The sequence below is a fragment of the Ranitomeya imitator genome, chromosome 7 (assembly GCF_032444005.1).
Source record: "Ranitomeya imitator isolate aRanImi1 chromosome 7, aRanImi1.pri, whole genome shotgun sequence".
Lineage (NCBI taxonomy): Eukaryota > Metazoa > Chordata > Amphibia > Anura > Dendrobatidae > Ranitomeya > Ranitomeya imitator.
The window spans coordinates 218,896,903-219,041,081 of NC_091288.1; the positions used below are offsets into that span (position 1 = coordinate 218,896,903).

The 144,179-nt window shown below is 47.3% G+C and overlaps 6 protein-coding genes across 10 annotated transcripts in view; 4 read left to right on the forward strand and 2 right to left on the reverse strand.

The window, feature by feature from the left end:
• TNFRSF12A (TNF receptor superfamily member 12A) overlaps positions 1 to 8,245 on the forward strand; it is a 17,406-nt gene extending 9,161 nt beyond the window's left edge. For both annotated transcript variants that reach the window (XM_069735024.1, XM_069735023.1), the window contains 3 exons: positions 367 to 504; positions 7,622 to 7,676; positions 7,866 to 8,245. In XM_069735024.1, coding sequence (XP_069591125.1) covers positions 367 to 504; positions 7,622 to 7,674 — 191 coding nt within the window. In that variant the 3' untranslated portion in view covers positions 7,675 to 7,676; positions 7,866 to 8,245. The remainder of the gene's footprint in view (positions 1 to 366; positions 505 to 7,621; positions 7,677 to 7,865) is intronic.
• Positions 8,246 to 22,534: 14,289 nt separating this feature from the next.
• On the reverse strand, positions 22,535 to 40,212 carry LOC138645601 (beta-2-microglobulin-like). The gene is made up of 4 exons (XM_069735025.1): positions 40,101 to 40,212; positions 24,860 to 25,135; positions 23,644 to 23,666; positions 22,535 to 23,436 (listed from the first exon to the last, which is right to left on the reverse strand). The coding sequence occupies exons 1-3, from the start codon at positions 40,168 to 40,170 to the stop codon at positions 23,656 to 23,658; spliced, it is 357 nt and encodes a 118-aa protein (XP_069591126.1). The 5' UTR covers positions 40,171 to 40,212; the 3' UTR covers positions 22,535 to 23,436; positions 23,644 to 23,655.
• Positions 40,213 to 42,700: 2,488 nt separating this feature from the next.
• On the reverse strand, positions 42,701 to 69,162 carry TRIM72 (tripartite motif containing 72). 4 transcript variants are annotated; one of them, XM_069735028.1, is made up of 9 exons: positions 69,063 to 69,162; positions 61,892 to 62,001; positions 58,729 to 58,892; positions 56,695 to 57,091; positions 51,529 to 51,624; positions 49,543 to 49,773; positions 43,844 to 43,866; positions 43,644 to 43,762; positions 42,701 to 43,434 (listed from the first exon to the last, which is right to left on the reverse strand). In XM_069735028.1, the coding sequence occupies exons 4-9, from the start codon at positions 57,088 to 57,090 to the stop codon at positions 42,869 to 42,871; spliced, it is 1,431 nt and encodes a 476-aa protein (XP_069591129.1). In that variant the 5' UTR covers position 57,091; positions 58,729 to 58,892; positions 61,892 to 62,001; positions 69,063 to 69,162; the 3' UTR covers positions 42,701 to 42,868. The 4 variants fall into 4 exon arrangements, with proteins under 4 accessions (XP_069591129.1, XP_069591131.1, XP_069591128.1 ...); XM_069735030.1 differs by lacking the exons at positions 58,729 to 58,892; positions 61,892 to 62,001 and having other exon boundaries at positions 69,063 to 69,145; XM_069735027.1 differs by lacking the exons at positions 61,892 to 62,001; positions 69,063 to 69,162 and having other exon boundaries at positions 58,729 to 59,126.
• LOC138646206 (pyrin-like) lies at positions 62,872 to 79,195 on the forward strand. Its single transcript, XM_069735669.1, has 6 exons — positions 62,872 to 63,251; positions 68,056 to 68,313; positions 69,094 to 69,126; positions 69,262 to 69,514; positions 77,256 to 77,374; positions 78,364 to 79,195. The coding sequence occupies exons 1-6, from the start codon at positions 62,972 to 62,974 to the stop codon at positions 78,633 to 78,635; spliced, it is 1,215 nt and encodes a 404-aa protein (XP_069591770.1). The 5' UTR covers positions 62,872 to 62,971; the 3' UTR covers positions 78,636 to 79,195.
• A 21,059-nt stretch (positions 79,196 to 100,254) lies between these two features.
• On the forward strand, positions 100,255 to 118,782 carry LOC138645602 (apoptosis-associated speck-like protein containing a CARD). The gene is made up of 3 exons (XM_069735026.1): positions 100,255 to 100,804; positions 114,961 to 115,017; positions 118,372 to 118,782. Exons 1-3 carry the CDS (start codon positions 100,528 to 100,530, stop codon positions 118,632 to 118,634), a joined length of 597 nt encoding a protein of 198 aa, XP_069591127.1. The 5' UTR covers positions 100,255 to 100,527; the 3' UTR covers positions 118,635 to 118,782.
• A 21,681-nt stretch (positions 118,783 to 140,463) lies between these two features.
• Positions 140,464 to 143,763, forward strand: UBE2T (ubiquitin conjugating enzyme E2 T). Its single transcript, XM_069735031.1, has one exon. The coding sequence runs from the start codon at positions 142,535 to 142,537 to the stop codon at positions 143,075 to 143,077; it is 543 nt and encodes a 180-aa protein (XP_069591132.1). The 5' UTR covers positions 140,464 to 142,534; the 3' UTR covers positions 143,078 to 143,763.
• Positions 143,764 to 144,179: the final 416 nt, after the last annotated feature.

Genomic DNA, 144,179 nt, shown 5'->3' on the forward strand with positions numbered 1-144,179 from the left:
CGCTGACCGTGATACTGATAGACGGCTGAGATACTGCGAGAGCGCTGACCGTGATACTGAGAGACGGCTGAGATACTGACTGTGATACCGAGAGAAGGCTGAGATACTGCGAGAGCGCTGACCGTGATAATGAGAGACGGCTGAGATACTGCGAGAACGCTGACCGTGATACTGATAGACGGCTGAGATACTGCGAGAACGCTGACCGTGATACTGAGAGACGGCTGAGATACTGCGAGAGCGCTGACCTTGATACTGAGAGACGGCTGAGATACTGAGTGTGATACTGAGAGACGGCTGAGATACTGCGAGAGCGCTGACCTTGATACTGAGAGACGGCTGATATATTTATATCATTTCCATCAGGTGAAGACTCCGATAAGTTGGGCGACTTCCCGTGGCTGATGGTTATTAGCGTCACCGCCGTCTCGGTCTTTTTCGCTACCCTCGTTCTCGGTCTCGCTATTTACCTGGTGCGATGTCGGCCTAAAAAGAAATTCACCAGTGAGTATCAAAAAGTGAGATACCTCAAGTCAGGAGATAGTGTCCCACATAATAATCCTAGATACATGGAACAGACGTGTAAAATCCCTGCAAAACCTCACTATAAGATCCAACATTGTGCACTGGTCTGTTTCATAATATATCACACAGTGCCAAATCTCCAGCCACCACTAGGGGGAGCTCCCTGTATACAAAGATACATGATAAGATCCTGTCTGCAGCCACCACTAGGGGGAGCTCCCTGTATACAAAAATACATGATAAGATCCTGTCTGCAGTCACCACTAGGGGGAGCTCCCTGTATACAGAAATACATGATAAGATCCTGTCTGCAGCCGCCACTAGGGGGAGCTCCCTGTATACAGAGATACATGATAAGATCCTGTCTGCAGTCACCACTAGGGGGAGCTCCCTGTATACAGAGATACATGATAAGATCCTGTCTGCAGCCACCACTAGGGGGAGCTCCCTGTATACAAAAATACATGATAAGATCCTGTCTGCAGTCACCACTAGGGGGAGCTCCCTGTATACAGAAATACATGATAAGATCCTGTCTGCAGCCGCCACTAGGGGGAGCTCCCTGTATACAGAGATACATGATAAGATCCTGTCTGCAGCCACCACTAGGGGGAGCTCCCTGTATACAGAGATACATGATAAGATCCTGTCTGCAGCCACCACTAGGGGGAGCTCCCTGTATACAGAGATACATGATAAGATCCTGTCTGCAGCCACCACTAGGGGGAGCTCCCTGTATACAGAGATACATGATAAGATCCTGTCTGCAGCCACCACTAGGGGGAGCTCCCTGTATACAGAGATACATAAGATCCTGTCTGCAGCCACCACTAGGGGGAGCTCCCTGTATACAGAGGTACATGATAAGATCCTGTCTGCAGCCACCACTAGGGGGAGCTCCCTGTATACAGAGGTACATGATAAGATCCTGTCTGCAGTCGCCATTAGGGGGAGCTCCCTGTATACAGAGGTACATGATAAGATCCTGTCTGCAGCCACCACTAGGGGGAGCTCCCTGTATACAGAGATACATGATAAGATTCTGTCTGCAGTCACCACTAGGGGGAGCTCCCTGTATACAGAGATACATGATAAGATCCTGTCTGCAGTCACCACTAGGGGGAGCTCCATGTATACAGAGATACATGATAAGATCCGGGCTGCAGCCACCACTAGGGGGAGCTCCCTGTATACAGAGATACATGATAAGATCCTGTCTGCAGTCACCACTAGGGGGAGCTCCCTGTATACAGAGGTACATGATAAGATCCTGTCTGCAGTCACCACTAGGGAGAGCTCCCTGTATACAGAGGTACATGATAAGATCCTGTCTGCAGCCACCACTAGGGGGAGCTCCCTGTATACAGAGATACATGATAAGATCCTGTCTGCAGTCACCACTAGGGGGAGCTCCCTGTATACAGAGGTACATGATAAGATCCTGTCTGCAGTCACCACTAGGGGGAGCTCCCTGTATACAGAGGTACGTGATAAGATCCTGTCTGCAGCCACCACTAGGGGGAGCTCCCTGTATACAGAGATACATGATAAGATCCTGTCTGCAGCCACCACTAGGGGGAGCTCCCTTGATAAGATCCTGTCTGCAGCCACCACTAGGGGGAGCTCCCTGTATACAGAGATACATGATAAGATCCTGTCTGCAGTCACCACTAGGGGGAGCTCCATGTATACAGAGATACATGATAAGATCCGGGCTGCAGCCACCACTAGGGGGAGCACCCCGTATACAGAGATACATGATAAGATCCTGTCTGCAGCCACCACTAGGGGGAGCTCCCTGTATACAGAGATACATGATAAGATCCTGTCTGCAGCCACCACTAGGGGGAGCTCCACGTATACAGAGATACATGATAAGATCCTCTCTGCAGCCACCACTAGGGGGAGCTCCCTGTATACAGAGATACATGATAAGATCCTCTCTGCAGTCACCACTAGGGGGAGCTCCCTGTATACAGAGATACATGATAAGATTCTGTCTGCAGCCACCACTAGGGGGAGCTCCCTGTATACAGAGATACATGATAAGATCCTGTCTGCAGCCACCACTAGGGGGAGCTCCCTGTATACAGAGATACATGATAAGATCCTGTCTGCAGCCACCACTAGGGGGAGCTCCCTGTATACAGAGATACATGATAAGATCCTCTCTGCAGTCACCACTAGGGGGAGCTCCCTGTATACAGAGATACATGATAAGATTCTGTCTGCAGCCACCACTAGGGGGAGCTCCCTGTATACAGAGATACATGATAAGATCCTGTCTGCAGTCACCACTAGGGGGAGCTCCATGTATACAGAGATACATGATAAGATCCGGGCTGCAGCCACCACTAGGGGGAGCACCCCATATACAGAGATACATGATAAGATCCTGTCTGCAGCCACCACTAGGGGGAGCTCCCTGTATACAGAGATACATGATAAGATCCTGTCTGCAGCCACCACTAGGGGGAGCTCCCTGTATACAGAGATACATAAGATCCTGTCTGCAGCCACCACTAGGGGGAGCTCCCTGTATACAGAGATACATGATAAGATCCTGTCTGCAGCCACCACTAGGGGGAGCTCCCTGTATACAGAGATACATGATAAGATCCTGTCTGCAGCCGCCACTAGGGGGAGCTCCCTGTATACAGAGATACATGATAAGATCCTGTCTGCAGTCACCATTAGGGGGAGCTCCCTGTATACAGAGGTACATGATAAGATCCTGTCTGCAGCCACCACTAGGGGGAGCTCCCTGTATACAGAGATACATGATAAGATCCTGTCTGCAGTCACCACTAGGGGGAGCTCCATGTATACAGAGATACATGATAAGATCCGGGCTGCAGCCACCACTAGGGGGAGCTCCCTGTATACAGGGATACATGATAAGATCCTGTCTGCAGTCACCACTAGGGGGAGCTCCCTGTATACAGAGGTACATGATAAGATCCTGTCTGCAGTCACCACTAGGGGGAGCTCCCTGTATACAGAGATACATGATAAGATCCTGTCTGCAGCCACCACTAGTGGGAGCTCCCTGTATACAGAGGTACATGATAAGATCCTGTCTGCAGCCACCACTAGGGGGAGCTCCCTGTATACAGAGATACATGATAAGATCCTGTCTGCAGTCACCACTAGGGGGAGCTCCCTGTATACAGAGGTACGTGATAAGATCCTGTCTGCAGTCACCACTAGGGGGAGCTCCCTGTATACAGAGGTACGTGATAAGATCCTGTCTGCAGTCACCACTAGGGGGAGCTCCCTGTATACAGAGATACAAGATAAGATCCTGTCTGCAGCCACCACTAGGGGGAGCTCCCTGTATACAGAGATACATGATAAGATCCTGTCTGCAGCCACCACTAGGGGGAGCTCCCTGTATACAGAGATACATGATAAGATCCTGTCTGCAGTCACCACTAGGGGGAGCTCCATGTATACAGAGATACATGATAAGATCCGGGCTGCAGTCACCACTAGGGGGAGCTCCCTGTATACAGAGGTACATGATAAGATCCTGTCTGCAGCCACCACTAGGGGGAGCTCCCTGTATACAGAGATACATGATAAGATCCTGTCTGCAGCCACCACTAGGGGGAGCTCCCTGTATACAGAGATACATGATAAGATCCTGTCTGCAGCCACCACTAGGGGGAGCTCCCTGTATACAGAGATACATGATAAGATCCTGTCTGCAGTCACCACTAGGGGGAGCTCCATGTATACAGAGATACATGATAAGATCCGGGCTGCAGCCACCACTAGGGGGAGCACCCCGTATACAGAGATACATGATAAGATCCTGTCTGCAGCCACCACTAGGGGGAGCTCCCTGTATACAGAGATACATAAGATCCTGTCTGCAGCCACCACTAGGGGGAGCTCCCTGTATACAGAGATACATGATAAGATCCTGTCCGCAGTCACCACTAGGGGGAGCTCCCTGTATACAGAGATACATGATAAGATTCTGTCTGCAGTCACCACTAGGGGGAGCTCCCTGTATACAGAGATACATGATAAGATCCTGTCTGCAGTCACCACTAGGGGGAGCTCCCTGTATACAGAGATACATGATAAGATTCTGTCTGCAGTCACCACTAGGGGGAGCTCCCTGTATACAGAGATACATGATAAGATCCTGTCTGCAGCCACCACTAGGGGGAGCTCCCTGTATACAGAGATACATGATAAGATTTTGTCTGCAGTCACCACTAGGGGGAGCTCCCTGTATACAGAGATACATGATAAGATCCTGTCTGCAGCCACCACTAGGGGGAGCTCCCTGTATACAGAGATACATGATAAGATTCTGTCTGCAGTCACCACTAGGGGGAGCTCCCTGTATACAGAGATACATGATAAGATCCTGTCTGCAGCCACCACTAGGGGGAGCTCCCTGTATACAGAGATACATTATAAGATTCTGTCTGCAGTCACCACTAGGGGGAGCTCCCTGTATACAGAGATACATGATAAGATCCTGTCTGCAGCCACCACTAGGGGGAGCTCCACGTATACAGAGATATATGATAAGATCCTGTCTGCAGCCACCACTAGGGGGAGCTCCCTGTATACATAGATACATGATAAGATTCTGTCTGCAGTCACCACTAGGGGGAGCTTCCTGTATACAGAGATACATGATAAGATCCTGTCTGCAGTCACCACTAGGGGGAGCTTCCTGTATACAGAGATACATGATAAGGTCCTGTCTGCAGCCACCACTAGGGGGAGCTCCCTGTGTACATAGATACATGATAAGATCCTGTCTGCAGCCACCACTAGGGGGAGCTCCCTGTATACAGAGATACATGATAAGATTCTGTCTGCAGTCACCACTAGGGGGAGCTCCCTGTATACAGAGATACATGATAAGATCCTGTCTGCAGCCACCACTAGGGGGAGCTCCACGTATACAGAGATACATGATAAGATCCTCTCTGCAGCCACCACTCGGGGGAGCTCCCTGTATACAGAGATACATGATAAGATCCTCTCTGCAGTCACCACTAGGGGGAGCTCCCTGTATACAGAGATACATGATAAGATTCTGTCTGCAGCCACCACTAGGGGGAGCTCCCTGTATACAGAGATACATGATAAGATCCTGTCTGCAGCCACCACTAGGGGGAGCTCCCTGTATACAGAGATACATGATAAGATCCTGTCTGCAGCCACCACTAGGGGGAGCTCCCTGTATACAGAGATACATGATAAGATCCTGTCTGCAGACACCACTAGGGGGAGCTCCCTGTATACAGAGATACATGATAAGATTCTGTCTGCAGCCACCACTAGGGGGAGCTCCCTGTATACAGAGATACATGATAAGATCCTGTCTGCAGTCACCACTAGGGGGAGCTCCCTGTATACAGAGAAACATGATAAGATCCTGTCTGCAGCCACCACTAGGGGGAGCTCCCTGTATACAGAGATACATGATAAGATCCTGTCTGCAGTCACCACTAGGGGGAGCTCCCTGTATAGAGATACATGATAAGATCCTGTCTGCAGTCACCACTAGGGGGAGCTCCCTGTATACAGAGAAACATGATAAGATCCTGTCTGCAGCCACCACTAGGGGGAGCTCCCTGTATACAGAGATACATGATAAGATCCTGTCTGCAGTCACCACTAGGGGGAGCTCCCTGTATAGAGATACATGATAAGATCCTGTCTGCAGTCACCACTAGGGGGAGCTCCCTGTATAGAGATACATGATGAGATCCTGTCTGCAGCCACCACTAGGGGGAGCTCCCTGTATACAGAGATACATGATAAGATCCTGTCTGCAGACACCACTAGGGGGAGCTCCCTGTATACAGAGATACACGATAAGATCCTGTCTGCAGTCACCACTAGGGGGAGCTCCCTGTATACAGAGAAACATGATAAGATTCTGTCTGCAGCCACCACTAGGGGGAGCTCCCTGTATACAGAGATACATGATAAGATCCTGTCTGCAGTCACCACTAGGGGGAGCTCCCTGTATACAGAGAAACATGATAAGATCCTGTCTGCAGCCACCACTAGGGGGAGCTCCCTGTATACAGAGATACATGATAAGATCCTGTCTGCAGTCACCACTAGGGGGAGCTCCCTGTATAGAGATACATGATAAGATCCTGTCTGCAGTCACCACTAGGGGGAGCTCCCTGTATAGAGATACATGATGAGATCCTGTCTGCAGCCACCACTAGGGGGAGCTCCCTGTATACAGAGATACATGATAAGATCCTGTCTGCAGACACCACTAGGGGGAGCTCCCTGTATACAGAGATACATGATAAGATTCTGTCTGCAGCCACCACTAGGGGGAGCTCCCTGTATACAGAGATACATGATAAGATCCTGTCTGCAGTCACCACTAGGGGGAGCTCCCTGTATACAGAGAAACATGATAAGATCCTGTCTGCAGCCACCACTAGGGGGAGCTCCCTGTATACAGAGATACATGATAAGATCCTGTCTGCAGTCACCACTAGGGGGAGCTCCCTGTATAGAGATACATGATAAGATCCTGTCTGCAGTCACCACTAGGGGGAGCTCCCTGTATACAGAGATACATGATAAGATCCTGTCTGCAGTCACCACTAGGGGGAGCTCCCTGTATAGAGATACATGATAAGATCCTGTCTGCAGTCACCACTAGGGGGAGCTCCCTGTATACAGAGATACATGATAAGATCCTGTCTGCAGCCACCACTAGGGGGAGCTCCCTGTATACAGAGATACATGATGAGATCCTGTCTGCAGTCACCACTAGGGGGAGCTCCCTGTATACAGAGATACATGATAAGATCCTGTCTGCAGTCACCACTAGAGGGAGCTCCCTGTATAGAGATACATGATGAGATTCTGTCTGCAGCCACCACTAGGGGGAGCTCCCTGTATACAGAGATACATGATGAGATCCTGTCTGCAGTCACCACTAGGGGGAGCTCCCTGTATAGAGATACATGATGAGATCCTGTCTGCAGTCACCACTAGGGGGAGCTCCCTGTATACAGAGATACATGATAAGATCCTGTCTGCAGTCACCCTGTGACTCTAATATTTTCCTCTGTTGCCTTCTCAGCCCCCATAGAGGAGACCGGAGCCCACTCTGCTGAAGAACTTCTCATACACTGAAGGTGAGATGCTCTGCACACGTGACATTACAGTAATGACGTGCAGCGTGCGACGCTCTGCACAGACTCCGTGCACCACATTGCGGTATTTTACGGAACGTGCCGGATGCTCTGCAGATTTCGGCCAGTAACCTGTGAGATGCTCTGCAGACGATGGGGGTCACTAACTTCTACTTTCTCTTGATTTTCCAGATCACCGCCGCCGTCCGTTCCTCCTCCTGCAGAGGATGCTGCTCACTGTGTATATATACATATATGTATAGCGGGTGTATATACTGTATCTATATGTATATATATATATTTCCTGCGCTGGACGCAGAGCGTCACGTTATTTTTAACCCTCGCTCGCTGGAAGGGATATGGAGGGCTAATTGCAGAGGGGTTAACGCTGCGTCCCGCACTCCGCTATGTGCAGAAACGAGCAGCAGATCGCGGCCCGCCGCCACCCACAACACATTCCACCCGGAGCAGTGGTTAAGAGCCCCGAGGATCAGGAGACGCCCCCGCCTGGGGACTCATGTGCCCGGTCAGGGCCGCAGGGGAACCAAATAAAATGTGGTTTTTGTTTTGCAGCCTCTGAGTGATCTGTGTGATAAAGCTTCATGGATAAAGCCCCCCCCCAATGGTAAAACAGCAGCCCCTCTGTACCAGCGTCAGTCTGCCATTACCTGCATGACCATGCTGCTGCGGGGCCTAGATAAGCAGCCTGGACAGAGAGGTCACAGCATGTCAGGCTGACACCTCTATCGGGGGCTTTTATAATATCCGTCAGTATGTCCGGCGGTCCGGGAACAGCTCGGTCTGCAGATTCCGTGATGGTGTCATTCTGTGTTTATTATTGTTGATGTGACTGGCTGGTAAAGCTGCTCGAGTCAAGAAAAGCAGGCACGTACAGGCGGGCGGCATAACCACGCACCCTCTTTGGCCGTGAGCAGGCGCATGCTGGAGGGGGGCCGCCAACACATAGTTCAGCTGGATGGGAGTTCGAGCGAGGGCGCACATTTAGCTTTCATGCTGAGCAGAGACCCGCGGGCTCCCTGCACCGCCATACACTGTACCAGCCAAACAGAGGACGGCAGCCGATGTGGACGGACAGTCACTTGCAGGTTGAAGTCAGATGCCGGCTTCTGCGATGACTATGGAAGAGGACACTATGCAGCGTGGAAGCGGGGGAAGGGGAGCAGAAACGTTAATTTTCTTATATGTTTTAAAGAACATCGGCAGAATGGGAAAGATATATACCAGGATGGGGGACATATATACGATGGGGGACATATATACCAGGATGGGGGACATATATACCAGGATGGGGGACATATATACCAGGATGGGGGACATATATACGATGGGGGACATATATACCAGGATGGGGGATATATATACACCAGGATGGGGGATGTATATACGATGGGGAACAAGGATGGGGACTGTATATACCAGGATAGGGGACATGTATATACGAGGATAGGGGACATGCATACCAGGATGGGGGACGTATATACCAGGATGGGGGATGTATATACCAGGATGGGGGACGTACATACCAGGAAGGGGGACGTATATACCAGGATGGGGGACGTATATACCAGGATGGGGGACGTATATACCAAGATGGGGGGCGTATATACCAGGATAGGGACATGTATATACCAGCATAGGGGACATGTATATATGAGGATAGGGGACATGTATACCAGGATGGGGGACGTATATACCAGGATGGGGGACGTATATACCAGGAAGGGGGACGTATATACCAGGATGGGGGACGTATATACCAGGATGGGGGATGTATATACCAAGATGGGGGACGTATATACCAGGATAGGGACATGTATATACCAGGATAGGGGACATATATACCAGATTGGGGGACAAGGATGGGGGATGTATATACCAGGATGGGGGATGTATACCAGGACAGGGACATGCATATACCAGGATAGGGGACATGTGTAATGGGGTCTACCAAGCTGGGGTACTTCTTTCAGTACCACCCCGTGTTTCAGGAGGTCCACTCTGCTTTTGCTGGATTCTGAATGAAGGACGCTGGCTAGAATTTCTTGACTACATGAGAGCATATAAAAGCTGACTGCTTCTCCACGTATTTCCAGTCTAAAAGAACACACTTTATTTACAGCACACAGAATATATAACACAGATACACAGGGCAGGCCAATAGAAAAAACAGGCCAGACATACATTACAATAGCCGCAGTGGGCCGAAGCCTGCTGATATTTACTGTGGGAATTACAAAGGTGGGGGAGGACAGAAGGGGGATATCTTGTCCAGTAGCGCAGCCTGTGGACTGATGCATTTCACATGGAAACTATTATACATAATATATACTGCATAACATTCTTGGTGCTGGGGGGTTCTGTAACACGGCTCCCCTTTTCAGCGATGCGATCGGCATACACAGTCTGATCCTTAACGGATCGGTTTGGGGATGACCGAAGTTTATGGGGTTGGTACACGTTCCGTTTGTCGACTTAGTCCATCGGCATTACCGTTTTGTTTGCCGGGTCTGTAGTGGATGGTGAAGTCCAGAGGTTGTAGGGCTGAACTCCACCGCAGTAATCTGGCGTTGTCTCCGGAGACCCGATTAAGCCAGACTAAGGGATTATGGTCCGTTAGGAGGGAAAACTCGTCCATACAAATATGGTTGTAACTTTTTGAGTGCCCATACTATTGCCTGGCACTCCTTCTCGATGGCCGCATAGCTCACTTCACGGGGCAGTAGTTTCCGACTCAGGTAAGCTACCGGGTGTTCTTGGCCGTCCGGCCCGACTTTGCTCAGTACTGCCTCCAATCCAAACATAGAAGCGTCTGTGTGAACAAGGAAACGTTTAGTTGGATCGGGTGCGGCCAATACAGGGGTATTGGTGAGGGCGTCCTTTTGTTGGCGGAAGGCTTCCTCACACTCTGGGGTCCAGGATACCTGGTGGGGTTGGTTCTTACGGGTCAGATCAGTGAGCGGCTTGGCTACGCTGCTGTAATTGGGAACGAATTTCCTGTAATACCCCGCAGTCCCTAGAAACGCCATGACCTGGGTTTTAGTGCGTGGGGTGGGCCATTTGGCTATGGCCTCAATCTTGGCTAGTTCTTGTTGCTGTTTCCCACTTCCCACCCAATGCCCTAAATACTGAACCTCTGCTTTGCCCACGTGACACTTGTTTGGGTTCAGGGTGATTCCGGCCTTGTGGATCCTTTCCAATACTGTCTCTATGTGATTTAGATGCTCTTCCCATGTCGCGCTGTAGATGGCTATGTCATCCAGGTAGGCACACGCATAGTCCTGGAGACCATCCAGAAGCCGGTCAGCCAGCCTCTGGAAGGTCGCCGGGGCAGTCTTCATCCCGAATGGCATAACTCGAAACTGGAATAAGCCGAACGGGGTGACAAATGTCGACTTGGGAATAGCGTCAGGACTAAGGGGAATCTGCCAGTAGCCTTTGCATAGATCGATGGTGGTCAAATACTTTGCCCCCGCCAGCCGGTCTAACAACTCATCTACACGCGGCATGGGATACGCATCCGTCACTGTTTTCTCATTGAGCTTACGATAGTCTGCACAAAACCGTGTAGTCCCATCCTTCTTGGGCACTAACACTACGGGGGATGCTCAGGGACTATCTGACTCTTCAATGACCCCTAAACGCAACATCTCTTGTATCTCTTGTCGCATCCCTTCTCGTACAGACTCAGGGACGCGGAAGGGGGGTTGTCGCAGGGGGGTCTGATCCTGGGTCTCAACCTTGTGTTGTGCCAGGCGAGTGTACCCGGGTTTCCCCCAAAGCATCCTCTGTCGCTGCCTCAACAACTCCTCCGCCTGCTGTCTCTCCCGGGGACCTAAGTCTTCACCCCAGTGTACCTGGTCCCATGTTTTAGACAGAGTCCTCTCCCCTAAGACATCCGGCAAGGGAAGTCCGGCTAAATCCTCTGCTTCAGGTGCACAGATGGCCACTACCTCTTCAGGGCGCTCCCGATAGGGCTTCAGCATATTCACGTGGAACATGCGGATAACCCTGGGTTCGTCACAATCGGCGACATTATAGGTGGTGTCGGCTATTTTCCCCACTACCTGGTAGGACCCCTGCCATGCAGCTTGGAACTTGTTCTGCCTGGTGGGCTTCAACACCAGGAACTTCTGCCCTATTTCCAAGGTCCTCTGGCCCTCAGATCGTACCATACGCGCTGGCGCCGCTGGGCCACCTGCATGTTCCCACGTACAGCCATCACCTCTCGTATGATCTCTACTGCAGGGTTTGGGCCATAGAACGCCAGTCTGTTCTTTACCTCCCTCTGGAATTCAGTGTCCTCCACGTTCACATTGGGGGGCGCTGCACTGTCGTGTTCCATGATGGCTGCTATCAAATCCGCTTTTGTTTTATTGCAGGCGATTAACCCTCGGGCTTCCACCAGATCTTTTAGTGTAGTCCTCTTTAACTTCTGGTAGTTGTCTTCCATACTCCGTAACACTGGTGGCAGCAGTGGGAGACTACTCAGCCCGGCAGAACCGGGGGAGCTGCAGGGGACTGGTGTTCTCACACACCATCCAGGGCTCCACAACCAGGGAGGTATACAAACAGACCCAGCAGACCATTGATGAGGCATGCACAGCAGGTTTCGGATGCCACTACATCCAGCCCCACCAAATCGGTCTTGGGAGAGGAGCAGAGTAGCTATATAATCTCAACAAGAAATGGAAACTTCAAAAGATGTTCCAGCTTCAACGGATTGAATAGAATTTAATGCAGGAGCTACGGAATGCGGAGGAAGCCATGCGTGGACCCAATGGATAACAGTTGTTACTCTTCAATTACGTATGGAGTTTGTTTTTTTCGTAAGGAGCATATGGAATATGCTCTAAGGAAACTGGATGATCGGAAGCCTATCATGTCTGGTTAATTAAGATGGGGAAGGAATGTGAAGAAACCAGATTGTATCTTAATTACCCAGACAGCTACGTTTTTGCATAAACAAAAGAACTGTTTTTTTTATCTGTATATTGGCTTGTGAATTTAAGTGTTTGTGTCTGGTGGGTCAAAAAGACAGACTGCCCACTGATATACTATCTAACATACTGTGTAAGTCTGTAAGGCCATGTGCACACGTTCAGGTTTTTTCGCGTTTTTTTCGCGCTAAAAACGCTATAAAAACTCATTAAAAATGCATACATTATGCATTCTATCATTTAGAATGCATTCTGCATGTTTTGTGCACATGGATGCGGTAAAAAAAAATGAGCATGTTCATTGTTTTTGCGGGTTTTCTGCGTTTTTCACGCAATTCTATGCATTTGGGAAAAAAATGCACAAAAAACGCATCAAAAACGCGGTAAAAACGCATGCGGATTTCTGGCAGAAATGTCCGGTTTTTGTCAGGAAAATTTCTGCAAGAAATCCTGACGTGTGCACATACCCTAATAGTGACTGTACATTGAGTGGCTTAAGCTTTGTTTATTGATGTGTGCTTATATGCTAATAGTGCTACTTAATCCCATCACCATTGTTTGCCATATGTTGATGTTGGACTGAAAGACCCTGGGTAATTCTAAAAATAGATTACATGCCTTGGGTATAAATTGACTCAGAGATCACATCCTGGGAGACTGAAGTAACACAGAGCTACCAGCCAGACATTCTGCAAACCACCCAAGAGACAAGAAGAAAAGACTGCAGCGAATTCATCATGGCACCATCACGAGGGACACTGGTCTATGATTCTATAGGACACAACCTAGGGGTTTTCGGCTCCGGTTGGAAGGACACAGATCTGATCCAGTGACCATCTCTGAACCATGGATATGTTTGGAGAAAGCCAGGTCTGGGACCCGCTGGTCGCCTGGTTCCATGGAGATGGTCCGATAAGACAGGTGGTGACTCTCGTGTCAGCTGGCTTTGGACCGTGTATAGACTCTATGGACAGTTCTTGGTCATCTCCCTATGATTGTCATTGCCCCTTCTCTGTGCGTTCATCCACAGGTGGAGTAGAGACCCTGGGAGCTCTGACATCATGTCATACTGGAAATACGTGGAGACGCAGTGATATTTTCTATGCGCCCATGTACCCATACAATTCCAGCCATGGTGGGATTGTTCTGTTTGCCATTGTGTGCTGTGGTTCAATAAAGTATTGCCACACTGTTTTACCTTAACCCTGTGTTGTCTGTGTAGTGTTTTGCCCACTGGGAGATAGAGCGGGCGTTCAGTGGTATGAGCCGTGGTCCATGCAGTCTTGCTAAAGACAGCCGGGCCAGCGGACGAGAGCACCCACTGACCCCGTTTCTCCGTAACAACATGTATACCAGTGTATACCAGGATGGGGGATAAGGATGGGTGACTATATATACCAAACTTGGGGACAAAGATGGGGAACATATATATACCAGGATGGGGGATATATATACCAGGTTGAGGGATGGGGGAAGTATATACCAGGATATGTATATCAGGATGGGGGATATGTATATACCAGGATGGGGGATATGTATATACCAGGATGGGGGATGTGTATATCAGGATGGGGGATGTGTATACCAGGATGGGGGGAAGTATATACCAGGATGGGGGATGTGTATATCAGGATGGGGGATGTGTATACCAGGATGGGGGACATATATACCAAGTTGGGGGACAAGGATGGGGGGGAAGTATATACCAGGATGGGGGATGTGTATACACCAGCATAGGGGACTGTATATACCAGGATGGGGGACGTGTATACACCAGGATGGGGGACGTGTATATCAGGATGGGGGATGTATATACCAGGATGGGGGACGTGTGTATCAGGATGGGGGATGTATATACCAGGATGGGGGACGTGTATACACCAGGATGGGGGATGTATATACCAGGATGGGGGATGTATATACCAGGATGGGGGACGTATATACCAGGATGGGGGACGTATATACCAGGATGGGGGACGTATATACCAGGATGGGGGACGTATATACCAGGATGGGGGATGTATATACCAGGATGGGGGACGTGTGTATCAGGATGGGGGATGTATATACCAGGATGGGGGACGTGTATATCAGGATGGGGGACGTGTATACACCAGGATGGGGGATATATATACCAGGATGGGGGGGTGTATATACCAGGATGGGGGATGTGTATACCAGGATGGGGGGATGTGTATACCAGGATGGGGGATGTGTATACCAGGATGGGGGATGTGTATACCAGGATGGGGGATGTATATACCAGGATGGGGGACGTATATACCAGGATGGGGGACGTGTATATCAGGATGGGGGACGTGTATACAAGGATGGGGGACGTGTAAACCAGGATGGGGGATGTATATACCAGGATGGGGGACGTGTGTATCAGGATGGGGCATGTATATACCATGATGGGGGACGTGTATATCAGGATGGGGGAACGTGTATACACCAGGATGGGGGATATATATACCAGGATGGGGGGGTGTATATACCAGGATGGGGGATGTGTATACCAGGATGGGGGATGTGTATACCAGGATGGGGGATGTGTATACCAGGATGGGGGACGTGTATACCAGGATGGGGGACGTGTATACCAGGATGGGGGACGTGTATACCAGGATGGGGGATGTGTATACCAGGATGGGGGACGTGTATACCAGGATGGGGGATGTATATACCAGGATGGGGGACGTGTATATCAGGATGGGGGACGTGTATATCAGGATGGGGGATGTATATACCAGGATGGGGGACGGGTATATCAGGATGTATATACCAGGATGGGGGACGTGTATACACCAGGATGGGGGATGTATATACCAGGATGGGGGATATGCATATCAGGATGGGGGATGTGTATACGAGGATGGGGGATGTGTATACCAGGATGGGGGATGTGTATACCAGGATGGGGGATGTATATACCAGGATGGGGGACGTGTATACCAGGATGGGGGACGGGTATATCAGGATGTATATACCAGGATGGGGGACGTGTATACACCAGGATGGGGGATGTATATACCAGGATGGGGGATATGCATATCAGGATGGGGGATGTGTATACCAGGATGGGGGATATGTATATCAGGATGGGGGATGTGTATACCAGGATGGGGGATGTGTATACCAGGATGGGGGATGTGTATACCAAGTTGGGGGACATATATACCAAGTTGGGGGACAAGGATGGGGGGGGAAGTATATACCAGGATGGGGGATGTGTATACACCAGGATAGGGGACTGTATATAGCAGGATGGGGGACGTGTATACCAGGATGGGGGACGTGTATATCAGGATGGGGGATGTATATACCAGGATGGGGGACGTGTGTATCAGGATGGGGGATGTATATACCAGGATGGGGGATGTGTATACACCAGGATAGGGGATGTATATACCAGGATGGGGGACGTGTATATCAGGATGGGGGATGTATATACCAGGATGGGGGACGTGTGTATCAGGATGGGGGATGTATATACCAGGATGGGGGACGTGTATACACCAGGATGGGGGATGTATATACCAGGATGGGGGATGTATATACCAGGATGGGGGACGTATAAACCAGGATGGGGGACGTGTATACCAGGATGGGGGACGTGTGTATCAGGATGGGGGACGTGTGTATCAGGATGGGGGATGTGTATACACCAGGATGGGGGATGTATATACCAGGATGGGGGATGTGTATATCAGGATGGGGGATGTGTATACACCAGGATGGGGGACGTATATACCAGGATGGGGGGGATGTATACACCAGGATGGGGGATGTATATACCAGGATGGGGGACGTGTGTATCAGGATGGGGGATGTGTATACACCAGGATGGGGGATGTATATACCAGGATGGGGGACGTGTATATCAGGATGGGGGACGTGTATACCAGGATGGGGGACGTGTATACCAGGATGGGGGACGTGTATACCAGGATGGGGGACGTGTATACCAGGATGGGGGACGTGTATACCAGGATGGGGGACGTGTATATACCAGGATGGGGGACGTGTATACCAGGATGGGGGACGTGTATATCAGGATGGGGGATGTATATACCAGGATGGGGGACGTGTATATCAGGATGTATATACCAGGATGGGGGACGTGTATACACCAGGATGGGGGATGTGTATACCAGGATGGGGGATGTGTATACCAAGTTGGGGGACATATATACCAAGTTGGGGGACAAGGATGGGGGGGGGAAGTATATACCAGGATGGGGGATGTGTATACACCAGGATAGGGGACTGTATATAGCAGGATGGGGGACGTGTATACCAGGATGGGGGACGTGTATATCAGGATGGGGGATGTATATACCAGGATGGGGGACGTGTGTATCAGGATGGGGGATGTATATACCAGGATGGGGGATGTGTATACACCAGGATGGGGGATGTATATACCAGGATGGGGGACGTGTATACCAGGATGGGGGACGTGTATATCAGGATGGGGGATGTATATACCAGGATGGGGGACGTGTGTATCAGGATGGGGGATGTATATACCAGGATGGGGGACGTGTATACACCAGGATGGGGGATGTATATACCAGGATGGGGGATGTATATACCAGGATGGGGGACGTATAAACCAGGATGGGGGACGTGTATACCAGGATGGGGGACGTGTGTATCAGGATGGGGGACGTGTGTATCAGGATGGGGGATGTGTATACACCAGGATGGGGGATGTATATACCAGGATGGGGGATGTGTATATCAGGATGGGGGATGTGTATACACCAGGATGGGGGACGTATATACCAGGATGGGGGGGGATGTATACACCAGGATGGGGGATGTATATACCAGGATGGGGGACGTGTGTATCAGGATGGGGGATGTGTATACACCAGGATGGGGGATGTGTATACCAGGATGGGGGACGTGTATACCAGGATGGGGGACGTGTATACCAGGATGGGGGACGTGTATACCAGGATGGGGGACGTGTATACCAGGATGGGGGACGTGTATATACCAGGATGGGGGACGTGTATACCAGGATGGGGGACGTGTATACCAGGATGGGGGACGTGTATACCAGGATGGGGGACGTGTATACCAGGATGGGGGACGTGTATATACCAGGATGGGGGATGTGTATATCAGGATGGGGGATGTATATACCAGGATGGGGGACGTGTATATCAGGATGTATATACCAGGATGGGGGACGTGTATACACCAGGATGGGGGATGTATATACCAGGATGGGGGATGTGTATACCAGGATGGGGGACGTGTATACCAGGATGGGGGATGTATATACCAGGATGGGGACATATATATATATACCAGGATGGGGACATATATATATATATATACCAGGATGGGGACATATATATACCAGCTGTGTGAAGAAGTGTTCACCCCCTACCTGATTTCTTATTCTTTTGCATGTTTGTTCCACTTAAATGTTTCCGACACCAAACAAATGTAAATATTAGACAAAGATAACACAAGTAATCACAAAATGCAGTTTATAAATGAAGATTTTATTATTAAGGGAAAAAGAAATCCAAACCTCCAGGGCCCTGTGTGAGAAAGTGATTGCCCACTCCCCTGCCTAAAACATAAACTAATTGTGGTTTATCACATCTTTGGGAAGCTGAGATCACATTTCCTAGCCAGACCCAGGCCTGATTACTGACACACCTGTTCTCAATCAAAAGATCACTTAAATAGGACCTGCCTGACAAAATGAAGCAGACCAAAAGATCCATAAAATCTAGACCTCATGCTGCAATCCAAAGAAATTCTGAAACAAATTATAAACAAAGTGAGATCTATCAGTCTGGAAAAGGTTATAAAGCCATTTCTAAAGCTTTGGGACTCCAGAGAACCACAGTGAGAGCCATTATCCACAAATGGAGAAAACATGGAACAGAGGTGAACCTTCCCAGGAGTGGCCGGCTGAACAGAACAAAATTACCCCAAGAGCACAATGACGACTCATCCAATAGGTCACAAAAAAGACACCAAACAACCACAAGCGTCACTTGCCTCAGTTAAGGTTTATGACTCCACCATAAGAAACTGGGCAAACATGGCTGCATGGCAGAGTGCCAAGACGAAAACCACTGCTACGCAGTAAGAACATAAAGGCTCGTCTCAGTTTTGACAGAAAACATCTTGATGTTCCCCAAGACGTTTGGGAGAATACTGTGTGGACCGACGAGACAAAAGTTTGAACTTTTTGGAAGGTGTATGTCCCATTACATCTGGCTTACAAGTAAGACAGCATTTCAAAACAGGAATATCATACCAACAGCAAAACATGGTGGTGATAGTGTGACGGTCTGGGGCTGTTTTGCTGCTTCATGTCTTGGTAGACTTACTGTGATAAATGGAACCATAAATTCTGCTGTCTACCAAAAAATCCTGAAGAATATCTGACCATCCGTTCGTGACACTTGGGTTATGTAACAGGACAATGATCCAAAACACGCCAGCAAGTCCACCTCTGAATGGCTTAAGAAAAACAAAATTAAGACTTTGGAGTGGCCTAGTCAATGTCCTGACCTTAATCCAATGAGATGCTGTAATGACCTTAAAATGGCGGTTCATGTTCAGAGACCTTTAATGTGGCTGAATTACAACAATTCTACAAAGATGAGCGGCCAAAATCCCTCCAGAGCGTTGTAAAGACTTATTACCAGTTATTGCAAATGATGGATTGCAGTTGCTGCTAAGGACCCAACCAGTTATTCAGTTATTAGGTTTAGGGGGCAATCACTTTCTCACACAGGGCCCTGAAGGTTTGGATTTCTTTTTTCCTTAACAATAAAGACCTTCATTTATAAACTGCATTTTGTGATTACTTGTGTTATCTTTGTCTAATACTTAAAGGGAACCTTTTTCTCCCCCCCCCCCCCCCGGGACGTGTATGACCTATTAATATGGGCGTACAGGTAATATAATTGTTATACTGCTCTTACCTGTTTGCCTCTCATTTATGGTCTTGTTGCTGAGAAATGTTATATTCTGTCTTTATGCTAATGATTTCTTCCAGGCTCGGGGCCAGCGGTGCTGTAAGAAATCCCTGGCCCCTGTCCTCATTATAATACTACCCCCCTCCCATCAGTGTCAGTTATGGCCCCGGAATCCCACGCCTGCGTCCTGCACTCCCCCAGAAATACGTACCTCATCCTCCCTTCTATGGGCGCTGCATTCAGGGATCTTCTGCGCAGGCGCGTCACTGTGGCATCCTGTGCGCGCTGATAATATGCTCTCCCCACTTCCTCCCTGCATAGTCAGCGCCATATACACATGGTTCCTAGCGATGACTGTGCAGGGAGGAAGTGGGGAGAGAATATTATAGGTGCGCACACTGGAGATCTGGATTTTTGAGGGAGTGCAGGGCGCAGGTGCGGGATCCCACAAACATGCAAAAGAAAATCAGGAAGGGGGCAAAGAATTTTTCACACAACTGTATATAAATATATACCAGGACGAGAGACGTATATACCAAGATGGCCCCTGGATAATGGACATACGGTGTATCACAAAAGTGAGTACACCCCTGATATTTCTGTAAATATTCTCTTTTCCTGGGACAACACTGAGGATCAGCCTGTGACACAATGTACAGTACTCAGTGTTCGGCCTGTATAACAGGGTAACTGTGCTGCCTCTAACTCCACACACAGCCATTAATGTCTAAACCACTGGCAGCAAAAGGGAGTACACCCCGAGGTGAAAATGGCCAAAGTGTGAATATTTGGTGTGGCCTCCATTATTTTCAGCCTTAAAGGCCCTGCTTGCTATCCTGTGGAATCAGTCACAGCAGTGCAGTAAAGTGTCATCGCCTGCACTACGTGCTCTTAGCTGTAGAGGGCGCTGGTTGTTTCCGGCAGCACAATAATATATCTTATTGCGGTGCAGCGACCGTCAAGGTCACGTGATCCAGGATCCACATTAATCAGATGCACGGACCCATCCCCGAAATGTTAGCGGACATCTCCAGCTATTGCTACAACTTCTAGGATGTCTGGAGGGCCACACGCTGGGAGCTGAGGAGTCCTGATGTCACGGTGCTCCTGTCTGCAGCCTGTGTCACCAGTCTAGAGGCTGATCAATGGCGACACCTGGTGGCCACTCTGAGACATGCATGTACATAGCTCCTATGCAGGTAATGTGTCTGCCTGGTAACTGGCTCCACTGCAGCTCCAGTCCTGTGGGCAGCTCACATCACCGCTGCAGCCAATCACTTAGCTCAGTGGCTCTGCGCATATAGATGGTACAAGCTGCTTAGTGATTGGCTGCAGCGGTGGTGTGATATGTACACAGACAGAAGCAGGAAGGCAGTGCTGGACCCGGCCCCATCTGGCGTTATTTTATGACTCCAAGCGTTTGGGTTCCACTTTCCTGGAGGAAAACCCCTTAACCTCATAGTTTGTAAGCTTACGAGCAGGGCCCTCACTCCTCTTGATATCTGTTTTGAACTGTATTTCTGTTATGCTGTAATGTCTATTGTATGTACAAGTCCCCTCTATAATTTGTAAAGCGCTGCGGAATATGTTGGCGCTATATAAATAAAAATTATTATTATTATTAACAACATGCAGAAGAAATGTCAGCCAGGCAGAAAAGCAGCGCCCCCTATCTGTCTGCATCTGGTGTTGTGTCCAGTAATTTATATAAAGCTACACGTCATACCGCAGTTCTTCCACCAGATGGAGCTATGGTGATTTTGTATTCTGCACCTTCCTCCATGGCCACTAGATGTCAGCACAGGAACACGAACCTCAGACTGGGAAGGACAAAGGCGCCGCAAAAAAGTCATCAAAACTGAGAATCCGCAGAGATGGATGTGATTAGTGCAAACCTGAAGAGATGTCAGAAACAGCAGCTCCCAGGCTCCTCCGGCCTCGTCATCAGGTAGCACACAAACCTCTCCTTGTGGAGGGCGACTACACAGCGTAAGGAGACTTATTGGCCATGCACTTCAGAAAAGATGAAACCTGTAGCGCTACCTATACTAAATTGTTAAAATTATCAATCTGGTCCCTTTAATCCTCATCAGTGCAAAGCAAGAGGTCCGATTTGTCTGGATGAAATAACTCCCGAGACTAGAAGGAGAGAGGTGACCCCCCCTTAGACCAACCATCAGAAGCCTCCCCGCAGACAATCAGCTTGGCACTGATGATGGGCAAACACCCCGAAACACGTGTCAGCACGTAGACGAGTCATGCGGCAAGGCTCCTGAAGGGGGCGATAGTTAGGATTGCTTCCCCCTATAGGTGGCGCTAGATTTAGTCGTTTTCTGCTCTTAAGAGACAATTTGCCTTGAAGATCTGAGGAGTCGCAGAATGGATCCCGGACCGAGCAGTGATGGCGGCGGGGAGGACGGAGGTGGCCGAAACATTGGAGCCAGTGACAGTTCCTGATGGGGTCCGGTCCCTTCCATGGACCTCAGTGGGGCGTCAGGACCCCGGACCGGACCCCCATCAGTGACGATAAAACTTCCCGGCTGTCCAGTATAATTGTGCGGCCCCCGGATGTTATGTTGTGCCCCCGATGAGGCCGGAGTCGCCCCCGTGTCATCAGTTACGCAGCATTGACCCCCGAGGATTCGATTTTGGTCACAATGGATTTCTCCAAGGCTCCATACAGCGACCTCCTCCAGGATCCGAGGATCACACACGATGGATTCCAGGATGGGATCCACCCGCAGAACTGTGAGTGCAGCTCCGGAGGTGAGTGGAGAGCAGCGCAGCTTCGTCAGGGAGCGGCCGCCACCCGCGACTGTATAAATTACAGGGATCAGACTATAAAACATCTCCGGAGACGAGCGGCCGAGGCGTTCACAGCGTCACTCCGGGCGGACGAGCCCCGACACGCCGTAATGACACGCGGTAACAGGACGAGTGGTGGGGGCAGGAAAAACTTTATTAGTATAAAATGTATGCACCAGAGACACTGTCACTGGCCCCGCCCACAGGGGAGGCCCCGCCCACACCGCAGGGAGCGGTCACTGCGGCTGACACTGCAGGCAGCGGCGTTTCCTCCGTCTGATGGCGCGGTCTCGCGATGACCGGATCCCATCCTGTGTAATCCCGGCCGTGGCCTCTGGGAGGCGCTAACCCTGCGCACATTAACACTTTCCTGCCCCGGTGCATACAGAGGAGAGAACATCTTATATTGTGAATAATTCAGCGATCGTCGTATAAAAGAGAAGAAATCAGCGCAGGCGGCACAAACTTATCACACAGAGCAGCAGAGCCGGAGTGGTCAGTGCGCACAACCTGCAGTCCTATGTAAAGCCAGAGAGACAGCACACGGGGCAGATACATCAGTTGTGCTTTTTTGTTTTTTTTTTTAGTCCATTTCTTTTTTATTTTTTTAGCACAAAATCAAAATAAATCTTAATTATATATTTTTTTTAGCAACATTTCAGAGCGATCAGCTGTGTGATGTGTTAGGATATCGCACGAAGCTCAACAACAAGCGGGAAAAGCCTAGAGGACAAAATCCACCGAGCAAAGAGGAAACGGACAAAAAAAAAAAAAAAAAAACCCCAAAACGGGAGCAAAGGCAAAAATGACCGACTCGGCTCTGCTACATCGGAGGAATTAATACAGGAGCGGAGGAAGAGGTCACATGACCGCGGCATAAAAATAACATGAAATCTTCTTCTTCAAAACCTTCAGAGGAAAGAAACAGGCGGAGGCCGGAGCAGAATTAACCCATTCAGAGCTGCGTCCCATGGAGCAGGTGGAAGCGGCGGCGGGCGGGGGAGGGGCGGACGGCGGAAGACGACACTTCACTTACGGCTGCAAATAAAAGGAGAGAGGAAACAAAGAATCATCAGCGAGCTCCGGAGATAAAGGGGACAATACTAGGGACCCCCACTGGTGACCAGCAGGGGTCTCTACTGTTCAGGACTCGGCCCGGCATGGCGGCAGACACGTTTCTGCCAATCAACTTTATATTATTTTATTTTGGGTGGAAATTAAGGAAATTACAAATTCATCACTCACCTCGGAAACAAATCAGAAAATTTCTGAAAAAGAAGAAAATACAAAATGGTCAGAGATCTGGACGAGGACCACAAAGGAAGCATTAACCACCGAGAGCAGGCAGTGTTGTCATAGGGACGCTGTGGGAATATAACCCAGAGCAGGCAGTGTTGTCATAGGGACGCTGTGGGAATATAACCCAGAGCAGGCAGTGTTGTCATAGGGACACTGGGAATATAACCCAGAGGAGGCAGTGTTGTCACAGGGACACTGGGAATATAAGCCAGAGCAGGCAGTGTTGTCATAGGGACAGTGTGGGAATATAACCCAGAGCAGGCAGTGTTGTCATAGGGACACTGGGAATATAAGCCAGAGCAGGCAGTGTTGTCATAGGGACAGTGTGGGAATATAACCCAGAGCGGGCAGTGTTGTCATAGGGACGCTGTGGGAATATAACCCAGAGCAGGCAGTGTTGTCATAGGGACACTGTGGGAATATAACCCAGAGCAGGCAGTGTTGTCATAGGGACGCTGTGGGAATATAACCCAGAGCAGGCAGTGTTGTCATAGGGACAGTGTGGGAATATAACCCAGAGGAGGCAGTGTTGTCATAGGGACACTGGGAATATAAGCCAGAGCAGGCAGTGTTGTCATAGGGACAGTGTGGGAATATAACCCAGAGCGGGCAGTGTTGTCATAGGGACGCTGTGGGAATATAACCCAGAGCAGGCAGTGTTGTCATAGGGACACTGTGGGAATATAACCCAGAGCAGGCAGTGTTGTCATAGGGACGCTGTGGGAATATAACCCAGAGCAGGCAGTGTTGTCATAGGGACAGTGTGGGAATATAACCCAGAGGAGGCAGTGTTGTCATAGGGACGCTGTGGGAATATAACCCAGAGCAGGCGGTGTTGTCATAGGGACACTGGGAATATAACCCAGAGCAGGAAGGTTTGTCATGGGGGCACTAGGAATATAACCCAGAGCAGGCAGTGTTGTCATAGGGACAGTGTGGGAATATAACCCAGAGCGGGCAGTGTTGTCATAGGGACAGTGTGGGAATATAACCCAGAGGAGGCAGTGTTGTCACAGGGACACTGGGAATATAACCCAGAGCAGGCAGTGTTGTCATAGGGACACTGGGAATATAACCCAGAGCAGGCGGTGTTGTCATAGGGACACTGGGAATATAACCCAGAGCAGGAAGGTTTGTCATGGGGGCAGAGGCGGTGACGTACCGAGCCTGTAGGTCAGAGGTTTCCCCTCGTTGTGTGTGACCTCGCACTCCCAGTTGTCGCCGCTCTCGGGGGTGAACTCGATGTGCTTGGTCATGTAGTACGTCCAGTCTTGGCCGAAGGACATGTCGGACGCCGTGCAGTCTGCGAGCGGGACCCCGTTCTTCTTCAGCAAGATGTCGATACGCGGAGGGTGGAAGCCGCTGGTGTGACAGATCAGAGTGTTCTTCTTCCCGAACTCCACGGGGGTCTGACTGTAGATGTTCACTGTGGGGGACTCTGCGGAGAAACACCGGCCATGAGAAGGGAGGAGTCAGAGCCGGGGTCCGCAGCCCCCCGCACATAGCACTGCCTGCTGAAATACTCTGTGCTGCTGAGGACCCTGCACTTTTCTCTATATACAGTACAGACCAAAAGTTTGGACACACCTTCTCATTTAAAGATTTTTCTGTATTTTCATGACTATGAAAATTGTACATTCACACTGAAGGCATCAAAACTATGAATTAACACATGTGGAATTATAGACTTAACAAAAAAGTGTGAAACAACTGAAATTATGTCTTTTATTCTAGGTTCTTCAAAGTAGCCACCTTTTGCTTTGATGACTGCTTTGCACACTCTTGGCATTCTCTTGATGAGCTTCCAGAGGTAGTCACCAGGAATGGTTTTCACTTCACAGGTGTGCCCTGTCAGGTTTAATAAGTGGGATTTCTTGCCTTATAAATGGGGTTGGGACCATCAGTTGTGTTGTGCAGAAGTCTGGAGGATACACAGCTGATAGTCCTTCTGAATAGACTGTTAGAATTTGTATTATGGCAAGAAAACACCAAGGTTACTTACTGGTAGCCGGTTTTTCCGGAGCCCATGACAGCACACCTGAGAGAGGGATCCGCCCAGTCGGGACAGGAAACCTACCGAAACAAAAGGGCGGTACCTCTCCCTCGCTTCAGTTGGTTTTCAGAGCATGAGAGGCCCCCTTGGTTAGTACACATGGTAATCCATCACCACATTATAATAGTAACAAAAAACACCCAACTAAAAGTGCGCACCAAAGGGTGACAAAAGAAGGGAGGGAATATACAGGTGCTGTCATGGGCTCCGGAAAAACCGGCTACCAGTAAGTAACCTTGGTGTTTTCCCGTCTCCCATGACAGCACACCTGAGAGATTTTTGGAGAAAGGAACACCTTAGGGAGGGACCACCGCTTGCAGCACCCTTCTACCAAAGGTAAGGTCAGATGAGGAGGATAGATCTAGCCGGTAGTGTCTAAAGAAGGTAAACTGTGAGGACCAGATAGCGGCCTTACAGATTTGATCAATCGATACCTCTGCTTTTTCTGCCCAGGAAGTAGCCACGGCTCTGGTGGAGTGAGCCTTGATGCCTTCAGGGATCGGGGCACCACGAGAAGCATAGGATAAGGAAATGGCCTCCCTAATCCACCTAGCAATAGTACCCTTGGATACCCCATATCCCTTCCTGCTACCCTGGAAAGCTATAAATAAGGATTGATCTTTCCTCCACTGACTAGTCAGAGATATATACTGCAAAATAGCTCTTCTTACGTCAAGCGTATGAAATTTCTCTTCCCCTGGGATCTTAGGATTATTACAGAAAGAGGGCAACACAATTTCTTGACTCCTATGGAATTTAAGAACTACTTTCGGCAGATATGCCGGATCCGGTCTGAGCACTACTCTATCATCAAATATCTGCGTGTAAGGAGGGGAGATAGACAGGGCTTGCAAGTCACTCACCCTACGGGCTGATGTCAATGCTACCAGAAGTACTGTCTTAAGAGTGAGTATTTATCGATGATTCCTGCAAGGGTTCAAATGGATCACCAGTCAGAGCCTCTAACACCAGATTCAAATCCCATGGAGGAACCCTCTGAATTATTACTGGTCTAGACCTACTACATGATTTTATAAAGCGGGACACCCATCTATTGGAGGCCAGATTACAATTATACAAGGCTCCTAATGCCGACACTTGCACCTTGAGCGTATTAGTTGCTAACCCTAGCTGCAACCCCGCCTGTAGGAATTCTAAAATAGTACCCACAGGAGCCCTGTCCCCCACAGGTTGCCCCGAAAATTCCAGAAACCTTTTCCATGTTCTGCCATATATCCTTGATGTTACTGGCTTTCTACTTTTTAACAAGGTGGAAACTAACCCTGGTGAAAACCCCTGCCTACTCAGTAATGCCCTCTCAAATTCCAGGCTGCAAGATGGAAGCCTTTCACTTGAGAGTGGCATATTGGACCCTGAGTAAGCAGGTCCGGAATCTCTGGCAGAATCCATGGATCGGTCACTGACATTTGTCTCAGGAGGGAGAACCAAGGTCTTTTTGGCCAGAATGGAGCAATAAAAATTACTCTCGCCTGCTCCATTCTGATTTTTCTTACTACCGTCGGAATCATCGCTATTGGTGGAAACACATATGCGAGGCTGAAATTCCATTGTATTTGGAGAGCATCTACCGCGAAGGGTTTTTCTCTTGGATCTAGTGAACAGAAGCTCTCTACCTTCCTGTTGCTTAGGGTGGCAAATAAATCTATGACAGGTAAGCCCCAAGCCTGCACTATCTGTTGAAACACCCGGGGATTCAAAGACCACTCTCCTTGCCTCAGTGTTTTGCGACTTAGGTAGTCTGCCTTTATATTCTCGACCCCTTTTATATGGAGAGCCGAGAGAGATAGTAGGTGGCGCTCCGCTAGTTGTAGGAGGACAGATGCTGACTTCATCAGGGAAGGGGATCTCGTCCCCCCTTGGTGGTTGATGTATGCAACAACTGCGTGATTGTCCGACATGACCCTGGTATGATGACCCTGGAGGATGGGAAGGAAATGTTTCACAGCTTTTTCTACTGCCCATAACTCTCTTAGGTTTGACGCTTGTTGTGATTCTAAATGGGACCTAGATCCCTGAACTGAGAGTGTCCCCAAATGAGCTCCCCATCCTGAACCGCTTGCGTCTGTGGTGATGACCTGGTCTATTGGAGTTATCCACTGGACCCCTGATGTCAAATGGTCTCTTATGGTCCACCATTTTAGGGAATCTGTTACCTCTAATGAAAGGCGTAGCTTTCCCTCTAAATGCCCTTTTAACCACCTCTGCGCTGACAGGACCTCCCATTGTAATTGTCTTAGACGGAACTGTGCCCATCTTACTGCGGGTACACAGGACGTCAGAGATCCCAACAGGGACATTGCCCTTCTCAATGTCATTGCGGGGTGATGAATCGCTGACTCTACAAGATTTTGAATTTTGATCAGCTTGTTTTCTGGCAAAAGACAAAGCTGACACCTGGAATCCAGGACTAAACCCAGAAAAGATTGCACTAGCTCCGGCATCAACCTTGACTTGGCAAGATTTATTTTCCACCCCAACCGCTGTAGCGTTGATAAGACTGGTTCTATTTGTGTTTGGCAATGTGTTGATGAGTTCCCTATTATGAGGAAGTCGTCCAGATACGGAACTATAACCACATTCTGAGAGCGGAGGAAAGACATGACCTCTGACCAGTGGCGTAACTACAAAGTGAGGGGCCCCGATGCGAACTTTCAAATGGGGCCCCCCCCGCGCCAAAATATTTCCCACCGAAATTCACATTTTCCCTATTCATTTCGCACACTATAGTTGTGTTGCAATGTTGTGTAGTCTGACCTAATACTGCCCTGTACTCGCTGAGAAAAATGATTTTATAACTAACATGTCCCTATAGTAATATGTCCTCCCTCGCTCTAATTCCAAGCGCACTCCCGGCGTTTGAACTCTGTGTGCTGTTTCTTCCTGGTATGATGCTGCAGTGCGTCATTTCCAGACCTGTGCAGTGTGGGGTGTATTGGGTGTACTGGTTGGCTCTGGAGCATACGCACTGCACATTCTGACACTGGCAAGTACACGCAATACTCCCCCACAGTGCACATGCTGGGCTCTGCCCACAGCCGTGTACAGCCCGTACACACATGGCTTCGCTCCGAGAACCCGTACACACACAGCTCCGCTCTGTACACCTTGTACACACGCGGCTCTGCTCCCTACACCTTGTACACACGCGGCTCCGCTCCGTACACCTTGTACACACGCGGCTCCGCTCCCTACACCTTGTACACACGCGGCTCCGCTCCCTACACCTTGTACACACGCGGCTCCGCTCCGTACACCTTGTACACACGCGGCTCCGCTCCGTACACCTCTTACACACGCGGCTCCGCTCCATACACCTCTTACACACGCGGCTCCGCTCCTTACACCCCATACATACACGAATCCGCTCACCTCTTTCACCCTCGGCTCAGCTTTGTATACCTCGTACACACCTGACTCCGCTCCGTACACCTTGCTCCACTACGCACATACACGGCTCTGCTCCGTACACCTTGTACACACACGGCTCTGTTACATAAACATCCCCTCATTCAGCACCATGACAATCAAGCACAGCAGAGTCCTGCATAGTGCATACACTGAGGCCACTGATCATGTGACCCCTGACTCCTCCCCTCCTGTGACCTCATCACAGGGTGTGTGTGTGTGTGTGTGTGTGTGTGTGTGTGTGTGTGTGTGTGTGTGTGTGTTAGGTGTAAGCAGCACATCACTCACCAGCTAATGCCTGCCATCTCTCCAGCTTCAGTCAGTGACAGCCCAGCCCTTCTGCTAGGTCACATGTCCTTCACGGACACGCCCACTCGCCGCACACTGCTGAAAGTCTGGGGAAGCTGTGGGCGTGGCCAGCAGGATGCGTGCGTGTCTTGTCTCCTTCCCCTGCTACTTGTTTGCTGGACTGGGCGGGCCCTGAAAACACTGTGGGCCCCATCGCAGTCGCGACCCCTGCGACCGCAGTTGTTACGCCCCTGCCTCTGACATTAATTTTGTAAAAATTCTCGGTGCTATTGATAGGCTGAATGGTAGGGCAGCATACTGATAGTGCCTGAGACAGCCTTGTACATAAACCGCCACCCTTAGGTATTTTTTGGTGGTCTTGATGAATTGGGACGTGGTAATAGGCGTCCTTCAGGTCTATGGCTGTCATGAAGCAACCTGGGAATAAGAGTTTTATGGCCGTATTTATTGACTCCATTTTGAAGGAGCAGTTTACTATTGACAGATTTAGATTTTTTAAATTGATAATAGTTCTCAGGGACCAGTCTGGTTTTCGTATGAGAAAAAGAGGAGTAAAAACCTTTTCCCTGCTCTTCCCCCGGGACCTCCACAAGAACCCGTTTTGATACGAGCTCCAGTACCTCTGCCTCCAAGGCTAGCTGCTCCTCTGGAGTCTTTCTTTGGGGCGTTAAAACAAAAGTTTGTCGCGGTGGAAAAACAAAATCTATTCTTAGGCCGTGTTCGATGACCTTTAGAGTCCAATGACTGGGGGAGATGTCTACCCAGGCTGGGAGAAAAGATGAAAGCCTTCCCCCCACCTCTGGCCTGGCATCATTGGGAGGGCTTTTTCGCCGATGTTGAGGGACCTTTAAACATGTATCCAGATCCCCTTCTGTCTCTGGAGTCCCAATTCCTTCTATCTCCCTGGGGGCGGCCTCTACTAAATTTGCCCCTCCGAAAATAAGGCCTTCTAAAGTCCACAGGAAAACGAGGGAATCCCTTTTTCCTATCTCCTGCTTTCTCTAAAATGTCTTCCAATTTTTGACCAAAGAGGAAATGGCCGTCACATGGTATAGAACAAAGTCTATTTTTTTAAGGTAGATCCCCCGGGCATCCCTTCAACCAGAGAGCACGTCTAGCTGCATTGGATAAACTTGCGGCCCTAGCTGCCAGTCTTACAGAGTCTGCTGAGGAATCCGCTACGAAGGCAGCTGCACCTTTAGCTAAAGTTACATTGGTTAGAATTTCATCTCTCTGGCTTTAGACTTCAGTTGCTCCCCTATCTGCTGCAGCCAGACAATAAGGGAGCGAGAGACACAGGTTCCTGCGATTGCTGGTTTCAAGCCCCCTGCGGTAGCTTCCCAGGTGTGTCTTAGGAACCCATCTGCCTTTTTATCTAAAGGATCTCTTAATACGCCAGAATCTTCTAAGGGAAGGGATAATTTTTTAGACGATCTAGCCACCGCACCATCGATTTTCGGAACCTTATCCCAAGTCTCTGAATCTTTATCCTCAAAGGGGTAACGTCTTTTAGAAGCCGAGGGAAGATTACCCGATTTTTCTGGTTTCCTCCACTCTTTTTCTATAAGGGCTTTTATTCTGGAATTGACTGGGAAGGTGCGTTTTCTCTTTTCCTCTAAACCCCCAAACATTATGTCCTCCAGGGATTTGGCCGCTTTCTCATCTTTAAGGCCCATTGAAGCTCTAACGGCTTTTACTAGCTTGTCCGTGTTCTCAGTAAGAAAGCACGGACGACCCCCCACATCACTATCAGAAGAGGAGTCAGAGGACTTAGGAGAAGAGGAGCAGGGAGATAACGGTTCCTCCTGACCTTCCTCATCAGAAGGAGATACCTCAGAACCCGAAACTGGTTCAGGGTGCTTACTACCCTTTTTCTTAAGGGCTGCTTTAACAGAGTCTTGTACTTCGGCTCTGATTATTGCTCTAAGACTAGAGGCAAAGTCAGGGGTCTCTTCCTGGATAGTTTTTTGAATACATATAATGATATTGAGCACGGCACTCTTGGCTTCTTGGAGGTGCACAAGTTGGGTTTCCAACCCGTCAAATCAATGCAATAAATACTTGGCACTCAAGAGATCTTGTTGTGTGATAGAAAGTGAACAATTCGTTTATTTGGTGCATCCACAATTGTGGATGCACCAAATAAACGAATTGTTCACTTTCTATCACACAACAAGATCTCTTGAGTGTCAAGTATTTATTGCACAGTTTTTTGAATACAATCTATACAAAGATTTTTCTGCCACTGAACTGCCAATGGGACATTACAGAGGGCACATTATTCTTTGTCTTGGAACTAGCCTTCCTCGGCGCCTGCCAAGTAAACAGAAAATGTAGCCCATTACCACCAGGGTGACATTCATGTAGATCACTCACCACCCGCTGACCATAAAGGGTACCGGATTCCGAGGCGGACTGGGAGCACGGGGAACGTTCCTCCTGGATGCTGAAGAATCCTGAGACGTCCGACTAGGATGATTGCTGCTCCTTCCATTTGAGCGGCTATTCTTCTTAGGATGACGAGCAGATGTATCGCCTGATAAGGGCTCTTGCTGCAATAGCTGCTGCTGCTGCTGCTCCATACCCTCCATCTCTGGACTGTATGGGAATGAGCAGCGATCTATTGCAGCCACCCCCTTAATAAGGGTTCGTTCCACAGCGCTCCCCGCCTCTTTCGGTAACAATTCTTGCTCCTCTCCCCCTCCAGAACACCGCCGGAGAGCTCACATAATTACCGGCGTTTCAAACCATGGGCGCCGCCATCTTGGATCCGGCGCGCCTCTGACATCACACAGGCACGCCCCTTCACTGAACGCCAGCCGCGCACCCGGAAGTCGCTCCAACAGAGGGGGAGAGAGCGGCGTGGCAGCCGCAGAATGGCTCCAGAGATCCGGACTGCGCTGGACCGACGCCCGCAAGAGCCCGAAGGATCTGCGGACTGCGCTACCAGCGTCCCGAAGGCCGACCTGCAGGCATCCTGCCTGCTCTTCAAGTGCCGGGACGGGAGTGGGTAAGTGAATCTTCTATCAACGAAAAAATAAAAACAAAAAAGTACCGCCGTGATTCAGCACAAGGGTTCCCATCAGGACAGGAAACCCAACTGAAGCGAGGGAGAGGTACCGCCCTTTTGTTTCGGTAGGTTTCCTGTCCCGACTGGGCGGATCCCTCTCTCAGGTGTGCTGTCATGGGAGACGGGAAAAAAGCAGCTAAGTAAAGAAAAACGAGTGTTCATCATTACTTTAAGAAATGAAGGTCAGTCAGCCCGCACGAATTGAGAAAACTTTGAAAGTGTCCCCAAGTGCAGAGTCAAAAACCATCAAGTGCTACAAAGAAACTGGCTCACATGAGGACCGCCCCAGGAAAGGAAGACCAAGAGTCACCTCTGCTTCTGAGGATAAGTTTATCACCAGCCTCAGAAATCGCAGGTTAACAGCAGCTCAGATTAGAGACCAGGTCAATGCCACACAGAGTTCTAGCAGCAGACACATCTCTACAACACAACTGTTAAGAGGAGACTTTGTGCAGCAGGCCTTCATGGTAAAATAGCTGCTAGGAAACCACTGCTAAGGACAGGCAACAAGCAGAACAGACTTGTTTGGGCTAAAGAACACAAGGAATGGACATTAGACCAGTGGAAATCTGTGCTTTGGTCTGATGAGTCCAAATTTGAGATCTTTGGTTCCAACCACTGTGTCTTTGTGCGACGCAGAAAAGATGAACGGATGGACTCTACATGCCTGGTTCCCACCGTGAAGCATGGAGGAGGACGTGTGATGACGTGATGCGTTTATTTGGACCATCATTTATTTTTCAACAGGACAATGACCCCGAACACCTCCAGGCTGTGTAACGGCTATTTGACCAAGAAGGAGAGTGATGGGGGCTACACCAGACGACCTGGCCTCCACAGTCACCAGACCTGAACTCAATCGAGATGGTTTGGGGTGAGCTGGACCGCAGAGTGAAGGCAAAAGGGCCAACAAGTGCTAAGCATCTCTGGAAACTACTTCAAGATTGTTGGAAGACCATTCCCGGTGACGACCATTCCCGGTGACGACCTCTTGAAGCTCATCAAGAGAATGCCAAGAGTGTGCAAAGCAGTCAAAGCAAAAGGTGGCTACTGTGAAGAACCTAGAATATAAGACATAATTTCAGTTGTTTCACATTTTTTTGTTAAGTATATAATTCCACATGTGTTAATTCATAGTTTTGATGCCTTCAGTGTGAATGTACAATTTTCATAGTCGTGAAGATACACAAAAATCTTTAAATGAGAAGGTGTGTCCAAACTTTTGGTCCGTACTGTATCTGTGACCTCCCTATAAGATTAGCGCCTCCTCTCCTGACATCCTCTGTGCTGCTGGGGACTCTGCACCTTCCTGCCGCAATTTCCCCGATTCTCAGCACTTTATGCAGTAAAACAACTCCAAGAATCCCCCCAATATAGTGAGGGCCCCCGGGAGAAAAACAAAAGCTAAAAAAACAAACAAACAAAAAAACAAAACACACAGATGGAAACTACAGAACTAAGTCCGGTCAGGAATACAGCGCCCCCCGAAGGTGGAGAGAAACCATGTAGGACAAGTGGATACAGTGTAGGACAGGAGAATGTGTCCATAACGTCATCGCTCGGGGGCTCCAGCCGGATCATCTTGTATGTGGAGCACGGATTCTCAGTCGATCCCTAGTGATCCATGTGCTGTGTGGATCTGGGTCTATGAACGCTCTGACACTGTGTGTGATCTACGCCCTGCACGGAGTTTTCATACGTATAGTCACACTGTCAGTATACATCTATTGCCTTTTTGCCTATATTAGTCTTGTTAGGATTATTATCTAGGTCACTTGTAACTTTGTATCTTCTTTAAAGCTTGTTTGGAATAATGAGGGGTAAATTCTCGGCCGGGGTGCACTAATTTTTGGATGGTTACTTTATTGGAATCCATGTGATAACACGGCCTCAGATCTAAGGATCCACAAACAAGACCCGAATCTGATCACTCTGGGACCAAGGTCGGATACATTTACCCCGTGATCTCCGGATCTCCTCGCGCCTTTATTACCTGTTTATACAATGGCGGCTTCAATAAAGTTTGTGTTTAATAAAGACTTGCTGAGCGGGGGGAGGGGAATGTATACAAAATAATGACAACAACACCACCAGGACCATAGGAGACAGGTGCCGAATAATGGTAACAACAACAACACCACCAGGACCATAGGAGACAGATGTCGAATAATGGTAACAACAACAACACCAGGACCACAGGAGACAGGTGCCGAATAATGGTAACAACAACAACACCAGGACCACAGGAGACAGGTGCCGAATAATGGTAACAACAACAACACCAGGACCATAGGAGACAGGTGCCGAATAATGGTAACAACAACAACAACAACAACACCACCAGGACCACAGGAGACAGGTGTCGAATAATGGTAACAACAACAACACCACCAGGACCATACGAGACAGGTGCCGAATAATGGTAACAACAACAACACCACCAGGACCACAGGAGACAGGTGCCGAATAATGGTAACAACAACACCATAGGAGACAGGTGCCGAATAATGGTAACAACAACAACACCACCAGGACCACAGGAGACAGGTGCCGAATAATGGTAACAACAACAACACCACCAGGACCACAGGAGACAGGTGCCGAATAATGGTAACAACAACACCATAGGAGACAGGTTCCGAATAATGGTAACAACAACAACACCACCAGGACCACAGGAGACAGGTGCCGAATAATGGTAACAACAACACCACCACCAGGACCACAGGAGACAGGTGCCGAATAATGGTAACAACAACACCATAGGAGACAGGTGCCGAATAATGGTAACAACAACAACACCACCAGGACCACAGGAGACAGGTGCCGAATAATGGTAACAACAACAACACCACCAGGACCACAGGAGACAGGTGCCGAATAATGGTAACAACAACACCATAGGAGACAGGTGCCGAATAATGGTAACAACAACACCACCAGGACCACAGGAGACAGGTGCCGAATAATGGTAACAACAACAACACCACCAGGACCACAGGAGACAGGTGCCGAATAATGGTAACAACAACACCATCACCAGGACCACAGGAGACAGGTGCCGAATAATGGTAACAACAACAACACCAGGACCACAGGAGACAGGTGCCGAATAATGGTAACAACAACACCAGGACCACAGGAGACAGGTGCCGAATAATGGTAACAACAACAACACCACCAGGACCATAGGAGACAGGTGCCGAATAATGGTAACAACAACAACAACACCACCACCAGGAGCACAGGAGACAGGTGCCGAATAATGGTAACAACAACAACACCACCAGGACCACAGGAGACAGGTGCCGAATAATGGTAACAACAACAACAACACCACCAGGACCACAGGAGACAGGTGCCGAATAATGGTAACAACAACAACAACACCACCAGGACCACAGGAGACAGGTGCCGAATAATGGTAACAACAACAACAACACCAGGACCACAGGAGACAGGTGCCGAATAATGGTAACAACAACAACAACACCAGGACCACAGGAGACAGGTGCCGAATAATGGTAACAACAACAACAACACCAGGACCACAGGAGACAGGTGCCGAATAATGGTAACAACAACAACAACACCAGGACCACAGGAGACAGGTGCCGAATAATGGTAACAACAACAACAACACCAGGACCACAGGAGACAGGTGCCGAATAATGGTAACAACAACAACAACACCAGGACCACAGGAGACAGGCGCCGAATAATGGTAACAACAACAACACCACCAGGAGCACAGGAGACAGGCGCCGAATAATGGTAACAACAACAACACCACCAGGAGCACAGGAGACAGGCGCCGAATAATGGTAACAACAACAACACCACCAGGACCACAGGAGACAGGTGCCGAATAATGGTAACAACAACAACACCAGGACCACAGGAGACAGGTGCCGAATAATGGTAACAACAACAACACCACCAGGACCATAGGAGACAGGTGCCGAATAATGGTAACAACAACAACACCACCAGGACCACAGGAGACAGGTGCCGAATAATGGTAACAACAACAACACCACCAGGACCATAGGAGACAGGTGCCGAATAATGGTAACAACAACAACACCACCAGGAGCACAGGAGACAGGCGCCGAATAATGGTAACAACAACAACACCACCAGGAGCACAGGAGACAGGCGCCGAATAATGGTAACAACAACAACACCACCAGGACCACAGGAGACAGGTGCCGAATAATGGTAACAACACCACCAGGACCACAGGAGACAGGTGCCGAATAATGGTAACAACAACAACACCACCAGGACCATAGGAGACAGGTGCCGAATAATGGTAACAACAACAACACCACCAGGAGCACAGGAGACAGGTGCCGAATAATGGTAACAACAACACCACCAGGAGCACAGGAGACAGGTGCCGAATAATGGTAACAACAACAACACCACCAGGAGCACAGGAGACAGGCGCCGAATAATGGTAACAACAACAACACCACCAGGACCACAGGAGACAGGTGCCGAATAATGGTAACAACAACACCACCAGGACCACAGGAGACAGGTGCCGAATAATGGTAACAACAACAACACCACCAGGAGCACAGGAGACAGGTGCCGAATAATGGTGGTAACAACAACAACACCACCAGGACCACAGGAGACAGGTGCCGAATAATGGTAACAACAACAACAACACCACCAGGACCACAGGAGACAGGTGCCGAATAATGGTAACAACAACACCACCAGGAGCACAGGAGACAGGTGCCGAATAATGGTAACAACAACAACAACACCAGGACCACAGGAGACAGGTGCCGAATAATGGTAACAACAACACCACCAGGAGCACAGGAGACAGGTGCCGAATAATGGTAACAACAACAACACCACCAGGACCACAGGAGACAGGTGCCGAATAATGGTAACAACAACACCACCAGGAGCACAGGAGACAGGTGCCGAATAATGGTAACAACAACAACAACACCAGGACCACAGGAGACAGGTGCCGAATAATGGTAACAACAACACCACCAGGAGCACAGGAGACAGGTGCCGAATAATGGTAACAACAACAACAACAACAACACCAGGAGCACAGGAGACAGGTGCCGAATAATGGTAACAACAACACCACCAGGACCACAGGAGACAGGCGCCGAATAATGGTAACAACAACAACAACAACACCAGGACCACAGGAGACAGGTGCCGAATAATGGTAACAACAACACCACCAGGAGCACAGGAGACAGGTGCCGAATAATGGTAACAACAACAACAACAACACCAGGACCACAGGAGACAGGTGCCGAATAATGGTAACAACAACACCACCAGGAGCACAGGAGACAGGTGCCGAATAATGGTAACAACAACAACAACAACACCAGGACCACAGGAGACAGGTGCCGAATAATGGTAACAACAACAACACCACCAGGAGCACAGGAGACAGGTGCCGAATAATGGTAACAACAACACCACCAGGAGCACAGGAGACAGGTCCCGAATAATGGTAACAACAACAACACCACCAGGAGCACAGGAGACAGGTGCCGAATAATGGTAACAACAACAACACCACCAGGAGCACAGGAGACAGGCGCCGAATAATGGTAACAACAACAACACCACCAGGACCACAGGAGACAGGTGCCGAATAATGGTAACAACACCACCAGGACCACAGGAGACAGGTGCCGAATAATGGTAACAACAACAACACCACCAGGACCATAGGAGACAGGTGCCGAATAATGGTAACAACAACAACACCACCAGGAGCACAGGAGACAGGTGCCGAATAATGGCAACAACAACACCACCAGGAGCACAGGAGACAGGTGCCGAATAATGGTAACAACAACAACACCACCAGGAGCACAGGAGACAGGTGCCGAATAATGGTAACAACAACAACACCACCAGGAGCACAGGAGACAGGCGCCGAATAATGGTAACAACAACAACACCACCAGGACCACAGGAGACAGGTGCCGAATAATGGTAACAACAACACCACCAGGACCACAGGAGACAGGTGCCGAATAATGGTAACAACAACAACACCACCAGGACCACAGGAGACAGGCGCCGAATAATGGTAACAACAACACCACCAGGACCACAGGAGACAGGTGCCGAATAATGGTAACAACAACACCACCAGGAGCACAGGAGACAGGTGCCGAATAATGGTGGTAACAACAACAACAACAACACCAGGAGCACAGGAGACAGGTGCCGAATAATGGTAACAACAACACCACCAGGACCACAGGAGACAGGTGCCGAATAATGGTAACAACAACAACACCACCAGGACCACAGGAGACAGGTGTCGAATAATGGTAACAACAACACCATAGGAGACAGGTGCCGAATAATGGTAACAACAACAACACCACCAGGAGCACAGGAGACAGGCGCCGAATAATGGTAACAACAACAACACCACCAGGACCACAGGAGACAGGTGCCGAATAATGGTAACAACACCACCAGGACCACAGGAGACAGGTGCCGAATAATGGTAACAACAACAACACCACCAGGACCATAGGAGACAGGTGCCGAATAATGGTAACAACAACAACACCACCAGGAGCACAGGAGACAGGTGCCGAATAATGGTAACAACAACACCAGGAGCACAGGAGACAGGTGCCGAATAATGGTAACAACAACAACAACACCAGGAGCACAGGAGACAGGTGCCGAATAATGGTAACAACAACAACACCACCAGGACCACAGGAGACAGGTGCCGAATAATGGTAACAACAACAACACCACCAGGACCACAGGAGACAGGTGCCGAATAATGGTAACAACACCACCAGGACCACAGGAGACAGGTGCCGAATAATGGTAACAACAACAACACCACCAGGACCATAGGAGACAGGTGCCGAATAATGGTAACAACAACAACACCACCAGGAGCACAGGAGACAGGTGCCGAATAATGGTAACAACAACAACAACACCAGGAGCACAGGTGCCGAATAATGGTAACAACAACATGTATCCACGTCTCTTACAGATACATGTATGGACACAGGAGCGGCCCATAGAGAACAGCACAATCTATTGCTCCCTGTTATCAGCCATTACTGGGGGGGGGAGGGGCTCAGCTCTGGATTTTCCCTCATACATGAAAGTGAAAGCACCTCAGAGCCTCCCCGGGAGGAGGATGATGATGATGATGACGGGGGATTCTGTCGCACTGTAATCCTTGTTCTTTGCTATCTGGTGAGAATATCGCAGTGTGTCGCAGTGAGGGTCAGTGACTTGTTATATCGCGACTCCCCCCCCCCCCCCCTTTACCCCAAAGAAACGGATTTCGGGGAACAATCCTGTAACACAGCTCCATATAACACAATATAATACATAGAATAGTTCTGTGTCCGCGACAATTCTATGCGACATATATCGCACCACACAATGTCGCCCGTCAGCGACTTTCCCAAGTAACTACAGCCCGTCTAGCGACAATGATAATCCATCCGATATCAGCGCTGGTGCTGAGGGGTGGCAGCAGCTATTACTCACTGATGTCAGCCAGGGCCAGGCTCAGGCACAGCGCCAGCAGGACGCCGCTCACACTCAGGACGATCCTCATCGCTGCGCGGCTCCTTCACTTCTGTGCTGGGACGGAAAGCTGCGGTTCTTATAAAGGCTGGGATATCGGCCAATCACATTATTAGACTCCTGCTGCGTCATCTGTTGTCAGGAGAAGGAGCCTTGCTAGGCATACACTAGGGTGCAGTGCGCATGCGTGAGGTTTCCCCGATGACCGCATCGTGCTCTGTGCACTGCGCGGATTGTCGCTGCGTTTACACTGCGACTGGCGCAAGAAACGCCTGGAAATGTGTGGGGATTATGCCCCTGCTATGTATGTATCTATATAAAATAGCACAATGCATGTTCATTATTTTTTTGTAAAGCGGCTCCTCATTTATGTATTTTTTTTATATCTATTACTAAAAAAAACAAAAAAAATCCCCGAAATCTCCACACGTAACCAGTGCGGCACATAACCTGTAGCCCCTGCAGTAAGGGCCCCCCGACCGTATCTGTTTACCCCGTTATTGGGATGGTGACACGTCCTTTCACTTTCACCTCTGATGTCTCATGAGTCAGTAATAATGGCCGCCATGGAAATCCCCGACCCAAGGTGTAAGAGTAACCAGGAGCCGCACCCTGACCGAGCCCCCCGTGCCCTGACCGAGCCTCCGCACCCTGACCGGACCCCCCCGCACCCTGACCGAACCCCACCGCACCCTGACCGAGCCCCCGCACCCTGACCGAGCCCACCGCGCCCTGACCGAGCCCCCCGCACCCTGACCGAGCCCACCACGCCCTGACCGGACCCCCCCGCACCCTGACCGAGCCCCCCCGCACCGACCGAGCCCCTCGTGCCCTGATCGAACCTCCACACCCTGACCGAGCCCCCCCGCGCCCTGACCGAACCCCCCCCGCGCCCTGACCGAACCCCCCGCGCCCTGACCGAGCCCCCGCACCCTGACCGAGCCCACCGCGCCCTGACCAAGCCCCCCGCACCCTGACCGAGCCCCCCGCACCGACCGAGCCCCTCGTGCCCTGATCGAACCTCCACACCCTGACCGAACCCCCCGCGCCCTGACCGAGCCCCCGCACCCTGACCGAGCCCACCGCGCCCTGACCGAGCCCCCCGCACCCTGACCGAGCCCCCCGCACCGACCGAGCCCCTCGTGCCCTGATCGAACCTCCACACCCTGACCGAACCCCCCGCGCCCTGACCGAGCCCCCGCACCCTGACCGAGCCCACCGCGCCCTGACCGAGCCCCCCGCACCCTGACCGAGCCCCCCGCACCGACCGAGCCCCTCGTGCCCTGATCGAACCTCCACACCCTGACCGAGCCCCCCGTGCCCTGACCGAGCCTCCGCACCCTGACCGGACCCCCCCGCACCCTGACCGAACCCCACCGCACCCTGACCGAGCCCCCGCACCCTGACCGAGCCCACCGCGCCCTGACCGAGCCCCCCGCACCCTGACCGAGCCCACCACGCCCTGACCGGACCCCCCCGCACCCTGACCGAGCCCCCCCGCACCGACCGAGCCCCTCGTGCCCTGATCGAACCTCCACACCCTGACCGAGCCCCCCCCGCGCCCTGACCGAACCCCCCCCGCGCCCTGACCGAACCCCCCGCGCCCTGACAGAGCCCCCCGCGCCCTGAGAGAGCCCCCCCGCACCCTGTCCGAACCCCCCCGCGCCCTGACCGAGCCCCCGCGCCCTGACCGAGCCCCCGCACCCTGACCGAGCCCCCCGCGCCCTGACCGAGCCCCCCATGCCCTGACCGAGCCCCCCCGCACCCTGATCGAACCTCCACACCCTGACCGAGTCCCCCCACGCCCTGACCGAGCCCCCGTGCTCTGACAGAGCCCCCCGCACCCTGACCGAGCCCCCCCGCACCGACCGAGTCCCCGTGCTCTGACAGAGCCCCCCGCACCCTGACCGAGCCCCCCGCGCCCTGACCGAGCCCCCCCGCACCGACCGAGTCCCCCCACGCCCTGACCGAGCCCCCCCGTGCTCTGACCGAGCCCCCCCACGCTCTGACAGAGCCCTCCGCTCCCCAATATACTGTATATATACACAAGACAGAGGACAGTCTGCGACCATGTGAATGGGGCCGATACTGAGCACGGGGCCTGCAGCAGGTACTGTATATAGGGGAGCGCTCCGTCAGGGGGTATACGTTGTGCCCCTATGGCAGGGGTCTCTTCTGCATGTGGAGGTGATCAGCGCCGCCAACAGTCACTATAATCACCGCTGGCAAATCTCGTCCTACTGACCCAGCTAATGGCGCCACACCAGGGAGAGCGCTGGACAACCCCTTTAAGAGGTGCCGGCCTATTCAGGACTTGTGCCTCGTATTAAAACTCCATTGGAGTGAATGGGACAGAGTTACAATACCAGACACGACCTGGGCATGAGGGGGCGCTGTTTTAGTGATCACTTGTGCACCCAGACCGGAGATGTCACATGTACTGATCGCTGTCGGGACCCTCGCACCGTCAGCATCTATCCATGGATGTATTGAGTAAATGACTGGTCAGTAACTACAAGTCCCAGCATGCTCAGCACCGTTATGGATCATGTACAAATCAGTGGGTGTGGTAGGAACATTTTATTGATGTAAAAGTCTTCACACCCCAATATAGAGGGGATCAGGGTCTACAGCCTCGCGGACAGAGCGGATCCCGATGAGCGGGGTAGATCTGTGCGGGATCCGTCACATCCACGTCCATGAAATCGGTATGGGCCCCTCTGGCGCCATCATTGGGCCCCTGGTGGCACATAGAACTTCAGGGGTTGGCCGTTCTTCCCTTTGTCGTGCCAGCAAACATCGAAGAACGGATGGAGGCGGCTGGAGAATCGCTCGTGGAAGGTGTACAGGAGCTTCACGTTGTCCTCATCACCGGAATCAAAGAAGGACACGACGCCATCGGAGAAGCTCAGGTAGACCCCGATCTTCTCCGGACGCCCGTCCACGCGGAGGAGACGCGGCTCTTTGGCCTCGGCGTGGGCCTCATACACCTTCCCTTCCTTACAGCCCATGATCCAGAAGCCGTTGGAGGGACTGGCGTGGAGCTTGCCCTTGCGGTTGGCGGTCTCGGAGATGACACCCAGCGCCCACCTGGGCTTGTCCTCCACCACCACCTCCCAGTAGTGCTCTCTTTCCGTGAAGCTTTGCTTGGTGACCAAACAGTTGCCTTTGTCAAAGCGTCCGGGATCGTCGGACACCGGCTGCTTGTGGTCGGAACACTCCACGGATTTACCGTCTCCGGACACCACCAGGTTCTGCTGGGCTGAGTCCGGGTCAAACGTCAGGTTCTCCAGAGCTTGGAAGAAAGAAATGCATGTAAAAAAAAAAACAATTATGTTTACAGAAACTTTGTACCAAAAAAGTAAAAACCTCAAACCCTTTTTTTCACCACAATTGGAGGGTGAGCGTAATGGGCGGGACGGTGCTGCCGCCTGGTGGTCGCGGCTGGTAATGTATCTTCCGTATTTCTCAGCACCCTCCATTGTGTCACAGCCCCATTCTCACCTGGCATCAGCGCCCGGAACATCTTCCTCCACACCTGGAACTTGAACTCATCGGAGATGATGGGCAGCTGGATGTCCAGGCGTCCGGGGAGCGGAGACTCTGATAAGATCTTCCCGAGCCTGTACATAGGAGGCGACAATAAGAAATCCGGTGCATCGCCCCTGAGGGACCGGCGGGAGAGGAAATACAAGGGAACTTACCTGGCCGTCACCACACAGAATTTCTGAAAAGGAAAAAACAAGATCAGCGGAGGCTATAAACTCTGGCATCAGCCTTATGACCGTCCACCACACGGCGGCCGCTCCTCTGTGCTACCGGATCTCCCATCACCGGCACCGAAATCCAGGAGCCCAGCAGCTACACCCGATCCTAATCCCATCACTCCCCCCAACACTGCCCCTCCCCGAGTTATCGCCCGATACCCCAATCCCTGCACCCGTCACCAACCCTAAATGGACCTCCAACCTCTACGACATCCTGGTGGGTCATATAGGGGTCTGGAGGTCATATAGGGGTCTGCTGAGGACAGAGTGGTGCATGGAGAATAGAGGGGTCTGGAGGTCATACAGGGGTCTGCTGAGGACAGAGTGCTGCATGGAGAAAAGAGGGGTCTGGAGGTCATATAGGGGTCTGCTGAGGACAGAGTGGCGCATGGAGAAAAGAGGGGTTTGGACGTCATATAGGGGTCTGCTGAGGACAGAGTGGCGCATGGAGAAAAGAGGGGTCAGGAGGTCATATAGGGGTCTGCTGAGGACAGAGTGGTGCATGGAGAATAGAGGGGTCTGGAGGTCATATAGGGGTCTGCTGAGGACAGAGTGGTGCATGGAGAATAGAGGGGTCTGGAGGTCATATAGGGGTCTGCTGAGGACAGAGTGGTGCATGGAGAATAGAGGGGTCTGGAGGTCATATAGGGGTCTGCTGAGGACAGAGTGGTGCATGGAGAATAGAGGGGTCTGGAGGTCATATAGGGGTCTGCTGAGGACAGAGTGGCGCATGGAGAAAAGAGGGGTCAGGAGGTCATATAGAGGTCTGCTGAGGACAGAGTGGTGCATGGAGAATAGAGGGGTCTGGAGGTCATATAGGGGTCTGCTGAGGACAGAGTGGTGCATGGAGAATAGAGGGGTCTGGAGGTCATATAGGGGTCTGCTGAGGACAGAGTGGTGCATGGAGAATAGAGGGGTCTGGAGGTCATATAGGGGTCTGCTGAGGACAGAGTGGTGCATGGAGAATAGAGGGGTCTGGAGGTCATATAGGGGTCTGCTGAGGACAGAGTGGCGCATGGAGAAAAGAGGGGTCAGGAGGTCATATAGAGGTCTGCTGAGGACAGAGTGGTGCATGGAGAATAGAGGGGTCTGGAGGTCATATAGAGGTCTGCCGAGGACAGAGTGGTGCATGGAGAATAGAGGGGTCTGGAGGTCATATAGAGGTCTGCCGAGGACAGAGTGGTGCATGGAGAATAGAGGAGTCTGGAGGTCATATAGGGGTCTGCTGAGGACAGAGTGGTGCATGGAGAATAGAGGGGTCTGGAGGTCATATAGAGGTCTGCTGAGGACAGAGTGGTGCATGGAGAATAGAGGGGTCTGGAGGTCATATAGGGGTCTGCTGAGGACAGAGTGGCGCATGGAGAAAAGAGGGGTCAGGAGGTCATATAGAGGTCTGCTGAGGACAGAGTGGTGCATGGAGAATAGAGGGTTCTGGAGGTCATATAGGGGTCTGCTGAGGACAGAGTGGTGCATTGAGAATAGAGGGGTCTGGACGTAATATAGGGGTCTGCTGAGGACAGAGTGCTGCATGGAGAATAGAGGGGTCTGGAGGTCATATAGGGGTCTGCTGAGGACAGAGTGCTGCATGGAGAATAGAGGGTTCTGGAGGTCATATAGAGGTCTGCTGAGGACAGAGTGCTGCATGGAGAATAGAGGGGTCTGGAGGTCATATAGGGGTCTGCTGAGGACAGAGTGGTGCATTGAGAATAGAGGGGTCTGGAGGTCATATAGGGGTCTGCTGAGGACAGAGTGCTGCATGGAGAATAGAGGGTTCTGGAGGTCATATAGAGGTCTGCTGAGGACAGAGTGGTGCATGGAGAATAGAGGGTTCTGGAGGTCATATAGGGGTCTGCTGAGGACAGAGTGGTGCATTGAGAATAGAGGGGTCTGGACGTAATATAGGGGTCTGCTGAGGACAGAGTGCTGCATGGAGAATAGAGGGGTCTGGAGGTCATATAGGGGTCTGCTGAGGACAGAGTGCTGCATGGAGAATAGAGGGGTCTGGAGGTCATATAGGGGTCTGCTGAGGACAGAGTGCTGCATGGAGAATAGAGGGTTCTGGAGGTCATATAGGGGTCTGCTGAGGACAGAGTGGTGCATTGAGAATAGAGGGGTCTGGACGTAATATAGGGGTCTGCTGAGGACAGAGTGGTGCATGGAGAATAGAGGGGTCTGGAGGTCATATAGGGGTCTGCCGAGGACAGAGTGGTGCATGGAGAATAGAGGGGTCTGGAGGTCATATAGGGGTCTGCCGAGGACAGAGTGGTGCATGGAGAATAGAGGGGTCTGGAGGTCATATAGGGGTCTGCCGAGGACAGAGTGGTGCATGGAGAATAGAGGGTTCTGGACGTCATATAGGGGTCTGCCGAGGACAGAGTGCTGCATGGAGAATAGAGGGGTCTGGAGGTCATATAGGGGTCTGCTGAGGACAGAGTGGTGCATTGAGAATAGAGGGGTCTGGAGGTCATATAGGGGTCTGCTGAGGACAGAGTGGTGCATGGAGAATAGAGGGGTCTGGAGGTCATATAGGGGTCTGCTGAGGACAGAGTGCTGCATGGAGAATAGAGGGTTCTGGAGGTCATATAGGGGTCTGCTGAGGACAGAGTGGTGCATGGAGAATAGAGGGGTCTGGAGGTCATATAGAGGTCTGCTGAGGACAGAGTGGTGCATGGAGAATAGAGGGGTCTGGAGGTCATATAGGGGTCTGCTGAGGACAGAGTGGTGCATGGAGAATAGAGGGGTCTGGAGGTCATATAGGGGTCTGCTGAGGACAGAGTGGCGCATGGAGAAAAGAGGGGTCAGGAGGTCATATAGAGGTCTGCTGAGGACAGAGTGCTGCATGGAGAATAGAGGGTTCTGGAGGTCATATAGGGGTCTGCTGAGGACAGAGTGGTGCATTGAGAATAGAGGGGTCTGGACGTAATATAGGGGTCTGCTGAGGACAGAGTGGTGCATGGAGAATAGAGGGGTCTGGAGGTCATATAGGGGTCTGCTGAGGACAGAGTGGTGCATGGAGAATAGAGGGGTCTGGAGGTCATATAGGGGTCTGCTGAGGACAGAGTGGTGCATGGAGAATAGAGGGGTCTGGAGGTCATATAGGGGTCTGCCGAGGACAGAGTGGTGCATGGAGAATAGAGGGGTCTGGAGGTCATATAGGGGTCTGCCGAGGACAGAGTGGTGCATGGAGAATAGAGGGTTCTGGACGTCATATAGGGGTCTGCTGAGGACAGAGTGCTGCATGGAGAATAGAGGGGTCTGGAGGTCATATAGGGGTCTGCTGAGGACAGAGTGGTGCATGGAGAATAGAGGGGTCTGGAGGTCATATAGGGGTCTGCCGAGGACAGAGTGGTGCATGGAGAATAGAGGGGTCTGGAGGTCATATAGGGGTCTGCCGAGGACAGAGTGGTGCATGGAGAATAGAGGGTTCTGGACGTCATATAGGGGTCTGCCGAGGACAGAGTGCTGCATGGAGAATAGAAGGGTCTGGACTTCATATAGGGGTCTGCTGAGGACAGAGTGGTGCATGGAGAATAGAGGGTTCTGGACGTCATATAGGGGTCTGCCGAGGACAGAGTGGTGCATGGAGAATAGAGGGGTCTGGAGGTCATATAGGGGTCTGCTGAGGACAGAGTGGTGCATGGAGAATAGAGGGGTCTGGAGGTCATATAGGGGTCTGCTGAGGACAGAGTGGTGCATGGAGAATAGAGGGGTCTGGAGGTCATATAGGGGTCTGCTGAGGACAGAGTGGTGCATTGAGAATAGAGGGGTCTGGAGGTCATATACGGGTCTGCTGAGGACAGAGTGCTGCATGGAGAATAGAGGGGTCTGGAGGTCATATAGGGGTCTGCTGAGGACAGAGTGCTGCATGGAGAATAGAGGGTTCTGGAGGTCATATAGGGGTCTGCTGAGGACAGAGTGGTGCATGGAGAATAGAGGGGTCTGGAGGTCATATAGGGGTCTGCTGAGGACAGAGTGCTGCATGGAGAATAGAGGGGTCTGGAGGTCATATAGGGGTCTGCTGAGGACAGAGTGCTGCATGGAGAATAGAGGGTTCTGGAGGTCATATAGGGGTCTGCTGAGGACAGAGTGGTGCATGGAGAATAGAGGGGTCTGGAGGTCATATAGGGGTCTGCCGAGGACAGAGTGGTGCATGGAGAATAGAGGGGTCTGGAGGTCATATAGGGGTCTGCTGAGGACAGAGTGCTGCATGGAGAATAGAGGGGTCTGGACGTCATATACGGGTCTGCTGAGGACAGAGTGCTGCATGGAGAATAGAGGGGTCTGGAGGTCATATAGGGGTCTGCCGAGGACAGAGTGGTGCATGTAGAATAGAGGGGTCTGGAGGTCATATAGGGGTCTGCTGAGGACAGAGTGGTGCATGGAGAATAGAGGGGTCTGGAGGTCATATAGGGGTCTGCTGAGGACAGAGTGGTGCATGGAGAATAGAGGGGTCAGGAGGTCATATAGGGGTCTGCTGAGGACAGAGTGGTGCATGGAGAATAGAGGGGTCTGGACGTCATATAGGGGTCTGCTGAGGACAGAGTGGTGCATGTAGAATAGAGGGGTCTGGAGGTCATATAGAGGTCTGCTGAGGACAGAGTGGTGCATGGAGAATAGAGGGGTCTGGAGGTCATATAGGGGTCTGCCGAGGACAGAGTGGTGCATGGAGAATAGAGGGGTCTGGAGGTCATATAGGGGTCTGCTGAGGACAGAGTGGTGCATGGAGAATAGAGGAGTCTGGAGGTCATATAGGGGTCTGCTGAGGACAGAGTGGTGCATGGAGAATACAGGGGTCTGGAGGTCATATAGGGGTCTGCTGAGGACAGAGTGCTGCATGGAGAATAGAGGAGTCTGGAGGTCATATAGGGGTCTGCTGAGGACAGAGTGGTGCATGGAGAATAGAGGGGTCTGGAGGTCATATAGGGGTCTGCTGAGGACAGAGTGGTGCATGGAGAATAGAGGGGTCTGGAGGTCATATAGGGGTCTGCCGAGGACAGAGTGCTACATGGAGAATAGAGGGGTCTGGAGGTCATATAGGGGTCTGCTGAGGACAGAGTGGTGCATGAAGAATACAGGGGTCTGGAGGTCATATAGGGGTCTGCTGAGGACAGAGTGCTGCATGGAGAATAGAGGGGTCTGGACGTAATATAGGGGTCTGCTGAGGACAGAGTGGTGCATGGAGAATAGAGGGGTCTGGACGTCATATAGGGGTCTGCCGAGGACAGAGTGGTGCATGGAGAATACAGGGGTCTGGACGTCATATAGGGGTCTGCCGAGGACAGAGTGGTGCATTGAGAATAGAGGGGTCTGGACGTCATATAGGGGTCTGCTGAGGACAGAGTGGTGCATGAAGAATACAGGGGTCTGGAGGTCATATAGGGGTCTGCCGAGGACAGAGTGGTGCATGGAGAATAGAGGGGTCTGGAGGTCATATAGGGGTATGAAGAGGATAGTGGTAGGGGATTTAGGGATCTACAGAGGATAGAGGGGTCCAGACAACACACATGGGTCCCTCTCCTGACGGTACGCCCAGTTTTCCCCTTTCCCTCACCCCTACTTATATCTAACCCTAATGCTGATGTCGCGCCCTACCACCACCCACCCTCCCCAACATCGGCTCCAGCTGCCACCATTACCCTCAGGAACTCCGTCTGCTCCTGTCCCTCCACGTCTTTCAGGACGCCTTCCATCTGACCGAGCTGCTCCACATAATGGGCCAAACTTTTCCGTTCACCCAGCAGGGCTCCGGAGGCGTTTATCTCCGCTTTGTCAGCTTCTCGAAATAGTGAGTTCTGCATGATGTCCAGATAGGAGCGCATGGAGTTCAGCTGATCCCGCACACTGGACTTAAAGCGGGAAACTGTGTCCTGTAATGTGAAATATACACTGCTCAAAAAAATAAAGGGAACACTAAAATTCCACATCCTAGATATCACTGAATGAAATATTCCAGCTGTAAATCTTTATTCATTACATAGTGAAATGTGTTTAGAAAAATAAAACATAAAAATGATCAACGTAAATCACAACTAATATCCCACGGAGGTCTGGAGTTGGAATGATGCTCAAAATCAAAGTGGAAAATGAAGTTACAGGTTGATCTAACTTCATTGGAAATGCCTCAAGACGAGGAAATGATGCTCAGTGGTGTGTGTGGCCTCCACGTGCCTGTATGACCTCCCTACAACGCCTGGGCATGCTCCTGATGAGGCAGCTGATGGTCTCCTGAGGGATCTCCTCCCAGACCTGGACTAAAGCATCCACCAACTCCTGGACAGTCTGTGGTGCAACGTGACGTTGGTGGATGGTGCGAGACATGAGGTCCCAGATGTGTTCAGTCGGATTTAGGTCTGGGGAACGGGCGGGCCAGTCCATAGCTTCAATGCTTTCATCTTGCAGGAACTGCTGACACACTCCAGCCACGTGAGGTCTGGCATTGTCCTGCATTAGGAGGAACCCAGGGCCAACCGCACCAGCATATCGTCTCACAAGGGGTCTGAGGATCTCATCTCGGTACCTAATGGCAGTCAGGCTACCTCTGGCGAGCACATGGAGGGCTGTGCGGCCCTCCAAAGAAATGCCACCCCACACCATTACTGACCCACTGCCAAACCGGGCATGCTGAAGGATGTGGCAGGCAGCAGATTGCTCTCCACGGCGTCTCCAGACTCTGTCACATGTGCTCAGTGTGAACCTGCTTTCATCTGTGAAGAGCACAGGGCGCCAGTGGCGAATTTGCCAATCCTGGTGTTCTGTGGCAAATGCCAAATATCCTGCACGGTGTTGGGCTGTGAGCACAACCCCCATCTGTGGGCGTCGGGCACTCAGACCATCCTCATGGAGTCAGTTTCTAACCGTTTGTGCAGACACATGCACATTTGTGGCCTGCTGAAGGTCATTTTGCAGGGCTCTGGCAGTGCTCCTCCTGTTCCTCCTTGCACGAAGGCTGAGGTAGCGGTCCTGCTGCTGGGATGTTGCCCTCCTGCGGCCCCCTCCACGTCTCCTGGTGTACTGGCCTGTCTCCTGGTACTGCCTCCAGCCTCTGGACACTACGCTGACAGACACAGTAAACCTTCTTGCCACAGCTCGCATTGATGTGCCATCCTGAATGAGCTGCACTACCTGAGCCACTTGCGTCGGTTGTAGAGTCCGTCTCATGCTACCACGAGTGTGAAAGCACAACCAACATTCAAAAGTGACCAAAACACCAGCCAGAAAGCATTGGTACTGAGATGTGGTCTGTGGTCCCCACCTGTAGAACCACTCCTTTATTGAGGGGTCTAGATAATTGCCAATAATTTCCATCAGTTGTCTATTCCATTTGCACAACAGCATGTGACATTGATTGTCAATCAGTGTTGCTTCCTAAGTGGACAGTCTGATTTCACAGAAGTTTGATTTACTTGGAGTTAGATTCTGTTGGTTAAGTGTTCCCTTTATTTTTTGAGCGGTGTATATCAAACCCATAGAGAAAAGGGGGCTGCGGATGGGGGAGGGGTAACATGAACGGGACAGTGGTATAATCATCAGGAGATGCTGGATGTATATGTACCACATATAGAAGATCTGAGGACAGGTGTATGGTGCAGGTAATGACGGGGGCAGCGACCACCAGCACTGACCTTCACTTCAGACACCTGTCTGTCCAGCAGAGCCACTGTCTTCTCCTTCCGTAATCGTGCTTCCTGCAGGAGAACCTGCTGCTGGGGAAGTTGTCTCTAAAAAGAAATATAATACGTCAAAACCTCATACCATCCTGTATTATACTCCAGAGCTGCACTCACTATTCTGCAGGTGCAGTCACTGTGTACATACATTACATTACTGATCCTGAGTTACCATCCTGTATTATACTCCAGAGCTGCACTCACTATTCTGCTGGTGCAGTCACTGTGTACATACATTACATTACTGATCCTGAGTTACCATCCTGTATTATACTCCAGAGCTGCGCTCACTATTCTGCTGGTGCAGTCACTGTGTACATACATTACATTACTGATCCTGAGTTACATCCTGTATTATACCCCAGAGCTGCACTCACTATTCTGCTGGTGCAGTCACTGTGCACATACATTACATTACTGATCCTGAGTTACATCCTGTATTATACCCCAGAGCTGCACTCACTATTCTGCTGGTGCAGTCGCTGTGTACATACATTACATTACTGATCCTGAGTTACATCCTGTATTATGCCCCAGAGCTGCACTCACTATTCTGCTGGTGCAGTCACTCACTGTGTACATACATTACATTACTGATCCTGAGTTACATTCTGTATTATACTCCAGAGCTGCACTCACTATTCTGCTGGGGCAGTCACTGTGTACATACATTACATTACTGATCCTGAGTTACATCCTGTATTATACTCCAGAGCTGCACTCACTATTCTGCTGGTGCAGTCACTGTGTACATACATTATATTACTGATCCTGAGTTACCTCCTGTATTATACCCCAGAGCTGCACTCACTATTCTGCTGGTGCAGTCACTGTGTACATACATTACACTACTGATCCTGAGTTACATCCTGTATTATACTCCAGAGCTGCGCTCACTATTCTGCTGGTGCAGTCACTGTGCACATACATTACATTACTGATCCTGAGTTACATCCTGTATTATACCCCAGAGCTGCACTCACTATTCTGCTGGTGCAGTCACTGTGTACGTACATTATATTACTGCTCCTGCATGATACTCCAGAGCTGCACTCACTATTCTGCTGGTGCAGTCACTGTGCACATACATTACATTACTGATCCTGAGTTACATCCTGTATTATACCCCAGAGCTGCACTCACTATTCTGCTGGTGCAGTCACTGTGTACGTACATTACATTACTGCTCCTGCATGATACTCCAGAGCTGCACTCACTATTCTGCTGGTGCAGTCACTGTGCACATACATTACATTACTGATCCTGAGTTACATCCTGTATTATACTCCAGAGCTGCCCTCACTATTCTGCTGGTGCAGTCACTGTGTACACACATTACATTACTGATCCTGAGTTGCATCCTGTATTATACTCCAGAGCTGCACTCACTATTCTTCTGGTGCAGTCACTGTGTACACACATTACATTACTGATCCTGAGTTACATCCTATATTATACCCCAGAGCTGCACTCACTATTCTGCTGGTGCAGTCACTGTGTGCGTACATTATATTACTGCTCCTGCATGATACTCCAGAGCTGCACTCACTATTCTGCTGGTGCAGTCACTGTGCACATACATTACATTACTGATCCTGAGTTACATCCTGTATTATACTCCAGAACTGCGCTCACTATTCTGCTGGTGCAGTCGCTGTGTACATACATTACATTACTGATCCTGAGTTACATCCTGTATTATACTCCAGAGCTGCACTCACTATTCTGCTGGTGCAGCCACTGTATACACACATTACATTACTGATCCTGAGTTACATCCTGTATTATACCCCAGAGCTGCACTCACTATTCTGCTGGTGCAGTCACTGTATACACACATTACATTACTGATCCTGAGTTACCTCCTGTATTATACCCCAGAGCTGCACTCACTATTCTGCTGGTGCAGTCACTGTGTACATACATCACATTACTGATCCTGAGTTACATCCTGTATTATACCCCAGAGCTGCACTCACTATTCTGCTGGTGCAGTCACTGTGTACATACATTACATTACTGATCCTGAGTTACATCCTGTATTATACCCCAGAGCTGCACTCACTATTCTGCTGGTGCAGTCACTGTGTACATACATTACATTACTGATCCTGAGCTACATCCTGTATTATACTCCAGAGCTGCGCTCACTATTCTGCTGGTGCAGTCACTGTGTACATGCATTACATTACTGATCCTGAGCTACATCCTGTATTATACTCCAGAGCTGCACTCACTATTCTGCTGGTTCAGTCACTGTGTACATACATTACATTACTGATCCTGAGCTACATCCTGTATTATACCCCAGAGCTGCACTCACTATTCTGGTGGTGCAGTCACTGTGTACATACATTACATTACTGATCCTGAGTTACCTCCTGTATTATACCCCAGAGCTGCACTCACTATTCTGCTGGTGCAGTCACTGTGTACATACATCACATTACTGATCCTGAGTTACATCCTGTATTATACCCCAGAGCTGCACTCACTATTCTGCTGGTGCAGTCACTGTGTACATACATTACATTACTGATCCTGAGTTACATCCTGTATTATACCCCAGAGCTGCACTCACTATTCTGCTGGTGCAGTCACTGTGCACATACATTACATTACTGATCCTGAGTTACATCCTGTATTATACTCCAGAACTGCGCTCACTATTCTGCTGGTGCAGTCGCTGTGTACATACATTACATTACTGATCCTGAGTTACATCCTGTATTATACTCCAGAGCTGCACTCACTATTCTGCTGGTGCAGCCACTGTATACACACATTACATTACTGATCCTGAGTTACATCCTGTATTATACCCCAGAGCTGCACTCACTATTCTGCTGGTGCAGTCACTGTATACACACATTACATTACTGATCCTGAGTTACCTCCTGTATTATACCCCAGAGCTGCACTCACTATTCTGCTGGTGCAGTCACTGTGTACATACATCACATTACTGATCCTGAGTTACATCCTGTATTATACCCCAGAGCTGCACTCACTATTCTGCTGGTGCAGTCACTGTGTACATACATTACATTACTGATCCTGAGTTACATCCTGTATTATACCCCAGAGCTGCACTCACTATTCTGCTGGTGCAGTCACTGTGTACATACATTACATTACTGATCCTGAGCTACATCCTGTATTATACTCCAGAGCTGCGCTCACTATTCTGCTGGTGCAGTCACTGTGTACATGCATTACATTACTGATCCTGAGCTACATCCTGTATTATACTCCAGAGCTGCACTCACTATTCTGCTGGTTCAGTCACTGTGTACATACATTACATTACTGATCCTGAGCTACATCCTGTATTATACCCCAGAGCTGCACTCACTATTCTGCTGGTGCAGTCACTGTGTACATACATTACATTACTGATCCTGAGTTACCTCCTGTATTATACCCCAGAGCTGCACTCACTATTCTGCTGGTGCAGTCACTGTGTACATACATCACATTACTGATCCTGAGTTACATCCTGTATTATACCCCAGAGCTGCACTCACTATTCTGCTGGTGCAGTCACTGTGTACATACATTACATTACTGATCCTGAGCTACATCCTGTATTATACTCCAGAGCTGCGCTCACTATTCTGCTGGTGCAGTCACTGTGTACATGCATTACATTACTGATCCTGAGCTACATCCTGTATTATACTCCAGAGCTGCACTCACTATTCTGCTGGTTCAGTCACTGTGTACATACATTACATTACTGATCCTGAGCTACATCCTGTATTATACCCCAGAGCTGCGCTCACTATTCTGCTGGTGCAGTCACTGTGTACATGCATTACATTACTGATCCTGAGCTACATCCTGTATTATACTCCAGAGCAGCACTCACTATTCTGCTGGTTCAGTCACTGTGTACATGCATTACATTACTGATCCTGAGCTACATCCTGTATTATACTCCAGAGCTGCACTCACTATTCTGCTGGTTCAGTCACTGTGTACATACATTACATTACTGATCCTGAGTTACATCCTGTATTATACCCCAGAGCTGCACTCACTATTCTGCTGGTGCAGTCGCTGTGTACATACATTACTGATCCTGAGTTACATCCTGTATTATACTCCAGAGCTGCACTCACTATTCTGCTGGTGCAATCACTGTGTACATACATTACTGATCCTGAGTTACATCCTGTATTATACTCCAGAGCTGCACTCACTATTCTGCTGGTGCAGTCACTGCGTACATACATTACATTACTGATTCTGAGTTACATCCTGTATTATACCCTAGAGCTGCACTCACTATTCTGCTGGTGCAGTCACTGTGTACATACATTACATTACTGATCCTGAGTTACATCCTGTATTATACTCCAGAGCTGCACTCACTATTCTGCTGGTGCAATCACTGTGTACATACATTACATTACTGATCCTGAGTTACCTCCTGTATTATACCCCAGAGCTGCACTCACTATTCTGCTGGGGCAGTCACTGTGTACATACATTACATTACTGATCCTGAGTTACATCCTGTATTATACTCCAGAGCTGCACTCACTATTCTGCTGGTGCAGTCACTGTGTACATACATTACTGGTCCTGTATTATACCCCAGAGCTGCACTCACTATTCTGCTGGTGCAGTCACTGTGTACATACATTACATTACTGATCCCGAGTTACCTCCTGTATTATACCCCAGAGCTGCACTCACTATTCTGCTGGTGCAGTCACTGTGTACATACATTACATTACTGATCCTGAGTTACATCCTGTATTATACCCCAGAGCTGCGCTCAGTATTCTGCTGGTGCAGTCACTGTGTACATACATTACATTACTGATCCTGTATTATACTCCAGAGCTGCACTCACTATTCTGCTGGTGCAGTCACTGTGTACACACATTACATTACTGGTCCTGTATGATACTCCAGAGCTGCACTCACTATTCTGTTGGTGCAGTCACTGTGTACACACATTACATTACTGGTCCTGTATGATACTCCAGAGCTGCACTCACTATTCTGCTGGTGCAGTCACTGTGTACACACATTACATTACTGGTCCTGTATGATACTCCAGAGCTGCGCTCACTATTCTGCTGGTGGAGGACCCTGGGGCAGCCTCACCTTCATCTTGGCGTGTGCCTCGGCGGCTGTGATGATGTTGTGGCCCTTGTGTTTCCCCAGGGAGGCGCACACCCCACAGATCAGCTCCTTGTCCTGCTCGCAGAAGACGCTCAGCGGGTCCAGGTGCTCCAGGCAATGCCCCTGCGGAACCTGCTTGAAGCTTTGGACGAGATGTTCCAGCTGACGATTGATGTGAAGGGTCTCAGGCCGGGATGGAGCTTGACAAGTGGGGCAGAGAGTGGAGCCATTTGAGTCCTGGCCCTTGGGGGCCCCGGTCAAGCAGCTTTGGCAGAACGTGTGTCCACATTCTGGTGTGACGGGTGATCGGAAGAGTTCTAGACAGAGCTGACAGGTGAGGTCATTCTGCATGCCCTGCACGAGCTGGGGGGTCGCCATTCTGGGGGGAAGTAGTAACAGTTAGTGATGGGTGAGTTTGGGGGGTCCTCAGTTTAGGGCCCGACGGTTTCCTAGAACATAAGGGCTATGGCAATGATCACTGGGGAATGACATGATGAATGGGACTGAGCTGCAGTACCGCACACAACCTGTGGACAGTGGGGGCGCAGTCTGGAGGAGAGCAGCTTTTAAGATGAGGTCGGTTAATCAGGAGCTGCCAGGACCTGGGAGGCTGGAAATGGCAGGAATTCAGGGAGGGACGGCTGCCGCTTTAAATAGAATATTAGGAAAGGCCGGAGAGGTCGAGTTACAGGGAGGAATCATAGTAACATGGAGAACGGCCCAAGGATATACCCCCAACCTCAGTAATAAGCAGATATATAAGACCCCCATGCTTTACACTGCAGGCTGCATCCTACTGATCATGTGTTAATACAACGTAACAACTGGTGTGAACAGAGGGAGAGGCGACTGCAGGAGCGGTGGGTACAATCTATTACTCCCTGTTATCAGCCATTACTGGGGATGGTCACACAGTATGAGAGAAGACCCCGGGCACCAGTGAGGAGACAGAAGATCCATTAGAAGGCGGCTCAGACCGCTGAGGGATGGAGGCACTGACCGCTGAGGGATGGAGGCACTGACCGCTGAGGGATGGAGGCACTGACCGCTGAGGGATGGAGGCACTGACCGCTGAGGGATGGAGGCACTGACCGCTGAGGGATGGAGGCACTGACCGCTGAGGGATGGAGGCACTGACCGCTGAGGGATGGAGGCACTGACCGGGGAGAACGGACAGCAACCGGAAGAGGAGACATTGACAGACCACAGGGAGACAAAGTCACCAAAAAAGACAGCACCGACCCACGAGGCCCCACACACATCAGACTAAAGCCGGACGAACCTGCTGATATAAACGGGGTCAGCCGACCGTCTGATGTGTATGGGGACAACTGATGGTCGGGGAGGGGACGATTGCGAATGTCTGATTTCAGACTGACGATCACATTGTTCTTCCAGCTGTAAGACCAGAAGAGACAGATTGTCCAGAGCAGAGACAGAGACCAGAAGAAACAGACAAGAGACCAGAAGAGACAGATTGTCCAGAGCATAGACAGAGACCAGAAGAAACAGATTGTCCAGAGCATAGACAGAGACCAGAAGAGACAGATTGTCCAGAGCATAGACAGAGACCAGAAGAAACAGACAAGAGACCAGAAGAGACAGACTTTCCAGAGCAGAGATAGACAGAGACCAGAAGAGACAGACTGGAGCAGAGACACATAGAGACCAGAAGGGACAGACTGTCCGGAGCAGAGACAGACCAGAAGAAACAGACAAGAGACCAGAAGAGACAGACTGTCCAGAGCAGAGATATGTAGAGACCACAAGAGACAGACTGTCCAGAGCAGAGATAGACAGAGACCAAAAGAGAAGGACTGACCAGAGATGAGGTGGCACAGAGACACCAGCAAACACTGACCAGTGCTGGCAGAGACAGGAGCTGCCCCGGGAGGAATAGGAGATGGCCACAGAGCAGAAGACAACGATACTCACATGCGATAGCCACCGACCACCAGAGATGGCCAATGGCCGCCGACCAAATACAATAAAAACACCGACCCGGAGGAGACGTACCAGAGAGTTGCAGAAGTCGTCCAGGAGACAGAGACGGGATGAGGGGCCACTAATGAAGGCACAATGTCCAGGGAGGAGGCGGCTGCCAGTCCTGAGTGTCCAGAAGATATGTCCCGGCCCCTCCACCCACAGCCGGTTATTTCTGACTCAGTTATCTGGAACAGCTGAGAGTTAAAGAAAGCCCGGAGGCACAAAGACAGATGTCACGTTATGTGGTATGGGGTCGGAAACATGCACAGATAGCACGTGACGTCATTAATATCGCAGACTGACTGCGCACTCTTCTCGTGCTGCACCAGTCCTCTGGAATGTGCTATCTCGGAAAATCGGGTTACTTCCCTGTGCCCATTCTTTACCTTCTCTATGTCCCCACTATTTCCTCATAGATAGAGATGGGCAGACCCCTGGATGTTCGGGTCCAGCAGGATCAGCCAAAGAGTTAACAAAAAGTTTGGTACCCAAACCCAATTCACTTGAATAGGGGACCCGAACATCCATTGTTTGCCACAAGGTCATGTACATTGCAGCGCAGTGATCATGATCAGCGGTAAAATCATTGCTTCCAGTCAGAGAGCCGCGGTTCACATGTTGTCAAATGATAGTGTGAGCCCGCAGCTGTGACTGGAGGTAAAAAGTTTACCTCCGGTCAGTGGCGTCGGTTGATGGGACTACTACTTCCATCAGCCTACACCTGCTGCTGCTAATAACAGCGAGAGCAGGCATGGCTGATGGGAGTATCCATCAGCTGCCGTCTGTGCTCTATGTAAATAAGTTTTTAAAAAAAGGCGTTAGTTTGGTTTCCCTGTATTTTTGATAACCAGCCAGGCAAAACTGACAGCTACGAGCTGCAACCCTCAGCTGTTAGTGTTAACAAGGCTGGGTATCAAGAATAGAGGGGTCCACATACTGTTTTTTTAATTATTTAAATAATTTAAAAAAAAATGTGGTTTCCCCGTGGTTTCTGCCTTCTGATGACGTACTGTTCCTGGTGGAATTATAGAAGGGAGAAGTGACTGCAGCGCTGCCTTCTGATGATGTACTGTTCCTCGCAGGGTGATAGAAGGGAGAAGTGACTGCAGCGCTGCCTTCTGATGACGTACTGTTCCTGGCGGAATTATAGAAGGGAGAAGTGACTGCAGCACTCCCTTCTGATGACGTCCTGTTCCTGGCAGGGTGATAGAAGGGAGAAGTGACTGCAGCGCTCCCTTCTGATGACATCCTGTTCCTGGCAGGGTGATAGAAGGGAGAAGTGACTGCAGCGCTGCCTTCTGATGGTGTACTGTTCCTGGTGGAATTATAGAAGGGAGAAGTGACTGCAGCGCTGCCTTCTGATGACGTACTGTTCCTGGCAGAACTATAGAAGGGAGAAGTGACTGCAGCACCACCTTTCGATGACGTCCTGTTCCTGGTGGAATTATAGAAGGGAGAAGTGACTGCAGCGCTGCCTTCTGATGATGTACTGTTCCTCGCAGGGTGATAGAAGGGAGAAATGACTGCAGCGCTGCCTTCTGATGACGTACTGTTCCTGGCGGAATTATAGAAGGGAGAAGTGACTGCAGCACTCCCTTCTGATGACGTCCTGTTCCTGGCAGGGTGATAGAAGGGAGAAGTGACTGCAGCGCTGCCTTCTGATGGTGTACTGTTCCTGGTGGAATTATAGAAGGGAGAAGTGACTGCAGCGCTGCCTTCTGATGACGTACTGTTCCTGGCAGAACTATAGAAGGGAGAAGTGACTGCAGCACCACCTTTCGATGACGTCCTGTTCCTGGCGGAATTATAGAAGGGAGAAGTGACTGCAGCGCTCCCTTCTGATGATGTACTGTTCCTCGCAGGGTGATAGAAGGGAGAAATGACTGCAGCGCTGCCTTCTGATGACGTACTGTTCCTGGCGGAATTATAGAAGGGAGAAGTGACTGGAGCGCTGCCTTCTGATGACGTCCTGTTATTGGCAGAAATATAGAAGGGAGTAGTGACTGCAGCGCTGTCTCCTGATAACATCCTGTTAGGAGAAGAAACTGAAGGATCATGCCCTCAAATTATACATCACTGGAAGTAAAGTAGAAAAAAACTGATGTAGGGATCAACAGTATCGGGAGAATGGTTGGGGATTTTATAATAAAGCAAATTACAAAAAAGATTATGAGTTAAAGATAGATTTGTATCATTTACATTTCAGGTATCGGACCACCCCTTTGATGGTTGTGATCTTGTTATGAGGTGATGGTTCCAACAATCAAAAACAGGAGAAAATCTCAGTGGGTTCCATATACATAAGATGGGGCTTCAAACTTACAACATGTAGTGTTGTTTTTTGGGGACTTGTGTAGAGTTGAGCAGAAAATGTTGCGGACCAGGAGCCATGCTGGTAATTTGAAGGCACCGGACCACAGTCTCGTGAACCTACTTCTACTTGCCGGAATCTATGATGCCTCTTCTGATTAGTTGGCCCGTGTCCTTATGCATGCACGGCGCTGCAACTGTGACATTGTTCCAGGCCTACTAATCAGGATATTGCTGGGCATGCTCCAGGAAGGAGGAGGTCTGCAAGAATCTGGTCTGGTGCCCACAGATTACTGACGCAGCCACTAGACTAAGACCATACCAACATCTTTGCTCAGCTTAAAATTTATGGATCTGTAGAGGTCATGAGACAACGAGCATTGATAGGTCTTGGGACATGCCATGGAAAAAGTCAGGAGAGGCAGTCGAGTATGGAACAAATGGCTGTGTATGGTGTCGGAGTATGGCCACGGCTGGGAGCAAGCAGCCTTCATACTGGGACTTCCCGGTCAGTGGCCATTAGTTCTGACAGCATAGGTTGGTGAATTGGAGACCATAATTTACTGTCATGCCCCCTTTTCATAATAAAGACCTTATTGCTCAAGTTGTAGATGTTATTGTACCGATGTTATTGTACCGCTTCTGCTGTGCCAGGTTCAGTAAAGAGGTGACCTTGCGCTTTGCCTTTGATGGCACCATCCACTACACCAGGAGTGGGGAACCTCAGGCCCCAGGGCCATTTACGGCCCTCGATGACCTTTTATCAGGCCCCGGAGCAGATTCTCAGGGACCGCATTCTTCGGCAGGGAGGTGTATACACACACACGGAAGACAATGGCCCGAGATACTGATGAGAGTAATAGAAGGATTGCTTTACATTTACCTTTGGCAATCTCCTGTCTGTCCTTCTGTTCTGTATACATAAGATCCAGCCTACACGTCCTCTGCTTGCTGTCACTGAATGGAAACATTGATTCCTGAGCAAGCAAATCACTAAAAAAAAAACCACAACAATATCGACGTAACCGGTGCTCCGTGCTGGAAAAACTCTGCGTCCCATAGAGCCGTGAACTCCGCTCTATGTGCGTTGGTCCAATAGTGACTGAGACTTACAAGGGCTGTGCCTAAACTTTTTGCAAATGACCGATCATACAGCTAGGAAACCTTTTCCATGTAATGGCGTGCTTTACATGGTAGTGGCGAAGGGGTCGAGGAGGACGGAGGCGGTCAGCCCTCACCGTGTGGCGTTACTGACGCTGAGGTGATGCGGTGTCGGTGACCTGTGACCGATACCTTGCACCTGACGAGCAGATCTCATCCTGCTGTCCACATTACAGTCACACTTATTCCTTAGCTCCGCAAACTGTAGGCCTCTGTTCACACAGCACGCATTTTGTAGCACTGGGCGGCCCGCCTGTACGTGCGTTACTAATAGGCTGTAAACCAGATGCTCTGCATTGCCTGTGTGAACAATGCCACATACAGACTATTATCGCTCATCTTTTTGTGCACTAACGCCACACAGCCAACACTGGATTGAAAGTGGTTGTTTCATCGGTATTTTTTGCACCTGTGTTTTTGCCATCATTAATCGGGTCTGCTGCGCCCTGATGGTGCATTTGTTTGGAGGCTTCAGCAGGTAAAACATCTCTGCTTTTTTCTCTGTGATTTTTCACACTTATTCCTTCTTTCCTTCCATGGTTCGCCCCCATAAATAATAGGGCACCGTGTCTGTGCCAACATCTGGATGTGAGTCCTCACAGGGCAGTGTACATGCCAAATACTGAGGTCTAAGAACCGGTCTGGGCAGTACAACAGCCTCACCGGGTCCAGAACAATTAACCCCCACAGCTTGTCCCCTGCCGAGCTAGAAGATGACGACTAGGAGGAAGGGATGAGGAAAAGGACAGGAAATGGTGTAAAGTTACTTCCACTTTCAGTTTCAGGGCTTAGTTAGCAGGCGATGAGGATGAAGACGGTGAGGGACCTCCTGCTCCAGGCCCTGGAGAACTTGGAAAATAAATCCTTTAAGAAGTTTAAGAACAAGTTAAATGATTGGGATATAGAGGAGGAATATGCCCGGATCCCGAGAGGGCCGCTGGAGGTGGCGGACCCCGAGGACGTGGCGGACCTGATCAGACGGTATTACATGGATTCCTATAGCGTGAAGGTAACCGTGGCCGTGCTAGAAGCCATAAACGAGAACCGTGAGGCGGAGGAGCTGGAGAAAGCCTGGAAGACGGGTAAGAAGCGGAGAATCTGGGAAGAAGATGTTACTATGAGGGACAATAGTACAAGGGGGTCCCGGAGGGGGCAGCGGAGCAGACACGGGATGTAGCTCTTAGGCTATGTGCACACGTTCAGGATTTCTCGCAGAAAATTCCTGAGAAAAACCGGACATTTTCTGCAAGAAAACCTCATGCGTTTTTGCCGCGGTTTTTTCCAGACACTTCCCAGTGCATTTTGTAGTGGGAAATTCGCAAAAAAAACACAAAATTAATGAACATGCTGCGTTTTTTTACCGCGATGCGGTTTTTTTTTTCGCAGAAAAAACGCATCATGTGCACAAAACATGCGAAATTCATTCTAAATGATGGGATGCTTATTGTATGCGTTTTTTTTTTGCGGTTTTATAGCATTTTTATCGGGAAAAACCGCGAAAAAACCGCAACGTGTGCACACAGCCTTAGGCCGGGTTCACGTTAGCGTTATTGTGCGCAGCGTGTGATCCGCATACATCATGCGTACTTATCTTTAAGGCTATGTGCACACGTTGCAGATTATTTGCGGTTTTCTAGCGTTTTTGCGCTATGAAAACGCTATAAAACCGCAAATAATCTGCATACATTAAGCATCCTATCATTTTTAATGAAATCCGCAATTTCTGTGCACATGATGTGCGTTTTTCCGCATGAAAAACGCATTGCGGAAAAATAATGAACCTGCTCATTAATTTTGCGTTTTTTTTTTCGCGGTTTTCCCACTGTCTAATGCATTGGGAAATGTCTGGAAAAAAACGCATCAAAACCGCGCAAAAAACGCGCAAAAAAAACGCATGCGGATTTCATGCGGAAATCTGCCAGAAATGTCCGGAGTTTCACAGGAATTTTCTGCATGAATTCCTGAACGTTTGCACATAGCCTAACATGGTGTACGCAGGGACACGCGTATGCATGCGTCATTTCACGGTGTGCGGCGGATTCCAGCGAACGCAACATGTTGCATTTTTTGAGGCGTCAAATATTGCGCATGCGGATGAGCGCGTCAAAAAACCGCATTATTGTCTATGGGAACGCATTGGTACGCAAAGACATGCATACCTTAGACTGCGCATGTCCAGGAAATGATGTCACCACCTCCACCGTGCACGTAAAAAACGCAAACACATTTTAACGCATGCACACGCAGCGTTGTTTTTTTTTTTTTTTTTGTGTCATGCGTAAGATGATGCGGAGGCGCATGCAGATGACATGCTGCGCACAGAAACGCTAATGTGAACCTAACCTTAGTAAAGCCATCGTGGTACAGACGATGGAGATGTCACCAGAAGGAAGAAAACGTCTCCAGCAGCGACCCTGAACCTCCGTGTCCAAGGAACAAAATCAGATAAAGCCTCTGTTCACACGCTGCGCTTTTGCTGCTGCATTTTTTTCACAGGCAAAACCTGCTCTCCCGGCAGTAAAGAAGCTGCTTACAAAATGCCGATTTTGCAGATTTTTTTGCTGCATTTTTGTTGTCTCTCGTACATGATGATAAAGTTTAGTGCCCCCCTAAAAAAAAAAAAAAAAAAGTTTAACTTCCTTAGGTTTTTGCGCCAAAGCCTGATCCCTGTGGTTTTTGCTGCGTTTTTGCACTAACCCATTGTTTCCTATGGGTGAAAAAAAACGCGGAAAGAAGTGACCGCTGCAGTTTTCCGAATCAGTCAGGAAATTAAACCCAATGTGGGGTCATGGGATTTCTGAAATCTCAGGCTTTGCTGGTGCTGTAAAAAGCAGCTGAAAATTTGCATTAAAAAAAAAGGATGCAAAAACGCCCAGTGTGAACATAGCCTTATCTATACAACAAATCAATATTCTGACTATGACCCGATCTGTGTGCCAAATCCGGGACCTGGCTACTTATCAGGAGAGCCGGGGCTCGGTGTTATCAGTGTATACACTACATCACATATACAGTGATGGTTAAAGGGGATGTCCCCGCTGAAAAAACTCCTGCAGGCTCAGATACATGTAGAAAACATAATCTGAGCTTTACTTACCCTCCCCTGGTCCAGCACAGGACACTACTGGGCTGCAGCCAATCACTCAGCACAGCACCGTAGCTCAGTAATTGGCTGCAGCGCTACTGACGTGATTTCACCGCTGCAGCCAAACAAAAGAATGCAACTTGTTAATTCTCACCTGACTTCTGCGGAGAGTCCAGTCATCTGCATTCAGATTTTTTACATAAACTTTTTTTTTTACATATTTTTTTTACCCGTAGAGCGGACGTGCGTCATCAGTACATGAAGCGGGCTGTGTTACACAGATGGCACCTGAGAGCGACAGCTGCAGAGCTGGGTCTGATCGCAACCAAGCGACAGCTGCAGAGCTGGGTCTGATCGCAACCAAGCGACAGCTGCAGAGCTGGATCTGATCGCAACCAAGCGACAGCTGCAGAGCTGGGTCTGATCGCAACCAAGCGACAGCTGCAGAGCTGGGTCTGATCCCAACCAAGCAACAGCTGCAGAGCTGGGTCTGATCCCAACCAAGCGACAGCTGCAGAGCTGGGTCTGATCGCAACCAAGCGACAGCTGCAGAGCTGGGTCTGATCGCAACCAAGCGACAGCTGCAGAGCTGGGTCTGATCCCAACCAAGCGACAGCTGCAGAGCTGGGTCTGATCGCAACCAAGCGACAGCTGCAGAGCTGGGTCTGATCCCAACCAAGCGACAGCTGCAGAGCTGGGTCTGATCCCAACCAAGCGACAGCTGCAGAGCTGGGTCTGATCGCAACCAAGCGACAGCTGCAGAGCTGGGTCTGATCCCAACCAAGCGACAGCTGCAGAGCTGGGTCTGATCCCAACCAAGCGACAGCTGCAGAGCTGGGTCTGATCGCAACCAAGCGACAGCTGCAGAGCTGGGTCTGATCGCAACCAAGCGACAGCTGCAGAGCTGGGTCTGATCCCAACCAAGCGACAGCTGCAGAGCTGGGTCTGATCGCAACCAAGCGACAGCTGCAGAGCTGGGTCTGATCCCAACCAAGTGACAGCTGCAGAGCTGGGTCTGATCCCAACCAAGCGACAGCTGCAGAGCTGGGTCTGATCGCAACCAAGCGACAGCTGCAGAGCTGGGTCTGATCCCAACCAAGCGACAGCTGCAGAGCTGGGTTTGATCCCAACCAAGCGACAGCTGCAGAGCTGGGTCTGATCGCAACCAAGCGACAGCTGCAGATAAAGGCCTAAAAAATAATACGGACAACCATAAAGAATAAAAAGTGTTCATTTTTCGGTTGGTCAGGCTTCGTGGGAACTTGTTTTTTTTTGCCACTGATCTGACTTTTTTATTGATACCGTTCTCATCTAGATACAATGTTTCTTATTGCACTTTTTGCGGAGTTGCGTTTTTTTCCTTAGCGGTCAGGTTAATTAATTTGATGAGGAGATATCAAACGTTTAATTTTTTTTGGTTTATTTTAAATGAGGGGGAAGAATACTTTTTTTTTTTTTTTAACTTTTTTTTGTTCACTTTATTTGTGAAATCTCAGCCTGTGATCGTCAGATGGATTGTACCATATACCGCAATACTATAGTAAGAATAATCGTGGAGTCTTATGAACACCAGTCATAGGTTGGTCTTCATAGAAGCACGGGGGTCTTCATAGAAGCACGGGGGTCTTCCTCTGGGGCCACCTGGAGGTCCTATATTTACAGTCGGAGCATGCGGATTCATTCTGGGCATAAACATGGGCAATGCCGGTTTATACTACGGATAATGCGCACTTTCTCTGTCCGGACAGTAGAGGGCAGGCGCGCGTCGTACTGACTTCATTGTGATTGCCTCCTCTGTTACCCTATCATCATGGAAATGATCAGATCAGGAGCCGCTGGGGTCTTTCTGCACTGTTGTGTGGACACTGTGGTCAGCAGTTATCAAAAATGGCGTAACCTGCTCCGTTATTACTTACTAAAGAGAATCCGTCAGCAGGTTTTTGCTATGTAATCAGAGAGCAGCATGATAGAGGGGCAGCATTTATATTGTGAGGGCATCAATCCGCAATTGGGCACTGAAAGAAAAGGTGAAAGGGTGTTTGCTGGAACAATCGCCACCATGGACAGGACCACATCTCCTGTACTCCATGGGCAAGCAGGGGCAACAAACCGCAAAATCTTGGATGCAAACGCAATGATGATTGATGGTCTTCTATCTGCAGAAACGAGTTCAGAAACTGCTGGCTGTTCTCCTGATCTCTAAATCGCTCAGTTTTCCTCTCTTTTGACTGTTATAGAATGTTTCTCCTACTTCAGTGCTATAAAAGCTTTCGGAAACTTTACAGTTTTTGATCCTTTTGAATTCAGATGGAAGGAAATTTATTTTTTACAAGTGTTCAAGAGAGTTCATGGGTAATGTAGAACGAGAGTCACGTGACAGGTTCTGGAGGAAAAAGACAAAAGAACCGCAGAGGTCGAAAGGGACCGAAAAAGTAGGCCGTCAAAACAAGAAGAAGGCACGCTTATAGAAAATATCACACTTGTGCAAATTGGGGGAAAAAGTGGAAAAACCCTTATTATAGGTGGAACATTGACTCACAGGGCAGTGTCGCTGCACATAAGGTTTCTTCCTTCTGGTAGAGAGCTAGTTTGCATACTTTTCTTCCAGAAATTATTATTTCTTCAAGAAAAACCTAGTATACCCCGATATATGCAGTCCTATGTAAGGCACAAAGTATTCCCAATAGAGTAGAGATCACAGTACTGGCGTATGAGCACGGCTTCAGCATCTTCCTCCATAGTCGTGAGCGATGACCAGTCCTGGACTCATCTCAGGGATTCTGTTTTTTTGTGTTTTTCAGTGAATTGTTGTACAACCAAGAGAGAAGATCAAGGAGCAACATCGAGAGGTGAGCAGTCCAAGAGAGAAGACCAAGGAGCAACATCGAGAGTTGAGCAGTCCAAGAGAGAAGACCAAGGAGCAACATCGAGAGGTGAGCAGCCGGAGAGAGAAGACCAAGGATCAACATCGAGAGGTGAGCAGTCCAAGAGAGAAGAGCAAGGAGCAACATCAAGAGGTGAGCAGTCCAAGAGAGAAGACCAAGGAGCAACATCGAGAGGTGACCAATCCAAGAGAGAAGATTAAGGAGCAACATCAAGAGGTGAGCAGTCCAAGAGAGAAGACGAAGGAGCAACATCGAGAGGTGAGCGGTGGCCTGGAGCCTCCTCACTATAGGTCCGAGGCCTTGATATAATCCAATAGAAAGAATGTTCTGCTTGAAATCCCGAATGTGTGTATATAGCCTTAACCCCGGTCCTGTGTCCTCCCTACACGCATACACGTTCATTGTAAGTCCCTGATAGCGCCATTATGAATTGGGGGGGAGTGGTATATGACTTTAACAGGGTCTTATGATGAAATAGGGGATGGGAGAGGATGCTATCAGGTACTTAGAAAAATTTAGACCTGGGCCCCCACCTGCATGTTGGCCAGATATATAAGCCCTCGAAGCGTTCTAGATCCTATAAAGACATATGTGTTCACCCCCATATAATTATGCTCCTAATCCTAGTCCCCTTCTTAGTATAATGTCCGACATCCTAGGCCCCTTCTTAGTATAATGTCCTCCACCTGGGCCCTTTTATGGAATATTGTCCCCCAACCTGGCCCCTTCTTAGTATATTATAATGTCCTCCACCTGGGCCCCTTCATGGAATATTGTCCCCCATCCTGGGCCCCTTCATACCCTAAGGTATTGAATACAATTATTTAAAAAAAAGAAAAATATAGATAGAATTTCTCTAAAACGAACATGAGATGCTCTACTCATCACAATGTAACATTACAGCCCTCCATGTCTGGACTCACCGCTTCTCTTCATTTTGATCTTTTATTTCAGCACCGATTCAGGAAACATCTCGGGGAGCGACATGCTGAGGTGAGAGGAGGAGGAGGAGAGGCTCCTTGTAAATCGTATCAGTCTCATCGAATAGTGAAGTCACTCATATAGGTGACTGTCGGGGACGGAGGACGATCATTAATCTCATAGCTTCTGTTCTCATTACAGATCAGGAGCATTTTGTGGACAGACATCGCGCTCAGCTGATACAGCGGGTGCATCTTCTGGGCCAAGTCCTGGACGACCTCCTTCAGAACAAGCTGCTGACATATGAAGGCTACAACACCGTGCTCAGCATGAAACCCTCCCAGCAGCAGATGCGAGAGCTCTACCGATACATGTCATCCTGGGGGAATAAAGACAAGGATAAGTTCCTGCAATCTCTGAAGACACACTACGCTCCGCTCATCAAGACTCTGGAGTAGACTGAACTGCCTCACATCATGAGTGGAGCGTCAGCTCCTGGGGTCAGTCCTGTAGCTGCAGCTATGGAGGAGGGGATGTGTCCTTCATCATTCTTTTATACGTAAAAACAAATAAAAAATCTGGTACCGAATTTATAAATGGTTTTCTATCATTTTTTGAATATGAAAACGCTAACATGAAATAGTCCCGGGCTACAGAAAAATAGTCCGAAGCTACAGTCGCTGTGACCAGTGGGGTACCGCAGGGGTCAGTATTGGGACCTGTTCTCTTCAACATATTCATTAATGATCTGGTAGAAGGTTTACACAGTAAAATATCGATATTTGCAGATGATACAAAACTATGTAAAGCAGTTAATACAAGAGAAGATCGTATTCTGCTACAGATGGATCTGGATAAGTTGGAAACTTGGGCTGAAAGGTGGCAGATGAGGTTTAACAATGATAAATGTAAGGTTATACACATGGGAAGAGGGAATCAATATCACCATTACACACTGAACGGGAAACCACTGGGTAAATCTGACAGGGAGAAGGACTTGGGGATCCTAGTTAATTATAAACTTACCTGGAGCAGCCAGTGCCAGGCAGCAGCTGCCAAGGCAAACAGGATCATGGGGTGCATTAAAAGAGGTCTGGATACACATGATGAGAGCATTATACTGCCTCTGTACAAATCCCTAGTTAGACCGCACATGGAGTACTGTGTCCAGTTTTGGGCACCGGTGCTCAGGAAGGATATAATGGAACTAGAGAGAGTACAAAGGAGGGCAACAAAATTAATAAAGGGGATGGGAGAACTACAATACCCAGATAGATTAGCGAAATTAGGATTATTTAGTCTAGAAAAAAGACGACTGAGGGGCGATCTAATAACCATGTATAAGTATATAAGGGGACAATACAAATATCTCGCTGAGGATCTGTTTATACCAAGGAAGGTGACGGGCACAAGGGGGCATTCTTTGCGTCTGGAGGAGAGAAGGTTTTTCCACCAACATAGAAGAGGATTCTTTACTGTTAGGGCAGTGAGAATCTGGAATTGCTTGCCTGAGGAGGTGGTGATGGCGAACTCAGTCGAGGGGTTCAAGAGAGGCCTGGATGTCTTCCTGGAGCAGAACAATATTGTATCATACAATTATTAGGTTCTGTAGAAGGACGTAGATCTGGGTATTTATTATGATGGAATATAGGCTGAACTGGATGGACAAATGTCTTTTTTCGGCCTTACTAACTATGTTACTATGTTACAGGAAAATAGTCTCAGGCTACAGAAAAATAGTAAGAGGCTACAGGAAAATAGTCTCAGGCTACAGGAAAATAGTCCAAGAAGCTACAGGAAAATAGTCCGAGGCTACAGGAAAATAGTCCGAGGCTACAGGAAAATAGTCAGAGGCTACAGAAAAATAGAGGCTACAGGAAAATAGCCACAGGCTACAGGAAAATAGTTTGAGGCTACAGAAAAATAGTCTGAGGCTACAGAAAAATAGAGGCTAGTAGTCAGAAGCTACAGGAAAATAGTCCAAGGCTACAGGAAAATAGTCGAGGCTACAGGAAAATAGTCTGAGGCTACAGGAAAATAGTCTGAGGCTACAGAAATATAGTCTGAGGCTACAGAAAAATAGAGGCTACAGGAAAATAGTCAGAAGCTGCAGGAAAATAATCCGAGGCTACAGGGAAATAGTCGAGGCTACAGGAAAATAGTCTCAGGCTACTTGAAAATAGATTCAGGTTGCAAGAAAATAGTCCCAGGCTACAGGAAAATAGTCGAGACTACAGGAAAATAGTCTCAGGGTACAGGGAAATAGTCCAAGGCTACAGGGAAATAGTCAAGACTACAGGAAAATAGTCACAGGCTACAGGAAAATAGTCTGAGGCTACAGGAAAATAGTCTCAGGCTACTGGAAAATAGTCTCGGGCTACAGGAAAATAGTCTCGGGCTACAGGAAAATAGTCTCGGGCTACAGGAAAATAGTCTCAGGCTACAGGAAAATAGTCTCAAGCTACTGGATAATAGACTCAGGTTGCAAGAAAATAGTCCCAGGCTACGGGAAAATAGTCGAGACTACAGGAAAATAGTCTCAGGCTACAGGGAAATACTCCGAGGCTACAGAAAAATAGTCTCAGGCTACTGGAAAATAGTCCCAGGCTACAGGAAGATAGTCTCGGGCTACAGGAAAATAGTCTCAGGCTACAGGAAAATAGTCTCAGGCTACAGGAAAATAGTCTCGGGCTACAGGAAAATTGTCAAGGCTACAGAAAAATAGTACGAAGCTACAGGAAAATAGTCCGAGGCTACAGGAAAATAGTCTCGGGCAACAGGAAAATAGTCTCGGGCTACAGGAAAATAGTCTCGGGCTACAGGAAAATAGTCTCGGGCTACAGGAAAATAGTCTCGGGCTACAGGAAAATAGTCTCGGGCTACAGGAAAATAGTCCCAGGCTACAGGAAAATAGTCCCAGGCTACAGGAAGATAGTCTCGGGCTACAGGAAAATAGTCTCAGGCTACAGGAAAATAGTCTCAGGCTACAGGAAAATAGTCTCGGGCTACAGGAAAATTGTCAAGGCTACAGGAAAATAGTACGAAGCTACAGGAAAATAGTCCGAGGCTACAGGAAAATAGTCTCGGGCAACAGGAAAATAGTCTCGGGCTACAGGAAAATAGTCTCGGGCTACAGGAAAATAGTCTCGGGCTACAGGAAAATAGTCTCGGGCTACAGGAAAATAGTCTCGGGCTACAGGAAAATAGTCTCGGGCTACAGGAAAATAGTCTCGGGCTACAGGAAAATAGTCCCAGGCTACAGGAAAATAGTCTCGGGCTACAGGAAAATAGTCTCGGGCTACAGGAAAATAGTCTCGGGCTACAGGAAAATAGACCCTGGCTACAGGAAAATAGTCCCAGGCTACAGGAAAATAGTCCCAGGCTACAGGAAAATAGTCCCAGGCTACAGGAAAATAGTCTCGGGCTACAGGAAAATAGTCTCGGGCTACAGGAAAATAGTCCCAGGCTACAGGAAAATAGTCCCAGGCTACAGGAAAATAGTCTCAGGCTACAGGAAAATAGTCTCGGGCTACAGGAAAATAGTCTCGGGCTACAGGAAAATAGTCTCAGGCTACAGGAAAATAGTCTCGGGCTACAGGAAAATTGTCAAGGCTACAGAAAAATAGTACGAAGCTACAGGAAAATAGTCCGAGGCTACAGGAAAATAGTCTCGGGCAACAGGAAAATAGTCTCGGGCTACAGGAAAATAGTCTCGGGCTACAGGAAAATAGTCTCGGGCTACAGGAAAATAGTCTCGGGCTACAGGAAAATAGTCCCAGGCTACAGGAAAATAGTCCCAGGCTACAGGAAAATAGTCTCGGGCTACAGGAAAATAGTCTCGGGCTACAGGAAAATAGTCTCGGGCTACAGGAAAATAGACCCTGGCTACAGGAAAATAGTCCCAGGCTACAGGAAAATAGTCCCAGGCTACAGGAAAATAGTCCCGGGCTACAGGAAAATAGAGGCTACAGGAAAATAGTTCCAGGCTACAGGAAAATAGAGGCTACAGGAAAATAGTTTCAGGTTGCAAGAAAATAGTCCCAGACTACAGGAAAATAGTCCCAGGCTTGACACGCATTCTTTGTGTCAGTCCACTCATGACCAATAGACACGGCCAGAAGTGTCTTTCCTGGGCCAAGGAGAAGAAGAACTGGACTGTTGTCAGTGGTCCAAGGTGTTGTTTTTCATTTGGAAATCAAGGTCCCAGAGTCTGGAGGAAGAGTGGAGAGGCCACAATCCAAGCTGCTGGAGGTCTAGTGTGAAGTCTCCACAATCGGTGATGGTTTGGGGAGCCATGTCATCTGCTGGTGTAGGTCCACTGTGTTTTATCAAGACGAAAGTCAGCGCAGCCGTCTACCAGGACATTGTAGAGCACTTCATGCTTCCCTCTGCCGACAAGCTTTTTGGAGATGGAAATGTCATTCTCCAGCAGGACTTGGCCCCTGTCCACACTGCCAAAAGTACCAATACCTGGTGTAAAAACAACAGTATCACTGGGCTTGATTGGCAGCAAACTCGCCTGACCTTAACCCCATAGAGAATCTATGGAGTATTGTCAAGAGGAAGATGAGAGACTCCAGACCCAACAATGCAGACGAGCTGAAGGCTGCTATCAAAGCAACCTGGGCTTCCATAACCCCTCAGCAGCGCCACAGGCTGATCGCCTCCATGCGGCTAGAAATGAAAAGCAGACAATACAGCTCTTTTGCATATAAAGAAAACATGGATTTCTCTGGAAAAAAGATAATAGATGGCAGTTATGAAGGTATCATTTTCTTCAGCTTCCTATGACCTGCGTGCACATATAGATGGCTAGTCCTACTGACAAATCCCCTTTATATGTGGCTGTCAATCTCTGACAGTGGCACTTGCTGTATGTATGCTTTGAGGTTGGTTCTGTTGCTCTATGTTATGAGCTTAGTTCTTGTACTGTATTTATGTTTTAAGCTTGGTTCTGGTGCTGTGTTTCTGATTTGAGGTTGGTTCTGTTGCTGTGCTTTAATTATGAGCTTAGTTCTTGTACTGTATTTATGTTTTAAGCTTGGTTCTGGTGCTTTATTTCTGATTTGAGGCTGGTTCTGTTGCTCTATTTATGTCATGAGCTTAGTTATTGTACTGTATTTATGTTTTAAGCTTGGTTCTGGTTCTGTGTTTCTGTTTTGAGCTTGGCTCTGTTGTATTTCTGTTTTGATCTTGGTTCCGTTGCTGTAATTCTGTTTGCAGCATGGTTCTGGGGCTGTGTTTCTGATTTGAGGTTGGTTCTGTTGCTATACTTATGTTATGAGCTTAGTTCTTGTACTGTATTTATGTTTTAAGCTTGGTTCTGGTGCTGTATTTCTGATTTGAGGTTGGTTCTGTTGCTCTATGTTATGATCTTAGGTCTTGTACTGTATTTATGTTTTAAGCTTGGTTCTGGTGCTGTATTTCTGATTTGAGGTTGGTTCTGTTGCTATACTTATGCTATGATCTTAGTTCTTGTACTGTATTTATGTTTTAAGCTTGGTTCTGGTGCTGTATTTCTGATTTGAGGTTGGTTTTGTTGCTGTGCTTTAATTATGAGCTTAGTTCTTGTACTGAATTTATGTTTTAAGCTTGGTTCTGGTGCTTTATTTCTGATTTGAGGCTGGTTCTGTTGCTCTATTTATGTCATGAGCTTAGTTATTGTACTGTATTTATGTTTTAAGCTTGTTTCTGGTGCTGTGTTTCTGTTTTGAGCTTGGCTCTGTTGTATTTCTCTTTTGATCTTGGTTCTGGTGCTGTAATTCTGTTTGCAGCATGGTTCTGGGGCTCTGTTTCTGATTTGAGGTTGGTTCTGTTGCTATACTTATGTTATGATCTTAGTTCTTGTACTGTATTTATGTTTTAAGCTTGGTTCTGATGCTGTACTTCTGATTTGAGGTTGGTTTTGTTGCTGTGCTTTAGTTATGAGCTTAGTTCTTGTACTGTATTTATGTTTTAAGCTTGGTTCTGGTGCTGTATTTCTGATTTGAGGTTGGTTCTGTTGCTCTATGTTATGATCTTAGGTCTTGTACTGTATTTATGTTTTAAGCTTGGTTCTGGTGCTGTATTTCTGAATTGAGCTTGGCTCTGTTGTATTTCTGTTTTGATCTTGGTTCCGTTGCTGTATTTCTGTTTTGATCTTGGTTCTGGTGCTGTAATTCTGTTTGCAGCATGGTTCTGGGGCTGTGTTTCTGATTTGAGGTTGGTTCTGTTGCTATACTTATGTTATGAGCTTAGTTCTTGTACTGTATTTATGTTTTAAGCTTGGTTCTGATGCTGTACTTCTGATTTGAGGTTGGTTTTGTTGCTGTGCTTTAGTTATGAGCTTAGTTCTTGTACTGTATTTATGTTTTAAGCTTGGTTCTGGTGCTGTATTTCTGATTTGAGGTTGGTTCTGTTGCTCTATGTTATGATCTTAGGTCTTGTACTGTATTTATGTTTTAAGCTTGGTTCTGGTGCTGTATTTCTGAATTGAGGTTGGTTCTGTTGCTCTATGTTATGATCTTAGGTCTTGTACTGTATTTATGTTTTAAGCTTGGTTCTGGTGCTGTATTTCTGATTTGAGCTTGGCTCTGTTGTATTTCTGTTTTGATCTTGGTTCCGTTGCTGTATTTACGTTTTGATCTTGGTTCTGGTGCTGTAATTCTGTTTGCAGCATGGTTCTGGGGCTGTGTTTCTGATTTGAGGTTGGTTCTGTTGCTATACTTATGTTATGAGCTTAGTTCTTGTACTGTATTTATGTTTTAAGCTTGGTTCTGGTGCTGTATTTCTGATTTGAGGTTGGTTCTGTTGCTCTATGTTATGATCTTAGGTCTTGTACTGTATTTATGTTTTAAGCTTGGTTCTGGTGCTGTATTTCTGATTTGAGCTTGGCTCTGTTGTATTTCTGTTTTGATCTTGGTTCCATTGCTGTATTTACGTTTTGATCTTGGTTCTGGTGCTGTAATTCTGTTTGCAGCATGGTCTGGGGCTGTGTTTCTGATTTGAGATTGGTTCTGTTGTTGTATATACGATATGAGCTTGGTCCTCGTGCTATATTTTATTCATACAGCTATGGAGACAGAAATATAAAAAGGTTATGGCTCTTGGAACAAGAAGAAGAAAAATTGAAAGCGGAAAAATTGAAAGCGCAAAAATGAAATACCCTGGATTTTTAAGGGGTTAACGGTGTGAGCACGAAGATCACATGAAGATGAAAGAAAGAGAGGACAAGTACGCGCTGCCTGCAAATAAGAAGCTCCGGCAGCGGGAGAGTTAATACACGTTCCCGCCACTTTAGTTCCAATAGTCACTTTCAGTTTCTAGGTCTTCTCCTTTCCTGGTTTCTGCAGGAAATACTACAACCCGAGCATAGGACGGCGAACGCATTCTACGTGCGGAGGACCCTCCAGACATGGCCGGTAAGTGCACAAAGTTCCTGCATCCAGCAGTCCGTGTCTGTTGATGGACTAATACTTGTATCTAGGGAATGCCACATAGTACAGCTCAGTCAGCATATATTTATGCACAACATAGCACAGAAAATTTTTTCTCTATACTATGTTGTGCATAAATATGTGATTCTTCAGAATTTCTTTTAGTCTTTGCCTGATGAAGAGACCTGTGTAGTCTCGAAAGCTGCAATTTGTTACCATCTTTTCAGTTAGCCATTAAAAAGGTATCAACCACTGAGGACTCTCAATTCCAAATATTTTTTTGTACAAAAATACACATCCCTGTATATATAGTGTACGGTACATACACTAAAAGCCTAAGAAAAACTAGAACGGGGCTCTAGAACCGGAGAACCATGCTCAACTCAAAGGTGAGCAAAAATGCTGTGACTTTTGGATTTTTCACACAAGCCCCCGGTCAGATCAACCAAAGTGAGGAGCGCATGAGCAGGATGGGACGGAGCAAAGACCACCCAACAAATTCTTCAAAAGTTACTCCACTTTGATAATAAAACGGAGCGCACCATAGTGTAATACTGTTAAGGTGAAGAGAAAAAAAAACATAAGTGTAAACTAACCCTATGTACAGTTGTGCTCAAAAGTTTACACACCCCGGAAGAATTTTTGCTTTCTTGGCCTTTTTGTCAGAGGATATGAATGATAACACCAAAACCTTTCCTCCACTCATGGTCAGTGGTTGGGTGAAGCAATTTATTGTCAAACTACTGTGTTTTCTCTTTTTATCATAACGACATCCTACAGCTCTGCTCTGCTCCAGTCCCTCATCCTGCGGCTCTGCTCCCCTCCCGCATACTGCGGCTCTGCTCTCGTCCCACATCCTGCGGCTCTGCTCTGCTCTGCTCCCGTCCCGCATCCTGCGGGTCTGCTCCTCTCCCGCATCCTGCGGCTCTGCTCTCCTCCAGTCCCGCACCCTGCAGCTCTGCTCTGCTCACGTCCTGCGGCTCTGCTCTCCTCCAGTCCTGCACCCTGCAGCTCTGCTCTGCTCCCGTCCCGCATCCTGCAGCTCTGCTCTGCTCCCGTCCCGCAACCTGCAGCTCTGCTCTGCTCCCGTCCCGCATCCTGCGGCTCTGCTCTGCTCCCGTCCCGCATCCTGCAGCTCTGCTCTCCTCCAGTCCTGCACCCTGCAGCTCTGCTCTGCTCATGTCCTGCATCCTGCAGCTCTGCTCTGCTCACGTCCTGCATCCTGCGGCTCTGCTCTCCTCCAGTCCCGCACCCTGCAGCTCTGCTCTACTCACATCCTGCGGCTCTGCTCTCCTCCAGTCCTGCACCCTGCAGCTCTGCTCTGCTCCCGTCCCGCATCCTGCAGCTCTGCTCTGCTCCCGTCCCACATCCTGCGGTTCTGCTCTGCTCCTGTCCTACATCCTGCGGCTCTGCTCCATTGATAACTCATTAAGTAGCGCGCCTCATCTTATTACTACATGCCCATCAGTAAGACTTAACGAGCCCAACGTGTTTGTTGTCTGTTACCATGGAGACACATTGTTTGTGGTCTGTTACCGTGGAGACACATCCAAGCATATAAAATCTGCATCAAATCCGCTGGGTGTGCATGTGGCTCATAGCGTGAGGAGGCAGAGGAGCAGTCAGCCTCAGAATGCACAGGATGTGGTGTCAGACAACCTCACACTCCAGACAATGCAGTGAGGCCGGAGTCATTGATCATAGCGGAGTCCTAAAGGCACAGACCTTGGCCTATACCAGAGACAACAAATTGCAGGCAAGAATTCCATAATTCATCAGGAAAGCACAATTATCTTATTATTTCCATGAAAGGTCTTTAGCGGCAGAGATGACAGAGTTATTACTGTCACACGAGGGAAACAGATTTGACAATATTTTCCAATTGCAGGAATTACAGATAAGGAGCATTTTGTGGACAGACATCGCGTCGCACTGATAGGACGGGTGGTTTTGGTGGATCCGATCCTCGATGATCTCCGTCAGTGGAGGCTGCTGACAGGTGAACACTACGACACGGTGCGAAGCAAGACGACCTCACAGGAGAAGATGCGAGAGCTCTACCGTCACGTGGATTCCTGGGGAAATAAAGACAAGGATTGCTTCCTGCAATCTCTGAAGAAAAATAACCCGCCACTCGTCAGGGATCTAGAAAGGGACTAAAGCCTGAAGGACACTGGCTGGAGCTCGGCTAGAGAGTCAGCTCCTGGGATCAGCGTCGTGTAGCTGCGGTTGTGGACGGTGTTGTGTCGTTCAGCGCTTGTCCATGTTCATCATCATTGAGGTTCACGACCTTTTTGAAATGTCTAGATTGTAAATGTATAATCCTAGTCTGGGGAGAGTAGTCTTTACACCGTACAGTCATATGATGTGGAAAATCACAGGTGATTTCATCATTACACCAGTGTAAAATGACCACATAAAAGCCAAAAACTGAGGCAAAAAACATGAACATTAATATAAAATTAACAAAAAGGCTCAATGAAAAATGTTGTTTTGTACAAATCCAGTCAATATATGGATGGAAGAATCTTTGTTTTGTGCTTCGGACCGATCTCTGAGGACGTCCCGCTCCATTTCCACTGCGTGGTCAGACACAGATTCTCCTGCTTATCACAGGTGATCACCGGGGACCAGAAACGCCAATCCTGTCTGTGGAATAAACGCAGTCAAATAAATAAGGCAGCACAACTGCGGCGCTAAAACATGAAACATGAAAATTGAACTGCATTACTGCTCTGGAAATATGAAAAAATGAGAGCGTTTAGCTAATAAATTGGCCAATTCATGTGTACCTGGTAGCCACATTATGGCATCTCTCGTATACCAGGTCCTAGACTTTCCTTTCCTCGCTGAGAATAAACGTCTTCATCTGAATGGGTACCTGTGAAACCTCTTCTCAGCGAGGAAAGGAAAGTGTAGGACCTGGTATACGAGAGATGCCCTAATGTGGCTACCAGGTACACATGAATTGGCCAATTTATGAGCTAAACGCTCTCATTTTTTCATATTTCTAGCGCAGTAATGCAGTACAATTTTCATGTTTTAGCACCGCAGTGTGCTGCCTTATTTATTTGACTGTATATGAGTTGGTGACTCTAGGTTCAGCACCTGTTCACACTTAGTCTATGTTTGGATGTGACGGTCAGTTTTTTAAAATTTATTGTGGAATAAATGCAGTGATCTTGGTGAGAAATTTCACTTAATATATCCTGGTACCTCATAATGCTTCCACGTAAAGCAGCTCTGTCATCATCACCTATAGAAAAGCAGCACAGTATGAAGGAAACTCGGCTCCTTATTGCCAGAAAAGACCAAAAAATATTAATGTTTGGATGATGATTCAATACTAGGATTTCGGAGTATTGATGAGGCAGCGTTACACCCAAATGTTATGAATCCGGAGTATTCGTGAGACAGCGTTCCATCTGATTTTTAGGAGTCCGGTGTATTCATGAGGCAGCGTTCCACCCGAATGTTATGAGTCCGCTGGATTCATGAGGCAGAGTTCCACCTAAATTATGAATCCGGTGTATTCATGAGGCAGAGTTCCATCTGATTTTTAGGATTCCGGTATATTCATGAGGCAGCGTTCCACCCGAATGTTATGAGTCTGATGTAGTCATGAGACAGCGTTCCATCTGATTTTTAGGAGTCCGATGTATTAATGAGGCAGCGTTCCATCTGATTTTTAGGAGTCCGATGTATTAATGAGGCAGCGTTCCATCTGATTTTTAGGAGTCCGATGTATTCATGAGACAGCGTTCCATCTAATTTTTAGGAGTCCGATGTATTCATGAGACAGCGTTCCATCTAATTTTTAGGAGTCCGGTGTATTCATGAGACAGCGTTCCATCTGATTTTTAGGAGTCCGGTGTATTCATGAGACAGCGTTCCATCTAATTTTTAGGAGTCCAGTGTATTCATGAGACAGCGTTCCATCTAATTTTTAGGAGTCCGGTGTATTCATGAGACAGCGCTCCATCTAATTTTTAGGAGTCCAGTGTATTCATGAGACAGCGTTCCATCTGATTTTTAGGAGTCCGATGTATTCATGAGGCAGCGTTCCATCTGATTTTTAGGAGTCCGGTGTATTTATGAGGCAGTGTTCCAACCAAATGTTATGAGTCCGGTGTATTCATGAGACAGCGTTCCACCCGAATGTTATGAGTCCAATGTATTCATGAGACAGCATTCCATCTGATTTTTATGAGTCTGGTGTATTCATGAGACAGTGTTCCATCTGATGTTTATGAGTCTGGTGTATTCATGAGACAGCGTTCCATCTGATTTTTAGGAGTCCGATGTATTCATGAGGCAGCGTTCCATCTGATTTTTAGGAGTCCGGTGTATTTATGAGGCAGTGTTCCACCCGAATGTTATGAGTCCGGTGTATTCATGAGACAGCCTTCCACCCGAATGTTATGAGTCCATTGTATTCATGAGACAGCATTCCATCTGATTTTTAGGAGTCCGGTGTATTTATGAGGCAGTGTTCCACCCGAATGCTATGAGTCCGGTGTATTCATGAGACAGCTTTCCACCCGAATGTTATGAGTCCGATGTATTCATGAGGCAGCGTTCCACCCGAATGCTAGGAATCCGGTGTATTCATGAGACAGCGTTCCATCTGATTTTTAGGAGTCCGGTGTATTTATGAGGCAGTGTTCCACCCGAATGCTATGAGTCCGGTGTATTCATGAGACAGCTTTCCACCCGAATGTTATGAGCCCGATGTATTCATGAGGCAGCGTTCCACCCGAATGCTAGGAATCCGGTGTATTCATGAGACAGCATTCCATCTGATTTTTAGGAGTCCGAGTCCGGTGTATTTATGAGGCAGTGTTCCACCCGAATGCTAGGAGTCTGGTGTATTCATGAGACAGCATTCCACCCGAATGTTATGAGTCCGATGTATTCATGAGACAGTGTCCCATCTGATTTTTAGGAGTCCGGTGTATTCATAAGGCAGCGTTCCATCTGATTGTTATAATTCCGGTGTATTCATGGCTCGAGACCAATCAGGAGGCCAAAATCTAAACTATTTATTCCAAACTTTTCATACCTCGGATTAAAAAACGTTGCAGTGACTGTCACTACTGAAATGTTACGAAGATCAATCCATGATACACTTACTGCCAAAAACATAATAGATACAAACTGCAATGTGCACAAACTACTCTTGACAAGTCACCAAACCTGTTTTGTCTCTGTGGTTATCTAGACGCCAAGGTTAGATGAATGTCTTGGTTTTTTTTTGGATAATTTGGTCGCTGCCTCTGCAGCGGTGCACAGCTGTTTCTCTAAGAATACAAGGCGCCAGGTTGAAATGATAAATTCCGCATTTGCTAACAAACATTGAATTAATCAGAGATGTTATCGCAGCACGGCTGATGTTCTGTACCTGGCTGTTTAGCTGACTGAAAGTAAATAACGAAGGGCAAAGGGTAAAGTTCATGTTTTTATTTTGTCTCATAATTTTCCGATTTATATCCTTATTGCGTTTTTGTACTTGTATAACATTACGGACTGTCATTTTGTTTCCAGCGTGCACTTTATGATGCAGCGATCAGTCTAATGATCTCACACCTGTATCTCCCTTTCTGTCCCCTCCACATTTCTTTTTATTCCATACATGCGAGTTGGAGTTCTTCAAGGCCACAAGTAAAGATGATTTAGACCTAGTAGTCATTGTTATCTCCTCTGCATGTACACTGGAGATACATCAGCGTTTACTGCAAAAGATCATTTTTTATTGCTAGTTCAGGTTTTCACAGAAACCAAAGTTTGAAGTGTTGTCAAGGGCTGTGAACGCCATAAATGAGACAGTCATCAGTCAACTGCACGTGTAGCTGACAGCTAGTCCTCCATGGTCCCTATAGACTGCCCGCCTGCGCCGTCACATTGGAGAGCGGACATGGGCCACCGCCTGACACTTTTGGTGTCTTATCTTCCATCTGAACAAAAAGCTCAGGCTGAAGCTCAAGATGCGAAACTCTTCTGTCCTCTGGGGAGAGCTGAGAGGTCCACATAAAGATTTGATTATTTGTGGGTTTGGAAAAAGTTCTTCAACTAGATTCCTCCTTGGTGTCTTTTGCACCGAGCTGCAGGTCCTGTACACCCATCTGTATATTGACCCCTACAGGCTCATCCTTTCTATAAAAAAAGACCATTGTTACAATAATGGATGAAACAAAAGAAAATAGGATATTGCAGGAAAAAAAAACATGTTTTTCAAAATGGAGCAGAAATTATAAGCCCGCCTATGTTGCAGAACAAAAAGATTATCTGAAGATCCGCTGCTTAACCGACCATGGGGAAGATCTTTATTGATGTCCTGATCCAAGCTGTGGGGAGGATGGCATTTAAGATGCTTGATCATAAGGGATTTTGCATGATCTCCAATATGCTGGAAGATGTGGATGATCTTATTCGAAGAATTCTCTTTGAAGATTTTCTTGAGAAGATTCAATGACAAAATGGTGGAAAGCCAATATGGAGCAGGCAGACACTGAGGATGCTGCCGAACTATGAGCTGACCCGGGCTGTTCAAGAAGTAATAGATGGGACTGAAAAAGCAGAGGACCACGTGCGTGATAGGCAAGAACCAGAATCCTTCAAGAATAAAACCAGCTGTAGAGATCTCACTATAAGAGGCCAATAGTATAACTGGCCCTCCACAGAGGATATAAGGTGTAGTTAAGCAAATATCACCTGCAGTCCTATGTAACACCACCGATAACACAGTGATCACTCTCTGAGTACAGATAATGTAGTAGATGTCACCTGCAGTCCTATGTAACACCACAGATAACACAGTGATAACTCTCTGAGTACAGATAATGTAGTAGATGTCACCTGCAGTCCTATGTAACACCACAGATAACACAGTGATAACTCTGTGAGTACAGATAATGTAGTAGATGTCACCTGCAGTCCCATGTAACACCACAGATTACACAGTGATCACTCTCTGAGTACAGATAATGTAGTAGATGCAACCTGCAGTCCCATGTAACACCACAGATGACACAGTGATCACTCTCTGAGTACAGATAATGGATGAGATGTCACCTGCAGTCCTATGTAACACCACAGGTATTAATATGCACTTTATTAGGCAATATGTTCTCCCTATAACCGCAGTGGTTGAGTAAGCCATGTGTGATTGGGAAATTCCATGCGCTTTGCAAGCACAGAAGATGGAGCAGACGTTCCCTGCAGTCACTCTCTTCTGTGACATTTGGAAGGACAGTTTCCTGCGATGAATCATTATAGACAACTTTCTTAAACATAAAAGAATTCTTATTTCAAAGCACCAATTTCATAGTGCTCAGGGATTTCCTAAGGATTTTATAAAACTGTCCAAAACTCACACAAAAAAATTAAAACAAAAGAACGTATGCTTTCCAGGGGAAGCCTCTGCCCTGCGCTCCTTTCCAGGTGAAGCCTCTGCCCTGCGCTCATTTCCAGGTGAAGCCTCTGCCCTGCGCTCATTTCCAGGTGAAGCCTCTGCCCTGCGCTCCTTTCCAGGTGAAGCCTCTGCCCTGCGCTCCTTTCCAGGTGAAGCCTCTGCCCTGCGCTCCTTTCCAGGTGAAGCCTCTGCCCTGCGCTCCTTTCCAGGTGAAGCCTCTGCCCTGCGCTCCTTTCCAGGTGAAGCCTCTGCCCTGCGCTCCTTTCCAGGTGAAGCCTCTGCCCTGCGCTCCTTTCCAGGTGAAGCCTCTGCCCTGCGCTCCTTTCCAGGTGAAGCCTCTGCCCTGCGCTCCATTCCGAGGTGAAACCTCTGCCCTGCGCTCATTTCCAGGTGAAGCCTCTGCCCTGCGCTCCATTCTAGGTGAAGCCTCTGCCCTGCGCTCCATTCCAGGTGAAACCTCTGCCCTGCGCTCCATTCTAGGTGAAGCCTCTGCCCTGCGCTCCATTCCAGGTGAAGCCTCTGCCCTGCGCTCCATTCTAGGTGAAGCCTCTGCCCTGCGCTCATTTCCAGGTGAAGCCTCTGCCTGCGCTCCATTCTAGGTGAAGCCTCTGCTCTGCGCTCTTTTCCAGGTGAAGCCTCTGCCCTGCGCTCATTTCCAGGTGAAGCCTCTGCCCTGCGCTCCATTCCAGGTGAAGCCTCTGCCCTGCGCTCATTTCCAGGTGAAGCCTCTGCCCTGCGCTCATTTCCAGGTGAAGCCTCTGCCCTGCGCTCATTTCCAGGTGAAGCCTCTGCCCTGCGCTCATTTCCAGGTGAAGCCTCTGCCCTGCGCTCATTTCCAGGTGAAGCCTCTGCCCTGCGCTCATTTCCAGGTGAAGCCTCTGCCCTGCGCTCATTTCCAGGTGAAGCCTATGCCCTGCGCTCATTTCCAGGTGAAGCCTCTGTCCTGCGCTCATTTCCAGGAGAAGCCTCTGCCCTGCGCTCCATTCCAGGTGAAGCCTCTGCCCTGCGCTCATTTCCAGGTGAAGCCTCTGCCCTGCGCTCATTTCCAGGTGAAGCCTCTGCCCTGCGCTCATTTCCAGGTGAAGCCTCTGCCCTGCGCTCATTTCCAGGTGAAGCCTCTGCCCTGCGCTCATTTCCAGGAGAAGCCTCTGCCCTGCGCTCATTTACAGGTGAAGCCTCTGCCCTGCGCTCATTTCCAGGTGAAGCTTCTGCCCTGCGCTCCATTCTAGGTGAAGCCTCTGCCCTGCGCTCCATTCCAGGTGAAGCCTCTGCCCTGCGCTCCATTCCAGGTGAAGCCTCTGCCCTGCGCTCATTTCCAGGAGAAGCCTCTGCCCTGCGCTCATTTCCAGGTGAAGCCTCTGCCCTGCGCTCATTTCCAGGAGAAGCCTCTGCCCTGCGCTCCATTCCAGGTGAAGCCTCTGCCCTGCGCTCATTTCCAGGTGAAGCCTCTGCCCTGCGCTCATTTCCAGGTGAAGCCTCTGCCTTGCGCTCATTTCCAGGTGAAGCCTCTGCCCTGCGCTCATTTCCAGGTGAAGCCTCTGCCCTGCGCTCATTTCCAGGTGAAGCCTCTGCCCTGCGCTCATTTCCAGGTGAAGCCTCTGCCCTGCGCTCATTTCCAGGTGAAGCCTCTGCCCTGCGCTCATTTACAGGTGAAGCCTCTGCCCTGCGCTCATTTACAGGTGAAGCCTCTGCCCTGCGCTCATTTCCAGGTGAAGCCTCTGCCCTGCGCTCATTTCCAGGTGAAGCCTCTGCCCTGCGCTCATTTCCAGGTGAAGCCTCTGCCCTGCGCTCATTTCCAGGTGAAGCCTCTGCCCTGCGCTCATTTCCAGGAGAAGCCTCTGCCCTGCGCTCATTTCCAGGTGAAGCCTCTGCCCTGCGCTCATTTCCAGGAGAAGCCTCTGCCCTGTGCTCATTTCCAGGTGAAGCCTCTGCCCTGCGCTCATTTCCAGGTGAAGCCTCTGCCCTGCGCTCATTTCCAGGTGAAGCCTCTGCCCTGCGCTCATTTCCAGGTGAAGCCTCTGCCCTGCGCTCATTTCCAGGTGAAGCCTCTGCCCTGCGCTCATTTCCAGGTGAAGCCTCTGCCCTGCGCTCATTTCCAGGAGAAGCCTCTGCCCTGCGCTCATTTCCAGGTGAAGCCTCTGCCCTGCGCTCATTTCCAGGTGAAGCCTCTGCCCTGCGCTCATTTCCAGGTGAAGCCTCTGCTCTCTGTCCTGCAGAGATGGACATCAGGAGAGCCTAGACTGTGGTGTTCTGGTCATAGCCAGGACCACTGCAGACATCTATAGAGACCACCGCCATATGTACCTGCTACTATCATTCCTTTTTTGTAAGCTGTCCATATCCAATGAGCTACTGAAGGAGAATCCCACACAGCGAGTCCAGTAGTAACGTGTCGTCAATCCCCACAATATGGTCCCAGCGTGACGACTGACGTCGCTTCAGTCCTTCTGAACCATTTACCAGAATTTAATGGGATTTGATTGTTGGAGAGGGGCAGGACTCAACTCTGCAATATTAACCCTAAGGCCGGGGTCACACTTGCACGAGTCTCTCGCCTCAATACCCGGCACTGCTGCTGGCACTCGGGGCCGGAGCGTTCAGCTACATAGGAATACACACAGCCACACACTCCGGTGCCGAGTGCCGGCGGCAGTGCCGGGTATTGAGGCGAGAGATTCATGCAAGTCTTTCGCAAGTGTGACCCCGGCCTAAAAGTGAAAGTTACTATCAGCATATTCAAATAGAGGAGCAAGGAACAAAAGGTTTACGCAAGGAGGCTGAGAAAGATCAAGTACAAAGAGCAATACTGATTTGCCACAACAAAGATGAATTGGACAACTTCCCACAGTCATAAGTAATGAAGGAATAAAGGTACCGTTACACTAAACGACTTACCAACGATCACAAGCAGCGATACGACCTGGCCGTGATCGTTGGTAAGTCGTTGTGTGGTCACACAGACAGCTCTCTCCAGCGACCAACGATCAGGGGAACAACTTCGGCATCGTTGAAACTGTCTTCAACGATGCCGAAGTCCCCGGGTAACCAGGGTAAACATCGGGTTACTAAGTGCAGGGCCGCGCTTAGTAACCCGATATTTACCCTGGTTACCATTGTAAAAGTTAACAAAAAAAAAAAAACACTACATACTCACATTCCGATGTCTGTCACGTCCCCCGGCGTCCACAGGGTTAAAACTGCTTTCGGCAGGAGCACTGCTAATGCACGCGCTGCTGCCAAGAGCTTTCCCTGCACTGTGTCAGCGCCGGCAGTAAAGCAGTGGTGACATCAGGATAGTTATAAACTTATAGTTATAGTGATAGTTATAGTCAGGATAGCAGGAGTTATAAACTTTATGCTGGTGGTGTTCTTAAAGGGAACCTGTCACCCCGAAAATCGCGGATGAGGTAAGCCCACCGGCATCAGGGGCTTATCTGCAGCATTCTGTAATGCTATAGATAAGCCCCCGATGTTACCTGAAAGAGGAGAAAAAGAGGTTATATTATACTCACCCAGGGGCGGTCCCGCTGCTGGTCAGGTCGGATGGGCGTCTCCGGTCCGCTGCGGCGCCTCCCATCTTCATTACAAGACATCCTCTTCTGATCTTCAGCCACAGCTCCGGCGCAGGCGTACTTTGCTCTGCCCTGTTGAGGGCAGAGGATAGTACTGCAATGCGCAGGCGCCGGAAAGGTCAGAGGCCGCCGCAGCGGACCAGAGACGCCCATCATTAACCCCCACATGACCAGTCCAGAGGGAGAATAGCAGAAAACAAACTCCGGACTGGATCATGACAGCCATGTTAAATGTCACTGTCGTAGATTGACAGCAGCATTTAACATGTTAACAGCCGTTGGTAGATCGCGATTTTCACCCACAGCTGTTAGGGGCGCATGACAGCTGATCAGATCAGCTGTCATGGGCCGGAAAAGGTGCAGTCTCAGCACCAGATCCTGCATCAAAGAGGGGGAGCAACCTATGACGGACGTAGCACGTCATAGGTCATTAAGGGGTTAAGCATACTGTTAAGGGAGAGATAAAAACTAAGCCATAATAAATGATTCAAGTAAAAATAAGTATTAAATAAGTAACAAGTTTAAAGTTACATAAATTAGTACTACCGTAATTGTTATAAAAGGAAACTAAAACAGTGCAGACATAGCTTTTTTTGAATGTAACTATCATCTCGGAGCTATAACATTCTTAGATTTCTTTAAATCTTGAAATGTAAACCATATCCTTTCTAGTATTGAGCCCCTTCATTTAGTACAGGGGTGTCAAACTGCAATCCTTGAGGGCTGCAAACTTGTTGTGTTTTCAGGATTTCCTTGTACTGCACAGGTGATAATTTAATCACCTACACAAATAATGAGTTGGTGATTAAATTATCACCTGTGCAGTACAAGGAAATCCTGAAAACATGACCTGTTTGCAGCCCTCAAGGATTGCAGTTTGACACCCCTGATTTAGTATCAATCACTTGATAGTGATTCTCAAGTTTTTCTTTTCTCTAACCTACTACCAAACACGGTACAAAGATCATATTTTTCCTTGAAATACCAAAAACATTTCTAGTTTTTGATGCGTTTCTGTTTGATTTGCTTCAAGCTAATTTTTTTTGAGCATTTTTATTGTTTAAGACGCAGTGAAGGTTTTGTTTGTAGATTAATTTTAGTAAATTTAATTTGTGGCATTAGTTTTTGCTAGTGCTCTAAGTTCAATACAGAAGCCGATCGGAAAGAAGCAAGAAAAAAAATCAGATATTCACATTTTCAAAATAAGACTACTGACGTTGAAAAAAAAAAAGCCACCAAAATCACACAGAAAAGTTTTGAAGAGTTTTTCATATTTGGGGCAAAACAAAAAAAAACAAAAACAAATGTACTATTAACAAATGCCACAAAAAATGTGTGAAAACTCTCCAAGGGCTCATCCGGTTGTTTTGGTAGGTGTGGTATCGGTGGGCTCTAGAACCCTTTATAATCAATGTGATGAGTCACATGACCATTTTTGTGGAGCGATTGTCTGTAAAAATAATAAAAGAAAATAAATCTATTTCGTATGTTTACGCTCTTGTAGACCAAAGTCACCCATTCAACTGAAAAGGTCCTTAAAAAAAACCCACAAAAAACATAGCACTTGGACGCTATTTGTTTTTAGTTTTGAGAAGGTGAATTGTCAGAAAAACAATAATTCTTGCATTTTTATTTTTACAGTGTTGACCATGTGGGATAAGTGAAGCAAAATATTGAATGTTCAGACTTTTTTGGACATTCAGTTCCTTAAAGAAACTGCATTTGTAGATTTTTCTTAACAAATAAGAAAAAAAAAAGGAGGAGATTGTAATTTTTATGTTTTGCATTTGTTTTCACCCTGTGGGAATGTTTCCTTGGGTTTCTGGTCTTTAGCGGAGTCATGACAGCAAAATAAAGAACAATGTGCCATAACATGACAGAGACGTGTAGCCACGGATCTCGGAATGGCCTGGAGGTGATGAAATGTGTAACTTCTTGATAGGAAGTAAAACTCTCACTGCAAAACAGTAGCGGGTGTCTTCCATTGTGTGGCGTGACGGACGCTTGCAGAACTACATTGTAGCACTGAGCATTTAATAAATTGTACCGTAGTGACACGGTCTATGATACATTGTACTTTATAAGTAGATGACATCATTAACCACATCTCTTCTTACTGTCCTGGTTACATTGGAACGTCCTGCTTTAGCTCATCCCTATAGCTTATCCCCATGCAAAACAAAAATAAAATTAATAGATTTAACTGCATTGTAGCTGGCTCTTTTTGGAATCAATGTGGCTACATGTGGGCAGCAATGTGATCTATGCCCATCACCCTGGCCTCAATAGGTTCAGATTGCGTTAGTGCAATCCGTTTAGCGCCTAGCGCTAGCGGATTGCGCTAACGCAATGTGTTGTAAAGGGGTCGCGTTAAACGTCCCCGCTCTCGCAGATCTCCGATCTGCGAGAGCGGGGAACGGACCGGTGGAACGCCTTGGACGCTGCAAGCAGCGTCCGCGGCGCGCCACAAAACACCGGTACATCGCTAGCGCGTGCCATTTTCGGCACGCACTAGTGATGCGTGTCCCCATTGCTGTTAAAGGGCGCGCTAACGGACGCGTTGCACAGCGTTAATTTCGCCGTGCAACACTGTTTGTTAGCGCGGTCCCATTAACGCAATGGGAACCAAGCCTTATGTTGTGACTAGTCAAGTATCAAAAGGCTTCTAGGGGAGAGTCAAAGAAAAAAGTATTGTTCCGTCTAGGAGCAGAAATACTCCAGCTGGAGTGATGATTATGAGGACACCCATATGCTGCGCCACCAGGCTTGTAGAGGGTAACTATAAGAAGCCTATAAATTTGGGAATTTTACAGCCATTGAGCAAAGAGAGCCATGTGGTAAGCCGGGCCTGTGAGGAGCTGTAGGAGGTGGTCGTTTCTTGCATAATGCGCTGATCAGCTGTCTCACAAAGTGAGGACTCAAGGAGTGGATGTGACCTAGCCTAAAAGTAGTGATGAGCGAACGTGCTTGGGTCCTAGCCGAGTGTCTTCAACGTGCTTGTAAAATATGTTTGAGTCCTCGCGGCTGCTGTTAGACAGCCGCAACACAAGCCGGGGTAGCCTAAGAAACAGAAAATCCCCGCTTGTGTTGCGGTTGTCAAACAGCAGCGTCGGGGACTCGGACATATTTTTAGAGCAGCTGAAGACACTCGGCTAGCACGTTCAGATAACACATTATCCGAGTAAGGAGAATAATGGTATGCACTCAGATCAAGAATAATAATTCGAGGTGCTGGTAAAACAGACCAGGAGGCCCAAACAGTCATATATCAAAAATTACCGCACACTCAGACTGGATATGCTGAAAAAGGTTTTGAACCAATTTATTATAACAAAAAAAGAAGAAATAGCCACAGAAAAAGTAGGAACAAATGTGTTTATATCAGACCAAACCCAACGTTTCGACCCACCAGGGTCTTTTTCATAGGGTTACTGGGGAGATAAAAAAAAAACAGTGTAAACAAACAACAGTGGTATGGCAATAATACAGTGAAGAGAAGTCAAATAACCTGTATAAACATAAAATCACCGAACTATATATACAAATGGAAAATATAAAGACATAGAACCAGAATATACATATTAGATACAATAAAGATAATAGAGGATATTACTATTAAGGTTCAAACTAGTGAATTTAGTGGAGTATCTCTAGGAGGAAGATAGTGGAAATTAAAAAAAGGGGGGAAAAAGGGAGAAAAGGGGGGAGGGAGAAGGAAGAAAGGGAAAGAAAATATGAGAGCGATAGTTGTAAAGCGGGATGATTACCTTGGCTTCCGGAGGTATGCGCATATGTGGCAAAGAGGAGGGAAAGGCAGGAAGGCAAATTTTGTAGTACAAGTCCTGTCACTATGATAAACAAGGTAGTGTTATGAAATTATATATGCCTAGCGGTCCCAAATGTAGAGAGCTAAAGGAAAGAATCGAAGGGAGAGAAGAATGTACCCAAGGAAATTATAATATGTATGTCATAGTTTACCATATATAGATATACCTGAAATGTCCTAGGTGGGCGCTCCAGTGTCGAGATGATCGACTGCTAGATACTGGAATAGGCTGTAGGCCGATTGTGTGCCCCAAATAGTACAGTTTAGTACACAGTAGTCCTAAAATATGAGGAGGCTATATAAGGTAAGCGGAAAGGATGGACATATGGATAATGCAATAGGTAGGAAAGGTACCTAAGGTGTCCTTGTGCAGTGATACCAGGTATGGTCCAATAGGGTATACGGGAGGTGGCAATTCCACATGCCCTGGGAGAAGTAGCCGGATTAAGCGTACTAGAATGATAAGGGGAACTAGTAAGGGTGGTATGTACACAAAGTGTAGGATAGTAACAGACAGTGCGCCACATACGATACCTGCTTTGTCCTGAAAAGGCTGTGTAAAGTTGCCCACTAGAATGACAGGGGATAATGGACAGGAGGGTCCAAGGGCTCCTGCTGGCCCTGGGGTAGTAGACCTAAAGATAAGGTCATAAATGATGAGGGTACAGTGGGGTGAAAATAAAATGAAAGAGCAATGGTGGCGCAGCGCAAAGAGACAGCTAAAATACCTGTAAGGTCCTAAGTTTCTCGCGGGGTAGAGTGGTGGAGCGGCACTCCCGTGCCTTGCTCTAGGCCGTGTGCTGGAAGGGAGCTAATGGGAGCTATAAATAGTACCGGCGGTCCGATAAACCGGAAGTGCGGCCGCCGGACCGGAAGTGATGTATCGTCACTATGTACAGGCTAGGCGCCTGCGCGGTGGGCGCTAATGGTAGCGCTCCTAGGCGGGCAGGGGGGAGACGATGTATGGGCGCCTGCGCAGTGAGCACAGGTGGATGAGTGCGGTGCCATATTGAATGAGCGTGGGCGCCTGCGCAGTAAGCACTAGTGTAAAAAGCGGCGTCATAATATGCAAACGCTGCCGCATGCGCAATGGGCACAAATAGGCATAACTGAGGAGTCAGATATGTAAAGTACAGGGGAGTGTGTACTGCGGAACAGCCTATTCTATGTGGGCAAGATTAGCAGGACAGGGTGATGGAGTAGTGACGCTGTATGGGGGCACAGAAGGTCCATAAATATATGGGGATGGGACAAGCTAGGGATGGGGCAGGGGAATGGAGCTAAAAGAATATAGAAGGGGCAGGGGCCAAGGGGGCAGTAAGGCCAGAAGACTATGGGGTTAAGGTAAATAGAAAAGGTATAAGGAAAGGACTCACCTAATGGAATGTAGATTCAGCGTGTCTAGAAAGAAAACCAAGAGGATTAAGGAGGCATTACAATAACCAGTTAATCTCCCTATTCAGACCCTTGGGGGTTAATGTCTCTAGTTTGTGGATCCAGTAAGTTTCCCTGAGTTTAAGTAATCTGACGTGATCTCCACCTCTCCTGGGTATGGGAACCTGTTCAATAATCTGATATTTTAATTGCGCTATCGTGTGTCTAAACTTAATAAAATGATCCGGGATGGGCAGCCACGTTTTCCCACAACGTATGGTAGATTTGTGGCTGGCTATTCTGTCCTTGGCATGTTGTGTTGTCTCACCCACATAAAGTAGGCCACAGGGGCATTTTATTACGTACATCACGAAGTTAGAGTTACAGGTGAAATACCCGTGTATGGGATATGATTTACCTGTTCTGGGGTGAGTAATGTTGTCGGACTTGATAATATTAGAGCATGATGCACAATTGTGGCAAGGAAATGTACCGTGACGACGTGTCGAGAGAGTACTCTGACTGGTAGTAGGATGAGTGCTGCCAATGTCAGCCCGGACTAGCCGGTCCCTGATGTTGGGTGCCCGCCTGTTACACATGAGAGCTGGATGGGAGAAGCTGTCAATGTTAGGGTATGCTCTAGCCAATAAAGGCCAGTGTCTCTTGATTACTGCTTCGACCTTTGGCATAAAAGGGTGGTAGGTATGGACAAATGGCACTCTATCTGTATTGGTTTGCCTAAGGGGTGGTGGTTGGGGATGGAGTGCCCGTAGTCTTTCCTAGTCCAGTAGGCGTTGAGGGTAACTCCTCTCTCTGAATTTATCTGACATACTCGTAAGACGTGTAGGGAGGACCTCGGGGTCAGAGACAATTTTGGATACTCTCATGAATTGTGAGCGGGGGAGGCTGTCGCGTGTTGCCTTTGGATGGCTGCTAGAGTAGTGTAGCAGGCTGTTACAATCGGTGGGCTTGGAGTATAGATCAGTTGAAAGGTGACCCTGGTTGTTTTTGCATACGAGAGTGTCCAGGAAGGAGATTTGTTTAGAATCATAGTGCATGGTAAACTCTAGTTCCGGGTAGATCCCATTCAGAGACTCATGGAATGTAACCAATGTTTCTACAGGGCCTGTCCATATGAAAAAAATATCGTCTATATAGCGATGGTAGCACTGTGCGTGTTGTTTGAATCTATCGTCTGTGTACACGAAATTAAGTTCAAATGTGTTCATGTATGCATTAGCATACGCGGGCGCGACATTTGAGCCCATGGCGGTCCCCTGTTGTTGAATGTAATAAGAGTCATCATACAGAAAAAAGTTGTCATAAAGGACGAGCCTTAATAAGTCCAGACAAAATTGTATCGAGCCATTAGATAAATTGGATGACTCTAGCAAAGATTTGGCTGCTGTGATGCCTTTTTCGTGAGAGATGGAAGTGTAAAGACTATTGACATCCATTGTAACCAGGAGACTGTCAGGTGGTATGGTATCAAGCTGTCTGAGAATACTAAGGAAGTGGCCAGTATCCAATAGGAATGACCTTGTGGTTTTAACAAGAGGTGCAGGCGCCCATACATCGTCCCCCCCGCCCGCCTAGAAGCGCTACCATTAGCGCCCACCGCGCAGGCGCCTAGCCTGTACATAGTGACGATACATCACTTCCGGTCCGGCGGCCGCACTTCCGGTTTATCGGACCGCCGGTACTATTTATAGCTCCCATTAGCTCCCTTCCAGCACACGGCCTAGAGCAAGGCACGGGAGTGCCGCTCCACCACTCTACCCCGCGAGAAACTTAGGACCTTACAGGTATTTTAGCTGTCTCTTTGCGCTGCGCCACCATTGCTCTTTCATTTTATTTTCACCCCACTGTACCCTCATCATTTATGACCTTATCTTTAGGTCTACTACCCCAGGGCCAGCAGGAGCCCTTGGACCCTCCTGTCCATTATCCCCTGTCATTCTAGTGGGCAACTTTACACAGCCTTTTCAGGACAAAGCAGGTATATCGTATGTGGCGCACTGTCTGTTACTATCCTACACTTTGTGTACATACCACCCTTACTAGTTCCCCTTATCATTCTAGTACGCTTAATCCGGCTACTTCTCCCAGGGCATGTGGAATTGCCACCTCCCGTATACCCTATTGGACCATACCTGGTATCACTGCACAAGGACACCTTAGGTACCTTTCCTACCTATTGCATTATCCATATGTCCATCCTTTCCGCTAACCTTATATAGCCTCCTCATATTTTAGGACTACTGTGTACTAAACTGTACTATTTGGGGCACACAATCGGCCTACAGCCTATTCCAGTATCTAGCAGTCGATCATCTCGACACTGGAGCGCCCACCTAGGACATTTCAGGTATATCTATATATGGTAAACTATGACATACATATTATAATTTCCTTGGGTACATTCTTCTCTCCCTTCGATTCTTTCCTTTAGCTCTCTACATTTGGGACCGCTAGGCATATATAATTTCATAACACTACCTTGTTTATCATAGTGACAGGACTTGTACTACAAAATTTGCCTTCCTGCCTTTCCCTCCTCTTTGCCACATATGCGCATACCTCCGGAAGCCAAGGTAATCATCCCGCTTTACAACTATCGCTCTCATATTTTCTTTCCCTTTCTTCCTTCTCCCTCCCCCCTTTTCTCCCTTTTCCCCCCCTTTTTTTAATTTCCACTATCTTCCTCCTAGAGATACTCCACTAAATTCACTAGTTTGAACCTTAATAGTAATATCCTCTATTATATTTATTGTATCTAATATGTATATTCTGGTTCTATGTCTTTATATTTTCCATTTGTATATATAGTTCGGTGATTTTATGTTTATACAGGTTATTTGACTTCTCTTCACTGTATTATTGCCATACCACTGTTGTTTGTTTACACTGTTTCTTTATCTCCCCAGTAACCCTATGAAAAAGACCCTGGTGGGTCGAAACGTTGGGTTTGGTCTGATATGAACACATTTGTTCCTACTTTTTCTGTGGCTATTTCTTCTTTTTTTGTTATAATAAATTGGTTCAAAACCTTTTTCAGCATATCCAGTCTGAGTGTGCGGTAATTTTTGATATATGACATTATCCGAGTAAGTTCGCTCATCATGATTAGGAGAGCTGAACGCTGCAGGCAATCCCTGATCCATGGGCTCTCTCACTGCTGGCGCTTGGTTTATTCCTGTGGATGCTGCTCCTGCTTCATTTTCTGAGCGTGTGCGTCCCGAATGTTGTCCTTCGAAAGGGCAAAAACGGTCATCTTCCCCATCTAATCATCTGTGGTCTCAGGGGTTTTTAATGGACGCTCCTCACTGCTCCCTGCCTAAGCAGAAGGTTCCTAAAGTTTCAGAATATGCTAAAAGATGTCTGTTAGGCTACTTTCACACTTGCGTCGGTACGGGTCCGTCGCTATGCGTCGGACCGACGTACGTTGTGAAATTTGTGCACGGCATGGGCAGCGTATGCAGTTTTTCAACGCATTCGCTGCCCATTCTGAAGTCCGGGGAGGAGGGGACGGAGTTTCGGACACGCATGCGCGGTAGAAAATGGCGGACACGACAGACAAAAAAACGTTAAATTGAACTTTTTTTGTGACGACGGTCCGCCAAAACACGACAGATACCCATGTGGCCATCCGTCGCTAATACAAGTCTATGGGCAAAAAAACGCATCCTGCGAGCACATTTGCAGGATCCGTTTTTTAGCACAAAACGATGGATTGCAAAAAACGCAAGTGTGAAAGTAGCCTTACTGACCCAAATATTATTCCGGATCCTGTTTGCCACCTGATGTTCGACTGTAGTAAACAAACTGTCCCAAATTGGTGTGACGAGGCTTCACCGATCACATTTTGCCTCACAATGTTCCTGCACGTTCAGCTCATCTCAGCAGAGATGGAAACACGAACTTCATTTCACAGTTTGCCTACCACAATCACCGTCCTCGGCAGTCACGTGACTGATAATCAAGGTGATCCCTGCAGGCGCTGGAGAGGCCTCCGCTGGAGGGACGTGGGACTGAAGAGCCGGGGACAATGATTTTAGAATTTTTTCTGCTATTGTCATTTTTTTTTTTTTTTTTTTTTTTAAATCAGATCATAAAAATGCGTTATGTGTAGAATAAAACATGTAATTTAAAATGTTTTATTAGATAATAGATAATTAGATAATAGATGATTATTAGATAATTAAAATTATCTGACTTCTCCAGTGACACGTTTTTGATTTTTTATAGTAGATCAATGGTGCTACTTTATCCCCTATATATGTTTTCCTCCTTCCTTCCTTTTTTTTCTTTTAAACGGAGAAGTTGTCTGATAATTTTAATTCATATCTAATAAAAAACATTTTAAATGACATGTTTTATTCTACATATAATACATTTTTAAAAGGAAAACACTTTTGGATGCAATTTTAAAGTATAAATCGGTTATTATACAAATTTATCATATCATTATTAATAAAATCTACATCTCTTTTAGATTGGTCTATTTTAAAAAATAAACAAAACCATACGTCTGAACTTTCACTTATTCAGCAGCGCAGAGTAAATCCACGTCTACCCATTGTTTTTTCCCTTTGGTTGCAGCGAATACTACCATAAACTGGCTTTGTCTGGTGAGTGCAATCCTATTGTGTGTAACCATCTGAATCTCGGATTACATCCTATTTTGCGCTATTTCACCAACAGTATCTATTGATATTACACATTTACGGCATTTCCTGCATTCCTGGTAATTCATGATGTGCACATTTACAGAGAGAGGCTTCTCCAGAAACGTAAAATTAAAGGCTTCCATACACATTAGACTAAAATCAGCAAATCCTCCGACATCAGATGATATCAGCAGAGATAATGGTCGACCTGTTCAAATTTTGGTGCCTGACTCTTTTTAAGTCAGCAGATAAGCAGCAACTAGGGCCGTCCATCAGTGGCAACTCCGCTCTCCCCTTTGAAACATGCAATGTTCAGTTGAACTGAAAGTGCTGCAGAATAAGTTGGCGCTATAGAAATAAACATATGAGTATTCATTAATATTATATGTCCTCTTCTTAAAATGAGCACACTGTTCTTGTGATGAGTGAATAGTGGTTGTGTGACGCGTGCATAGTAATTATGGCATGCTTGTGTCGTGTGCCCCATGCTGCCAATGTGTGCATAGTGTGTGCGCTCTGCTTGTGATAGGTGCCTACTGTGTGTAATATGTGCCCCATTCTTGTAATATGTGCATAGTGTGTGCGCTCTGCTTGTGACAGGTGCCTACTGTGTGTAACATGTGCTCCATGCTTCTAAATGTGTGCATGGTGTGCGGTCTACTTGTGACAGGTGCCTACTGTGTGTAACGTGTGCCCCATGCTTGCAATGTGTGTATAGTGTGCACGCTCTACTTGTAATATGTGCCTACTCTGTGAAATGTGCCCCATGCTTGTAATGTATGCATAGTGCATGCATGCTACTTGTGACAGGTGCCTACTGTGTGTGACGTGTGCCCCATGCTTGTAATGCGTGCATAGTGTGTGCGCTCTGCTTGTGACAGGTGCCTACTGTGTGTAACGTGTGCCCCATACTTGTAATGTGTGCATAGTGTGTGCGCTCTGCTTGTGATAGGTGCCTACTGTGTGTAACATGTGCCCCATGCTTCTAATGTATGCATAGTGCATGCATGCTACTTGTGACAGGTGCCTAGTGTGTGTGACGTGTGCCCCATGCTTGTAATGTGTGTACTCTCTGCTTGTGACAGGTGCCTACTGTGTGTAACGTGTGCCCCATACTTGTAATGTGTGTATAGTGTGTACTCTCTGCTTGTGACAGGTGCCTACTGTGTGTAACGTGTGCCCCATACTTGTAATGTGTGTATAGTGTGTACTCTCTGCTTGTGACAGGTGCCTACTGTGTGTAACGTGTGCCCCATACTTGTAATATGTGTATAGTGTGTGCGCTCTGCTTGTGATAGGTGCCTACTGTGTGTAACATGTGCCCCATACTTGTAATGTGTGTATAGTGTGTACTCTCTGCTTGTGATAGGTGCCTACTGTGTGTAACGTGTGTGCCCTATGCTTGTAATGTGTGTATAGTGTGTACTCTCTGCTTGTGATAGGTGCCTGTGTGTAACGTGTGCATAGTGTGTGCGCTCTGCTTGCGATAGGTCCCTACTGTGTGTAACGTGTGCCCCATGCTTGTAATGTGTGCAGTGTGTGCGCTCTGCTTGTGATAGGTGCCTGTGTGTAACGTGTGTGCCTTATGCTTGTAATGTGTGCATAGTGTGTGCGCTCTACTTGTGGTAGGTGCCTACTGTGTGTAATGTGTGCATAGTGTGTGCGCTCTGCTTGTGATAGGTGCCACCTGTGTGTAATGTGTGCATAGTGAGTGCGCTCTGCTTGTGATAGGTGCCTACTGTGTGTAACGTGTGCCCCATGCTTGTAATGTGTGCATAGTGTGTGCGCTCTGCTTGTGATAGGTGCCTACTGTGTGTAATATGTGCCCCATTCTTGTAATATGTGCATAGTGTACGGTCTACTTGTGACAGGTGCCTACTCAGTGTAACATGTGCTCCTTGCTTGTAATGTGTGCATAGTGTGCGCTCTACTTGTGATAGGTGCCTACTGTGTGTAACATGTGCTCCATGCTTCTAAATGTGTGCATAGTGTGCAGTGTACTCGTGACAGGTGCCTACTGTGTGTAACGTGTGCCCCATGCTTGTAATGTCTGCATAGTGCATGCATGCTACTTGTGACAGGTGCCTACTGTGTGTAACATGTGCCCCATGCTTGTAATGTGTGTATAGTGTGCACGCTCTACTTGTGATAGGTGCTTACTCTGTTAAATGTGCCCCATGCTTGTAATGTATGCACAGTGTGTGCGCTCTGCTTGTGACAGGTGCCTACTGTGTGTAACGTGTGCCCCATGCTTGTAATGTGTGTAGTGTGTGCGCTCTGCTTGTGATAGGTGCCTACTGTGTGTAACGTGTGCCCCATGCTTGTAATGTGTGCATAGTTTGTGCGCTCTGCTTGTGATAGGTGCCTACTGTGTGTAACGTGTGTGCCCTATGCTTGTATTGTATGCATAGTGTGTGCTCTGCTTGTGATAGGTGCCTACTGTGTGTAACGTGTGCCCCATGCTTGTAATGTGTGCATAGTGTGTGCGCTCTGCTTGTGATAGGTGCCTACTGTGTGTAACGTGTGCCTCATGCTTGTAATGTGTGCATAGTGTGTGCGCTCTGCTTGTGATAGGTGCCTACTGTGTGTAACGTGTGTGCCCTATGCTTGTATTGTGTGCATAGTGTGTGCGCTCTGCTTGTGATAGGTGCCTACTGTGTGTAACGTGTGCCCCATGCTTGTAATGTGTGCATAGTGTGTGCACTCTGCTTGTGATAGGTGCCTACTGTGTGTAATGTGTGCATAGTGTGTGTGCTCTGCTTGTGATAGGTGCCTACTGTGTGTAACGTGTGCCCCATACTTGTGTAGCATGCCTAGTCTATGCCTCGTACTTGTGTGACCACATACACCAGTGCTTACTGCAGAAGATAAACATTTCTTGCTGGAATTCGACCATTTCCGGGAACTGAAGTTTGCCTCTTATCGCAGGGCGGGGCGAGGGTTAACACTGGATTTTTCCTTTGGCTCTAGTACATTGTGCTGTAAGTGAAGAACAAGCTGCTGAATATATTAACCCCTACAGCTCCTCCCTGCTGAGGCAACCGTGTCGAAAAAACCCAGCTCTTCTTAAGAAGAAGGCAGAATCACGAACTAATGGAGACAACACGAGATGAAAAATAACAGGAAATTGTGAGAAACCCAAGTTCTTTCTTTCCGTTTCCATCGTGGCTGCTGCGCTGTAGTCACCGCTTAGGGGGAGATGGGGAGGACGGTGAAGGACGTCCTGATCGATACGCTGGAAAACTTGGAAAGGAAATCATTTAAGAAGTTCAAGAACAAGTTAAACGACATAGAGATTAAGGAAGGATATAGCAGGATCCCCAAAGGTCCGCTGCAGGAAGCCGACGACCTGGACACTGCGGAGCTCATCCTCAGATTCTACAAGGACCACTATGGAATTCAGGTGACCCTGAGGGTCCTAGAAGCCATAAATGAGAACAAGGAGGCGGCGGAGCTCAAGAAGGCCATCATGGAAGGTAAGAAGCATCAGATTCTGCAAGTAGAAGACCAGCCCTAGAGATCTATGCAGTATGTCTCCGGCAGTCCTATGTAACACCACAGATAACACAGGGATCTATGCAGTATGTCTCCGGCAGTCCTATGTAACACCACAGATGACACAGGGATCTATGCAGTATGTCTCCGGCAGTCCTATGTAACACCACAGATGACACAGGGATCTATGCAGTATGTCTCCGGCAGTCCTATGTAACACCACAGATAACACAGGGATCTATGCAGTATGTCTCCGGCAGTCCTATGTAACACCACAGATGACACAGGGATCTATGCAGTATGTCTCCGGCAGTCCTATGTAACACCACAGATGACACAGGGATCTATGCAGTATGTCTCCGGCAGTCCTATGTAACACCACAGATGACACAGGGATCTATGCAGTATGTCTCCGGCAGTCCTATGTAACACCACAGATAACACAGGGATCTATGCAGTATGTCTCCGGCAGTCCTATGTAACACCACAGATGACACAGGGATCTATGCAGTATGTCTCCGGCAGTCCTATGTAACACCACAGATAACACAGTGATAACTCTCTGAGTACAGATAATGTAGTAGATGTCACCTGCAGTCCTATGTAACACCACAGATGACACAGTGATAACTCTCTGAGTACAGATAATGTAGTAGATGTCACATGCAGTCCTATGTAACACCACAGATAACAGTGATAACTCTCTGAGTACAGATAATGTAGTAGATGTCACCTGCAGTCCTATGTAACACCACAGATAACACAGTGATAACTCTCTGAGTACAGATAATGTAGTAGATGTCACCTGCAGTCCTATGTAACACCACAGATAACACAGTGATCACTCTCTGAGTACAGATAATGTAGTAGATGTCACCTGCAGTCCTATGTAACACCACAGATAACACAGTGATAACTCTCCGAGTACAGATAATGTAGTAGATGTCACCTGCAGTCCTATGTAACACCACAGATAACAGTGATAACTCCCTGAGTACAGATAATGTAGTAGATGTCACCTGCAGTCCTATGTAACACCACAGATAACACAGGGATCTATGCAGTATGTCTCCGGCAGTCCTATGTAACACCACAGATGACACAGGGATCTATGCAGTATGTCTCCGGCAGTCCTATGTAACACCACAGATGACACAGGGATCTATGCAGTATGTATCCGGCAGTCCTATGTAACACCACAGATAACACAGGGATCTATGCAGTATGTCTCCGGCAGTCCTATGTAACACCACAGATGACACAGGGATCTATGCAGTATGTCTCCGGCAGTCCTATGTAACACCACAGATAACACAGGGATCTATGCAGTATGTCTCCGGCAGTCCTATGTAACACCACAGATGACACAGGGATCTATGCAGTATGTCTCCGGCAGTCCTATGTAACACCACAGATAACACAGGGATCTATGCACTATGTCTCCGGCAGTCCTATGTAACACCACAGATAACACAGTGATAACTCTCTGAGTACAGATAATGTAGTAGATGTCACCTGCAGTCCTATGTAACACCACAGATGACACAGTGATAACTCTCTGAGTACAGATAATGTAGTAGATGTCACATGCAGTCCTATGTAACACCACAGATAACACAGTGATAACTCTATGAGTACATATAATGTAGGAGATGTCACCTGCAGTCCTATGTAACACCACAGATGACACAGGGATCTATGCAGTATGTCTCCGGCAGTCCTATGTAACACCACAGATGACACAGGGATCTATGCAGTATGTCTCCGGCAGTCCTATGTAACACCACAGATGACACAGGGATCTATGCAGTATGTCTCCGGCAGTCCTATGTAACACCACAGATAACACAGTGATAACTCTCTGAGTACAGATAATGTAGTAGATGTCACCTGCAGTCCTATGTAACACCACAGATGACACAGTGATAACTCTCTGAGTACAGATAATGTAGTAGATGTCACCTGCAGTCCTATGTAACACCACAGATGACACAGTGATAACTCCCTGAGTACAGATAATGTAGTAGATGTCACCTGCAGTCCTATGTAACACCACAGATAACACAGTGATCACTCTGAGCACAGATAATGTAGTAGATGTCACCTGCAGTCCTATGTAACACCACAGATAACACAGGGATCTATGCAGTATGTCTCCGGCAGTCCTATGTAACACCACAGATAACACAGTGATAACTCTCTGAGTACAGATAATGTAGTAGAGGTCACCTGCAGTCCTATGTAACACCACAGATAACACAGTGATAACTCTATGAGTACATATAATGTAGGAGATGTCACCTGCAGTCCTATGTAACACCACAGATAACACAGGGATCTATGCAGTATGTCTCCGGCAGTCCTATGTAACACCACAGATAACACAGTGATAACTCTCTGAGTACAGATAATGTAGTAGAGGTCACCTGCAGTCCTATGTAACACCACAGATAACACAGTGATAACTCTATGAGTACATATAATGTAGGAGATGTCACCTGCAGTCCTATGTAACACCACAGATAACACAGGGATCTATGCAGTATGTCTCCGGCAGTCCTATGTAACACCACAGATAACACAGTGATCACTCTCTGAGTACAGATAATGTAGTAGATGTCACCTGCAGTCCTATGTAACACCACAGATAACACAGTGATAACTCTCTGAGTACAGATAATGTAGTAGATGTCACCTGCAGTCCTATGTAACACCACAGATAACACAGTGATCACTCTGAGCACAGATAATGTAGTAGATGTCACCTGCAGTCCTATGTAACACCACAGATAACACAGTGATAACTCTATGAGTACATATAATGTAGGAGATGTCACCTGCAGTCCTATGTAACACCACAGATAACACAGGGATCTATGCAGTATGTCTCCGGCAGTCCTATGTAACACCACAGATAACACAGTGATAACTCTCTGAGTAGAGATAATGTAGTAGAGGTCACCTGCAGTCCTATGTAACACCACAGATAACACAGTGATAACTCTCTGAGTAGAGATAATGTAGTAGATGTCACCTGCAGTCCTATGTAACACCACAGATAACACAGTGATAACTCTCTGAGTACAGATAATGTAGTAGATGTCACCTGCAGTCCTATGTAACACCACAGATAACACAGTGATAACTCTCTGAGTGCAGATAATGTAGTAGATGTCACCTGCAGTCCTATGTAACACCACAGATAACACAGTGATCACTCTGAGTACAGATAATGTAGTAGATGTCACCTGCAGTCCTATGTAACACCACAGATAACACAGTGATAACTCTCTGAGTACAGATAATGTAGTAGATGTCACCTGCAGTCCTATGTAACACCACAGATAACACAGTGATCACTCTGAGTACAGATAATGTAGTAGATGTCACCTGCAGTCCTATGTAACACCACAGATCACACAGTGATAACTCTCTGAGTACAGATAGTGTAGTAGATGTCACCTGCAGTCCTATGTAACACCACAGATCACAGTGATAACTCTCTGAGTACAGATAATGTAGTAGATGTCACCTGCAGTCCTATGTAACACCACAGATAACACAGTGATAACTCTGAGTACAGATAATGTAGATGTCACCTGCAGTCCTATGTAACACCACAGATAACAGTGATCACTCTCTGAGTACAGATAATGTAGTAGATGTCACCTGCAGTCCTATGTAACACCACAGATAACACAGTGATAACTCTCTGAGTACAGATAATGTAGTAGATGTCACCTGCAGTCCTATGTAACACCACAGATAACACAGTGATACCTCTCTGAGTACAGATAATGTAGTAGATGTCACCTGCAGTCCTATGTAACACCACAGATAACACAGTGATAACTCTCTGAGTGCAGATAATATAGTAGATGTCACCTGCAGTCCTATGTAACACCACAGATAACACAGTGATCACTCTCTGAGTACAGATAATGTAGTAGATGTCACCTGCAGTCCTATGTAACACCACAGATAACACAGTGATGACTCTCTGAGTACAGATAATGTAGTAGATGTCACCTGCAGTCCTATGTAACACCACAGATAACACAGTGATAACTCTCTGAGAACAGATAATGTAGTAGATGTCACCTGCAGTCCTATGTAACACCACAGATAACACAGTGATAACTCTCTGCATACAGATAATGTAATAGATGTCACCTGCAGTCCTATGTAACACCACAGATAACACAGTGATAACTCTCTGAGTACAGATAATGTAGTAGATGTCACCTGCAGTCCTATGTAACACCACAGATAACACAGTGATAACTCTCTGAGAACAGATAATGTAGTAGATGTCACCTGCAGTCCTATGTAACACCACAGATAACACAGGGATCTATGCAGTATGTCTCCGGCAGTCCTATGTAACACCACAGATAACACAGGGATCTATGCAGTATGTCTCCGGCAGTCCTATGTAACACCACAGATAACACAGGGATCTATGCAGTATGTCTCCGGCAGTCCTATGTAACACCACAGATAACACAGTGATAACTCTCTGAGAACAGATAATGTAGTAGATGTCACCTGCAGTCCTATGTAACACCACAGATAACACATTGATCACTCTCTGAGTACAGATAATGTAGTAGATGCCACCTGCAGTCCTATGTAACACCACAGATAACACAGGGATCTATGCAGTATGTCTCCGGCAGTCCTATGTAACACCACAGATAACACAGGGATCTATGCAGTATGTCTCCGGCAGTCCTATGTAACACCACAGATAACACAGTGATAACTCTCTGAGTACAGATAATGTAGTAGATGTCACCTGCAGTCCTATGTAACACCACAGATGACACAGTGATAACTCTCTGAGTACAGATAATGTAGTAGATGTCACATGCAGTCCTACGTAACACCACAGATGACACAGTGATAACTCCCTGAGTACAGATAATGTAGTAGATGTCACCTGCAGTCCTATGTAACACCACAGATAACACAGTGATCACTCTGAGCACAGATAATGTAGTAGATGTCACCTGCAGTCCTATGTAACACCACAGATAACACAGTGATAACTCTATGAGTACATATAATGTAGGAGATGTCACCTGCAGTCCTATGTAACACCACAGATAACACAGGGATCTATGCAGTATGTCTCCGGCAGTCCTATGTAACACCACAGATAACACAGTGATCTCTCTCTGAGTACAGATAATGTAGTGGATGTCACCTGCAGTCCTATGTAATGCCACAGATAACACAGTGATAACTCTCTGAGTACAGATAATGTAGTAGATGTCACCTGCAGTCCTATGTAACACCACAGATAACACAGTGATCTCTCTCTGAGTACAGATAATGTAGTGGATGTCACCTGCAGTCCTATGTAATGCCACAGATAACACAGTGATAACTCTCTGAGTACAGATAATGTAGTAGAGGTCACCTGCAGTCCTATGTAACACCACAGATAACACAGTGATCACTCTCTGAGTACAGATAATGTAGTAGATGTCACCTGCAGTCCTATGTAACACCACAGATAACACAGTGATACCTCTCTGAGTACAGATAATGTAGTAGATGTCACCTGCAGTCCTATGTAACACCACAGATAACAGTGATCACTCTCTGAGTACAGATAATGTAGTAGATGTCACCTGCAGTCCTATGTAACACCACAGATAACACAGTGATAACTCTCTGAGTACAGATAATGTAGTAGATGTCACCTGCAGTCCTATGTAACACCACAGATAACACAGTGATACCTCTCTGAGTACAGATAATGTAGTAGATGTCACCTGCAGTCCTATGTAACACCACAGATAACACAGTGATAACTCTCTGAGTGCAGATAATATAGTAGATGTCACCTGCAGTCCTATGTAACACCACAGATAACACAGTGATCACTCTCTGAGTACAGATAATGTAGTAGATGTCACCTGCAGTCCTATGTAACACCACAGATAACACAGTGATGACTCTCTGAGTACAGATAATGTAGTAGATGTCACCTGCAGTCCTATGTAACACCACAGATAACACAGTGATAACTCTCTGAGAACAGATAATGTAGTAGATGTCACCTGCAGTCCTATGTAACACCACAGATAACACAGGGATCTATGCAGTATGTCTCCGGCAGTCCTATGTAACACCACAGATAACACAGGGATCTATGCAGTATGTCTCCGGCAGTCCTATGTAACACCACAGATAACACAGGGATCTATGCAGTATGTCTCCGGCAGTCCTATGTAACACCACAGATAACACAGTGATAACTCTCTGAGAACAGATAATGTAGTAGATGTCACCTGCAGTCCTATGTAACACCACAGATAACACATTGATCACTCTCTGAGTACAGATAATGTAGTAGATGCCACCTGCAGTCCTATGTAACACCACAGATAACACAGGGATCTATGCAGTATGTCTCCGGCAGTCCTATGTAACACCACAGATAACACAGGGATCTATGCAGTATGTCTCCGGCAGTCCTATGTAACACCACAGATAACACAGTGATAACTCTCTGAGTACAGATAATGTAGTAGATGTCACCTGCAGTCCTATGTAACACCACAGATGACACAGTGATAACTCTCTGAGTACAGATAATGTAGTAGATGTCACATGCAGTCCTACGTAACACCACAGATGACACAGTGATAACTCCCTGAGTACAGATAATGTAGTAGATGTCACCTGCAGTCCTATGTAACACCACAGATAACACAGTGATCACTCTGAGCACAGATAATGTAGTAGATGTCACCTGCAGTCCTATGTAACACCACAGATAACACAGTGATAACTCTATGAGTACATATAATGTAGGAGATGTCACCTGCAGTCCTATGTAACACCACAGATAACACAGGGATCTATGCAGTATGTCTCCGGCAGTCCTATGTAACACCACAGATAACACAGTGATCTCTCTCTGAGTACAGATAATGTAGTGGATGTCACCTGCAGTCCTATGTAATGCCACAGATAACACAGTGATAACTCTCTGAGTACAGATAATGTAGTAGATGTCACCTGCAGTCCTATGTAACACCACAGATAACACAGTGATCTCTCTCTGAGTACAGATAATGTAGTGGATGTCACCTGCAGTCCTATGTAATGCCACAGATAACACAGTGATAACTCTCTGAGTACAGATAATGTAGTAGAGGTCACCTGCAGTCCTATGTAACACCACAGATAACACAGTGATCACTCTCTGAGTACAGATAATGTAGTAGATGTCACCTGCAGTCCTATGTAACACCACAGATAACACAGTGATAACTCTCTGAGTGCAGATAATGTAGTAGATGTCACCTGCAGTCCTATGTAACACCACAGATAACACAGTGATCACTCTGAGTACAGATAATGTAGTAGATGTCACCTGCAGTCCTATGTAACACCACAGATAACACAGTGATAGCTCTCTGAGTGCAGATAATGGAGTAGATGTCACCTGCAGTCCTATGTAACACCACAGATAACACAGTGATAACTCTCTGAGTGCAGATAATGGAGTAGATGTCACCTGCAGTCCTATGTAACACCACAGATAACACAGTGATAACTCTCTGAGTGCAGATAATGTAGTAGATGTCACCTGCAGTCCTATGTAACACCACAGATAACACAGTGATCACTCTGAGTACAGATAATGTAGTAGATGTCACCTGCAGTCCTATGTAACACCACAGATCACACAGTGATAACTCTCTGAGTACAGATAGTGTAGTAGATGTCACCTGCAGTCCTATGTAACACCACAGATCACACAGTGATAACTCTCTGAGTACAGATAATGTAGTAGATGTCACCTGCAGTCCTATGTAACACCACAGATAACACAGTGATAACTCTGAGTACAGATAATGTAGATGTCACCTGCAGTCCTATGTAACACCACAGATAACAGTGATCACTCTCTGAGTACAGATAATGTAGTAGATGTCACCTGCAGTCCTATGTAACACCACAGATAACACAGTGATAACTCTCTGAGTACAGATAATGTAGTAGATGTCACCTGCAGTCCTATGTAACACCACAGATAACACAGTGATAAGTCTCTGAGTACAGATAATGTAGTAGATGTCACCTGCAGTCCTATGTAACACCACAGATAACACAGTGATAACTCTCTGAGTGCAGATAATATAGTAGATGTCACCTGCAGTCCTATGTAACACCACAGATAACACAGTGATCACTCTCTGAGTACAGATAATGTAGTAGATGTCACCTGCAGTCCTATGTAACACCACAGATAACACAGTGATGACTCTCTGAGTACAGATAATGTAGTAGATGTCACCTGCAGTCCTATGTAACACCACAGATAACACAGTGATAACTCTCTGAGAACAGATAATGTAGTAGATGTCACCTGCAGTCCTATGTAACACCACAGATAACACAGTGATAACTCTCTGCATACAGATAATGTAATAGATGTCACCTGCAGTCCTATGTAACACCACAGATAACACAGTGATAACTCTCTGAGAACAGATAATGTAGATGTCACCTGCAGTCCTATGTAACACCACAGATAACATAATGATATCTCTCTGAGTACAGATAATGTAGTAGATGTCACCTGCAGTCCTATGTAACACCACAGATAACACAGTGATAACTCTCTGAGTACAGATAATGTAGTAGATGTCACCTGCAGTCCTATGTAACACCACAGATAACACAGTGATCACTCTCTGAGTACAGATAATGTAGTAGATGTCACCTGCAGTCCTATGTAACACCACAGATAACAGGGATAACTCTGAGTACAGATAATGTAGTAGATGTCACCTGCAGTCCTATGTAACACCACAGATAACACAGTGATAACTCTCTGAGTACAGATAATGTAGTGATGTCACCTGCAGTCCTATGTAACACCACAGATAACACAGTGATATCTCTGAGTACAGATAATGTAGTAGATGCCACCTGCAGTCCTATGTAACACCACAGATAACACAGTGATCACTCTCTGAGTACAGATAATGTAGGAGATGTCACCGGCAGTCCTATGTAACACCACAGATAACACAGTGATCACTCCCTGAGTAGAGATAATGTAGGATATGTCACAGGCAGTCCTATGTAACACCACAGATAACACAGTGATAACTCTCTGAGTGCAGATAATGTAGTAGATGTCACCTGCAGTCCTATGTAATACCACAGATAACACAGTGATAACTCTGAGTACAGATAATGTAGATGTCACCTGCAGTCCTATGTAACACCACAGATAACACAATGATATCTCTCTGAGTACAGATAATGTAGTAGATGTCACCTGCAGTCCTATGTAACACCACAGATAACACAGTGATAACTCTCTGAGTACAGATAATGTAGTAGATGTCACCTGCAGTCCTATGTAACACCACAGATAACACAGTGATCACTCTCTGAGTACAGATAATGTAGTAGATGTCACCTGCAGTCCTATGTAACACCACAGATAACAGGGATAACTCTCTGAGTACAGATAATGTAGTAGATGTCACCTGCAGTCCTATGTAACACCACAGATAACACAGTGATAACTCTCTGAGTACAGATAATGTAGTGATGTCACCTGCAGTCCTATGTAACACCACAGATAACACAGTGATCACTCCCTGAGTAGAGATAATGTAGGAGATGTCACCGGCAGTCCTATGTAACACCACAGATAACACAGTGATAACTCTCTGAGTGCAGATAATGTAGTAGATGTCACCTGCAGTCCTATGTAACACCACAGATAACACAGTGATAACTCTCTGAGTACAGATAATGTAGTAGATGTCACCTGCAGTCCTATGTAACACCACAGATAACACAGTGATAACTCTCTGAGTACAGATAATGTAGTAGATGTCACCTGCAGTCCTATGTAACACCACAGATAACACAGTGATAACTCTCTGAGTACAGATAATGTAGTGATGTCACCTGCAGTCCTATGTAACACCACAGATAACACAGTGATAACTCTCTGAGTACAGATAATGTAGGAGATGTCACCGGCAGTCCTATGTAACACCACAGATAACACAGTGATCACTCCCTGAGTAGAGATAATGTAGTAGATGTCACCTGCAGTCCTATGTAACACCACAGATAACACAGTGATCACTCCCTGAGTACAGATAATGTAGTAGATGTCACCTGCAGTCCTATGTAACACCACAGATAACACAGTGATAACTCTCTGAGTGCAGATAATGTAGTAGATGTCACCTGCAGTCCTATGTAACACCACAGATAACACAGTGATAACTCTCTGAGTACAGATAATGTAGTGATGTCACCTGCAGTCCTATGTAACACCACAGATAACACAGTGATAACTCTCTGAGTGCAGATAATGTAGTAGATGTCACCTGCAGTCCTATGTAACACCACAGATAACACAGTGATAACTCTCTGAGTACAGATAATGTAGTAGATGTCACCTGCAGTCCTATGTAACACCACAGATAACACAGTGATCACTCTCTGAGTACAGATAATGTAGTAGATGTCACCTGCAGTCCTATGTAACACCACAGATAACACAGTGATAACTCCCTGAGTACAGATAATGTAGTAGATGTCACCTGCAGTCCTATGTAACACCACAGATAGCACAGTGATCACTCTCTGAGTACAGATAATGTAGTAGATGTCACCTGCAGTCCTATGTAACACCACAGATAACACAGTGATAACTCTCTGAGTACAGATAATGTAGTAGATGTCACCTGCAGTCCTATGTAACACTACAGATAACACAGTGATAACTCTCTGAGTACAGATAATGTAGGAGATGTCACCGGCAGTCCTATGTAACACCACAGATAACACAGTGATAACTCTCTGAGTGCAGATAATGTAGTAGATGTCACCTGCAGTCCTATGTAACACCACAGATAACACAGTGATAACTCTCTGAGTACAGATAATGTAGGAGATGTCACCGGCAGTCCTATGTAACACCACAGATAACACAGTGATAACGCTCTGAGTACAGATAATGTAGTAGATGTCACCTGCAGTCCTATGTAACACCACAGATAACACAGTGATAACTCTCCGAGTACAGATAATGTAGTAGATGTCACCTGCAGTCCTATGTAACACCACAGATAACACAGGGATAACTCTCCGAGTACAGATAATGTAGTAGATGTCACCTGCAGTCCTATGTAACACCACAGATAACACAGTGATCACTCTCTGAGTACAGATAATGTAGTAGATGCCACCGGCAGTCCTATGTAACACCACAGATAACACAGGGATAACTCTCTGAGTGCAGATAATGTAGTAGATGTCACCTGCAGTCCTATGTAACACCACAGATAACACAGTGATCACTCTCTGAGTACAGATAATGTAGTAGATGTCACCGGCAGTCCTACGTAACACCACAGATAACACAGGGATAACTCTCTGAGTGCAGATAATGTAGTATATGCCACCTGCAGTCCTATGTAACACCACAGATAACAGGGATAACTCTCTGACTACAGATAATGTAGTAGATGTCACCTGCAGTCCTATGTAACACCACAGGTAACACAGTGATTTCTCTCTGAGTACAGATAATGTAGTAGATGCCACCTGCAGTCCTATGTAACACCACAGATAACATAGTGATAACTCCCTGAGTACAGATAATGTAGTAGATGCCACCTGCAGTCCTATGTAACACCACAGATAACATAGTATACAGTAGAAACGAGAAATTTCCATCCACTATATAGAAAGACACATCTGCAGGTTGTTCTAAATGTCTGACATGAAATTTGAATAAACCTTTCCCTCTTTAGGACAATTAGGATTACCATAATTATTAATATTTGCCAAAGGCCAGAATAATGAGAGAGAGAATGTGTTAAGGCATTGTTATTACTTACTGCAAAGTCAGAAGTTTCCCTCCATTTCATTAGTATTTGGTGCCATTGCTCTTAACCTGAATGACTTGGGTTAGGCGTTTGGGATCTCCTTCCACAAACTTCTCACTATAGTTGGTCGGAATTTGGTCCGTTTCCTCCTGACAACACTGGTGTAACTGGTCCAGGGTTGTAGGTCGCCTTGCTCGCACCGGCCTTTTCAGCTTTGCTCATACATTTCCATAGGATTGAGATCAGGGCTTTGTGATGGCTGCTCCAAAACATTGACTTTGTTATCCTGAAGCCCCTTTGTTACTATTTAGGTAGTATGATTCGGGTCATTGTCCATTTGGAAGACCCATTTCTGCCCAAGCTTTAACTTCCTGGAAGATGTCTTGAGATGTCGCTTCAGTGTTGCCACATAATCTTCTTTTATCATTATGCCATCTATTTTGTTAAGTGCACCAGTCCCTCCTAGAAATTGTACCCGAGGATGAGCCAGACTTGTGCAAGTCCACAATTCTCTTGCTGATATCTTGGCTGATTTCTTGACACTTTCCCATGATGCTACACACAAAAAAAGCAGTGTGTTTCATGTGTTCATTAAATACATTCATAGTTGTGTCTCTAACTCAGATGTTGCCAAAAAATATCAAATGCTTCCAAACACGTGGCATCATCATATGGGCAGCAAAGAATTGTTTAAAGGCATAGTAATCTTAGTGTATGGAAACTTTTGGCTTTGCAGTAAGTAATAAAAATGACTGAAAACCTTCTCTCTCTCTCATTATTCTGGCATTTAGTAAATATTAATAATTATGTTAATCCTAAATGACCTAAAACAGGAAAGGTTTAATCCGATTTCATGTCAGATATTGAGAAAAACCTGCAGATGTCTTTTTATATAGTGGATGGAAACTTCTGGTTCCAACTGTATCTACTCGAGTATAGATAATGTAGTATATATATATACACCTGCAGTCCTATGTAACACCACAGATAACATAGTATACAGTAGAAACGAGAAATTTCCATCCACTATATAGAAAGACACATCTGCAGGTTGTTCTAAATGTCTGACATGAAATTTGAATAAACCTTTCCCTCTTTAGGACAATTAGGATTACCATAATTATTAATATTTGCCAAAGGCCAGAATAATGAGAGAGAGAATGTGTTAAGGCATTGTTATTACTTACTGCAAAGTCAGAAGTTTCCCTCCATTTCATTAGTATTTGGCACCATTGCCCTTTCACTGAATGACTTGGGTTAGGCGTTTGGGATCTCCTTCCACAAACTTCTCACTATAGTTGGTCGGAATTTGGTCCGTTTCCTCCTGACAACACTGGTGTAACTGGTCCAGGGTTGTAGGTCGCCTTGCTCGCACCGGCCTTTTCAGCTTTGCTCATACATTTCCATAGGATTGAGATCAGGGCTTTGTGATGGCCGCTCCAAAACATTGACTTTGTTATCCTGAAGCCCCTTTGTTACTATTTAGGTAGTATGATTCGGGTCATTGTCCATTTGGAAGACCCATTTCTGCCCAAGCTTTAACTTCCTGGAAGATGTCTTGAGATGTCGCTTCAGTGTTGCCACATAATCTTCTTTTATCATTATGCCATCTATTTTGTTAAGTGCACCAGTCCCTCCTAGAAATTGTACCCAAGGATGAGCCAGACTTGTGCAAGTCCACAATTCTCTTGCTGATATCTTGGCTGATTTCTTGACACTTTCCCATGATGCTACACACAAAAAAAGCAGTGTGTTTCATGTGTTCATTAAATACATCCACAGGTGTGTCTCTAACTCAGATGTTGCCAAAAAAATATCAAATGCTTCCAAACACGTGGCATCATCATATGGGCAGCACAGAATTGTTTAAAGGCATAGTAATCTTAGTGTATGGAAACTTTTGGCTTTGCAGTAAGTAATAAAAATGACTGAAAACCTTCTCTCTCTCTCATTATTCTGGCATTTAGTAAATATTAATAATTATGTTAATCCTAAATGACCTAAAACAGAAAAGGTTTAATCCGATTTCATGTCAGATATTGAGAAAAACCTGCAGATGTCTTTTTATATAGTGGATGGAAACTTCTGGTTCCAACTGTATCTACTCGAGTATAGATAATGTAGTATATATATACACCTGCAGTCCTATGTAACACCACAGATAACAAGAATATATGCACTTGTGAATGTGTGTACAGCTTTAGGACCCATCTGACCTCAGTGCTTCTCTTGTGTGTTTTCAGTCACTGGCTTTGCACCCCAGGAATCATCTATGGGAGATCAGGGAGCAACATCAAGAGGTGAGTGGCAGACTGGATGCTCCGCATAATATGTCAAGGCAGAAAGCAAATAAAACTGAGCAAAAACTATATGTATTTTTGCAGAGCAGTTGAGCTAGCATTAGGGGGGTGCAGAGTGCAGCTAATGTACAGTTGTGCTCAAAAGTTTACATACCCCGGCAGAATTATTGCTTTCTTGTTTTTTTTACCAGAGAATATGAATGGTAACACCAAAAAGTTTCCTCCACTCATGGTTAGTGGTTGGGTGAAGCCATTTATTGCCAAACTACTGTGTTTTCTCTTTTTAAATCATAATGACAACCTAAAACATTCAAGTGACCCTGATCAAAAGTTCCCATACCCCATTCCTTAACACCGTGTATTGCCCCCTCTAACATCAATGACAGCTTGGAGTCTTTTGTGGTAGTTGTGGATGAGGTTCTTTATTTTCTCAGATGGTAAAACTGCCCACTCTTCTTGGTAAAAGCCTCCAGTTCCTGTAAATTCCTGGGCGGTATAGCATGAACTGCGCGCTTGAGATCTCCCCAGAGTGGCTCAATGATATTGAGGTCAGGAGACTGAGATGGCCACCCCAGAACCTTCACTTTGTTCTGCTGTAGCCAATGACAGGTCGACTTGGCCTTGTGTTTTGGATCGTTGTCATGTTGGAACATCCAAGGACGTCCCATGCGCAGCTTCCGGGCTGACTACTGCAAATTTGCTGATAACATGCAGCATTCATCTTTCCTTCAACTTTGACCAAGTTTCCTGTGCCTTTGTAGCTCACATATCCCCACAACATCAGCGATCCACCTCCGTGCTTTACAGTAGGAATGGTGTTCCTTTCATCATAGGCCTTGTTGACCTCTCTCCAAATGTAACATTTATGGTTGTGGCCAAAAAGTTAAATTTTGGACTCATCACTCCAAATTACCTTGTTCCAGAAGTTTTGAGGCTGATCTCTGTGCTGATTTGCATATTGTAGGGGAGATACTGTGTGGCATTTGCGCAGTAATGGCTTTCCTCTGGTGACTCGACCATGCAGCACATTTTTCTTTAAGTTCCTCCTTATTGTGCATCTTGAAACAGCCACACCGCTAGTTTTCAGAGAGTCCTGTATTTCAGCTGATGTTATGTTTTTCTTTGCATTATGAAGAATTTTCCTGGCAGTTGTGGACGACATTTTCGTTGGTCTACCTGATCGTGGTTTTGTTTTTATAGAGCCCCTGATTTTGCATTTGTTAATCACAGTGTGAACGCTGTTGACTGGCATTATCAATTCCTTGGATACCTTTTTGCATCCCTTTAATGTTTTATACAGTCCAACTACCTTTTCCCGTAGATCCGTTGACAATTCTTTTGCTTTCCCCATGACTCACAGTCCAGAAACGTTAGTGGCTGGATGAAAGATGCAAGAGTCTGTCTGGATCTCAGAAACTCGCTCAGCTTTTATGCACACACTGATTACAAGCAAACAGGTCACAGGTGAGGATGTTACCTTTAGTAGCCATTCACACCCATTTGTGTCAACTTCTGTGCAGGTTATCAGGCCAAAATCACCAGGGTATGGGAACTTTTGATCAGGGTCATTTGGATGTTTTGGTTGTCATTATGATTTAAAAAAGAGAAAACACAGTAGTTTGACAATAAATGGCTTCACCCAACCACTGACCATGAGTGGAGGAAAAGTTTTTGTGGTATCAGTCATATTCTCTGAAAAAAGGCCAAGAAAGCAAAAATTAAACTTTTGAGCACGTGTGTGTGTGTATATCCCAAAATACAAAGGAAATAGGTCATCTTTAACTTTAGGCTTTTTAGAGATAATTTAATCTTCAACTTGCTTATCTGTTCACTATAACAATAAATTTAATCATGCGTTGCCAAACTTTTGCATGTCGCAATAAGGGTCTCCTGGAGAATGGGATCCAAGCTCTGGATAGCCTTAAATCATTCCCAGTTGGTGGTACCTACAGAAGAGACAAGAATCCTCATGGTTAAGGCTCATACTTACATGCGAGAAACTCGGATGAGTCTCGCACGTCAATACCCGACACTGCACCCGGCACTCAGGAGCGGAGCGTGCGACTGCATGTATTGCTACGCGGCTGCATGTATTGCTACGCGGCTGCATGTATTGCTACGCGGCTGCATGTATTGCTACGCGGCTGCATGTATTGCTACGCGGCTGCATGTATTGCTACGCGGCTGCATGTATTGCTACGCGGCTGCACGATCCGATCCGAGTGCCGGATATTGACGTGTGAGACTCACCCGAGTTTCTCGCATGTGAGTATGAGCTCTTAGAAGGATAAAAACCTCCAAACCCCATAGTTCCGAACAAATTATTACACTCACCTATATAGCTTCTTTATATTCCACCACACTCCACACACATCTTCATCCCTGACCCATTGGGCTTACAATCTACATTACCAATGAGTACCGTATTTTTCGGACTACAAGACGCACTTTTTCCCCCCCAAAAAAGGGGGGAAATGGGGGGTGCGTCTAATAGTCGCAATGCAGGCTTACCGTGGCGGCAGAGGTGCGGTGGCAGAGGAGGCGCAGTAAGCGGGGTCCCTTTCCCCGGTATGGTGATTCAGCAGCCCGGTAAGCAGCAGAGCCGGGTGAATCCTGTTGTTATCGGTGGGCGCGGCCATTTTCCCGAGGCCGCGCGTGCGCAGATGGAGTGCTCTGCTTCCCGGGGCTTCAGGAAAATGGCCGCCGCGATATCCATCTGCGCACGCGCGGCCTCCCGCGGCCATTTTCCTGAAGCCCCGGGAAGCAGAGGGCTTCATCTGCACACGCGCGGCCTCAGGAAGATGGCCGCGCCCACCAATAACAACAGGATTCACCCGGCTCTGCTGCTTACCGGGCTGCTGAATCACCATACCGGGGAAAGGGACCCCGCTTACTGCGCCTCCTCTGCCGCTGCACCTCTGCCGCCATGGTAAGCCTGCATTGCCTGCACGGTAAGCCTGGGACCCATCTCACGCCATACCTCTCAATGCACCTCCTGATCCCAGCACCTCCTCATCCCAGCACCTCCTGATCCCAGCACCTCCTCATCCCAGCATCACCCCACCTCTGCCGACATCTTGCCTCCTGTGACCCTGCCACCGCCAGCCCTCAGGTAAGATACTGTAAATTCGGACAATAAGACGGACCCCATCTTATAAAAAATCTTTTTTTCTGCAATTTTCACCCCAAATTTGGGGTGCGTCTTATGGTCCGGTGCGTCTTATAGTCCGAAAAATACGGTATGTTATAGACGATTCACACGTAACCTACTCACAACTTGACCATAAACAAATAGGAGGTGAGGACATGCATGATGGAAATTCTCGCATCTCATGTTATATGTTCTTCTTACAGAGGAGGACCATTTTGTGGACAGACACCGCACTCAGCTCATAGCTCTGGTGGCTCTGGTGGATCCAATCCTAGATGATCTCTTACAGTGGAAGCTGTTGACAAGTGAAGACTATATCACCGTGCGCAGCACGAACACCCCCCAGAATAAGATGCGACAGCTCTTCTGTTATGTTGATTCCTGGGGAAGCAGAGACAAGGACCAGTTCCTGAAATCTTTGAGAGACCATAACGCACCTCTCATCAGGAATCTAGAAGGCAAATAAAACCCAATAGAAAGTGTCTGGGATTTTGATTGCAGAGTCAGCTCCTGGGTCAGGGTCTTGGAGCTGAAGCACAATTTGGTACATTACCAGTTCACAGGAGATTCCTTGATGAATCCAGCAGATTAAATAAAAAAATTCCTGAACCAGATTTATTCTTTGTTTTGTCTCATTTTCTGTCAATGACAAGAAATAGTCTTGTAGTAAGAAGCTTTTATTTTTAACATAGATAAATCAAGATAAAGAGATTTTCTGTGTATGTATGAAAAAAACAAAAAACACAGAATGTGTCATAAAGCAATAGTAGGTACAATGGATGAAAAGGGTATGAAGAACATTGCCCCCGATGAGGTTATACACCCTACATGTATTGATGAAGGGGACGGTCCGCCTTGAAACACAATACACAAGAGCGTATACACACGGCTGATCTTTTATCAGACAGCACTCGGCCCAGTGTTATACTATAGGGCTGGGCAGCGCTGTGACTTTTCTTTTTCTATTGCCGATCTGCCATGAGAAAAAAAAGTCACAGCACGGTGCGAGTGGATCTGAAAAAGGGATCATGTGTTCTCAAGTCTATGGGTGCGTGTGATACATCAGACTGCACTCGGATGTCATCTGATCGACAAGCTCAGACGTGGGAGAAAATGGAGAAATCAAGTTCTCCGTCTATTCCACAAATGTGATACAACCGTCTCATCTGAGAGAATCGGATCACACCAAGATAACACTCGGCTCATCTCCGACAGAGTCCGAGTCCAGTGTCACTATCGGCCCGATTCTCTTACATGACAGAATCTACGGCCGTCTGTCGCAGCCTAAAGCTGGTGATACATATGACAGAGTTGTCAGCCGAACATTCGTTTGGCAAACGTAAATATCTACAATAACAAAGCCGGTCTCTTAATTCATAGTGCCTGTGGCTCGGGCAGTGCAAATCAGCTGACAGGTGCCCTTTAAAGGGAATCTGTCAGCAGGTTTTTGCTATGTAATCTGAAGACGGCATGCTGTAGGGGTTAAAACACAGATTTCAGGGATGCCTCTGTATCAAGCTCTGTGATTTTGTGACAGGTGCCCTTTAAAAGAAACACGGGCAATTGAAAGCTAATACATGTTCCCGCCGTCTTTGAATTTAGTCACTTTCACTTTCTAAATTATTATTCTTTATTGGCTTTTGAAAAAAACACCTTAACCCCAGCATAAGACATCTGTGTTCTGCATGTGAAGGACCCTGCAGGCATGGCTGGTAAGTGCTCACAGACCTAGCAATCAAACAGAGCGTACACAATTATTAGAAGAACGTGCAGAATATCTCCAGCCCTATAAGGCTATGTGCACACGTCAGGATTTCTTGCAGAAATTTTCCTGACAAAAAACGGACATTTCTGCCAGAAATCCGCATGCATTTTTTTCATGCGTTTTTGGTGCGTTTTTTCCCAAATCCATAGAATAGCGGGAAAAACGCAGAAAATCCGCAAAATTAATTAGCATGCTGCTTTTTTTTTTTTACCGCGATGCGTTTTTTTTTCGCGGAAACAAAACGCATCATGTGCACAAAACATGCAGAATGCATTCTAAATGATAGGATGCATAATGCATGCGTTTTTAATGAGATTTTATAGCGTTTTTACCGCGAAAAAAACGCGAAAAAAACTGAACGTGTGCACATAGCCTAAGGCTATGTGAACACAGAGGTTTTTTTTTGGAAACGGTGCGCTAACAACACCCTTCCTCCCCCCCTGTAAAATACACTTGACCCTTCCTATTAATTCATATTGTAAAACAATATTAGTCTTCATATGTGCAGTCTTTTGTGCACTTTTTTCCCCCACTTTCGGCTATGAAAAATATCAGGTGGGAACAAAATAAATCCAGGTCACATCTTTGAAGCAGCTCCTGGTAGACTATGCTTCAATCTAGGCATTGTCCAATAAAAAGACTGCAAACAACTCTTCAGGAAAAAAACTTCCATAAGGCTATGTTTCCACAAAGAGTATTTGGTGTGATCTTCAGTTTGCAGATTTTCTGCACCAATGAGCTACATTGAGTAACTTTTGCTTTTCTCATTGCTTTTTTTTTACGTGCATCTTAATCCTGTTTTTTTGTCTCTTTAGTATGTTGTATATTACATTATCCAAAGCGTCAAAAACTCACTGTGAGGACTTATCCTACTGTTTTAGGAAACAAAACAAAAAAACGTGTTTGCGGTTTGTTCTAGAAAACTTACCTAAAGAAAAAAAACCCTCTGTGCACATTTTCTTGTTGACGTCTGAAGTGTTTTGGTAACGTTTATTATGCTCTTTTCAACTATTTTTTTTAGGGATTTTGGGTGATTTTCAGACATTTTTTGATACACATTAAGCAAAGAACAAAATGCTACGATTTTTTTTTAATTGAGAACGCTTAAAGAGATGCCCAGGAGTCTTCCAGGTATTTTTTTTTTAGCCATCCTATTAAAGGGAACCTGTCACCAGGAATAATGCTGTTAACCTGTAGGCTAACAACGTTATTATGCTGCCTGGCGCCTGCACATAGCTGAATGCAGCAGGGAGAAAATTATCTTTAGGGCTCTTTTCTATTTGCGAGAAATACGTCCGTGTCTCGCATGTGAAAACCAAGCTGTGGCGCCACATGACGTGGGAGCGGAGCGTGCGGCCTCATAGCAATACATGGAGCTGCACGCTTCGCTCCCAAGTGCCGACGCCAGAGCTGGGTTTTCACATGCGAGACACGGACGTTTATCTCGCAAGTGGAAAGGAGAACTTATTGTTCCGCCAGCATTCGGTATTTAGTCATGAAGTTGGCGCCGTTTCATTCTCCGCTGTGAGTATACAGAGCAGTGCTGTAACCGTGCCTCCGAGTGACAGCTGGCCGCAATGTAGAGTCATATCTGCAGGTTAACAGCGTTATTCCTGGTGACAGGTTCCCTTTAACTTCTATTGTAAGGATTGGACAGGTTACTTCTCTTAAATGCCTAGTGTCTTTGACAGACTGAATAGTTTAAAGGATGCTCAAAAGCCTGAAAACAAACAGCAAGTATTTTTTTTTTATATATATAAATGAATAGGAAGATACTTTTGTGTCTCTTATGACTGCTTTATCTGGCATTTTTCAAAAGCAGAACCATGGATAAAAAAAAAAAAACAACATAGTGTGAACATGCTCTGTGGGTATGTGCACAATGAATTTTTTTTGTAATAGTTTTTGGAGCTGATTCTCTCAAATTCTTCTCAAAACTGGTTAGAGAACTCTTGAAAACCCTCTTCCAATTTAAGTTCCGTATAGAGGAAATCCAACTTGCTGTTCACACAAGGAGTTCTTGAGCTATTTTTTTGTTCCTGAAAAGGTTTTGAAACAACCATTGTAAATGTAAAAAAAAAAAAAAAATACTACATACTTACATTCCGGTGTCTGTCGCGTCCCCCGGCGTCAGCTTCCCTGCACTGTGTCAGCGCCGGCCGGCCGTAAAGCAGAGCACAGCGGTGATGTCACCGCTCTGCTTTACGGCCGGCGCTTACACAGTGCAGGGAAGCTGACGCCGGGGGACGCGACAGACACCGGAATGTAAGTATGTAGTATTTTTTTTTTTTTTTTACATTTACAATGGTAACCAGGGTAAACATCGGGTTACTAAGCGCGGCCCTGCGCTTAGTAATCCGATGTTTACCCTGGTTACCCGGGGACTTTGGCATCGTTGGTCGCTGGAGAGCTGTCTGTGTGACAGCTCTCCAGCGACGCTGCAGCGATCGGCATCGTTTTCTATATCGCTGCAGCGTCGCTTAATGTGACGGTACCTTTAGGATAAGCAGTCTTAAGGTATGAAGATGCAGTCTGAGATTCTGATTAGACAAATTGTGGATTTCACACTACTTTACACTCCAGTAGACAATGCAGTTAAAGGGGGTGGTTCACTACTAGGACAACCCTTTCTTGATCAAAAATAAAAGCGCTTATAATCACATCCTATGCTGGGGCCGTTACAATGGTATCACCACTCATGGTCCCGGGGCTCTCGTGCAGTTATTGTGACACGTGACCCTGTTTTGCCAAGTATATAAAGGGATCGGATACAGCTTTAAAGAAGGCAATTAATTTTATTACAATAATTACCGTATATACTCAAGTATAAGCCGAGATTTTCAGCCCAAATTTTTGGGCTGAAAGTGCCCCTCTCGGCTTATACTCGAGTCAAGGTGGGTGGCAGGGTCGGCGGGTGAGGGGGTGAGGGCGCTGAGGCATACTTACCGGCTTCCAGCGGTCCTGACGTTCCCCCTGCCGTCCCACGGTCTTCGGTGCTGCAGTTCTTCCTCTATCAGCGGTCACGTGTGACCGCTCATTAGAGAAATGAATAGGCGGCTCCACCTCCCATAGGGGTGGAGCCGCCTATTCATTTCTCTAATCAGCGGTAACGGTGACCGCTGATAGAGGAAGAAGCTGCGGCACCGAAGACAGCTGTCCGGGAGAAGGAGCCGGACGCCAGGACCAGGTAAGTATCGCATAGTCACCTGTCCATGTTCCAGCCGCCGGGCGCCGCTCCATCTTCCCGGCGTCTCTGCGCTCTGACTGTTCAGGTCAGAGGGCGCGATGACGCATATAGTGTGCGCGGCGCCCTTTGCCTGATCAGTCAGTGCAGAGACGCCGGGACGAGACGCCGGGACCGGACGCTGGGAGCTGCAAGCAAGAGAGGTGAGTATGTGTTTTTTTTTTTTTTACTGCAGCAGCAGCAGCAGCGACAATGGCACAGCTTTCTATGGGGAAATATGAACGGTGCAGAGCACTATATGGGGCACAGCTATAGGGCAATAATGAACGGTGCAGAGCACTATATGGGGCACAGCTATAGGGCAATAACTGAACTGTGCAGTGCACTATATGGGGTACAGCTATAGGGCAATAATGAACGGTGCAGAGCACTATATGGGGCAGAGCTATAGGGCAATAATGAACGGTGCAGAGCACTATATGGGGCACAGCTATAGGGCAATACTGAACTGTGCAGTGCACTATATGGGGCACAGCTATAGGGCAATAATGAACGGCGCAGAGCACTATATGGGGCACAGCTATGGGGCAATAATGAACGGTGCAGAGCACTATATGGGGCACAGCTATGGGGCAATAATGAACGGTGCAGAGCACCATATGGGGCACAGCTATAGGGCAATAATGAACGGTGCAGAGCACTATATGGGGCAGCTATAGGGCAATACTGAACTGTGCAGTGCACTATATGGGGCACAGCTATAGGGCAATAATGAACGGCGCAGAGCACTATATGGGGCAGCTATAGGGCAATACTGAACTGTGCAGTGCACTATATGGGGCACAGCTATAGGGCAATAATGAACGGTGCAGAGCACTATATGGGGCACAGCTATAGGGCAATAATGAACGGTGCAGAGCACTATATGGGGCACAGCTATAGGGCAATAATGAACGGTGCAGAGCACTATACAACTGAAGAACCGATATCAAATCTTTGTAGAGGATGAAGATGGCACACCTAAGGATGAAGCAATACCAGCAAGCAAAAAAGAAAAGGGCACACAGCAACAAGTGACAGCAAATAGTACAGCCAAGAAGCAACGAAGAGTGGTGGTGGTGGGAGACTCACTACTGAGAGGCACCGAAGCAGCCATCTGCAGACCGGACATAACTGCAAGAGAAGTATGCTGCCTTCCAGGTGCGATGATCAAGGATGTGACCGATAGGATACCAAAGCTCTTCAGCTCCAAGGACGTCCACCCATTTCTTCTGATACATGTTGGCACCAATGACACGGCAAGGAAGGACCTACCGACAATCTGCAAGGACTTTGAAGAGTTGGGGAAGAAAGTAAAGGAACTGGATGCACAGGTAGTTTTTTCTTCTATCCTTCCAGTAGATGGGCATGGCACCAGGAGATGGAACAGAATCCTTGATGCAAACAACTGGCTAAGACGATGGTGCAGACAACAAGGATTTGGATTCCTGGACCACGGTGTGAATTACTGGTATGATGGACTCCTCGCCAGAGACGGACTACACCTCAACAAACCTGGGAAACACACATTCGCCAGAAGACTCGCTACACTCATCAGGAGGGCGTTAAACTAGAAGAAGAGGGGACGGGAAGAAAAACATTAGACTCGTACAAAGACGACCCAGGAAAACATACTCAGAAGGGAGGTAAGAACATTTCTAAAACAATCCACAGTGAGGAGATTGGAACAAAACAAAATCCTCTAAACTGCATGCTCGCAAAAGCCAGAAGCCTGACAAACAAGATGGAAGAACTAGAAGCAGAAATATCTACAGGTAACTTTGACATAGTGGGAATAACCGAGACATGGTTAGATGAAAGCTATGACTGGGCAGTTAACTTACAGGGTTACAGTCTGTTTAGAAAGGATCGTAAAAATCGGAGAGGAGGAGGGGTTTGTCTCTATGTAAAGTCTTGTCTAAAGTCCACTTTAAGGGAGGATATTAGCGAAGGGAATGAAGATGTCGAGTCCATATGGGTCGAAATTCATGGAGGGAAAAATGGTAACAAAATTCTCATTGGGGTCTGTTACAAACCCCCAAATATAACAGAAAGCATGGAAAGTCTACTTCTAAAGCAGATAGATGAAGCTGCAACCCATAATGAGGTCCTGGTTATGGGGGACTTTAACTACCCGGATATTAACTGGGAAACAGAAACCTGTGAAACCCATAAAGGCAACAGGTTTCTGCTAATAACCAAGAAAAATTATCTTTCACAATTGGTGCAGAATCCAACCAGAGGAGCAGCACTTTTAGACCTAATACTATCTAATAGACCTGACAGAATAACAAATCTGCAGGTGGTCGGGCATTTAGGAAATAGCGACCACAATATTGTGCAGTTTCACCTGTCTTTCACTAGGGGGACTTGTCAGGGAGTCACAAAAACATTGAACTTTAGGAAGGCAAAGTTTGAACAGCTTAGAGATGCCCTTAATCTGGTAGACTGGGACAATATCCTCAGAAATGAGAATACAGATAATAAATGGGAAATGTTTAAGAACATCCTAAATAGGCAGTGTAAGCGGTTTATACCTTGTGGGAATAAAAGGACTAGAAATAGGAAAAACCCAATGTGGCTAAACAAAGAAGTAAGACAGGCAATTAACAGTAAAAAGAAAGCATTTGCACTACTAAAGCAGGATGGCACCATTGAAGCTCTAAAAAACTATAGGGAGAAAAATACTTTATCTAAAAAACTAATTAAAGCTGCCAAAAAGGAAACAGAGAAGCACATTGCTAAGGAGAGTAAAACTAATCCCAAACTGTTCTTCAACTATATCAATAGTAAAAGAATAAAAACTGAAAATGTAGGCCCCTTAAAAAATAGTGAGGAAAGAATGGTTGTAGATGACGAGGAAAAAGCTAACATATTAAACACCTTCTTCTCCACGGTATTCACGGTGGAAAATGAAATGCTAGGTGAAATCCCAAGAAACAATGAAAACCCTATATTAAGGGTCACCAATATAACCCAAGAAGAGGTGCGAAACCGGCTAAATAAGATTAAAATAGATAAATCTCCGGGTCCCGATGGCATACACCCACGAGTACTAAGAGAACTAAGTAATGTAATAGATAAACCATTATTTCTTATTTTTAGTGACTCTATAGCGACAGGGTCTGTTCCGCAGGACTGGCGCATAGCAAATGTGGTGCCAATATTCAAAAAGGGCTCCAAAAGTGAACCTGGAAATTATAGGCCAGTAAGTCTAACCTCTATTGTTGGTAAAATATTTGAAGGGTTTCTGAGGGATGTTATTCTGGATTATCTCAATGAGAATAACTGTTTAACTCCATATCAGCATGGGTTTATGAGAAATCGCTCCTGTCAAACCAATCTAATCAGTTTTTATGAAGAGGTAAGCTATAGGCTGGACCACGGTGAGTCATTGGACGTGGTATATCTCGATTTTTCCAAAGCGTTTGATACCGTGCCGCACAAGAGGTTGGTACACAAAATGAGAATGCTTGGTCTGGGGGAAAATGTGTGTAAATGGGTTAGTAACTGGCTTAGTGATAGAAAGCAGAGGGTGGTTATAAATGGTATAGTCTCTAACTGGGTCGCTGTGACCAGTGGGGTACCGCAGGGGTCAGTATTGGGACCTGTTCTCTTCAACATATTCATTAATGATCTGGTAGAAGGTTTACACAGTAAAATATCGATATTTGCAGATGATACAAAACTATGTAAAGCAGTTAATACAAGAGAAGATAGTATTCTGCTACAGATGGATCTGGATAAGTTGGAAACTTGGGCTGAAAGGTGGCAGATGAGGTTTAACAATGATAAATGTAAGGTTATACACATGGGAAGAGGGAATCAATATCACCATTACACACTGAACGGGAAACCACTGGGTAAATCTGACAGGGAGAAGGACTTGGGGATCCTAGTTAATGATAAACTTACCTGGAGCAGCCAGTGCCAGGCAGCAGCTGCCAAGGCAAACAGGATCATGGGGTGCATTAAAAGAGGTCTGGATACACATGATGAGAGCATTATACTGCCTCTGTACAAATCCCTAGTTAGACCGCACATGGAGTACTGTGTCCAGTTTTGGGCACCGGTGCTCAGGAAGCATATAATGGAACTAGAGAGAGTACAAAGGAGGGCAACAAAATTAATAAAGGGGATGGGAGAACTACAATACCCAGATAGATTAGCGAAATTAGGATTATTTAGTCTAGAAAAAAGACGACTGAGGGGCGATCTAATAACCATGTATAAGTATATAAGGGGACAATACAAATATCTCGCTGAGGATCTGTTTATACCAAGGAAGGTGACGGGCACAAGGGGGCATTCTTTGCGTCTGGAGGAGAGAAGGTTTTTCCACCAACATAGAAGAGGATTCTTTACTGTTAGGGCAGTGAGAATCTGGAATTGCTTGCCTGAGGAGGTGGTGATGGCGAACTCAGTCGAGGGGTTCAAGAGAGGCCTGGATGTCTTCCTGGAGCAGAACAATATTGTATCATACAATTATTAGGTTCTGTAAAAGGACGTAGATCTGGGGATTTATTATGACGGAATATAGGCTGAACTGGATGGACAAATGTCTTTTTTCGGCCTTACTAACTATGTTACTATGTTACTATGTTACTATATGGGGCAGCTATAGGGCAATACTGAACTGTGCAGTGCACTATATGGGGCACAGCTATAGGGCAATAATGAACGGCGCAGAGCACTATATGGGGCACAGCTATAGGGCAATACTGAACTGTGCAGTGCACTATATGGGGCACAGCTATGGGGCAATAATGAACGGTGCAGTGCACTATATGGGGCACAGCTATAGGGCAATACTGAACTGTGCAGTGCACTATATGGGGCACAGCTATGGGGCAATAATGAACGGCGCAGAGCACTATATGGGGCACAGCTATAGGGAAATAATGAACGGCGCAGAGCACTATATGGGGCACAGCTATAGAGCAATAATGAACGGTGCAGAGCACTATATGGGGCACAGCTATAGGGCAATAATGAACGGTGCAGTGCACTATATGGGGCACAGCTATAGGGCAATAATGAACGGAGCAGAGCACTATATGGGGCACAGCTATAGGGCAATAATGAACTGTGCAGTGCACTATATGGGGCACAGCTATAGGGCAATAATGAACGGCGTAGAGCACTATATGGGGCACAGCTATAGGGCAATAATGAACGGTGCAGTGCACTATATGGGGCACAGCTATAGGGCAATAATGAACGGCGCAGAGCACTATATGGGGCACAGCTATAGGGCAATAATGAACGGTGCAGAGCACTATATGGGGCACAGCTATAGGGCAATAATGAACGGTGCAGTGCACTATATGGGGCACAGCTATAGGGCAATAATGAACGGCGCAGAGCACTATATGGGGCACAGCTATAGGGCAATAATGAACGGTGCAGAGCACTATATGGGGCACAGCTATAGGGCAATAATGAACGGTGCAGTGCACTATATGGGGCACAGCTATGGGGCAATAATGAATGGTGCAGAGCACTATATGGGGCAGAGCTATAGGGCAATAATGAACGGTGCAGAGCACTATGTGGGGCACAGCTATAGGGCAATAATGAACGGCGCAGAGCACTATATGGGGCACAGCTATAGGGCAATAATGAACGGCGCAGAGCACTATATGGGGCACAGCTATAGGGCAATAATGAACGGTGCAGTGCACTATATGGGGCAATAATGAATGGTGCTGAGCACTATATGGGGCACAGCTATAGGGCAATAATGAACGGCGCAGAGCACTATATGGGGCACAGCTATAGAGCAATAATGAACGGTGCAGAGCACTATATGGGGCACAGCTATAGGGCAATAATGAAGGTTCAGAGCACTATATGGGGCAGAGCTATAGGGCAATAATGAATGGTGCAGAGCACTATATGGGGCACAGCTATAGGGCAATAATGAAGGATCAGAGCACTATATGGGGCACAGCTATAGGGAAATAATGAACGGTGCAGAGCACTATATGGGGCACAGCTATAGGGCAATAATGAACGGCGCAGAGCACTATATGGGGCACAGCTATAGGGCAATAATGAACGGTGCAGTGCACTATATGGGGCATAGCTATAGGGCAATAATGAATGGTGCAGAGCACTATATGGGGCATAGCTATAGGGCAATAATGAACGGCGTAGAGCACTATATGGGGCACAGCTATAGGGCAATAATGAACGGTGCAGAGCACTATATGGGGCACAGCTATAGGGCAATAATGAACGGTACAGAGCACTATATGGGGCACAGCTATAGAGCAATAATGAACAGTACAGAGCACTATATGGGGCACAGCTATAGGGCAATAATGAACGGCGCAGAGCACTATATGGGGCACAGCTATAGGGCAATAATGAACGGCGCAGAGCACTATATGGGGCACAGCTATAGAGCAATAATGAACGGTGCAGAGCACTATATGGGGCACAGCTATAGGGCAATAATGAAAGGTGCAGAGCACTATATGGGGCACAGCTATAGGGCAATAATGAACGGTGCAGAGTACTATATGGGGCACAGCTATAGGGCAATAATGAACGTACAGACTGGGTACTGCACCTAGGATAATTAGTCACCAGAAAGGCTGCCTTACTTTGTACTGGCTAATGAGCACACTGCAGTGAGGGTCATATAACTACTCCCACTCAGGCAGAAACAATGATTATCAACACCGCTGACGCTACAAAGCCTCCCAAACGCACAGCACACATCCGCTGTCACCAGCTCAGATTTATTAATTAATAACGGGTCCGGAGCCAACCCACATTAGTAGCGTAATTCACTTCAGAGGAAGTGAGTACGTTATAGAGCAAGGAGAGAAAGCTAGTAATTTTATATATTTTACTCAAAAAAATAGGCAGTATTTACAGAAGTAAAAAAAGGTATTATAAAAGTAGACAAGTATCGTATGTACAGTACAATTACAAATAAAATGGGATTAAAGTTGAAAAAACACTTACATTTCGTTCATGTCATTTCATCTCATGGCTGACCGTGTGCTGTGGGGGAGGAGCACACATCTAGATGCATCACACATCTGTCTCGCAGCTAGACCCAGGACAAAGACTAGAGAAGACCAATGTCTCACTCACTTATCTCCCAGCTAAAAAACCAAGGCACTCCCCCTGTGGTGACCTCACTCAGAGGCTGAATACTCCCCTTTCTTAGTTATGACAAACCATTTGTATACATAACTCGCTGTATGAACCTCGTATAAGAATGACACAATGATCGGGATGTTCTCCACGTCAGGGGGGGTTCTTTTAAGTATAAAAACGGCATAGATACATGACCCGCTTACGGAGAAATCCGCTCCTTGCCACTCATTGGGTTTAGCTCCTAGAGATTTCAGTGAGCTATAGATCTCTTGGTGGACATCCAGAATATATTTTCCTTATATCTCTAGCCCTGATCGGTGCCGGTATCCATAATTTTAAAAGAACAATAGAATCCTATGCAGTTTGGGAATGGCTGTACCAGTTTTAGCTAGTATTGGGCGGGAGGGGGGATGAGGGGTTTAGAGAGAAACGGGCTTTCGCAGCACAGGGCCATAAAAATTCCTCTTGCTGGCACACTGGTCTCCCATTACCATTATATAGCAGGGGGGAGGGAGTTGCCTGCAGGCTAAAAGAGCAGAAAAGCTTTCTAGGCAGAGTGAAGGAGGGTGGGGAGGTCGGAAAAGCCCACAGCATGTCTGAAAAGCCATGGACCATTTAGGTATATACTCAAAACATGGCATATTCATATTATCTTGACAGTCATTAATATATTAGCACTACAGACCCCCGCGCACAATCGACACTGGCGTCACTGTCTCAGCCTTTTGTCAAATTGAACATAAAGAGGATGTCCGGGATGCAGCTAATCCCGGACTTTCTTCATGTTCAATTCGCATGGGACGTTCGTGGAGAGCGCGTGCCAACACCACAGGAACGGAGTTGGTACAGGAAGGGAGAATAAGCTTTATTTTATTGGGGCCAAGCGTGGGGTATAACAAGGAGTTGTCCAAGTAGTGGACAACTTCTTTAATCTGGAGACACTGACCATAAGCTCAGTGCTAATGCAGCAGAGACAAAATCAGTTTATGCCAGGCACAATAAATTGCAGGTAAGAATCACACAAATTCAGTGACTGATGTAGGTTTATAAAAGCAAAACTTTATTACCGTATTTTTTGGATTATAAGATGCACTTTTATGATCCCCAAAATTAGGGGAAAATGGGGGCTGCATCTTATAAACTGAACACTGTTCTTACCGAGGGGTCAATGCTGCGGATCCGGTGCTGGGGGTGTTGCGGTGGTCCTGTGGTGTGTGGTGGTGGTACGGTGGCGAGCGGTGATGGTACGGCAGCGAATGGTAGCCCTGTGGCGGCGGCATATGGTGGCCGCCATTCTTCTTCTGGGGCCTGGCTTCTAACTCTGCGCAGATGGAGGAAAGCCAGATCTCCATCCGCACCTGCCTTTACGTGATATCTCCAGGAAAATGGCCACGTATGCGGCGCAGATGGAGATCTCGACACCAAGATCTCCATCTGCGCATGCCCCGCCCCAGCAGCCATTTTCCCGGAGTCCACCACATAGTAAACAGTGAAGGGCTCTGGGCTTTCACAAAATGTCGGAGGAGCCCCTGCACCACCGGACACTGGCAGTGCCATTCTTGCCTCCTCCAGCAGGGACCCTGCTCCACTGCGGCCTGCACCACCGAACACCAGCAGCGACCCTGGTACCCCGTTTCACCACAGCCACTACCTCCGGTAAGCAATAAGATGCCTGGATTGTAAGAAGCACCACCATTTTATTTAAAAGGGTTTTTTTTCCTATTTTTCTTCTCAAAATTTGGGGTGCGTCTTATAATCCACTGCGTCTTATAAAGTGCAAAATACGGGTAATTTCATGAAGAGTTTTCAGCAGCAGAGATGACAATCATAAAATTATTGTCACATGATGGAAAAAGATTTAGGAGGATTTCTGATGACAATATTTTCTAATTACAGAAAAGGATCATTTTGTGGACAGACACCGCGCTGCACTGATAGGTCGGGTGGTTCTGGTGGATCCAATCCTAGATGATCTCTATCAAAATAAACTGCTGACAACTGAGGCATACGCGAGAGTGCGTAGCATGAGGACCTCCCAGGATCAGATGAGAGAGCTCTACCGTCATGTTCAATTTTGGAGGAATGCAGATAAGGATTGTTTTCTGCAATCTCTGATAAGACATATGGCACCTCTCATTAAGAGTCTAGAAGAGAACTAAAGCCTAAAGGCATGTGCAGACGATCCGCAACTGGTAGCGCTTTGGACACAGCACATGTTCACTGCGTCTAAAGCGCTGACGTCTACTGAGCACATTCACCGCGTCCAATACATTGTATGGATAAACTACCTCTAGCGTCTCTGCAAGAGAAGTTGACATGCTGGGATCTGGAGTGACGCATCACATATCCATCTCAGCGGATGAGCCGCAGGCGTCTCTGGACACATAGTGGACATGTCCCATCCATTATGCTTTAACATGTGGACGCTGCACAAGCACGCAGCGTCCAAGACACAGAGTTTACTGATTGTCTGCACATACCCTAATGGAAACTGGGATTCTCACTAAAGCGTTCGCACCTGGGATCAGTGCCTTATAGCTGCACGCATATGGCATGGGCTATGTGCAACATATGTCAGTGCTCTCTGCCATATATTACAGTACGATTCCAGTGATGTTCAGGACTTCGATCTCTATGTATCACAATTGCCTCTTCAGAGAAAAAGAGGACTTGAACTCTGTAGCGCCACCTGTTGTAAGTAGCGATCCTAAAAGTCACAATCAACCCTTTAACGAGTCTTGGAATATGACTTAGGATAAGAACCAAATCAGTATCTCAGTTCGCAGACACGGTGTTTAGGGCTGTTGGCCCTCGTCAGTGTGAAGCATGAGAACTGATTTGGCTAGGTGAGAGGACTGAGGTCTAGCCAAATCAGTTCTCATGCTTCGCACCGAGAAGGGCCAACAGCCTGAAACACCGTGTCTGCGAATTGCGATACTGATTTGGTGTTTATCCTAAGTCATATTGCAAGACTCATTAAAGGGTTGATTGTAACTTTTTAGGATGCTACTTTCAACAGGTGGCGCTATAGAGTTTAAGTCCTCTTTCTCACTGAAGAGGCAATTTGCATATTACATTTCCCAGAGGAGCATTGCACGGCGAATAAGCCTCCTTACCTTGACAAGCCAGAGATGGTATGTCACTCCCCACAAGGAGAAACCTTACCCCTTAGACCTATGCATCACAAAGGTGAAATTCTATGAATGGTCTCATAAAAAGCTGTCAACCAAAATCAACTTTGTCTCGATTCCTCCATAGACATGCTTGCTTATATTTCCAGAAACTTCTTATCAGTTGCCTGAGCCTTTCTTCGCCAGAAATTTGCGATTACTGAGAAGTTAGAAAACCTTATCAAGTTCACGTTCAGTTATAATAAGTTTAATGTTGGACTTTGGTCTCCCTCATTTCAGTCCCTAACAACTGGTCCTTTGATGCCCTATCTAGCGGCACCATGCAGTCAGCAGACGTATCACCAAGATAAAAAGAACACACAGTCAGGACCTCCATTTTCATGTAGCGTGTCGGGGCGTGAAAAACAAATACCTTGCCCACAGCTACTACCCCACATCACTAGTGGCGAGTCATTTTTTTGGGCGACTGACGTGAGGAAAAATCTAAGATATCTTTGGGGAAGGGACATATCACCCTCACATTGAACATATGGGATTCATTATAACTGGGGAAGTGAGAGAGAGAGCTTACAATTCATTCTCCATTGACGTACAGCACAGACCAAAAGTTTGGACACACCCTCTCATTTAAAGAGTTTTCTGTATTTTCATGACTATGAAAATTGTACATTCACACTGAAGGCATCAAAACTATGAATTAACACGTGGAATTATATACTTAACAAAAAAGTGTGAAACAACTGAAAATATGTCTTATATTCTAAGTTCAACGTAGCCACCTTTTGCTTTGATGATTGCTTTGCACACTCTTGGCATTCTCTTGATGAGCTTCAAGAGGTAGTCACTGGGAATGGTCTTCCAACAATCTTGAAGGAGTTCCCAGAGATGCTTAGCACTTTTTGGCCCTTTTGCCTTCACTCTGCGGTCCAGCTCACCCCAAACCATCTCGATTGGGTTCAGGTCTGGTGACTGTGGAGGCCAGGTCATCTGGCGTAGCACCTCATCCCTCTTCTTTTTGGTCAAATAGACCTTACACAGTCTGGACGTGTGTTTGGGGTCATTGTCCTGTTGAAAAATAAATGATGGTCCAACTAAACGCAAACCAGATGGAATAGCATGCCGCTGCAAGATGCTGTGGTAGCCATGCTGGTTCAGTATGCCTTCAATTTTGAATAAGGCTAGGTTCACAATGCGTTAATGGCAATGCGCTGACGGCATCTGTTACACAGCGGCACTAACACTATGTAACGGATGCGTTAGCGCACCCATTAACTGCCATTATGTAGCGCATTGCTAACGCATGTCATAATCGGCATGCGTTAGCGATGTTCTGTCATTCTGTGACGGACCCTCGGACGCAGTCTGCAGCGTTTTCGGGTCCATCACCGCTAGCACAGAGAGCATTTACGCTAGTGTGATCGCATAAATGCGATCTTTTTCGGCACTTGCGTTAACGCAGTCCGTTTAACGTATGCTTTGGACGGACTGCACTAACGCAATGTGAACCTAGCCTTAATCCCCAACAGTGTCACCAGCAAAGCACCCCACACCATCACTCCTCCTCCTCCTTCATGCTTCACGGTGGGAACCAGGCATGTAGAGTCCATCCGTTCACCTTTTCTGCGTCGCACAAAGACACGGTGGTTGGAACCAAAGATCTCAAATTTGGACTCATCAGACCAAAGCACAGATTTCCACTGGTCTAATGTCCATTCCTTGTGTTCTTTAGCCCAAACAAGTCTCTTCTGCTTGTTGCCTGTCCTTAGCAGTGGTTTCCTAGCAGCTATTTTACCATGAAGGCCTGCTGCACAAAGTCTCCTCTTAACAATTGTTGTAGAGATGTGTCTGCTGCTAGAACTCTGTGTGTCATTGACCTGGTCTCTAATCTGAGCTGCTGTTAACCTGCGATTTCTGAGGCTGGTGACTCGGATAAACTTATCCTCAGAAGCAGAGGTGACTCTTGTTCTTCCTTTCCTGGGGTGTCCTCATGTGAGCCAGTTTCTTTGTAGCGCTTGATGGTTTTTGCCACTGCACTTGGGGACACTTTCAAAGTTTTCCCAATTTTGGGGCCAGTGGACCGTGATGAATATTGGCATTTGCATTGATTCGATATTTATGGAAGATATATCTTCGGCGTCTTAGTGAACAGACGATCAGAACACATTCAATAACATTACTTTAAGACCATTCTAACCCGTCCAACTTAACCCCTTTACCCCCAAGGGTGGTTTGCACGTTATGGACCGGGCCAATTTTTACAATTCTGACCACTGTCCCTTTATGAGGTTATAACTCTGGAACGCTTCAACAGATCCCAGTGATTCTGACATTGTTTTCTCGAGACATATTGTACTTCATGATAGTGGTAAAATTTCTTTGATATTACCTGTGTTTATTTGTGAAAAAAATGGAAATTTGGCGAAAATTTCGCAATTTTCCAAATTTGAATTTTTATGCAATTAAATCACAGAGATATGTCACACAAAATACTTAATAAGTAACATTTCCCAAATGTCTACTTTAGGCTACGTTCACATTTGCGTTCTGCCGGGCTGCGTCGGGCGCAGCCGCGGCGACGCATGCGCCCCTATATTTAACATGGGGGCGCATGGACATGCATTTGCATGCGTTTTGCGATGCATGCGGGTTTTTTTGCGGCAAGCATTAGGGCGCAGAGGACGCAGCAAGATGCATTTTTTTTGTGTCCAAAATTCGGCAAAAAAGGACGCATGCGTCGCAAAACTATGCATTTAGTGTGCGTTTTTGTTTGCGTTGTGCGTTGCGTCGCTGACGCAACATCGCACAATGCAAATGTGAACGTAGCCTTACATCAGCACAATTTTGCAACCAAAATTTTTTTTTGTTAGGGAGTTATAAGGGTTAAAAGTTGACCAGCAATTTCTCATTTTTACAACACCATTTTTTTTTTGGGGGGGGGGGGGGGGACCACATCTCATTTGAAGTCATTTTGAGGGGTCTATATGATAGAAAATACCCAAGTGTGACACCATTCTAAAAACTGCACCCCTCAAGGTGCTCAAAACCACATTCAAGAAGTTTATTAACCCTTCAGGTGTTTCACAGGAATTTTTGGAATGTTTAAATAAAAATGAACATTTAACTTTTTTTCACAAAAATTTACTTCAGCTCCAATTTGTTTTATTTTACCAAGGGTAACAGGACAAAATGGACCCCAAAAGTTGTTGTACAATTTGTCCTGAGTACGCAGATACCCCATATGTGGGGGTGAACCACTGTTTGGGCGCATGGCTGAGCTCGGAAGGGAAGGAGCGCCATTTGACTTTTCAATGCAAAATTGACAGGAATTGAGATGGGACGCCATGTTGCATTTGGAGAGCCACTGATGTGCCTAAACATTGAAACCCACCACAAGTGACACCATTTTGGAAAGTAGACCCCCTAAGGAACTTATCTAGATGTGTGGTGAGCACTTTGACCCACCAAGGGCTTCACAGAAATTTATAAAGCAGAGCCTTAAAAATAAAACAAAATTTTTTTCCCGCAAAAATTATTTTTTAGCCCCCAGTTTTGTATTTTCCCGAGGGTAACAGGAGAAATTGGACCCCAAAAGTTGTTGTACAATTTGTCCTGAGTGCGCTGATACCCCATATGGGGGGGGGACCACCGTTTGGGCGCATGGGAGGGCTCGGAAGGGAAGGAGTGCCATTTGGAATGCAGACTTAGATGGAATGGTCTGCAGGCGTCACATTGCGTTTGCAGACCCCCTAATGTACCTAAACAGTAGAAACCCCACACAAGTGACACCATTTTGGAAAGTAGACCCCCTAAGGAACTCATCTAGATGTGTTGTGAGAGCTTTGAACCCCCAAGTGTTTCACTACAGTTTATAACGCAGAGCCGTGAAAATAAAAAATCTTTTTTTTCCCACAAAAATTATTTTTTAACCCCCAGTTTTGTATTTTCCCAAGGGTAACAGGAGAAATTGGACCCCAAAAGTTGTTGTCCTATTTGTCCTGAGTACGCTGATACCCCTAGCCCCAACCCTAAAGGGAAAATGGAAATAAATACATTTTTTTAATTTTTCCCTAGCTAAGGGGGTGATGAAGGGGGGTTTGATTTACTTTTATAGCTGGTTTTTTAGCGGATTTTTATGATTGGCAGCCGTCACACACTGAAAGATGCTTTTTATTGCAAAAAATATTTTTTGCGTTACCACATTTTGAGAGCTATAATTTTTCCATATTTTGGTCCACAGAGTCATGTGAGGTCTTGTTTTTTGTGGGCCGAGTTGACGTTTTTATTGGTAACATTTTCGGGCATGTGACATTTTTTGATCGCTTTTTATTCCGATTTTTGTGAGGCAGAATGACCAAAAGCCAGCTATTCATAATAATAATTTTTTGAATAATAATAATTTTTATTTATATAGCGCCAACAAATTCCGCAGCACTTTACAATAAGTGAATTTCTTTTGGGGGAGGCGTTTATACCGTTCCACGTTTGGTAAATTGATAAAGCAGTTTTATTCTTCGGGTCAGTACGATTACAGCGATATCTCATTTATATCTTTTTTATGTTTTGGCGCTTTTATACGATAAAAATTATTTTATATAAAAAATAATTATTTTTGCATCGCTTTATTCTGAGGACTATAATTTTTTTATTTTTTTGCTGATAATGCTGTATGGCAGCTTGTTTTTTGCGGGACAAGATGTCGTTTTCAGCGGTACCATGGTTATTTATATCTGTCTTTTTGATCGCGTGTTATTCCACTTTTTGTTCGGCGGTATGATAATAAAGCGTTGTTTTTTGCCTCGTTTTTGTTTGTTTTTTTTCCTAAGGTGTTTACTAAAGGGGTTAACTAGTGGGACAGTTTTATAGGTTGGGTCGTTACGGACACGGCGATACTAAATATGTGTACTTTTATTGTTTTGTTTTTTTTGTTTGCACAGCACTCTGTCAGATCAGCGATCTGATTTAGAACAGTGCAGGCTTACCAAGTGCCGGCTTTGAGCAGGCACTTGGTAAGCTACCTCCCTCCCTGCAGGACCCGGATGCCACGGCCATCTTGGATCTGGGGCCTGCAGCGAGGAAGGTGGTAGGAGACCCTCGGAGCAACGCGATCACATCGCGTTGCTGCGGGGGTCTCAGGGAAGCCCGCAGGGAGCCCCCTCCCTGTGCGATGCTTCCCTATACCACTGGCACACTGCAATCATGTTTGATCGCGGTGTTCCGGGGGTTAATGTGCCGGGGGCGGTCCATGACCGCTCCTGGCACATAGTGCCGGATGTCAGCTGCGATAGGCAGCAGACACACGGCCGCGATCCCCCCGTGAGCGCGGCCAATCGCGTATGACGTACTATCCCATCAGTGGGCATACGGGCCCACCCCACCTCGACGGGATAGTATGTCATATGTCAGAAAGGGGTTAATATTGATCCGATGGATTATGTTATCCAGGTAATGTCTAATCTCCTTAGAAAGGTAAAATCGCGATAGGAAACATGGCAACAATATCTACAGCCCTGGGTCTCCGAAGGCAAATATATCCTGAACGTAAGACCTAGCACCTCCCACAACCAGCCCCCATGTGAAATCACTAAGGGGAGGCATGAGAGTATAACCTTGATCTAATAAAAATAAGAGTTTGGGTTTCTGTCATTGCTCATTTCTGGAAGACAGTTCTTTGTGAGAGTGTTTCATTTTCCTAATGGTGCCAACACTTTTGGCCATTATTGAATATACATATTCCATGTTTTGGAGTCGGAGGTGTATATACCATACGCTCACTGTGAGTTCCCCAATAACCGGCCTAGTAGTGGAAGCTGCCATGGCCTCATCTATCACTCTTGTAATTGTCCTGATAATTGGAGGCAGCGAAGTTGCATCCCCTGACAAACTGGTGACAGTGGTAGGATATGCGTGCCCATCCCCAGCTGTTCTCCTTACCACTGTTTCCAGATATAGTGCTAGGGCTTTAGATTTGAGAGGTGAGGAACTCCTGAGAGGCGAATTGAGCTTTTCGGTCCCTGGCGAGCGGTCAGATCGGCATAACACCTCGCCTCATCTGCACCGCGGCCTTCATCTCACTGCTCAGCTCCTCTGTGCTGCGACATAGTCGCTTCTTCTCATCACCATCGCCAAATTTGCATAAATTCACAGCAGCCAATTAGACATTTCTTGCAGGATCAGTATTATATATCATTGCTTATATAGGATTGATAGATCCTTATTACAGAACAGTCGATTTGCTTTGTTTTTCGGGCAGATTTACAAAATCAACCAGTATTCATCACTTTGCGTGATGCTGACAATCTTTATACTTACCTTGTAATGTCTTCACATCCTGGTCTGTCCAGATGTGTCCGAATCCCAGAATTCCAAGCGTCGGAAGTTCACAGACCTCCATATTGGGACACCCAAGTGATGGGTGTCTCAATATGGAAACTGCTGGTGGTACCAGCTGTCAGGATTCCCTGACCGCTGCCACCAATTTGTCACGTTTCACACCGTGACCATCACCCCTACGGCACGGATCGGGGTGACTCTGGGCCAACAGACGGCTATCACATGTGCAGGGGGGCTTATCTTAGTTATCCCTCCACTCCACAATGTGATGAAAAAACACACACAAGGCTATTGACCTCTTAGTTTACAGCAGGGGCTTATTCTAGGTATCCCACTGCTCTTCAATATACCAAAAACTGCAGGGATTTATGTATATCCCGCTTAAAGTTCCACTTAAAACTTGCAGCTCTCTGGCGCCCCCCTTACTCTCAGGTCAGATGAGGTACTGCACCTGGGGTAATTAGTCGCCAGAAAGGCTGCCTGCTATGTACTGGCTATTGGGCACGCTGCAGCGACGCGATAAACTACTCCCACTCAGGCAGGAACAATAATTATCAACGCCGCAGTCGCTACATCACCCCAAAAGCCTGCACACTATCGCTGCCACCAGCTTCGATTAAACGGGTTCGAAGCTAACCCAACACAGTAGCGTATTTCCCTTTAGGAGACTTAGGGTACGGTTTAGAACAGGAGAACACACTAGTATTAAATAATATACCCCATCAAAAGTTTCAGGCAGTGCTTTATCAAAATATTTTCCAAAGATGTTACAAATGAGACAATTGCAAATATGTACAAGGTAATTATAACATAAAGGGGATTAAAGGAGAAAAGATAACACTCACATGTTCTCAGTTCATTGCATTGCAGGCAACCATACGTCCCAGTTCATTGGACGTGCTCAGGGCTCTCCAGAAGACCAGAAATCAAGAAGACTGAGCTGGGGATCTTGGCAGACAGTTATAGCTTCAGCCTGTGACATCCCAGAAAGGGGTTGGATCACCTCGTCCCTCCTACCTCTTCAGTCCAACTAAACTTTAAACTATTTTCTCTAATTTCTATAACTTCGCTACAAAACATGTCATAGTCATAACAAACCCAGCATTCATCTCGGATTAACGTGGGCATTCTAATGAGATCAAATATGTCCTATATATTTACAGAGAAATCCCTACTTCTTTACCAGATGGAGTTAGAAGCCCGTGTTTAGAGGGATGGGAAGATCGACCGAGGGAGAGTAAGAATATATATTTTCGTGTTCTTAACGTAAACGGTTTGCATAATATCTTACAAAAACAGAACAAAGAACTTCCATGGATTTCTGGAAACTTCTAGACACTTCTAAACAGTTCTCTGCTATAGGAAGATTTGAGCCGAGTCGTAAATACCTTTCGGCCATAAAACTCCCCCCAGTACATTGACAGGGCAGCTCTTGGCTGAGTGAAAGGGAAGCTTTTTAGCCCGCAGCCTGCTAACAAGAGAAACTACTTATATGATATTTCATACCATATCGTGACACCAGCCTCTTGCACGGTACCACCAGCGGAACACTGTTGCACCACACACACTGTATACGCCGTACGCAGCCTCTTGCGCGGTACCACCAGAGGAACACGCCGCCCCCAGGATCAGCCGAATGATTCACTGACCGCCGCCATCTTTGTAAAGGAGGTGCGCATGCGCCGTTTTAATGTGACCTCCGCTATGCCTTGACAAAGATGGCGGCGGTCTGATTTACTGCACCTGCGCGAATTCTGCGTAGGCGCAGAGAATCATTCGGCTGATTCTGGCGGCAGATGCGTTACGTGACATGAGGGAAGAAGACAGCACAGTGGTGGAGAGAGAGCAGACAAGAGGGAGAGCACATGGGGTAGACCGGTCAAAGAGAGCACAGACGGGAGAAGTCAGAGGTGGATGAGCACATGGGGAGGGGGGGGAGATGTTCAGTGCTGCAACGCCTGCCCCCATCGGGACATCACCGCCCTCCCGATAGCACCGCGCCTCCATCCAGTATTAGATAAAATGAAACATCCACCAAACTCACTTTTTTTTTTTTTAGTAAATCTTCTAGAAAAGATGGCTGAAGCCTGACAGACCGGTATGGCACGGTGTATTGATGAAGAACATGAAGTAACGTTTTGGGTATTAGACCATGTGGTGTAACAGCAACCCAGGGAGGAACCTGCACCCGACCCCAGCAAGATGCCCTCAAACTGTGCTGAACCTGCCCAACTCTACTGACCACCTCATCCACCAAGTGGCAGCCAGCAATGGTAACTGTGGGGCAATACAAAGATAAATATGGCGTCACTGCAGCATCCACAGTTACCTCAGATATGAAGAAACTCTGATCTATTGGTCTTTGCCGACCTTTTATCACGTGACCAGATTTGGCGGGCTTTCTGACAGGCTCCGGTCTCCTCCGGTGCAGTGTCCCCGCCCATTTATCACGTGACCAGATTTGGCGGGCTTTCTGACAGGCTCCGGTCTCCTCCGGTGCAGTGTCCCCGCCCATTTATTACGTGCCCAGATTGGCGGGCTTTCTGACAGGCTCCGGTCTCCTCAGGTGCAGTGTCCCCGCCCATTTATCACGTGACCAGATTGGCGGGCTTTCTGACAGGCTCCGGCCTCCTCAGGTGCAGTGTCCCCGCCCATTTATCACGTGACCTTCTTGGCGGGCTTTCTGACAGGCTCCGGCCTCCTCAGGTGCAGTGTCCCCGCCCATTTATCACGTGACCTTCTTGGCGGGCTTTCTGACCAGTTCTCCTCAGATCCGGCGCTGCCGCCATCTTGTGTGTGACATGCAGAGACAGTCACGGCTGAAGCGGGAGCTCCATCTCCTCAGCACCGAGCCGCCGGCCGGGATCAGCTGCTGGCAGGTGGAGGACAGCACGGCCGAGCTGCGGGCGCAGGTGGTGGGCGGCCTGGGCTCTCCCTATGAGGGCGGCGTGTTCAGCCTGGAGATCGCGGTACCGGAGCGTTATCCCTTCGAGCCGCCCCGGGTGCAGTTTCTCACCCCCATTTACCACCCGAACATCGACACCGCCGGCCGGATCTGCCTGGACATCCTGAAGCCGCCGCCTACCGGCGCCTGGAGGCCGGCGCTGAACCTGAGCTCCGTCCTCACCTCCGTGCAGCTGCTGATGAGCGAGCCGAACCCGGAGGACCCGCTGATGGCGGACATCGCCCAGGAGTACAAGTACCACCGGGCCGCCTACACCGCCACTGCCCGGAGCTGGACGGAGAGGCACGCCAGGCCCCGGGAGACGGAGGGACCGGCGCACAAACGGCGCAGCGCGGAGCCGCCCGAGCCCGCCAAGAAGCCCCGGCCCGGACCTCCGTGATGTCACTGACTGACGTCACAGCACACCGCGGACTGCTGTCACCTGAGGCTACGGTGACGTCACAGGGCACGGCTGCAGAGTCCTCTCTGGCCACCAGGTGGCAGTAATAGTGAGAAGTGAATACGAGTCTGTCACCACGTAACTGGTATCATTGCTGCAAGGGCCGTGTTCACACCATGACCTGCGGTATCTGGGGACATTGCTGCAAGTGCCGTGTTCACACCATCAGCCGCTGTATCTGGGGTCATTGCTGCAACGGCTGTGTTCACACTCATCCGCGGTATCTGGGGACATTGCTGCACAGGCCGTGTCCACACCATCAGCCGCGATATCTGGGGACATTGCTGCAAGGGCCGTGTTCACACTATCAGCCGCGGTATCTGGGGACATTGCTGCAAGGGCCGTGTTCACACCATCAGCCGCGGTATCTGGGGACATTGCTGTAAGGGCTGTGTTCACACCATCAGCTGCGGTATCTGGGGACATTGCTGCACGGGCCGTGTTCACACCATCAGCCGCGATATCTGGGGTCATTGCTGCAAGGGCCGTGTTCACACCATCAGCCGCGGTATCTGGGGACATTGCTGCAAGGGCCGTGTTCACACCATCAGCCGCGGTATCTGGGGTTGCACTAAAGCATTAAGACACTTTAAGACTTCCATAATAAATACTAATGTGTAAAAGAACCTTAAAGGGATCCACGGTCATGTTTAACCCCCGTTTCTTCCCATTCTGTTTGCACAAGGTTTAGCACTGATCTTTGGCCCCTGCACAGCAGATGGGTGCGGGATCTGCCAGTGATGTGACTGTATCTCCGCCTATCGATGGCAGCAATCATGCTGTCGTTGGTCGCCTCAGTGGGCAGGATTTTATCCGCCTGGTCTTTCCCATATGTTTCTAGTTAATCTGTAAGTGACACAGGCTCTCCTGTACCTCCGGCCTCGGTCGCATGCAGTCTGCGGAACGTCTCCCTGGGTTTCTGGTGCAAACAGTAGTTTTCATGTTGTGTATAGCACTCAGACTTTGTAACCACCTACGGTAATTAAAGTCTACCCCTTTTTATATCAATGCAAAACCAAAGAAATAAGTGAGGGCACAAGTT

Excerpts from the sequence above, each read along its gene's own strand:
- LOC138645601 (XM_069735025.1), bottom strand. The coding sequence starts at position 40,170 with ATGAGGATCGTCCTGAGTGTGAGCGGCGTCCTGCTGGCGCTGTGCCTG. Across the intron at positions 25,136-40,100 it reads CCTGGCCCTGGCTGACATCA|AGTCCCCCACAGTGAACATC; the intron begins GTGAGTAATAGC and ends GTTTCTCCGCAG.
- TRIM72 (XM_069735028.1), bottom strand. The coding sequence starts at position 57,090 with ATGGCGACCCCCCAGCTCGTGCAGGGCATGCAGAATGACCTCACCTGT. Across the intron at positions 49,774-51,528 it reads GACAGGTGTCTGAAGTGAAG|GACACAGTTTCCCGCTTTAA; the intron begins GTCAGTGCTGGT and ends TTCACATTACAG. Across the intron at positions 43,867-49,542 it reads AGCAGACGGAGTTCCTGAGG|AAATTCTGTGTGGTGACGGC; the intron begins GTAATGGTGGCA and ends TTTCCTTTTCAG.
- LOC138646206 (XM_069735669.1), top strand. The coding sequence starts at position 62,972 with ATGAGGATGAAGACGGTGAGGGACCTCCTGCTCCAGGCCCTGGAGAAC. Across the intron at positions 63,252-68,055 it reads GGAGAAAGCCTGGAAGACGG|TGAATTGTTGTACAACCAAG; the intron begins GTAAGAAGCGGA and ends TGTGTTTTTCAG. Across the intron at positions 69,127-69,261 it reads AACATCTCGGGGAGCGACAT|ATCAGGAGCATTTTGTGGAC; the intron begins GCTGAGGTGAGA and ends TTCTCATTACAG.
- LOC138645602 (XM_069735026.1), top strand. The coding sequence starts at position 100,528 with ATGGGGAGGACGGTGAAGGACGTCCTGATCGATACGCTGGAAAACTTG. Across the intron at positions 100,805-114,960 it reads CAAGAAGGCCATCATGGAAG|TCACTGGCTTTGCACCCCAG; the intron begins GTAAGAAGCATC and ends GTGTGTTTTCAG. Across the intron at positions 115,018-118,371 it reads TCAGGGAGCAACATCAAGAG|AGGAGGACCATTTTGTGGAC; the intron begins GTGAGTGGCAGA and ends TTCTTCTTACAG.
- UBE2T (XM_069735031.1), top strand. The coding sequence starts at position 142,535 with ATGCAGAGACAGTCACGGCTGAAGCGGGAGCTCCATCTCCTCAGCACC.